Raw genomic sequence first — 103,236 nt, forward strand, 5'->3', positions numbered from 1 at the left:
ATATCTCGATTGATATGGAATGGAAGATGTATATATAATTGCTAGAAATTGCACATGATGATTTTCATACTTTATACCTCGATCATCTATGAGACTATAGATGATTTTAGTCTTTGAGAGACATATAATCCATTTCAACGAACAAGATGGGTTTACATATATGCAATATACTTTTTGAAATAGGTTGCTCCTACTAATTTGGTGTTTGAGATTAAAAGCCATAAGCTAGGGTTGTTACTTGTCAAGTAAAATCTCTTCTTCAAAAATTGTTGAAAAATTATCATTTATCTATTAACTTTTAAAATGTACGATGAATAAAATTTCGTGCAATTTTTCGTAGTTTATATTCAATAACTTATTTAGGTGTTCTAGTATATATGAAACTCAGGGTTCAAAAAACTTATTTTGGTCTAATTTGAATGTTTCTAATCTAAATTTATTGCCTAGTATAATCAATTTTTATCTTTTAAATATTGCATGTTCTAGTTTATTTATAATTTACTCTAGTCTAATTTGAACCACATATATTAATATATTTGTTTGATTTTAAAAATATGTACTCTGTAATAAAATTAAGGTAAAGTAACAAACCCTCGTTTTTCTTCTCAAATACTACATATGTAAAAAGTTGACATCCTTGTAATATAATACGGCTAATTAAGAGACATCATTCATAAATTACGGTTAAGAGGCTTCCAATTAAAATAGTAAAATGAGCAAACAATCAATTAGAGACAAGCTAAGAGTGTATATAGCTTATGTGAGTGTACTTGTATCACTTGTGTGCACAATTGGGCTAGTAAATTTTGAACTCAAGAATGCTTACATCCCCTTAAATCAACGTATTAAGTATGAATTGAACTCACATTAGTCACGTATAATTAGCTGTCCAAACTCAAGAGTCATTGCTAACCCCACCTCGTATATAAATTAGGCCCCATTATTTGATTTTTATTATAACGTGATAAGTTTAATTTACTACATATTGGTGACATTTGATATAGTTGTTGTAAATTTTACTTATAGAATAATAGTACTAATCAAAGGTTTGGAAATCAAATGCAAATTATAATATATGGAATATTAATAAAGATAAGGTCAGTACAAGGTCATCTCAATGATTTATGCACGCCCGTCATCCTTTTGGTGCTGTGAATTGTCCTTATTACCCCTCCCATATATAACGAAATACCATAATTGTTGGTGGTTGGTACATAATAATTAACTATACTTGATACAAACTTGATAATCAGTTGTTTTGGTTAAGTGGACATGCTTATGTTTATACTCACTTTGTCTCATAATACTCATTGATTGCCTTTTTTCTACTACTACGAATATTATTTATATCATCATATGTTTGTCAATATCTTAATACTTCTCAAAATCTCTTTCTCGTTACTTAAAGGTTATTTCCCTATATTCTTACTTTCTTATTTGATTAAAAAACACCCACTGGCTCCAATCCCACATTCATTTTTCTAATAAAATAACAACTAAATCATGTCCAAACTCTCATTTAATTAATATGAGTGTATACATTATTTTAGGACGAAAGGAGTAATAAAATTATGTTGGTATGATTTGGGTGTATTGAGACTAAATGAGAGAAGGAGTGATGGAGAAAGCACAATTTTATAAAAGGTTGAAGAAGGGGAGAACATCAATAAGGAAAGCTAACAAAAGTTAACCAACATTGATGGCACGTGCTATTTGGTTGGGGGTCTATGATAATGTTAGGTTTGTATGGAGGGAGGTTGACGTTTGAAAGCCACATGTAACTGTTGGCCTTTAGGGTTTAACAATTACAAGAAATTCACTACTTCTTATCATTATCTATCCTAATACATGTTATCATTAAGGGCAAGCTAGCAACGTACGGATCTTGGAGTGTGCTAGGCATTTTCATTTGACTCTTGTATCCTTTACGTTAAAATATGTCTTGAATCAATTCTTCGATTTATATTTATTTTTGGGCTCAATTTGCATAAACTTTTTGTCAGATTTTTATACATAATTATATTGGTTTTTAAACACATGCATCTCATGTAGTATTAATTTAAATTAAATAATATTACGAGTTCTTTAAAGTGTAACATGCTAAATAAAACAAAGCTTGACCTCTTACAAAGGATATTTTAGTCATTTATCCGTACTTTTGCTAGGTTACTTGACTCAAACAGTTAAGAATTTCAGACGACACTACAACGAAATTTAATTTTTCTATATTGCTCCTCTTAACATTTTTGTGACTTTATGTTTATGAAGGAGTGACTCCTAATTTGGGAACCTTTCAATAATTCCTCTATCATTGTTCAAATAGAAATATTGTGCCTCAAGACTCACTTTGTAGGCGTATATAAATTAAGGGTTCATATTTGTAACAAATCTATAAATATTCACATGTCACATAAGGAAGAGTGGTCCTTTGAAACCTAAAGTCAAATGATTCTTCAAATAAAGGCACATCAAATTCATCTGTATAACTGTATTGCTACAATAAGAAGAATCATTGTTACTACTAGAAATTACAAAGTGTTATGTTACACTGCACCAATTTTAAAAGGGTGAAAAAAGGGAAAATTCTGTACACGATTTATTGGAGAAATAATAGGATTGAAACTTTTCTTGAAAAGGGAAGTCCATAGTTATTACTTTCGGTTATCTTCAACTATACAAATTATACAATTCCATGATCTATTAATGTTTTGCTTGTAGAGTATGCTCAAGTGTAAATTTAATTAATAGTTAATCATATTTATATAATTATCAGGGAATCTTTGATGATATTCATTTGCTAAACAACACTTTTTAATTCCCAATTAGGAACCAAAACACGTCACTTTACGAACCAATTAGATTAAGAACCTTGATTTAGTTTATACATACTAATCTTTATCCCCTATAGAAAAACCACATTATGAAGCTAGAATAACAATTTCTAAAAGGGTATTGCCCACCAATAATGATATCTTAATTGTATTGTTTAGCATAAGTGGAATAATTAATCAATTAATTAACTAAATGCCTAATAAAAAATTATAAAAATACCTTTTACCTAATGACGTTAAACCACAACCGAACATCTTCCAACAAATGAAAAGAGCCAAATTAAAGGTTATTTTCAATGATACCGCAAAAAGGCCATAATTTGAATGACTTGAATTCTAAGACATGATAATATTCATGTAGTATTGATTCAGTTTTCACGAGAGATTGGCTCAAAAAGTTGAAACGATCCTCTCAAAGTTTGATTGAGGACGTATCTTAAGAAGAAAATTAATCATCATGATTACTAAATCAATTAAACAATTATAGTTTTAAATTTAGGGACATAACACAAAAGGTTGTCTATTTCCAAAAGGTATCATTCATGTCATGTCACTCATGAGTGACATGTAGAGCTTATGTTTATTTATCTTGTAAAGTAAGTAATAAACAAATCAAAGAAGAAACCTTCTTGTTACATTAACACAAATTTAGTCAACTCCTAATAAATCATGTGAACTAAGCCGTATCATGTTTACGTGCTCTTTTTTTGTCTAACCATTTTTTTGCCATCTAGATCGGACTGGTTTGGACCGTTTTACATATTATTTGTATTTAAACATTTTTGTTCAAAACGTAATTTGGAATTGTGATTACCATTTTACCAACTAACTAGTCCTAATAATTTTGTTTTTAATTTTTGAAAAAGTACTCGTATTATTAATTGAACTATTGTCCATGAGTTACTAGTTTGAAATTTATTTATTTATTTGGGTGAAAACTAATTTGAAATTTAGTGAAATTCACACCGTCAACATGAAAATTGGAAAATCATGTACAATGCAAGTTCAAATGTAACATATATTTTCATCCATTATAATGATAAAGAAGATAAATGAAACTTTGCCCATGCATTGGACTAAACACGTAAAAAGATGGAGTTTAAGTCAATATAAAATCAAATCAACAGATCAAAATTAAATTAACATCAAATCAGATCAGATCAAATTAGACTAGTTCTATTCATCTAGCCAACTAATATCTACTACAGGAAATTGATGATTGGTATATATAGAATCCATGAACAGAATCCACAATTACACAGTATGTAAATGAAGATGTAATCATTGGATGTACAGGAAATTAGTACAAATAAATTGTTGAAAAGAACTTCTCAACTTCCTTCTAACTTCTTTATGGTGAATCTCGTTGCCCACGATGGGGTATATTATACACTGTATTTAGTAAGCTATTTATAGGTTGAAGGTCATATTAATAATATGATGGAAAAAAACCTAGTCTTAGTAAATTATACTGTAGCCCTCTCAAGTTTTGTCTCATACAAATATAGCAAATCCTACCCCTATCACTATTACATTGAATAATTAAGTAATAATCAAATTAATTAGATTAAATTTTGTCTTCATTATATTAAATAATCGTGTCGATACTAGCTATATTGGTCGATTTCTGGTTGATTGAATATCAAGTCCTCCCCAAATTTCTCACTACAAAAGTCATTAGGTTATAGGATTATACTCGATATTATACTTGTATATACTGCCTCTGTTTTAAATTAATTTAGAATCTTGATATTATGAACAATTTTTTCACAAACGTGTCTTAATTTTTTAATTTTATTTTTTTTTAAGATTTAAAGGTGTTGATAAAAGGGTTTTAGATGGTACGGTGCCCTATCATTATAAAAATTCTAGTTCCGCCACTATATATATTATATATTGGTAAATAAAAATTAAGTCAATGATGACATATAAATAGTGGGAAAATCCAACTCTAGCTTATAAAAAAAAATGAAAAGAGTGTAAATCTATTGAGTACATGAGTAAAGCTGCAATATATGTTGTTTAGTTCAATTGAACCTATATATTTAAGGTTAAGTAAACAACAAACGTCCTTCATTTTATCATCAATTCTTGTAAAAAACGTAATCGATCTATTTCAAACTATGTACTTCTCAATTTCACAATACCAGGCCAATTTATTCAGCAATTCAGCAAATATATGTTAATCAAACAAAAGCATATCTAAGTCATCGGTTAAACCTGTTAATTAACTTTGCAAAATAACAATCCCTAATAATATAATCTAAGGGTCTGTTCTCATACGCTGAACTCAGCTGAACTGAACTGAACTGAACTGAAAATAAACTGAACTGAACTGAAAATAAACTGAACTTATTAATTAGTGATTTTTAACTACGGATTAGTGATATTTGATTATTTATTATTATACATATGTGCATATACAAATATACATATTAAAATATTTAAGAAAAATATACTATATAATTATAATATTTATGGAAAATATATTAAAAACATGAAACCCCAAAACATTTTAAAAACATATACTATTTAATTAAAAAATAAAATATTATTATGACAAAAGAACACAAAACACTTTGTAAAAAATATAACCATTTGAACAATAAATTGTATCAATATTATTATTATTATTATTTATTGATTATTATTATTATTATTAAAGATTAATTTATTATTATTATTATTATTATTAAAGATTAATTTTTCATTATTATTATTATTATTATATTATATTATTATTGTCGTTGTAATAAGAGTTTAAAAGAATAAAATTTGGTTTTATATCATTAGCAATATCATTAAACATAAACTGAACTGAAAATAAACTAAACTAACTAAACTGAAATTGAACATATGAGAACAGACCCTAAGTCAAGGCAAAAATAATGAATAATTTATTCTAGGAAAAAACAGCGGTGTCCTTCTCAAAAGTGGGACTCATTATGAGCAGATAAATACATGCGAGGACCAACATTCTCATGGTATGGCTGCCTCCCATGCATCTTTCTACACATAATTATTTCACTTTCATTATTTTCTTCGTTTATGACACACTTCAATTCCTCACTCTTCCTGTTACTTTTTTTTTTCTTTTTTTTTTTTTTTTTTTTTTTTATCACGATCATATTCAATGCTACAATTATTTTAATCGGTTATATGATCACCCATTACTCTCTCTGTTCTTATTTAATTTATTGATTTTGTTTGAATTGAATATTTTTTGAAAGAAAATAATCAAAACTTTTGACCTATAAAAAGAGACAGAAAGAGTATTATACTTAGCCTTTTTATTATTATGATATGATATCATAGCCTAGGGAACAGGGTGTCCTAACCATGCATCCAGCCGCTATTCCATCGCCTTTGATCTAATCTAATATCAATTGTTTTGTTTAGTTATAACAAAATAAATAAATAATAATTAGGAGTACTAAATTTGTGTACTTAATTTGTTTTGTTGACCAAAAAAAAAAAAAAAAAAAAAAAAAAAAAAAAAAAAAAAACCCTTAATGTATGCATAACATGAGCGATATTTTGATTCCCATGATATGCACAAACTTGCTTGTCTAGTTTCCTTAATTAGCTAGAGTTGATCATCGATAATCCGATCTTAAATAGTATAAGTTTGGGTGTCTTAAAATTGTGTTTTTATGCTAAAACCCAACTAATAATGGCCTGAAAAGCCCAACCCATTTGGACTAAAGTCCAACCCCTTGCTTGATCATAATTCAGTAATTCATAGATGTATTGTGGCACATCTAGTTGAAGTTTTTTTCCGTGACTAAGGCCTTGTTCTTTTGAGTTGTTCTGCACTGTTTTGCTATGTCTTGTCCTGATTTGCCATGCAGAAACCTTCCCTGCTCTGCATTGTGTTAGAAACCTTGCTTTGCTCTGATTAAATATGGTTTTCTCTGCTTTGTAGTGTGTTGGAAACCCTATCCTGCTCTGCTCTACTGAAATCTGCTCTATTTAGAAGCACAAAAGAACATGGCCTAACTAGACGACTAACCAAATTAAACATTTTTTTTTTCATTTCCTTTTTCCAATTTCTCCTAATATGTGCGGAGTAATAAATAATCTCACTTTTAATTCTTTGATGGTTTTGTTTTATACAGTATCATTTATAAGATTTACTTTATATATTAAATTAAAATACTTATAATTAAGTAATACATTGACAAACATAAAATTATTTTTTTTTTTTCTTTAGCTCAAAATGTGCATTCTCCTCGTTTGAAGAAGAAAAAGTAAAGAAAAACAAAACTAAGGAAAAGAAAAGAGAGGGTGTTGGGTATTTAAAGCAAAGAGGGGTGGACTGGTGGAGGGGTGCTTGGCAATTGTGGACAACTTTAGGAGATGGTCCCAAATTTAATGAAAATGACGGCAAAATTAATTATTGTAAAAATAAAGTATGTAACAATATAAATTAATTTTGGCACTCGTTATTTTTATTTTTTTCTGAACTATAAAAAAATGATGTAAGTGAATGTGATGTTAAGAGATTTTTTTTTTTTTTCTTTTTTTGACAACAGCGATGTTAAGAGATTATTGATTGAAAGTTTGATGATATAGGAGGTAGATGAATTTAATTTAAATTTCTTTAAATCTTTTTTGAATTAATGGTGGTCCTACGTTGTATTTATACATGTGGTAAGGGGGTCCACGTGGCGTCCGGCAGGAGGTGGCCAGAGCCACGTGGGAATTGTGGTCCAAAAGGATCAAAGTCACATTGAGTAGGCCACGTGACCTCATTAGGCAGGCTGTTTGGCTTTGGAGGGAATAAGATTAAGGCCTTGTTTGGCAATTGGCTGTTGGCTGTTGGCTGTTGGCTGGTTTGATTGGCTGGTTTGACTGGCTGTTTGTATTGGCTTTTTTGTTGGCTGTTTGACTTTTTATTAGTCTAAAAACATGTTTGGTAAAATTGGCTGTTTGATGTTATTAGTAACTTAGGTAGCCAAAAGCCAAAAGCCAAAAGCCAAAAGCTACTCCAAGTAGCTTTTTCATTTTGGCTTAAAAGCCAGCTTTTCAGCTGGCTGAAAAAGCCATTTACCAAACACAAATTTTGGATGTTTGACCAAATGAAAAAGCCAAAAGCCAACCAAAAAGCCAATGAAAAGCCATTTACCAAACAAGCCCTAAGCCTTTCTTTTTTTTTTTTGGAAAAAGTTCAATCCAAACAAATTACCTAAAATTACATTAGTAGATTGTGAAATACAACCCGTTTTGTATGCAATTAAGTAACCTCAATAACACTAATAAAGTAACTTTTATGATGATTATTAGCCACATATAAAAGTTGGTGAAATATAATTGACTTATTATTATTGGTTTCTTTTTTTTACAAAAAAAAAAAAAAAAAAAAAAAAAAAAGATTTATTATTGGAGTTTGACATGTCATATAATTAGCTGGACAAACATTTAAAAAAATCAAATGTATACATCTACTTCAAAGTTACCTTTAAATGATCAAAAGTTATCATATAATGAATGAAAGTTACCTAATATATATATAAGTTATACTGGTATAAATAAAAGTTACTTAAGCTTATGGATAAAAGTTATCTTAAATTCAACGAAAATTACCCTAAAAATTCAACAAAAGTTACCTCGATGTACAGTAATGTTAGTATATTACTATTCATCAGATGCATACAAAAGTTTTTGAATTAGCTGATGGTTTACAATATTTAACACTACAAGAAAAGGGCCGTTTTGCGACGGAAATAATTCGTCGCAAACTGGCAAAATTCCGTCGCAAAGTGACTTTGCGACGGATTTCCGTCACAGGCATGGCGTCGCTCGAACTTTCGTAGCAAACAGTCCTTTTGTGACGGAATATCCGTCGCAAAACGAATTGCGACGGATTTTGCGACGGAAAGGTAGTTGTAGCTGAAAACAACATTTGCGACGAAAATTCCGTAGCAAGAGGAGTCATTTTGCGACGGAATATTCCGTCACAAATTTTGCGACGGAATGTATTTCCGTCGCAAAATGGATTCTTTTGCGACGGAATAGTCCGTCACAAATTTTGCGACGGAATGTAATTCCGTCGCAAAATCAAGTTTTTTGCGACGGATTATTTTCCGTCGCATGTGTGCGACGGAAAATAATCCGTCGCAAAATACTCCATTTTGCGACGGAAATTCCGTCGCAAAGTTATTGTAATTTTAATTTTTTTTTTTTTTGTATTTTGTTTTTTTTTCCTGGAACCTGTATTCCTGCAATCCTGTTTAATTTTTTTGTATTTTGTTTTGTTTTCCTGGAACCTGTATTCATGCAATCTTGTTTAATAAAATACGTGCATTTAAAATAATTTCAGTCAAAAAGTCCACGCCCTAACATAATTCAAATATATACAACACGTAGCCGTAACTACCAAGTACGGTACATGATATAATTTTTTAAACTACAATGTCATCCATATACAAAAATCGAAAAATGACACCTAACTAAACACAAGCTGGCTGTCCTTGGCCTGCACCACCACCACCACCACCACCCGGGTCGTTCCTGGGGTCTCGAATCTGAGGCTGAATCGTAGAACAAGTGAAAGGAGTGGTCAATCCTGTAAATCTACTGGCTAACTCCTCTAAGAACTCCTTGTTCTTCCTCTCGATTTCAGCCATCCGTTCTGCCACTCGAGCCTCCACTCGAGCATCGAGCTGTTCCGCCACACGGCTATCGATCTGGCTCTCAATTGCTTCCACCCTCTCATTCAACTCCTTGTGGAAGTTTTCCTGCATTTGAGTTATGACCGACGGTACGTATTGGCTGGAAGAACCCGATCCTCGTCCCCTAGATGTGCCGTAGTACAAGTCAGCACCAACACCAAGACCTCTAACACGACCCTTCTTATTACGACCACCAGCCGCCTCAAAGAAAATTTCATTTTCAGACAGTTGGGAACCCTGGGTTCTTGATTCCTCCTGTCTGTGTTGGTACGCCTCCTGTAACAAACAAAGGATATACAATGCAGAAATAAAAATAAAGAATGAGAACCAATAGTTTGAGGCTTGATATAGTTCATAAGTGGCAATATAGGTTCACTAGGTCCTAAAACTAGGAAAATTGGGTGAAAATGGGGCGTTTTTGGTTCTAACTTGTCTATTTCTCACATTTGTTATCTAATGAACCTATTTTTGACCTTAATACACCTAACTAACATAGTTACTTGAGTTTGAGGCTTGAAATTGTTTATAAGTGGCAATATAGGTTCACTAGGTCCTAAAACTAGAAAAAATGGGCGAAAATGGGGCGTTTTTGGTTCTAACTTGCCTATTTCTCACATTTGTTATCAAATGAGCTTATTTTTGACCATAATACACCTAAATAACATAGTTACTTGAGTTCGAGGCTTGAAATAGTTCATAAGTGGCAATATAGGTTCACTAGGTCCTAAAACTAGGAAAATTGGGTGAAAATGGGGCGTTTTTGGTTCTAACTTGCCTATTTCTCACATTTGTTATCTAATGAACCTATTTTTGTGACCTTAATACACCTAACTAACATAGTTACTTGAGTTTGAGGCTTGAAATTGTTTATAAGTGGCAATATAGGTTCACTAGGTCCTAAAACTAGAAAAAATGGGCGAAAATGGGGCGTTTTTGGTTCTAACTTGCCTATTTCTCACATTTGTTATCAAATGAGCTTATTTTTGACCATAATACACCTACCTAACATAGTTACTTGAGTTCGAGGCTTGAAATAGTTCATAAGTGGCAATATAGGAAACAAGTGGCTTGAAAATGGGCGAAAACTAGTTATTACCTACATGAGGTTTTAGATGACATATATCCAGGGGTCCTTATCACTCCAACCTAACCCATCCTTGGACATCTTATCTCACTAGTGAATGTATGCCTAGTGATGAAACACATATAATTAACACACAATTACCCACATTCAAATAAACATACATACACTAACATGTATTTTTAAATTAACATATATTTTAAACTAATCTAACATATATTTTAAACTAATCTAACATATATTTTAAACTAAACTAACATACATTATAAACTAACTAACATATATTTTAAACTAAAATAACATACATTATAAACTAATCTAACATGTATTTTAAACTAAACTAACATACATTAAACTAATTCTAACATTGCAATATATCTTAAAAATTAAACTAATTCTAACATTGCAATATAAATTAAACTACACTACACTAAACACAAGTAATTAAATAATAAAATTTAGTTACAAATTAAATTAAAAAACATAATTAGAAAAAGTTAGGGTTTACATTAAAATTAAATTGAAAACAAAAACAAAGGGGGATAGTGGAATACTCACCGGGATTTGAGGGTGTTGTGGCGGAAATCCGGCTGCCGGAAGGAGGGTGGTGTGGTGGCTGCACACCGCCGGCGAACGGAGGGGCGTGAGTGGGCTTGAACGGAGGGGGTGGCGTGGGTGGGCGTGAGTGCGCGTGAGTGGGAGTGAACGGAAGGGGTGGGCGTTAGTAGGTGTGAGTGGCCGGATTCCGGTCGTTCCGGTGGCGACAGCGGCGGTGAAGTGGCCGGATTTTCTTTCTCTCTCTACGCTTTCCTCTATCTCTCTCTACGCTTTCCTCTTTCTGTTCTTCGTTTTCTTTTTCTCTCTCCTTCAGCGAAACTTCAGTTTTTTTTAAAAAAATTTAAAAACTTTTTGCGACGGAATTTCCGTCGCAGAATCCGTCGCAAAATGTTTTTTTTTTATTTTTTTTTTAATATTGTTTTGCGACGATTATTTCCGTCGCAAACAAACTTTTGCGAGGGAATAAATTCCGTCGCAAACTTTGCGACGGAAATTCCGTCGCAAAAGTTTGTTTCCGTCGCAAAGTTGCGACGGAATTTATTCCCTCGCAAATTAACCCTTTTTGCGACGGAATTGTAGTCCGTTGCAAGGTTTCCGTCGCAAAATGACCTATTTCTTGTAGTGTAATCATATTAATAGAGTTACTATAAAAGGCTTAAAGCAATGAAATAAAATATATATAAAAAAATGAGTAGCTCTATCTTAAAAGTAAGGCTGTAAGGGGGACGTTAAAACCCTAACCTCTCTCCTCTCTCTTCAACCCTAGTTTCCATTGTTAATTTTTGAGGGACTTCTATCGGATCTTGCCGGTGGAAGGCCTCAATCTAACTTTTTTCTGCTTTTTGTTTGTCTTTAGTTTATAATAATGGTTCCTCCGTTCGAGAGGAACTTATCTCCTTCGAAAGAAAGTGTTTTTCTCCTTCGAAATACAAGGTTTTTTCGATCTCCTTTGAAAAACAAAGTTTTTCAAACTCCAGTTCGAAAGGCAAGGTGTTCTTTGCACTTGGAATAGTATCAGGTTGTACGGGGCTATGGTTGATATTCGTTACTCTGATTCAGTGTACAAAATTGTCACAAGAATTTTCTTCCTCCAAAAATTATGAAGCGATGACGGATCCACTCAAAAAGTTGTATGAGACAACGAATCGAGAATGTGCCGAATTGTTATATTTATGTATTTGGATTCTTAGTCCTTTTCTAGTTAATTCTTGTTTGATTTTGTTAAATCTATTTTCTTTATCGTTAATCATTAATTGTAGATGTCATATGACTTTAATCAATGAAACTTAGTGTCCTTTGGGACTTCTTTCAAAAAAAAAAAAAATAAATAAATAAAAGTAACGGGGACGTTTGATTTGTATGTTTTAGGTATGAGGTATGGGGTTAAAATGAGTAAAATCCATGCCTAATGTTTATTTTAATTTCCAAACCCCATAGCCCAACTTACTGAAAGGGGAGATGGGTATGACTCATACCACACCTCTAGGTATCAAATAAAAGGAGAAATTCATTCCCAAATAACAACCACATACAAGGTTTTTTTTTTTTTTTTTTTTTTTTTGAAGTTCTAACCTCGTTAAAAAAATAAAAAAAAGGTTTCAACCCCATATGGCCATGTCACCCTAATTCATTTTTTATTCTAAACCCATATCACTTTGTGAATCAAATGCTCCCTGAGAAACACAAACAAACATTAACTTAGCTGCCAAAAACATTTTTTTAAGTTTTTTTTTTTTTTAGAAAGCCTCAAAGGCGAGTGATGAGAATCGGTCTCTGAATCATTTGAAACTTAGAGGAAATTTTAACCACTTGAGTTGTCCCTCACTCTGCTTATTTAAGTTTAACCGAAATTCATATTATAAATTAAAATGGGAATACAAAAATAGATAGAATAATATTCAATTAAAACACGTTATGTAACCAAAAAAAAAAAAAGCTTAAGTTTTATATATTAAAAAAATTTAATTTAATAAATACTATCAGGTAAATAGATCATTAAGTTAGTATCTTTTCTTTTGGTTAATATGTGTATAATGCAGGGTCGCATATAAGCACTGAATACACTAAGAAATATTTTATTTTTCACAAAAAATACCCCTTTGTCGCATAGAAAATCATAAGAAAAACACGCGTAAGTCAATGAAATTAATGTGTTTTTTTTTTCTCCAAAAACATGTGTAATGATATTTTAAAAAATAAACATTAACATTGTGGCTGACCACGCCGTGTGACCGGAGTTACTTATTTTGGGGTTACTCGATCGATCAGAGTTACTTATTCTGAGGTTACTTGGTCGATTAACGTATGTTTTGTGTGGCTGGGAAGAACTTTAGATTTGAAGGGAGTAATACGAGTTAAATTGATTTTCTGTCTTATAAATATAAATATCTAGGTTAGTTCCCGTGCCATGCACGGTAATTAAAATAACCATTATTAAACTATATTATGATTAGTTTTTTTTTTTTTTTTGAAAGAATCTTATTATAAGTTTTAAATAAACTATAAAATTAAGTATGATATTTAAATAAATTAAATATATCAATTGATACAATCATGATGATACTAAGTAAATCATATCTTGAAGATGCATACAATAAAAATAAAAATAAATAAATTCTCATTTGTTAACTTATTTAAGAGAATATATCTCAAAAAAGTTAAAGTAGTATGAGTAATTGCCAATTTTTCATTCGAATTTTTAAAACATGATATTATGTAAGTCAACTACAATATTACATGCTATCATATATCAAACGATGATTTTAGTTGCCATTATTAAATTACTTCATGGTGTGTCTTTTTTGGAAAAATATATGGGATTTTCGAGTAAGTATATTCTATATATACATTTTTGCTTTTTTTTGGAAGAATATATCAATATTTACATGTGTTGTTTTGTTTGAAAAAATATATAAAATCTTCTAGAATATTGAATAAGTAAGTATATATATGTTGCTATATTTATATGCAAAATATTTGATTCTTAAATACAAATTATTTTAAAAAAAAATAAAAAAATATAGTAAGAACACATCAAGAGATGACATGTGTCATTGCTAGTGTGTCTTTTATTATATTGTTATTGATGTCAATGTAGCTAGGTGGAAACTGGGAAGAACTTTAGATTTGAAGGGAGTCATACGATGAATAAACATAGTAGCCAACTAGCCACTCCTCACTAGCCAGTATGAAGAAGGGCTGAACAGAAAACTTTGTAATTTTTTCAAAAACTAGCTGATATTTTCGAATCAACGGTAAATGGCCCATTAGGCCCATCAAACAGTATTCATATGTTTTGGGCTGCCTGATTTAGAATTTAGAAACTACAGTCATCCAAATTGAATTCAGCGTGGAAGAATAGTTTTAGGGCCATCTTATCCAAAAAAGAATAGTAAATTGCGACTTGGATTCATACTACAATTCCGTAAAAGTTGATTTAAATCGTTAGCGTTAGGATTGAATACTCAATCACTTATATAGTAGTTAGGTTACATGCGACTTGTAATTCTCTAAATTGATTTATTACTACTTTAATCTTTTATGATGTTTTCTAAATGAAATTTTATTAACTTTAATGCAATTGGAAAATACACTCTTGATGCATAATCTATAAAAAAAACAAAAAAATTGAACAATAATTGAATCAAGATCAAAGCTTAAAAATTCACGGGTAAAACCGAATCTAACCCACATAAATATCCCAAATATCCCTTATTACCATTCTTTTTAAACAATGGTTTATCATTAATTATTCGTAAACACTTATTCCATTTATTCTTCACATTATCAACCTTTAACCACCTCTTGTTCTTGCTTTTGCTCTGTGTATTCATATTTTCTTTGGTGAAAGTGTAGCTTCTTAGATACCTTTGCCTAGAAGCATATTGCAATTTCAACAACAACATTTGTGATGGCGATGGTGGTGATGGTATTGAAAATTTAGAGTAATGATATTCTTCGTTGTCGTAACTTCTCTTTTCTCTTTGAGTTACTTCCTTCAAGAATTCGACATCCGAAATAGGCCATTCATAGAGCTTCGAAAACTTTACATTCATCTTTGTTTGTTGATTTAATTTACTCTCTCTTGCTTCACCTTGCACTTTATAATGGGTAAATTCAGGTTGATCTCTGAGATAAATGACGTGAATAAATCTCCTCTCACAATTTATTCATTTTCTTTTATTTTTTAAATGATAAATGTAAAATAATAAAGTGGCACAAATTTCAACACATAAAGTTGTGAGAGGAGATAAATTAGATTGTTAATCTCTGAGATCAACTGGGGCTCCCTCCTTTATAATGCATGTGTATAATAATTATTCATGTAACTATTTATACTTTTATTTTATACAAGAGCAAAGCAAATTTGATTTGAAGTAGAATTTGTTTTCAAGTAGGCATCTAATCATATGTTTCCTAAATTAAAACTGCATTCTGTCATCTTATCTTGTTATCTATTTTTTTTTTTTTTACAAAAAATATTTGTAATCCGTAGTATCCTATTAGAACTCAAAGGAATTTTCTAGATTTTTTACAAAAAAGATTATTATTACAAGTTTAAGCATGGCATAGATGCGAACATCGCAAATCAACTTAATTAATTATAAAAAAAAAAAAAGAAAAAGAAAAAAAAGTCAACTAATATCCTGATAAATAAAAGGTCAACTTAGATCCTCGAAAATTCAATTATGTCCAATTTATTATTCACATGGGTATAATATGTTAGCTCAAATAATAGAAATAAAAAACAATAAAACAGAATTACCGTTATATTCATCATACGAGTGATCATCTCACAATTGACTTTGTACGCGAATACCGACGGCGACCGGTAATTAAAAAAAGGATTAATTAAAGAAAGTATATCAAAGTACTTAATTAACTTTGAACCAAATTCTATTTATAGGAGTTGTTCAAAGTAGGTTTGTCCCTTTTTTGTTAACTATTTATGAACGGTAAACTGCTGCTTTTTTTTGGTTTAATTTCTAGTTACAAATCCTAACTTTTTTTGTCATCACCCGATTACCATTACGCATGTTCAACCGAAAGGCATATGTCTTTTCCCTAGAGATGCATCATATTGAATCTTATGCGTCCATCAAAATTTCATTCAGAGTAATTTATAATTTTAGACTCATTAAATTTTATCAAAAAAAAAAAAAAAAAAAAAAAAAACAAAAACAAAAAAAAAAAAAAAAACAAAAAACAAAAACAAAAACAAAACAAAAAGTCTCATCAAATTACTATGGCTAAGAATGAATAATCATCAAACTTATGAAAAACATTGCCAAGTTTGCGTATTATTAGGAAAATAACCTTTGTGAGAATTTTTTTTTTAATTAACTCATATCTTAAAAAAAAAAAATAAATAAAAAAATAGAGGAAGATCCGAATAAGTAACATATAATATCCCTAATCAAGAAAGTCAATCTAAATTGCATCATTAAATTATGAAAATGTTTTTGAATAATCAATAAATATTTACAATTTTTTCTAAGTAATTAATTTTAAAGAACATTAAGTCGAATCTACATGACCTAATAGTGTTTTAATTTGTATTTGTCTAACTTAACTTGAACATCACTCCCCAATACAAAGCCTAATTCAGTGGGTGTCGGTATAGTGTGATAGACACATGAAGTGTTGAAATATCTATAAATTGCCTGGTGAGTTAATTATCCTGCCAATGCAACGTTTTAGGCCAAAGTAATTCTTGGGAAAGGAAGTTTAATTTGGTGTGTTGGAAGAAAATGCATGCTTGGTAGATGACTTGGTTAGAAATTTGAGGTAAAAAGTAGAGGAATTTAGATAGGATGACTACAAATCTAACATAAATCAAATTCAGAAATTTAGAAAGGATGATACAAGTCTAACATAAATCAAATTCATAAGCACGTAAATTCGACTTTTATCATTATAAAACGATATTTAGCTTGTCGCATCATCAATCGTAGTTAGTTGTGATACGGAGTATATTTTTTTAATGACAACAATTTAGCGCATATAATTATTTGAAAAGTTTTATTTTATATCAAAATGAAATGTTCTTTATTAGCTTTCCCCTACCAAATTAATTTCAAACTTTAAGAACTTTTTTATGAGATAGTATGTGATAAATAAATATTTATTTATATTCATGCGCTATTAGCCTATTAGTTAGAATTAATACTTAGTATAAATTAGTTGAAACTTGTGATTTAAACAAAATTTATACTTACACAATAAATTCAGGGATGTCAACTTTAAAATAAGAAGTTTAAAGTATATATTGAAAGTAAGGTTTAGAATTAGTTTAATGGGGCAAGAAAATGACAACAATTTTTTTTTTATTTTTTTTATTTTTTAACATAAAACATAGCATGGATTATTTGGGCAGAGCCCTAAATATTACATCATAACGTCCAAAGATTTGAATAAACCCAAAATACAAATTTTGGACCAAGTTTAGCAAACTAAAACCACAGAAGTTAGGAAATGTTTTTACATATCATAAGCAGAGGTATATAACAGTTATAACTCCAGAAAGAGCTAAGATAAGTCTGGTAAAGCATTACGATCCTCTTCATATGCAGCCAGAACACTAGTTGGAACACTATAGTGAGGAATATGGCCTCTGTGCATACGCATAGCAAGCTGACTCAGGTAGTGGGCCATTGAATTCCTTTCCTTGGGAGTATGTCTAAGGATGACATTCATATCCTTGTTTCTTAATGCCCTACCAATGTCAATAAAAACAACTGCTAACTCATGGTGCATGTTCTCAGACTCTCAGTTGAACACGGATCGAATAGCCTCTGCATCTATTTCCACTTCTAGATATAGCACTGGAAAAGCACGAGCAAAGTTAAGTCCCTCCCTCAAAGCATACAATTCAGCTTGTAGTGGAGTCTTGGCATTGTACTTGCTGGAATAGCAAAAATACCACTCCCCCTTCTCAGTCCTGAAAACTCCAACACCTCCTCCTCCTCCTTCTTCGTCTGCATTCTTCCAAGCCCCATCTGGATAACAACACGATTTACAAATATGTGAGATAACAACACGGGATGAAGCTTAAACTACTCCGTAGTATATAAATTAAATAAAGAATAAAAAAAAGAAGTATAGAATAATGATTTTCAATGCCACAGTCATTAATTATGCTAAAAAGCGGAGATTAATCTTGGTCAAACAACGATTGAAATCAAAGAAGTTCAAAAGTACTCCGTAAAATAAAGTTTTTTTAATCTGTAAACCTAGTTTACTTGAGGTTTACAAATTAATATACTTTACCAAAAGTAAAGATTAATTCGACCGAGCATGCACATGCTCTTCCAAAAATTTGAATAAAGTACTACCGCCCTATCAATCAAACAAAGAAATTCGATCGAGTGAGTAACAATATTTTCACAATGATCATTAAGCAAAAAGACAACAACCTTCACCATCTTTACCAAACTAATTAACCAGGCGTATGTGCCCAATCAAGTATACAATTGATCGAAAACATGTCCATACTCATTATGGAGTACTAACAAAAATTAATTGATACCATAAGTGCAAATAGTGGTTTAGGTTGGTAATTTGTTAATCTTTACATGTTTAGTTGAGATGACATTAATTAGGCCCCACTATTACCCCTCTTCAAATTTTAATCATCCTTCACCATTATTTTTGTTGTTTTTCAAACACAAAATTAATAAAATAAAAAGTGTAAGAGAAGTTCTTTGATGGCTACCAATCCACGTAAAGCCATATGAGTTTATGATTCAATTTGTCTATAATAATACAATATGAACATTCATATATTATTTTTATTTTATCTTATGTTCGATTTAATTTGGAAAATAAAATAAAATCGATTACTCTCATTATGCCAAAAATTTGCGTCGAATTCAAGTGAAGAAGAGCCAAGAAAGTCTATTTTGTTGGCCCCTCAAACGCTTACACATTTTCTCTCTCCTCCTCTCAACTGCCTGGAATTTTCTTCCAACTTTTTTGTCGACTCTTCTCTAACCCCCTCTCAAAAAATTAGAAATTTTATTTATTTTTTCAAAATTTTCTGTAATTTTGTATTGAATTACAACTGGGAGTTGAAAAAGAAAGAAAAGCTCAAATTTTTTTAATTATAATTTTTTGATCTGGGTATTTTTCTGGGGAATCTTGATCTATCTTCAATTTTTTTTTTTTTAGGTGAGTGAAATTTTCTAACTCTTAATATGATCAAAAGTTCATAACTTTACTTATTGATTGGTTGATTTAATTGAATGCTTTTGCACTTTATAAATGCCTTCACCAGATTCTTATAAGGTAAAAAAAGAATCTCTTTCTCTCTCCAATTGTAGTGGGCACTTTTGCAGTTTATTTCTTTGAATTTAATTTTTGTCAATTCTGGGTTTTATTTTTCTGTCAAGGAATTATTGAATTACAATCCTATTGAAGCAATTTGTTTAATATTTTATTGAATTATTAAGCTTATATTATTAGCTTTAATTAGAAGTATTGGTTTTTGCTGTTGATTTTGATTGTGTTCATTATTTGGGTATGTATATCATTATATCATCTCATAATTGATTAATTTTTAAGTTGGATGTTTTAAATTTTATCATGTTATTTAGTTCCTACCCATTTGTGCAGATGATTGCTCAATATCTAAATTTGATGATTGAATTCAATTTTCAATTTAGTTCCTACCCAATTTTGCTGGAAATTGGGATTATGTTATTTATTATGTGAATTTAAAGGGTATTTATGGTACTGTGCAGATTGTAAATATGGCAATAAGCACCTGAGTATAGTACTGATTGAATTCTGCCAACCCATAAAGAGAGTGAAAATCTTTAATTATGGGTTGGTTGAGTAAGATTTTTGGAGGTTCCAGCAATAGTCACAGAATCTCAGAAGGACAGTACCATGGACGGTATGGAGAGGATACAATTTGGGACGGTCCTACCACTTCCGGGGTAATTCCTGCAACCTTTGACATTCTCTTGATTTCGCGGCTTGAGAATTTCCTATTTTTGCTTTATTCCTTAACTTTAGAATAAACGAATCGAAGTGGAAATCATTGCATTTCTCTCATGTCAATCGTGTATGTGCCTGGTTTTTACTTACTTATATGTGGTTTCGTGTTCTATAAATAGACTCAAATGTACAATAGCTTAAACTCTATAAAAACTGTTTATGTGAGGGTTTATGTACTAGGGATAGACTTGATTGAACAATATGTTGAGAAATCCACGTTTGAATTATCGGTACTATGAAGGGAGGAGGAGAACTAGAGTGAGTTGGAAGGTTTCTAGTTACATTTTTGCTATTGGTGTAACATAATCAATTGTCTTAGTGATCTTCTATTGGTGAAACATGTTCTTTAATGGGGGGCATTGTATGCAGGATGCGTGGTCAGATTCCGGGAATGAAGATATTGATCGTGCAATTGCACTTTCTCTTGCAGAGGAAGAGGAGAGACAACAGGAAAAAGATCAGAAAGGCAAAAAGGTGATTGGTAAGTTGGATCTTTAGCTCAACCATAGTATCTTTGTTCAGCAGACATGATATATCTTCCTATTCTTCCATGCTGTAGATTTAATATCAGACATTTTGAATCAAACAAGGATGCTTAGGATTTTGTCTTCCTTGGGATTCTAGGCCTTTGCAGTGATTAGTCTCTTCTACTTGAAGCATGGTTTTGAATACAAAATGTTAAATCTTTATGTCTGCTTGATAGATAACATCAGTTAAACATAGAAATATAGACTACTTTAGGAGTTCTAAACAGGCTTTTACAATATGTTGATGCCAGTTATTGTCATGTAAAGCTAAAGAATCTTGTATGTATCCATCAGATCATGATAGTCTACTTGAGGAAGATGAACTACTGGCCAAGGCTCTTCAAGAAAGTTTAAATATGGAGTCTCCAGCTCAAACTCCACCCCCGACTCCTCCCCGACCGCCTCCTCAATATGATCGTGGATCTATGATGCAGCCTTACCCTTTCTTTTCCTATGGATACAGGTCTTATATCAGAGTCTTATCAGCTTTGTCTGAACCGTTTCTCAAAATTGTTATTGTTTTATTTTTCATTAATGCATGAAGGTTAAATTTGGTGATTTATATGCACAGCTTCATTTTTCACATGGAGGTTCAATTGAACAGCTCCATGTTTTTTTTTTTTTCTATTTTTATGAAGTCAGTATAGTTTCCTTTAAAACCTCTGTACAAGTGAACCTAGTGGCGGGGATTATGTATACATTATAGTATTATACTGTCTGATAATTAATGTCTTAATTGAAATTTCAGCAGATGTTTTTGTTGTATATTGCATTTTATGTGAACCCATGCTTGTGAATTTGTATGAAAAGAAAAAGACCTTGTGCTGCTGCTTGTATCTAGATTGAGCTAAGATATGATGGGCTTTGTCAGAAACATGAGGCTCAGAATAATTTAGTATGGGTGGAAGGAGCTAATACTGACATCAAATTAAATTATTTGGGTTTAGTGTGCTCGGGGCCTCCCAGTTTAGGATGAATTTATGCTTTCTTAGACAGATGTGTGTTGTTCTCGGGGTTTGTTTTCTGTGTTTCCTTTTGGATTAATTGTTCCTTTCACACTTAAAAATGCTCAGTCAGAGTGATCTGTTGCAAATGAAATTTCTCTAGAGCATTATGCTGCGTCTACTATACTAGGATGTTTGTTATAAATCTTGTGTGCACTACTGACTTAAAATACTCTCCCAAGAATCCTCCCAAGATTTTGCGGTCTCATACTGAAGGAAGCTCATTTTAATGGATTAAAAGTGCGTACTGGAATTTGATATGTTTTGAAATCTTTTGTCTTCTAAAGCATTGTAAACTCGTGGTGTATCTAAATTGGTTGTGGAATTGTGTTTTGCGGGCAGGACATGTTCTGGTTGTGGTGCTGAGATTGGTCATGGACGATATTTAAGTTGTATGGGCGGGTTTTGGCATCCAGAATGCTTCCGTTGCCAAGCATGCAATGAGCCAATATCTGATTATGAGGTTAGAATTGTAATTGTTTTCACTTTTATATTTTAATGATGCACGTATATGTGAATAACCCGTGGTTTTTGGCACTAACCATGTTGTATATTCATCTGATTTTCTATACACCAGTTTTCTATGTCGCGGAATCGACCATTTCATAAAACTTGCTATAAGGAGCAGCACCATCCAAGGTGTGACGTCTGCAAAAACTTTGTAAGTATTGTTCCTTTGCCAATTTGGTTATCTTGCATAATTGTAGTATACTGTAGAATTATTCAAACAAGTAATGATTTTATTGACTTATAAGATAAGACCCCTGACAAATCTCCCGACAATACTCTAGAGTCATTCACGTTCATTAACTGACAAAAGATCACACATGGAACTGAGCTCCTTTACAAGCAGTAAAGTCGCACTATAGGCTGCTCTTCTATTTAAATATTCAAATAAAATCTCTTCCAATCCCCCTTTTTTTTTTTTTTTTTTTTTTTTTGACGAATTCCAATCCCTATTAACCTTCCCTAGGGAGTAACTAGAGAAGTCTTATGTGAATTAAATCTCCAAAGGCAAGGTCTCATACTGCCCGATTTTACATAACTCGTACTTACTTTTGATGACATTGTACAACAAATTTCTTAAATTCAAGAGGTAACCTCCATCACCACTTTCCCTCCAAAGCAAACTTTTCGAGGCAACCCTTTAAAATTCCATTCTTCTCTCTGGCTTAGGACAATGCTCCAAATCTCAGCTCACAAGATAATCCTTCCTCTCTTCCCCTGCTCTGCATTATCCTCTCAAATAGATGCACTATTGCCACCAGAATTTTTAATGTGGACAGAATGACAGATAATAGAGAGGTATACATGACAAACAAGATTTAATTAGCATAATTTTTCTGCCAAATGTGAAGTACATTTGCTTTCATCAATCTAACCCTTGAGGCATACTTAAATAATAAATCATGATAAACAAGATTTAATTAGCATAATTCTTCTACCAAGTGTGAAGTACACCTTATTTCATTAATCTAACCCTTGAGGCATACTAAAATAATAAATCACCAACCCTTTTGTGTTTTTTCCGTGTGATATGGAGAGGATGTGAGAAAAGCCACATACCTAAAAAGGTTTGTAACATAATTTTGAAAGAGACAAAATTAGAAAGCGTTACATGAAGGAAGATGAAGGCGACAGTTTTGGGGAGTGGTGTGAGGAACATAGCTTACATCCGCCCCTTACCTTTTAAAGAGTGGGAGCTTCATTAGAAGCATTGGGTAATGATGTTGTGTGAATAACATATGAATTCAAACAGTGTTCAGAATCTTCACCGTGATGACGGAGATGGAATTGGTTATACTCCACAAAAAGAATTGTGCTACTGTTTTCCCTGTTATTACATTTTGAAACTAAGGCCAGAAACCTGCCTGATTGGCAGTACCTCTTTTTATTCTTTACCACCTTGTTTCTCACCTTTGCTTCAGTATGTTTATTGTGAGAATAGACTATGGTGCTACTTTAATGGATTGTGAATGGAATTAGAAGAATCAAGAATGTCCAAGCACATATATATTGCCCATACTGAAAGTCAATTTTAGCTAGGTTTAATTACATTTGTGGCTTATTAGATTAGTTGTCATATTCTTCTGCATTTCTGTTTGAACAGATTCCTACAAATGCAGCTGGCCTTATCGAGTATAGAGCACATCCTTTCTGGATGCAAAAGTATTGCCCTTCTCATGAATATGATAGGACTCCAAGGTGTTGTAGCTGTGAAAGAATGGAGGTAAGTTGAAACAAACTGTTTGAATTTTAAGTATGATAAAGAAAGAGTTCTTTTCTAGAAATTTTTCTTAGGCTCCACATTTTAAACAAAATTGTGAATTCACTTAATGTGGTATGCCTCACAATCTGAAACTTTCAACATTTGTGCAGCCAAAGGGCACAGAATACCTGGGACTTGATGATGGTCGTAAGTTATGTCTGGAGTGCCTAGACTCGTCTATTATGGATACTAATGAATGCCAACCCCTTTATATAGAGATTCGAGAATTTTATGAAGGGTTGAACATGAAAGTGGAGCAGCAAGTACCCTTGCTCCTTGTGGAGAGGCAAGCACTCAACGAGGCTATGGAAGGAGAAAAACAAGTAAGAAAAACTTATCGTGCAAATGATATAAAGTTGTCTTGATTTTATTATGATTTTTCTCACTTTTGTTTTTGTTGCTTCTAGGGTCACCATCACATGCCGGAGACCAGAGGACTCTGCCTTTCAGAAGAACAGACTGTGCGGACGGTAAGATACATCAAGATAGATGTTTCACCATGCATAATTGATGTATGAGTATTTTGGTCTTTTATGTCAAACTCACGTGTCAATGGAAAAACCAGATATTGAAGAGGCCAAAGATTGGAGGTCGGCACCAGATAATGGACATGATAACTGAGCCTTATCGACTGATACGTCGTTGTGAAGTCACAGCTATTCTTATTCTCTACGGCCTTCCCAGGTGTTTATTCTTCTCATGTCTAATCTGTCATATAAATGTGCCTATAAAGTAATGAGTGTGGATGATGCTTATTTGTTTGCAAGATGTTCCCTTTTCTAGGGTCTAGGGGGCCAAGTGTTTTGTGGGAATTTAGGTTGCAGGCAGTTGTGATCCTTGTGTTTTATTAATCAATCCACTTTCTAGTCTTTTATGCATAGGAAATGCAACTTCAAACGATCACTCTGTTCTTTTCTGGTAACTAGTACAAATGTTTAGCAGTTGGAACTTACCGGTCATATGTTCAGTATCTTTATTTATTTATTTAATAGCATTTGGTGCCAGCATTAGATATTAGCGTATTGGATTAGCAGGTATGAACATCGAGTAATATTAGTAAGTTCTATAAACTTGGTTGATTAGCAGCTTAGTGAACATATCACCTTTCTACTTTCATATGTCAATACTTCAGGAAACAACCTTAATTTCGAAGGAAACAACCTTTCTATTCTCCCCCAAGTATAAAGAAGGCTCTTAAGACAGTTTTTAGGGGTTTGGCGTTGTTGCATGAGAATCTCCGCAGACTTCACCACAATTCTCTATGAATAAATATGTATTGTTGAAGGAGCAATAGTTTTGAATTTTTTGATGTAGAGTGTAACTTTTTATTCTGCTACTATCTTCTTCGCGACAAATACCTCTCTAGACTGTTAAGCTAATAGATCATCTTCAAATTTAGTAAATTTTAGCGTGTCCGGTTTGCCTTAAATGATAGCTTTATCAAAAACCTATTTCGTGGCATGTTATCGATGTTATAACATACGTTTACATCGAGAAGGATACCCTTGTTTGTTAAAATAGCCTCTATAATCTTATTTGGGGACAGACAGGCACTTGGGGAAATAGTCAAATACCAGTTGAAGTATGCTGCCGTTTTTCTAGTCACTGATTATTGGTTTCTTGTGATTTTCTTGATTTAAGGCTGTTAACTGGATCCATACTCGCTCACGAAATGATGCATGCATGGTTACGGCTTAATGGTTACCCAAACCTGAGACCAGAGGTTGAAGAAGGAATATGCCAAGTCTTGGCTCATATGTGGCTGGAATCTGAAATCATAGCTGGTTCTGGCAGTAGTAGTGGCGCATCATCTTCTTCCTCATCTACATCAGATCCCGGATCATCTTCTAGCAGTAATTCTTCCAAGAAAGGTAAAAGGTCTCAGTTTGAGAGGAAACTTGGTGATTTTTTCAAACACCAAATCGAGTCTGATGGTTCGCCAGCTTATGGAGACGGATTTAGAATAGGTAACCAGGCAGTAAGCAAGTATGGACTGAAGAGAACTCTTGACCATATACGATATACAGGGACATTCCCTTGTTGAGGCACGACACCATTGTTACCAAGTGTAATTTCTTGCTATACAAATGAACACTGGAAATGCATTAGAGGCTTTACAGGGTATAGGAATTTAATCAATATTTCTTATATATGATTTTTGAGTACCACAGTTTTCTTTTCTCTTCCCCCACCCCCCCCCCCCCCCCCCCTTCTTCCTTTTTGTGATTATTTTGGTGTATAAAATTAAAAACCAATTAGACTATACAAACAAATGTATTACTGCCCTAAAATTTTTTTTTTTTAAAAAAGATACCCATATCAACTAGTTTTTTTTTGTCCTTATAATTTTATTTTGGGTTCTTAAGTTTTTAACCTTTATATTTAATTATTGATTAGTGTCCCACAAGACCTAACAACTACTTAACCTGTGTGATTATAATATTTTAAGCTATGCCCAAGCTTAAGGAAAATGCTTTTGCTTTTCTCACTTCAATGATTCTTACGTTATCTTTTGGTAAACAAAATGACTCTTTCAATTTGGTAAAGGGTGTTTATAAATACGTACAAATTTTATTATTATTATTATTATTTTTTTTCCCTTTTATTAAATTTTATGATGCTATATTAGAATTAAAATTAAGGGTTAATTAAAAGGCGGACAAATAAGACACAATAGACAAAAGAAAAGAGTTCAAATAGACAAAGTTGCTTTTAATACACATTATGCTTACCTCATTCTGAAGTAGCGTGTTATGTTAATCTGTTTCAAAATAGTCGCACCTTTACCTAGAAGAAAAAAGAAGTTGCACCATTTGACTTGTATATTAGTCAATGCTTAATTTTGGTTGCTAATTTACTTAAATTGTGTCCATTGGTGTAATGTTTAATAGTAAAAAGTAGCAATAAATAGTGGCTGATTCCTATTGGAAAAAATGTGAAGATATTTTTTTTTTACTATTGGTGGAGGAAAATTATAAGTATAACCAACAAAATAAGTATCAATCAATCATCAATCAATCAATCAATCAATTACATACTACTAAAAGCGAATCTAAGAGGATAGTTGTCAATGTGTTATTAAAAAAATTCCCGCCAAAATTAATTTCTAAAAAAAATACTATTACATTAAAAAAAGGATTGCATTTAGATTATGACTTTTATTTTATATCAAATCTAAAGTAAACTTCCTAAAATATCGACTTGCACATTATAACTATCACATATTTAAATATTTTCTCTCTCATGTTTTTATTATTTTAATACGAACTGTATTTCATACGGTTTAATACTGATCAACCGATTTAGTTTTTTAATATCTAATTATATTTTCATTATAATTAGTCAATATCCGTGCATTGCACGGGGTTTCACCTAGTTTGTAGAATAAGTGAGAAAGTGGGTAAAGAGAGAATGGGAAAATACTGTATTTTTTTGCCCATTAGTGATAATGCTCTAGTTTTTAAGACGAACCCCGACACAAAATAGCTCAAGTGTATTGTGTCGGTCCGAATCATGTTGTATCGTATTAGTGACTTTCCTTTTCTTCAAGTGTTTTATAGTTTTCTAGGAAAAATTATTTTTCACCCTTCACAAACCAAACAAAGAAAATGAGAATTTTTTTTTTTTTTTTTGAAAATTCATTACATAAAAACATTTTACATCAAACCATGACCTAAAGTTGATGATTAGGATTTTGATATATCCAATTTTTTTTTTTAAACCTAAATTATTTGGGTCGTTGTACTCATCAGTTTTGCAACTGTCAGTTAAAAACCTTTTTCGCGCCACATTGGGAACGGTCAGTGTTCCTTGCGCTCCTTCACTTACAATTCATTCACCCAGAATACCCAAAATCCAAATCATTATTTCTATGATTTTACCAAACATCGTTGAAATATTTCCATTATTTTGATCTGTTAGAGTATAACTTTTCAATTAAAGGTTCAAACTTTGAACCCTAAACCCCAAATTTATTTTAACTACTTTTATTCAAGATTAACTCTGGTTAATCTGAAAATTCTCCACGTTCATTTCCATGAAGTTATCTCAACATACTATTGGTATGATAGCTTTTTCTTTTTTGTTATTTTGTTTCGCTACATTTGTGCACACCAACTGTTTGATGTTTGTTCTGTGAGAATTCTGAAACCTGCTGTCATTGTGTATTTGTAAGATCATCTTATCCTGATTTGGGTTTTGGTCCAATGTTTCGGAGGAGTTTTCTTAAAGTTCAGAATCTGTTTTCTAGTGTAACCCATCAAGCTCGCGGCTTTTCTTACAAATCCGTCTCTAATCAAGTCAATAAGTACTTCTGTCAGGCAAAACTCATTGATTCGATACGTTTAAGTCTCCGGTCTGGGTCATCTGATTTGCTTTTTCCTTTGTTAGATAATCCGAATTTGGATTCGTTTGTTGTTTCGAATGCACTCCGTTCTGCCCCTTCCCCTGAATCTGCTCTGTCTTTTGTTGAAGTCCTTAAAAAGGTGCCTAATTTTTCTCATACCCAACATACCCTTCATGCAATTGCTAAAATTCTAGCTAAATCAGGTCGTACTCGTCAGCTGAAAAAGCTTGTTGATTCAATCAATGCTGGCGAATTCCCAAAGGTTCGACCTGTTAGTTATTTGGACCAAATGAGATGGTATGCTATTGCTGGAGATATTGACTTGGTACTTTGTGTTTGGGATGAACTTCGTGCTCAACGTAAAGGATCATGTATTGAATCTTACAACATTGTCATGGGGCTCTATGTAGTAATGGGAAAGGACTTGGAAGCTGTCCAGACATTTCGTAGCATAATGCAAGAAGGAGCTATCCCCAACTCGCGGACATTTACTATTGTTATTGAGCATCTTGTAAACTCTGAGAATGTAGAAAAGGCAAAGGAAGTCTTTTATAAACTGCCACAAATGAGAGTTAAGCGTACCTTGAGGCAGTATTCACTTCTTATAGAGGCATTCTTGAATATCCAACAGTACGATGCTGTAAAAAGCCTTCTTAGAGAAATGAAGACGGAAAGTATACTACCTCCAAGATCTATGTTGGCATCATTGCAACGTATGGGTGAAGCAGAAGTATTGGAAGAGTGTGATGAATTTATTAAAGAGATGGTACCTGATAGTCGAATTAAGAACATAGAGTTATGTGCTGCTAATCACAATAGTGGTGACCATGAGGAAGATGTTGATGATTGCAGCAGTGAAGCTGACATTGTTAGTGTTCAGTTGAAGCCATGGCTGGACCCGATTGCTTTGGCTAGTGCCTTAAGGGACTGGACAGATGCTGACAAATCTGCTTTAGAAGATGCTCAACTTGTGTGGACAAGCCGCTTGGTTTGCAAGATGGTTAGGCACTTTAAATCACCTGAAACAGCATGGCAATTTTTCTGTTGGGTTGCTCATCAACCTGGATTCATTCATGATGTTCACACTTATTCAGGGATGATTACAAAATTAGCAAGCCATGGGAGGGTTGATCTTGTTCATGATATATTGTTAAAACTGATGAATGAAGGACTTAAGTTGTCACTCAGTACCATAAGACAGATTATTGATTTCTATGGTCTTCACAAGGAAGGAGATGCTGCTTTAAGGATATTCCATGATGTTAAACTGCTATGTGGTCACTTCTCCAAATTTGATATGGTTCTTTTATATTCCTCTCTGTTACGCACACTGCTCAAGTGTGGGAGGGATGGCGATACCATAGATACTGTCAAGCAGATGTATGCTTTGGAAATTTACCCTGATGCGCAGACATTTTCTGGATTGATGCATCATTTTGCAGTTCGGGGTGATTTCAGAACGGTCCAGAAACTATTTGAGATGGTAAAACAGTGCGGTGTAGAGCCAGAAGCTTACATGTATAAGACACTTGTCCGTGCTTACTGTAAGCATGGTAGGGCTACTCTTGCACTGAGACTCTTAGAAGACATGAGGAACTCTGGTTTGGTTCCTGACGTTGAGACAAAGTCATTGCTTGTCAAAGGTCTTTGGAAGGAAGGAAGACTAAGAGAAGCTTTTATAGTTGAAGAGACTTGTGAGAAACAAGATGACATCCTTCCACTTCCTTCTGCTGTTCAGATGTTCAATGTCTGTTCTGCAGATCTTGTACATGTACACAAGCTGTATATTGGCAGCTTTCAAGGCTCTATTGGCTAGTGTTGTTCAGTGAGAATCATATATATTTTTCGGTCAATTAACTGATTTGAAATGAAGCACCATGATTTATGTGCAGCTTCTCCCTGGATTTGAAGGTAATAATTCTGATACCTCATTTTATATCCTTCTGAATCTTGTGCCTGTTGACTGTATTTCACTCAATTTCTGAACTATGTTGTCCTGCTTGATTCAGAATTTTACTTCTTACAATTGATGATAATTTGAGCGACTCATTTTCTTTGGCATTTTATAAAGTGATAATGTAAAATTTCACAAATTTTCAAAAGAGAAATAAAATGTGTGACAAGTGCAAAATTGTTTGCTGTGTTTGATTTTGTCATCCTGCTGGTTAAGTATTGGAGATGAGAAATTCTGAAGAATAAAGGTTTTCTGTATTCGGCTAATAGTTGAACTGACATAATATATGACTTTATCAGCTATAAGTTACATACTTTTCTACCTTCTAGACTTATTACTGAAAATTCCTTCCCGTGTGTTACCAAATTAATTTTGAACTAATAGAAAGAAAAACTGTAAATGTAAAAAGGTTGATATTACAAATCAAACTGTATTAGGTGCCTAAAAGAATAGGAGAGGGGGGGGGGGGGGGGGGGGATGTTGATGCAAGTACCCGTTTCTCAGTGAACGATCCCCTGAAAGCTCTGCAAAACTGTTGCCTTGAATTTACAGCGATGATTCCCAGGTCATGGATGTACTCAATACTTTTGAGAGAGACTTCACAATTTCCTCCATATCTGGCCTGCTTGACGGATCTTTATTCAGGCAAAGTTTGATTACTCTTGCTACAGAGATAGCAGATTCAGAAGGATAATTCCCTTTTAAAGAAGGATCCATCAAGCTCTTTAGCTGATCCTTTCCCTTCGTTTCATCAAAAATACCCACGAAAACATCTGATACATTCCCATCTAATCTTTCGCATAGATTAGCAACCTTCTTTCCTGTGAGTACCTCTAGCATTAGCACCCCAAAAGCATACACATCTAGTTTTGTCGATAGCTGGCCTTTCTCTCGATACTCTGGTGAAAGGTAAATTTGCTCAGACGCAATTTTTTCTTTCTGTCCTTCTGCTGATCTTGCTGGGCTGAAATAACTGATCTTTGCCCTGAATTCAATGTCAAGGAGAACGCTACTGCTCTTCAAATCTTTGTAGACGTAGGGAGGGCTATTATAGCTGTGGATATAGTTAAGCCCTCTGGCAACATCTAGCACAATTTGCATCCTTTGTGTCCAACTTAAGAACTTCTGATTGGTATTATGGCTGAATATCCAACCGTTCAGAGGCCCATTCGATGCATACTCATAGATGAGATACCAGCGCCCTTCATTGAAACAAACACCTAGAACACGAATAAGGTTGAAATGGTTGATCTTGGACAGGGAATTAATCTCCTTGGACACATCCCTTTTCATCTTCTTAATGGCTATCAGATCACCATTCATTTTACCCCGGTAAACAGAGCTTTTAATTTGAGAGCCAGGACTGAAATCATCTGTTGCATACTGCAACTCCATAAAATTATACACTTTCATAGATTGAGCTATGTTGGCTAAGCTTTCTAGAGACTCTCGGTGCTCAACCTCTGTTTTCTTCCATATAGGGTTTTCATATGCTTCGAATGTCTCTGCTGGTAGAATATCTGCTTCTGTCTTTGTTTTTCCTGAGGACATGCAGCAAACCGATATTATGATGACTAAGATAACAACTATTCCAGCAACAGCTCCAATGGCGATATAAGCTGACATTTTATATTGAGGCTATTATGATAAATGTGGGTATTTGGCCTGTGTAAGAACTCGGTATTTGGTGATAAGCTATGGACAACGGAGAGTCAATGGAGAAAACTTGGAGAAGGTAAAGCATTTGATAGATACGTAGTATTTCATGATGAAACTCATCGTGCAAACAATCTTTATTTGACCATCTCAAGTGTTTTTAATCATATTAACAACAATCCAACCTGTATGAGAAGTAGGTCTAGTTTCATGGTTGTCATTAAGCATTTCATGTCATATATCAGGGACACATCCTCTTTATTAAACTAGAATGACAAGCTCTCCACTAACCTGAAATTATATGGAAACTATATACTTGTATATATATATATATATATATTAATATATTTTAGTCAATTTTTTATTATTAATCTCCCTTAATAGTGGCGTAAGATATAATTGATGGTCATACTCATGAAATTATAAATTATTGATGATCACAAAGACATGAAGGATAGATAAATTTTTTTGGCTGTTTCTAACCGATTAGATTTTATTCTTGTAAAGTTGTAACACAAATAATTTGGTGTTATTAAAATTATAATGGTTTCTAGTCTTTCTACAAATCAACTTTGTTTTTGTTTGTAATTGAAAAAGAACTAAAAATTTCTATTTAGGAAGATATCTCGGGTAAATTGCCAAAAGAATGTATATTGTGGAATAAAAATAATAACATTTGATATACGATGGCATGGGAATTTTATAGCCAAGCTTAAATGTTGGGATTGGGTGCACAAGGAATTGAAATAACATAAGGTTTAAATCATTTAATAGATTGGCTAAATAGGGAGAAAATACAAGGTTATCGTCTTGATAAACGACCCATGTTTATCAAGAGGGCAAACAAAACGTCATAAACACAGTTGGAAGGCAATAAAGAGGTAAGCTAAGCAACTGCATACTAATTAAAGTAGAAAGTTTTCCTGCTGCAATGATCATGAACTTGAGATACTAGCGGAAGTACTAGATCCCCAGATAAGTGAGGTTGTAAGAGTTTTTGACAGAATTTGTACAATCTCATCCATGGAAGGCCTACTTCCTGGATCTTTTCTCAAACAACGATCAACAAGTACGAGCATAGTATAAGCAACATCAGCAGGATAATCCTGTCCTAGTGAAGAATCGATGAATTTCTTCACATTCAAAATCCCATTTTCCTCACTCACCACAGGGTTTAAGACCTCAGATAAATGAACCTTAACCCCTTCATAAAGAGAAGCAACATCCTTACCAGTTACCATTTCTAGCAGCAGAACACCAAACGCGTAAACATCAAGCATGGGGGAGACTATTCCGTTGTCTAAATACTCAGGAGCCAAATATCCCTTTGTCCCCACAATATGTGTTGTTAAGGTGAACTGACCATCACTCCCTCTTACTGGCCTTGCAAGACCAAATCCAGCAATTTTTGCCCTGAATTCATTATTCAGAAGAATATTGCTGCTCTTTATATCCTTGTGGACATATGGTGGGCTTGTGAAGCTGTGAAGATAATTCAACCCGGTGGCAACATCACAAGCAACCTGCATTCTCTTCCCCCAACTGAAGATTTTTCCTTTGGGGTTGTCTTGGTAGATCCAGTCGTTCAATGGTCCATTCCCTGCAAACTCATTAACAAAGTACCAAACTCCATCTTCGAAACAGACTCCCAATAACCTGATGAGGTTGAAATGGTTGATCTTGTTTAGTACACTAATCTCATTGCTGACATCTCCTTCCATCTTCTTGATGGCCACCTGATAATCATCAAGGGTTCCCTTGTATACCGATCCCTTAGTCCAATGATCAGCACTGAAATTCTTTGTTGCAGCCTGTAAGTCCTTGAAACTGTATACTCTCAGGGAAGATATTTTCGATATGCTCTCTAGAAACTGCAGGGATTCTGTCTCCGTTTCTGACTGCTGTACTGCAACAGCCTTTTCCTGTGCTTCAAAGCTTTGCGATGACACAATTGGATCATCTTTCTTCTTCATACTCTTCCTTAGGAACATAATGAAAAGTTGTGAAGCTGAAAGAAATACAAACCCTGCAACCAGCCCTACCCCAAAATACAACCAGTTTTTGCTCGATTTCTCCCTAGATGACCGCGGTGATGATGATGCTGAAGGAGGAAAGGACGGTGGAGGTGAAGGAGAAGGAGGTACATAGCGAGGATATCCATTTGAGAACCATTGGGTGGGTTATGTAATGGAACAAGCAGTGTAGTGTAAGGATAGATAGCATCAATGTCCTGCTCGGATTTTTCATTGGCCTCGAGTGTTTGACCAACATCAGCTCCAAATTTTATAGCAATATCAGGAATTTGATTTCCAAATTGGACCACAAAGCTCATAAGGTACCGAATCCCTGCATTAAGTTGCCTTCTTGTAGGAGAAGCACACCTTAGAGGGATTGTAAGCCTTTCATTTGGGAAAATATTTACTATATTCGGACTGATTTTCTGACTTCTTATAGCCTTGCAAGTAGTTAAACCTCCATAGGTTGTGTTAGCTAGCAAGTAGTAATTATCACCAGTTTGAACAACATGAGTAGTGTTGGCTTGGTAAAACCTACCTGAACAGAAGCAGGTTACAGGAACAATCACCTCAGTATTATTTGCCAAGGCCATGTTTTCGGAGATGTTGCTGTTGATTGCAGAAACCTGAGATGCATTCACGGATAGTAGGGAGGCAATGGAAGAGACGGTGTTATATGGAGGCTGAGTCCGGTAGATGAGAAAAGACTGGCAAGATCGTTCTACACCATTGCAGTTGTATCCAAGAACAGAAGTGGTGTTGCTATTTGCAGGGCAAATATTAGGAGTATAAGGCTGCTGGGATGTGATCAAGTAAGGGAAGAAAATTAAGAAGAGAACAAAAGTGCAAGTTAATGAATGAGAAGCCATTTTAATTGGATTTTGGCTTGAACGAGTTGGGAAAGAATGTATGATTACATAGTATGCTTTCTTAAATGATGTATTGTGTTTGATAGCCACTCCGGTCATTTTATAAGCTATATTACTCATACTCTTCATTTTACCTCAAATACCCCGTGTTATAATATACTCAAAGCTAATATAAGAGTAGGAAACTTTGCCACTTCAAAATTATGATTTTTTTTTTCTTCATAAAATAGACGAGTCAGACACTCGGACATGTAACCATATTGAACACAAGTACCCGAATTTCAGCAACATAGTTTATACTCAAGTGAATAATGCTTGAGACATATTAGTAACTAGGAAGTTGATGAGTTGACCATTTTTACCAAAACGATAAGGATGTGGGGGAATGGTAAGTTGACAGATGGGAAACAAAACTCATATGTGGTCCATTGACAGTGTTATTAGAGTCAATATTCAATTACATAAGAGGGTTTAGTAAAATAATCCTGTGATACAAGGAAATTTCATGAGAAAGTGATTAGTGTTTTATTAAATTTATTTAATGGTACCAAATGATCATAAGAGCTCAACAAATATTAATTTAAAACATGTTATGAGCTGGTAGATGGATGACTCTCATGGTATTGCTGGAACAATTATATAACTACCTCGGACTGCAAATTATAGGCATATCTACTATTTTGTTTAATTCATATTTCATTTTCTAATTCTAAAAATGTAAAAGTTTATTGTTGTAGATAAACGACGTATATTTTTTATGTTGACAATTATCGTTTATTACATGTATTGAAGATTAAAAAAACTGATAAAACAATTACTGATTGTTTATATTGCTTCAGCTCAAGTGCCTTATTTTATGGGCAATTACATCACAAGTTGAGGTGTGAAGGGAAGATAAGAGAAAGTAACACGAAACAATCTTGGGCATTGATCTCAACTTTTACCATGTAGAATTATTTTATAACTCAACCCGATCTAAACCCGAAGTTGTTTGAAGACAATTAGTTAGAGTTTGAAGACAGTTGAATCAGGAATATGTAGTTCTTGACTTTTAATAATCTATCCATTTCAGTCTAGACCTGGCAAAGCCAACCCGCACTCGGTTACCTTTGAGCGAGGAGCGAGAATGACCGTGCTGCCCTGTGATGGTTCAGGCATTTCCATCACAGTTAGGCGCTGTGATGCGCTGCAAGCAACATACTTGTCATTCTTCTGGTCTAACAGTAAGGTATCAAGAAGTCTGCAAACAACATTTACATAACAGTTCTAAGAAATGGGGTCAATTCACCTACAAGATCTAAGTATATATATATATCATAGCTTCTAAATTTGGTCCTCAAGTGACTTTCTCACACAGAACATATCACAAATAGCTAACATCAACAAAAATAGTAATCTATTTCTCTATCTCTGTCAAAAAAACTCAGAAATTTAAATAGTACTTCATATATGCAACTAATTTGATAAGATGGAACTTATATTAGGAGAAACTTTGGCCAGAATATTGACACACCGAGATATAATTTATTAGATTTCCTACCTTAGAAGGGCAACCAATTCATTACACAAAAAGGAAAAGAAAAAAAAACTGTCCTATACTTCAATTCCCTGAACAAACATACACCAATGAAATGGAAACTAAACATGAGGTTTTTGTTACAACAATCATCTGGAATTCCATAAGAGTTCACACTAAATTAATACAGGTATAAGGGCTGATAGCAGGTATTGACGAAAAGGCTGCAGCTGCTACACATAACTACCATGATCATGAGCTAGAGTTACCAGCAGAAGTACTGGATCCCCATATAAGTGAGGTTGTCAGAGTTTTGGACAGAATTTGAACAATTTCATCCATAGAAGGGCGCTTTCCTGGATCTTTTCTCAAGCAATGATCAACAAGCACGAGCATAGTATAAGCGATATCAGCAGGGTAATCCTCCCCAAGAGAAGAATCCATAAAATCTTTCAAGTTCGAAATCCCATCTTCCTCTTTTATCAAAGGCCCTAACACCTCTGATAAGTGAACCTTAACTCCTTCATAAAGGAAAGCGACGTCCTTACCAGTTAGCATCTCAAGCAACAGAACACCAAATGCATAAACATCAAGCATTGGAGAGACTATTCCATTCTCCAAATACTCAGGTGCCAAATATCCCTTTGTCCCTATGATATGCTTAGTTAAGGTGAATTGACCATCATTTCCTATAACTGGCCTTGCGAGCCCAAACTTTGCAATTTTCCCCCTGAACTCATCGTTAAGAAGAACATTCCTGCTCTTTATGTCCTTGTGAACATGTGGTGGGCTTGTATATTTATGTAGATAGTTCAGTCCGGTGGCGACATCACAAGCCACCTGCATTCTTTGTCCCCAACTCAAGGCTTTCTTGTCGGGGCTGTCTTGGTAAATCCAATCACTCAAAGGTCCGTTACCTGCATATTCATAGACAAAGTACCAAATACCATCCTGAAAGCAAACTCCCAACAGCCTGATGAGATTTAAATGGTTGATCTTGTTTAGTACATTAATCTCTTTACTGACATCTCCATCCATCTTCTTGATTACTACCTGGTCCCCATTTACATTTCCCTTATACACTGATCCCTTAATCCAATGATCAGCACTGAAATTCTCTGTTGCTGCCTGCAGGTCCTTGAAACTGTATACTTTCAGGGAAGCTATTTTCGATATGTTCTCAAGAAACACCAGGGATTCTGTCTCGGTCTCTAGAGACTTCTCTGTAACAGCCTTTTCTTGTGCTTCAAAGCTTCGCAATGACACAATTGGATCATTTTTCTTCTTCGTAGTTTTCCCTAGAAGCATACAAAAAAGAATGGTCCCTGCAACTGAAATAAATGCAGCTCCTACAACTATTCCAACCCCAAAATAAGCCCATTTCTTACTGGAACTCCCACTGGACAGCGGTTGTGATGGTGTTGCTCTAGGAGGAATTGATGGTGGAGGTAGTGGCGGGGGTGGTAGATAAGGAGGATAGTCCATATGAGAACTGTTGGGCGGGAATTGTACTGGAACAAGCAGGGTTGTGTTAGGTTGAATAACAGAATCCTGCTCGGATTTTCCATTGGCCTCGAGTGTTTGCCCAACATCAGCTCCAAATCTATGAGCAATACTCGCTATAGCATTGCCTGATTGGATCACATAGGTAATAAGGTGCCTAGTCCCTGCATCAAATTGCTTTCTAGTAGGACAAGCACACCTTAGAGGGATATTAAGTTTATCATCAGGGAATACATTTATTACATTTGGGCTGGTTTTCTGAATTTGAATAGCATTACAAGTAGTCAAACTTTCAAATTTATTTGTAGTTAACGTAATAATTTTCATTCGTTTGAACAACATAAGAGGTGTTGGCTTGGTAAAACCTACCTGCACAGGAGCAAGTCAGAGGGACAATCACCTCGGTGTCTGTTGCCAAGGCCTTGCTTACAGATATGTTGCTGTTGATCGCAGATACCTCAGATGCATTGGCAGATAAAAGGGAAGCAATGGAAGAGACGGTGTTGTAGGCTGGCTGAGCCCTATATATGAGAAAAGTTTGGCAAGTCCTATTCACACCATTACAGTCATACCCAAGAGCCGTAGAAGCATTGTTATATGCAGGGCAATTACTATCACCATACGACTGCTGGGCTATGAGCAAGTAAGGGAAGCAAATCAAGGAGAGAACGAAAGCGAAAGCTAAAGAAAGAGAAGCCATTTGGAGTGAATATGGCTTGGTAGGGGTATGTTTATATAGTACTTGTATAAGATAGCAACCTTATTAAAGTAGTTGATAATAATTATTCTTGAAAGGCATTTTTTTGGAAGAGTTTTATGTAGGAAAGCTACATGTTATTGCTAACTTGACCATCTTCATCCCAGAAAAAAGGGGGATTAAGGTATGGAAATAGGGATGTTGTGGATGGCTCATGAATAATTTAAAACTCATAAGTGGACCATAGGAAGTTTATTGAAGTCAATGTTCAACTACATAAGGGGCATTTGTAAGGATTTTCTTGTTATACAAGAAAATGCATCACATTATCATATTTGTAACAGATATGATAAAAAAAAAAGATTACAGAGTAGTTTATTGAAACTAATCTGTATAAAATTAAGATGTAAATTATTTCGTTTTCTAGAATGCTCAAATTTAAATGTACTCTGTAATTTTGTTCATTAGGAAAAATGAAATATTAGATTTGAGGAAATATTACAAGAAAATTCTATACAATACAGAGTTAAAAAAAAAAAAAAAAAAAAAAAAAAAAAAAAAAAAAAAAAAAGACCATTGAAGATCAAAGTATACTAATCCCAAATATTCATTTTTAAAAGAAATGTCTTAGTCTAAAACAAAAATTAATCACAAGATTAGAACAATAAGTCAAACATACCATCACCCTAAAGCTAAAGAGTGCAAATTGTATTTGATCACTCTATAGTAAACATCTAGACGCTAAAGAGTGCAAATTGTATGCTGAATTACATGAAAATTTCTTATCAGATGTAAACTTTTTTAGGAAAAAAAAAAAAAAACACAGTTTTATTTAAGACAGATCAGAATTATGCCAAAAAAAAAACACAAAGCTTATCTTAGCTTGCAAACTATCAAGTATGTGAAAAACTGAAGGAAAAGCGCGGGGAGTCTTTAGATGTGTGAATCATGCCAACTGATCATAAACAAAAAAATCGAAACTCCTGAATATTCAACCCATGTAACCTGATTGCATTTTATGAAAAACTTCATAGAATAAAATGATGTCAGACTCAGATATCTATCTTTATTTATCATCACTTATAAACATATCATTCTTAAATCGTTTCTTCAATCTGTCTCTTGCTCAAAACTCAAACGCACAGTTTATTTATGCTATGCACTATGAATAACAAAATCGATGACAATTTTCATAACAGAAAGGACCCAGAGGCCAGAGGCTGCGGATCAGGTTAGTCAAGCTGGCGCTGTCCTATCCACTCCATCAAACACCGATGAGGTGATGTACATAAAGAGAAACAATATCAATCTAGTACCTAAGTCATGATAAAAAGGCCCCTTCAAACCGCCTTAACTCATGGTTAAATAGATTCTAATTAGCTTCAAGTTGATCAGAAACAGTCAAAAACTAGCAGCTACTAATTCAAATAAAGTGATAAGCTTGTCCATGCAGACAAAAAGTACAATACTGGGCAAGGAATAGTTTAAATTAAGTTAGCTCATCCAAGTAAACAAAGTTATTATAATTAATGGGATGAGCCCATAAGCAGCAAGGACAACCAATTATTTTTATCAGCTGATTTCAAAAATTCTACGCGAAATTGAGTAAAAAAAACTCCTCAGTATATATATTACATTCAATTCTTACAAAATACAAATATAAAATAAGAGCAAAGGCAGTCAAATCCATTCTCTATCCTTATCAATAATAGAACTAGTCATAATGCATATATCAGCCTTTTTTTGTAACTTGTGCAACAACTTTCAGTCACTAGTCTCCGATTAATTTCTCTCCCCTTCCTTTATACCTGGCCTCCCCCACGAATTCTATCAAGAATTTCTTTGGTTAGAAGGTTAACATCAAGACATAATATTTACAACTTCAATCACCTTCAGTTTTACGAAAAATATTAATGCTGTATTTTATTTATTCAAGTCTTGTACACACTTCATAGCAACATAAGAAAACCTTAAAATAAAATTTTTGGATCGTTTTACATAAGCATCCTTCTGTTAAAAAAGTACCAAATATTCACCTAAAAAAAAAGGAAAGAAGCTTAAAGCTAATGTAAGACGGGGGTAAAAAGGGTGATTTGAAGCAACAAGCGCTGCATAAAAAAAAAAGACTAGTCTTCACTCTTCAGAATGTCATAAGCTTAAGACACTAGCAGATGTACTGGATCCCCAGATCAGTGAGGTTGTCAAGGTTTTTGATAAAATCTGCACAATTTCATCCATAAAAGGGCGTTTTCCTGGATCTTTTCTCAAGCAACGATCAACTAGCACAAGCATAGTATATGCAATATCAGTAGGGTAATCCTCCCCAAGCGAGGAATCCATAAATTCTTTCAAGCTTGAAATCCCATCCTCACTCAGCACAGGACTTAAAATTTCGGATAAATGAATCTTAACCCCTTCATAAAGACTTGCAACATCCTTTCCAGTTAGCATCTCTAACAGCAAAACCCCAAAGGCATAAACATCAAGCATAGGAGAGACTACTCCGTTTTCCAAATACTCAGGAGCCAAATAACCCTTCGTACCCACAATATGATTTGTTAACGTAAATTGACCATCATTCCCTTTGATTGGTCTTGAGAGCCCAAATTTCGCAATTTTTGCCCTGAACTCATTATTCAGAAGAACATTGCTGCTCCTTATATCCTTGTGAATGTGTGGCGGGTTTGTATAGGTATGAAGATAGTTAAGCCCGGTGGCAACATCGCATGCCACCTGGATTCTCTTCCCCCAACTTAAGGATTTTCCATCAGGGTTGTCTTGGAAGATCCAATCCCTCAATGGTCCATTGCTTGCATATTCATACACAAAGTACCAAACCCCGTCATCAAAGCAAACCCCCAGCAACCTGATGAGGTTGAAATGGTTGATCTTGTTTAGTACACTAATCTCTTTGCTGACATCTCCATCCATCTTCTTGATAACCACTTCATCACCGCTAATATTTCCCCTGTATACTGATCCTTTAATCCAATGATCTGAGCTGAAATTCTCAGTCGCCGCCTGCAAGTCTGTGAAGCTATACACTTTCAGGGAAGCTATTCTAGTTATACTCTCAAGAAACTCGAGGGATTCTTTCTCTGGTGCCTGCTTCACTAGAGCCTTTTCTTGAGCTTCAAGGTTTTGTAATGACATATTTGGATCAGTTTTTTTCCTCATACTTGGCAACATAAAGAAAGCCATTAACCCTGCTAGTAAAATAAACACACCCCCAGCAACTACCCCTAACCCGAAATAAACCCATTTCTTGTTCGAATGCCCACTAGACAACATTGGCACTGGGGTTTCTATTGGAGGAAAGGAAGGTGGAGAAGATGGTGGTGGTGGTACATAAGGAAGATACTCTAATCTAGAAACATTAGGTGTGGTCTGTAACGGAATAAGAAGAGTTGTGAAAGGGTTTATAACATCATCCTGCTCGGATTTTCCATTGGCCTCGAAAGTTTGTCCAACATCAGCTCCAAAATACGTAGCAATACCCCCAATAGCAGTATTGCTTGGTTGGATCACAAAGCTCACAAGATACTTGATCCCTAAATTAAGTTGCATCCGAGTAGGACAAGCACACCTAAGAGGTATAGTAAGCCTTTCATCGGGAAATATATTAACTATTTTTGGACTGACTTTCTGAGCTCGGATAGCCCTGCAAGTAGTCAGACCTTCAAAGGTATTGTTAGCTAGCACGTAGTAATTATCACCAGTTCGAACAACATGAGTGGTATTGGTTTGGTAGAACCTACCAACACAGGAGCATGTCACAGGAATTATCACCTTGGTGTTTGTTGCCAAGGCCATGTTTGCCGCAATATTTTTATTGAATGCGGATATCTGAGACGCATTGACAGAAAAAAGAGAGGCGATGGAAGACACGGTGTTGTAGGGAGGTTGAGTCCGGTATATGAGAAAAGTTTGGCAAGATCGGTTCACACCATTGCAGGTGTATCCAAGAGCAGAAGACTCATTTCGACGGCACACATTCCCAGCATAAGGCTGCTGGGCTGTGATGAAACAAGAGAAGTAGAAGATTGAGAAAAGGAAGGCAAAAATGAATGAAGGAAAAGCCATTTGGATCTGATTAGGAGATGCTAAGATGGTGAGATGTTGAAGTGGAATGGAAATTATATGGAATGCTAGAGCTTTTTTTTATAAGTGGGTTTACTGTGAGTGGAAAGCAAACTTACACTCACCACAATGAGAATTTGTTGAAACTTATGTAGGAAAGCTGAGGGAAGTTGCTGTTTTGAGTTTTTGACTATCTTCACCCAAAAAATAAAATAAATAAAGAAAATAGAAGCAAAATTTGAAAGGAAAACTCATATGTGGTCATGGGAGGAGGTATTGAAGTCAATAGTCAACTACAGAAGACGGATTTGTAAAGTAGAAGATTTTAGATCATAGAGGGACAAGTTTAACAAATAAAAAAAAATGCAGTATTCAATTTCTTGCAAGTTAAAAAAATATAGCTTGTCTATTGAAAACAAAGGGATGAAAGGAAAAGTAGATGTATTTTAGCCTTTGCTCTTGTCTATTAAAAAAAAAAAAAGAAAGAAAGAGAGAGAAAAACACCATTCTTATTTTTTTTTAAATTATAATTTTTGAAAAAAATTAAAAATTTGTTCCGTGTATCTCTAAGGATTTAAATAATACATCATTCTAAAAAATTGTTACATGTGCCCCTAAAGAGTACACCATACACCCATGAAAGTTTTTTATGAACAATGTATCCGACAAATAATAACTACTCCTATATTTTATCACTTGGTCCACTTTTCTTTTGTAGCCGTACGCCCATACCTATTACTTCATTTTCTTTTTTGAAAACCTTTAACAATATTTTCCAATTATCCCCCTCACTAGTGGACTATTAGTCTCCTCATATCATATTTTAATACTAATAATTTTATATTCTCTCTATTCCCCATTTATAATCACTTTTGTTTTTTTTTTGAATTTCTTTATTCGATTTTTTTTTTAGGAAAAATTTATTTACTCTATAAGCAACTTCACTTTCATCATAAAATTATATAGAGTACTTTTTGTTATTCCTCCAAAAACTCCGTGTCCGGAAAAATGGAGCAAGTGTTAAAACACAAAGAGAGTATATACTAAACATCTTAATGACTAAGCCCCGTTCACTTTACCTTATTTTTGCTGAATTGAAATTATTTTTAATGAATTGAAATTATTTTTGCTGAACTGAAATTATTTTTACTGAATTGAAACTAATTTTACTGAATTGAAATTATTTTCGCTGAACTAAAATTATTTTTACTGAATTATTTTTAGTTTACTGATTTTTACTGAATTGAAATTATTTTTACTAAACTGAAATTAGTTTTGCTGAACTGAACTTAATTTTACTGCAGCAGCTTTTTGGTAGAGCAGGCCACACCATGCGGCAGGGGTTACCCGAGTTTTTTTGCTAGGGGTTATCCGAGTTTTTCAGTCAGGGATTACTTGAGTTTTTTAGTCAGGGACTACTTGAGTTATTCAGTCAGGGGGTTACTCGAAGAGTTCATTCGGTTATAGGTTACTTAGTCAGGGGTTACTCGAATTCCTCAGTCAGGGTTACTCGAGCTTCTCGGTCAGGATGCATACAAAAAATTGTGACTCGAGTAACCCCTGATCGAGAAACTCATGTAATCCTTGACCGAAAAACTCAAGTAGCCGCCGCCGCACGGTACAATAGGCCGCATATAAAATTTGTGTTTTTACTGAAGTGAAATTAATTTTACTGAATATTATTTATTTAAGGTGAAGTGAACATGGCCTAACACCGTTAAATTTCCGCTAGTTTTTAAAGACATAAATTTCTTATTGCATCTTTTTTTTTTTTTTAGAAGTTAATGATTAACATTAACAAATAAGAGTATTCCTCATTATTATTTTTTTTTTAAAAAAAAACAGTGAATTTGAACACTGTTTCTATTCCGTACATTTTTGTCCACCTTTACTTTTCCCACCATGAATCCAAAAGGTTTGCCCCAAAGTCATAGAAAAAACAATTATATGCAAAGAAAAAAGATACAATTGACAATGAGCATGCCTAATTCACAAAAGTACACAACCAGTCGGAGTCGGTAGTGAACGAGTGAGGGCGAGGCATTTTGGAAAGTCTACTAGTCGTGGTCTCGGGAAAGAGTGAAACTCCATTATTTATCACTAATGAGATCTACTAGGAGTATCAATTAGTAGTTCATAGTATACTAAAAATGCAAAAGGAAAAATCAGCTACGTTCTTCACTTAAAAACTACAGACTGTATCTTATTGGCCCTTAATCCAAATTTATTCTTACCGTGAACTAGCAAAACAAATACGAAGTAGATTTTTTCCAGGTACACCACAGAATTAGACAGCAAATCCAATCATAAAAGAACAAACAAGGAAAGGAAAAATACGACATCCACACATAGAATGATCTCTACATTAACATAGTAACATCCCGTGTTTAAGTCAGGCTAAATCATTACCATTCATATTTCACACAAACTAGAGACTAGACAGCCTGCATCAACTCAATAAACCATAATTGACCAATGACAATAATTATTACTCTGAAAGCAAACTGAGCTACATGAGATCCTATTAATCTGAATTTTGCTCCACCCAACATATTTCAGGCACAAATACAAGCATGATCAAGGCAGGATACTTTTAACCAAAAAAATTACTCCATGTCTAATTTTATTATGTAATATGTATACAAAAAAATCATGTATATACAAAAAAAAATAAACAAAGCATAAAATGTCCAAGTGAACATGAATATCAATCAGCACATAACATAATTGCACAAGGATTTTTCATCCAGCTGAGGACTCTAGTCACTTAAACATATATAAAGTATCATAAAAAAGAAGAGAAGGGTCATACAGAGCTAATATGCACAGCATTGCAAATTACATATACAACTGCTGCCTCCTCCATTTGCATGTATCTCCATTACGAGAAGTAAAATGCAAATCATCAGACTGAATATAGCACCTGCAATGCTCTCAGGTAGTTCATAGGCCAGCCAGTTTGGCATGACAACAAAGAACAGAAATCGAGAGACAGAAACTGCAAGCAAGAATATCACGTTATAATACTTTATAATTGATCAACTGGGTTACATCTGACGCAAAAAATTAATTTATTCTTACCTGGAAATACATCAGGAAAACAGTAATTTGCAGCAATAGAAAAAACAGCATAAGGGCTTAAAATTTGTGAGGAAGTAAGAAGAAAAGGCTAGTTTAGCTAGATTTGAGTCATTTTTGCTAATCTATCCATACCTAGTCTAATTTTTTCCTTAGAATACATGTCAAAGGAACATGTTGCAATTGAACAAAAGAACAAAGAAAGTAAAGAATCCCCCACCCTCACCCTATTTTTTCTAGTCAATACTCAACAATCAACTATCATTCCGTTAACAACTAAGTGTCAGACCTTCAAAGGTATTGTTAGCTAGCACGTAGTAATTATCACCAGTTCAAACAACATGAGTGGTATTGGTTTGGTAGAACCTACCAACACAGGAGCATGTCACAGGAACGATCACCTTGGTGTTTGTTGCCAAGGCCATGTTTTCCGCAATGTTTTTATTAAAATGCGGATATCTGAGATGCATTGGCAGAAAAAAGAGAGGCGATGGAAGAGACGGTGTTGTAGGGGGGTTGAGTCCGGTATAAGAGAAAAGTTCACACCATTGCAGGTGTATCCAAGAGCAGAAGACTCGTTACGGCGGCACACATTCCCGGCGTAAGGCTGCTGGGCTGTGATCAAACAAGGGAAGTAGAAGTAGAAGTAGAAGATCGAGAAAAAAAAGGCGGATATGAATGAAGAAAAAGCCGTTTGATCTGAATTTGATTAGGAGAGGCTGAGATGGTGAGAGGTCGAAATGGAATGGGGATATATAGAATGCTAAACATAGCAATCTTTTTTTTAAAGTGGGTTTACTGTGAGTGGAAAGCAAACTTACACTTACCACAATGATGAGAATTTGTTATAACTTACGTAGGAAAGTTTAGGGAAGTTCCTGTTTTGACCATCACACACAGACATACAAAAAAAAATAATAATAATAATAATAATTGCGTTGCAGGGCTATTGGCTATGGATTTCTTCCTTTCTCCTTTTCTTCGTTGGGGAAATTAGAAAAGGATGATATTGCGTTGCTGAATCGAGTTCAGGCGTTCGCTAAGACTCGGGATATTGGTGCTCATGCAGCTGCTCACATATTCAACATGATCGGATTCGCTGTAGCTAGAAAGGTGGGGGCCCAGATTGTATCTCGGCTCCCCACCAATTTATTGTAAATTGATTGACTTTGTTGGTTTTTGATAATAATAATAATAATAATAATAATAAAGAAGCAAAATTTTCTATTTCTTGCAAGTTACCCTCTCCGTTTTTAAATACTTGCTCCATTTCCTTATTTAGAAAGTTTTTACAATATTTAATTAATTTCTCTCACCTAGTGGACCCACCATGATTATATTTCATTAATTTCATATTCTTTCTCCTGCAATCCTTTTCACTACTTTTGCTTTTTACTCCCTCCGTTTTTTAATAGTTACTCCATTTCTTCATGTGTGAAATCTTAGGAGAAATTGGAGAAAGTAATAAAACATGGAGGTAATGGGGTAAGTGGAAAAATAAGAAATTGTAAAAAGCAAAAGTAGTGGGGAGAATTGGAGGAGAGAGAATATGAAAATTAATAAAATATGATCATGGTGAGTCTCATGAGATCTGCTATCAATTAGTTTCGAAGTATACTAAAAATGAAAAACGAAATATCAGCTAAGTGCCTCACTCAAAAACTCCAGAATTTATCTAACTCGAACTTGTTGGCCCTAATCCAAATAAATTCTTAGCTACGACTGTGAACTAGCTCATCAAATAAATCTTTCCAGGTACACCACATAATTGGACTTTTGACAACAAATCCAATCACAAAAGAACGAAAAAGGAAAGAAAAAATATGACAGCCATCACACATGAATGATCTCTTCACTGACATAGTAAAAACCAGTGTTCAAGTCAGTTTGGAAACAATACCGTTCATATTTCACGCAAAAAAGACATCATGCATCAACTCAATAAGCTGTATTGACCAATGACTAAACTATTTAATCCATAAGCTAAATTTGTAAAAATAAGAGATACATGATATCCTGTTAACCCGAGCAAATTTTAGGCACAAATTCAAGCACAGCTAAATATAAACCCTTTTTTACCAAAAAAAAAAATTATCTATATCTATTATGTAATGTATACAAAAAATTCGTGTATATACAAAGAATTTACAAAGCAAAAAAATCCACGATTATATGAATATCAATCAGCACATAATATAATTGCACAAGGATTTTTCATCCAACTGAGGACTGTAGTCACTTACCAAGATCCTAAACATAAATAAAGTATTGTAAAGAAGAAGAGAAGAGCCATACTGAGCCAATATGCACAGCATTGCAAATTACATAAACAACTGCGGCATCCTCCATTTGCGTGTATCTCCATTACGAGAAGTAAAATGCAAATCACTAGACAGAATATAGCACCTGCGATGCTCTCACGTAGTTCATTGGCCAGCCAGTTGGGCATGACAACAAAGAACAGAAATCGAGAGACAGAAACTGCAAGCAAGAATATCACATTATAATACTTTATAATTGATAAACTGGGTTACATCTGATGCAAAAAATAGTTTACCTGGAATTACATCAGGAAAGCAGTAATTTGCAGCAATAGCAAAAATAGCAACCCAACAGCCGAATTGTCCTCTGCAACATGAGGGAGATGATCTTCAGTAATTTTCTTACACAGAAAAGAGTTCAAATCTGAGAAGGCCAGAAATTTGCCAAGAATCTTTAAAACCACCTTAATATCTGGAATATAGCTTCTGGGAGGCTAGCCGTAAGAAATAGGGCCAGAAGTGAAGCTTGCAGCCTTGATCTTCTCCCCAATAGGTTCAAAACTAATAGAAACCTACAGGCAATAGCCAAGGAAGAAGGAGAGACAGATACTTGATCAATAAATGTGTAAATAAATCATATTAACGTACAAATTTACAAAATGTAAATTAAACATTTGAGCAACAGCAAAATAGTATATCATCAGAGGAATGTGACAGAATAAGAGCTGGTAGAATCAAATTATAAACATCTTAGAAGTTTAATACCAAGCTGAAGAAATTATCAAACAGATAATCTAGCTACCTGTCTTTTTTTCTCACAGAGTCATCCAGCACTAAGGGAGCAAAATATCAAAAACGATACCTATACATCCTAAATCATTTCCAATCCAGTTTCTTAATCCATACTAATATAAATAGCATCATTAACTCATAACATTAAGGTTATTAACACTTAGTCTACAGATTCCAAAATTACAGAGACCCGAATGGTACTGTCAGCCATACTGAATTTTTTAATGGGCCATATATCCCTTTCTTTGCAAAATTAGGTGAAATATGTTAAAGAGGTCCTAGTCTAGTGCTCTGTGTATTGTGTAACGTGATATCTACATTAAGCAGTCTGAGGTACAAATAGTTTATTGAACAGATGCAGGAGGTGATGGGCTGTGCATCACAAACACAAGGTGCATTTGTGCCCTTGCCTCTAATCACTTTCTAATACCAAGCTTGACATATATCCAATGGATTGAAACCAAATTTCCAAATTCATCAGCCACCATCTTCAAACAAAGAGAAGTAGATGGTAAGTGGAGTAGTCATCCTTCAACAAATGTTAAATTTGAGTTCCCATTTAGCAGTTGGCTCCCATAGATTTGACTTTGAATTGGAAATCACCTTCTCATGGAGGATATCAAAGAAGAACCCCTCTTTTTTTTGTTTTAATGAATAAAAAGGTCAACAATTTAACGTTTACTTGATCAGCTAATGCCTTGTAGGTAGGGAAACTAAGGAGGTGGGGGGGGGGGGGGGGTGTGCAAATGTGCAATTCTGATGTCAAATACATCAGGCAAAACAACAAAGACAGTCAACTCAACTAAGTTCTCTAAGTAAGGAAAAAAATCACCTTAGCATAGAAATCCCATACATTCGTTAGTACAGAACTACTGGTATTCCACATTTTCACTATCCCATCATGCTTTATATCTTGATTTTTAGGCTCCATAGTAACATGATATTCATCTCAAGACCGCAACATTATTTCCAATAAAATAAGTGGTGGAAGATAAGTGATAGAAAATCCACGCGTTCAATTATGGAAATTTATGTCCCACTAACCCCAAGCCCCAAAAATAAGGCGAGTCAACCTTGATCTTAGACTTGCTCAACTCAGCTCATGAGCCATGATTGAATTCGACTCAATTAGCGCTTTAACCCAAAAGTAATCTCTATCGTGCAAGCTTCTTTGATTCATTTATTGTCCTCATTTGATTTGTATGTCAACCATAAAATTAACAATGTTACTCCCCCCCACCTCAACCGAAAAACAGAAGTATGCTTAAGCTTAATCCTCTTAGTATTCAACACTTCATATATGTTTATGTGAATTTGCTAAGACCATGTTCACCTTATTCCACTTATATGGGAAAAAGTTAATACGTTAATATATACTGTAATATTTAAAGAAGTCAAATTTCAGATAGATTAATTACACAAAAAAATTAGACTACCCATGCTCAATTTATTAAGTCCAATTAAGTTCAGCTTAGTTTAAATCAAGTAAATAGTAATATGCACCGTAAGTCATACGCTCACTGTTTCTACATAATCGCAACAGTTTTACTTTTACAATATCCATACATTAACTTCAACTACTCATTTTTACAAATATATATAAAACCAAATATTATTGGATTAGTCTCAAACATACATTTTCAAATATCCTCAGTTTTTTATACTTTAAACTTGTGCATAACAGCATAAGCATATGTTTGAGGAACCAAGGGAGTATGTAACATGTGAAATTGTGAATGGGCTTCGCTTGAACCATATTTTGATCAAATCAATCTCATTAACCGACATCTAAATTAGAAACATATTTTGATAATGTGCCTACAACTTTTATGTACTAGTAAAAGAGATCAACTTTAATCAACCAGTATTCATCTATTACTGTATAAATCAACATTGACAAAATGTGTTTTATAGAAAATTTCACATCAATTACACAATTATCAATAACAACAGGAGAACAATTACAATTGCAATACTGAAAAAGTGAAAGAGACAACATTATTATAGAACTAACATATAACAGTAAACACACATAATGATGAAAAGAAAAGAAATGAAATGATTCAAACTAAACACAAAATTCGATGATTACGCAAATAGTATAGAGCTTAAAAAGAGGATAGAGAAACTAACAAGGCAGAAAAAGAAGCGCCCCAACAAAAGGCGGAGCGAATTGCTACATTTCCATTTTCCGACGCAAAATCGCCGGCAATTACCGTCGCAACCATCGCAGAAAACGTATCCCTCATTTCCATCTTCATATTTACCGACGCAATTATGGGGAGTTATAGAAATTACGGCGTTTTCCGATGAGATGAAAGCGTCGACTGAGCCCTCTCAACCACCGCCTTACTTGGTTCTGAGTTTTCTAGAGTTGTTGTGTATTCCATTTTTTTTTTTTTTAGTTTACCAAACAATTCGAATCTGAGGTCCCACTTATCTTTTTTTAGAAGATTAAATGAGGTTCCTTGATTATTTTGTTAACCTTAATCAAGTATGGTAATCCTTGTCGTATTCAATCCGGTCAACTGGTTGTCTAGCTCTCGTTTCGTGCCAAAGTATATGTGCCCTTCTACACTATGGCCCCTTTGTTTTTCCGTTTATGTTGAAATGTGCCACAAGGACTGTATACACAAGCTCAAAGTAAAGGCTCTGTTCTTTTAAGTTGCTATGATATGCTCTGCTCTACTATGTTTTGGTAAAATCTGCTCTGCTGACATCTGTTTTGTTTAAAAAAACAAGGCCTAGCCATTAGATAAATAGCTCATTAATAAGTTTTAAACAACATAGTACTTCATATTAGATTTCATTTATATTAAGATCTATACAATACTTTTTCAAATAGCTTAAAAAAATATAAGAAACAAAAAGTGTACAAAATTTAAAGTAAAAACTAACAAAGTTTACAGACCTAAACAATGTATAATCAAATCCTTAACCCCCTTTATTTTAAAACAAAGTAAAATCAAATAAGAAACCGTATACTTCCTCCGTTTCATTAATATTGCAACAATGGGACTTTTGCATTATTCATCACTTACTCTTATTTGACTATATAATATGATTTATACGTTAAGCAAAATATATAGTCATGTAGAATCTTGTTAGATTCGTCTCATAAAATACTTTCACAAAAAACTTTTATAATTTTTACTATCATACAACTATAGATGTATTATACAAATATATGATCTTTTACACCCCGAAATTTGTACAATTATACTGGATTGTATACGGACACATGGGTGGCAACTTCTCCGTAACATACATATATACTTGGACAAGTAGCAAAGATTCATATGCAAATGACAATCCATTAACAACAAAACGTAATCACAAAGATAACGCAATATCCATTTTAAGGCCAATAAAACGATGTCCATCTGTTAAGCGTCCTTTTATTATTAAGGTGCTTTATTTTTTTTTTTGCAATCTTGCCCAACATTTATTACGTTGAGAATGACTTTAGAACTTATTTCGTTTGTTGTTGTTTCTTCTTCTTTTTTGACAGCAAAAATTATCTTATTGATTATCATTGTCATCAACTTACCAACAATGATCGATTGATATTTGAATGTTAGTTATTGCACTTATATATAGACAAATCAAAAATATTTCGTGAAACTAGTAAGATTATGACTATCGATGCGTAATCAATCAAGAACTTATAAATTTTCCTAAATCAATTTCAATTAGCAAATCAAAATAACAATTGCTATTTCTTGTTGTATTAAAATCAATCTTAATGAGAGGCACTACTTCATATAACATAATTGCAAAACATTAGCTTAAGTTTTGTATAATGACGAAAACCCTCGGTAAAAATTCAACTAACTCCCTAAATGAAAAAAATTAACGAAGTTATCTACATATTACGTATATACTTTTATTACTTCCTACTAAAGTAATTGTCATGAATGTTTATTTATTTGTATCACCTCTTGTTCACCCGCTTTATACACATTGTATGGAGTATAGTATAATTGTTATGCACGCTTCATAATTAATACAAGTATTATCAAACTACTAAGCCATCAAAATATTAGTTTTAGGGTTCAATTCCAGACCTTGCCATTATCGTTTCAGACTTATTTTCAAAGTCCCTCAACCCCCTCTCCCCTTATCCTTTGTTACAACAGTGACTTATGAGTAAAGATTACATACACAAGCAAACATGCATAGTAAATCCCTCCAAATGAAAATTATTATCGTTCCTCCAACAGTGTAATTTAAACTAGTAATACGACAACCAAAACCAAAAAGAATTATCATATTATGTAATACAACGAACAAGAAAATTTATACAGCCATCATTTGATGAAAGTCATTAAAATCAAGCTCTCCATCACCATCGGTATCATACACCCTAATCATGGACGCACACTCCTTAAAAGACTTAGAATCCCCTAGGCGATACAAAGCCCTTTGAAGCCCCCTAGGAGTGATCCTACCGGATCCCTTTTCGTGCTCGAACATCTCAAACACCTTCTTCATGTCTTCATCCGCACCCTCCTTACTATCCATGAGATTAACGAAATCCTTAAACTCGAGCATACCATCGTTGTCTGAGTCAAGCTCATCAATAACCTCCTGGGCCTCTTCATCTGAGATGATCTCCCCTATGGAGTTAAAGTATCTCCGGAGCTCAAGAGCCGTGATCATTCCATCGTTATCCATATCGAAATGTCTAAAGACTTCCTTAAGCTCCTCTTCCCTACTCCTCCCCGTAGGGCCAAAAGGGATGGACGGAGGGGGTAGAGGGGAGCGAGGGGAGCCTGAGGAACTCGATGAGGAGGCCGATGTGCTACCCTTGGACTTCTTTTTGTGGAGGCTTATTCGTAGTCCAACATTTGAGAACCACCTACTTGACCTAGGAATACACTCAGACGCCATGTTTTGTTAATTTTTTTTTTTAAGTCGTAGTTAGACAACGATATATATATATATATCTAACAACCTTTTTTCTTGTGATTTCAAGTCATGGCTAAATTAAGTTCATATATAGGATGGAAAAGTGGAAGAGTTACAATCAATATGACAAAAAAATAAAAAGCAGTGGAATAAATTAGGGTAGAAGAAAAAAAAAACGATAGGAATTTGAAATGGAAAGTGCTAGGGAAAGAACGTAAGTTGGAAAGATTTGCGTAGGAGTTGTTTCAAGGAAATTGCATGGTAGCTTCGTTTGGGCCAACCCCATGTAATTATCTGACGCAACTAAGGCTCCACTTGTTTATGTCAATTTGCCGACTTTCATTTTTATGTATGAATTGTATGCTAAAATGGGATAAATAAATGTTGATATTGGCTTATATTAGTAGTACTAATGTACGATTATCATATTTTAAGCTTACTAATATAAGTTTTGCTGGCCATATCCTATATACTTTATATTGTTTGTGACACATAATGTTGTACGTATGTACATCTACCAACTTTTTGTAATTTACTTGGTAATTTTGTTGGTGTCTTGAAGATGTTTAGTGGGATTACTTTTAATTAGACTTGTATATTTTCGTAATATTTTACTATGTATCATGGATTATGAAGGATATAAGATGGCTAGCTAGTAGTCTAGTAGATAGTAGTCATTGGCAAGTTGGTTGTACGTGCAATTGTGAATTTGCATATATCTTTGTAGTTACTCCGTACTATGTATGAGCTTATGACTTGGGAATTTAGGATGGTAGTTGTGGAAAGGTGGGAAGATGAAAGGAAATTGTATTCTTGAACTTGTTAAAGGAGCAACATCATCATGTTGTACTTTTCTTGTGTCAAGCCTTATAGTTACATTGCACTTATCATCATATGGGTTAGCGTATCCCTTTCCTTATTAATAGATTCTCTGTATATGTGAATGTTAACTATCTTACTTTGCTAAAATCTTTGGAGTGTGAATGTATGGCACTCGATCTGGGTTTAAATCTTTTCTACACTATTTTTATAGATCTCTTTACACCAAAAAATAATACTCGTATAATTCTCTGTGTGGATTCACCCTATGTCTGATACTTGATGAAATACATGCATACATACTCTGTATATAGGTAGGGGTGTTTAAAAATCGGTTCGCACCGAAAAAATGACCCGCACCAGACCAGACCGACCTCGGACCGGACCAGACCGAATTAACCGGTCCGGTCTCTGGGTCTAGAAATTTTCTTTTTCTTTTCGATCTTTATTCCGGTTTGGTCCAAAACCCCATAAAACCCGGGTTTGGAGCGGACCGATTTTTTCCTTAAATTTATGCATAAAAGCATAAAATCTTAGATAATGGTTAAAATTGTTCTTAATAACCTTTGAAAACTTTAATTATATGAGTTTTTCCTATACTGTGTTTTGAGTTTTCCAATATATTATTAAAAATTTAGTGTTTTTTAAATAAAATTCTAAAATCGGCCCAAAGCGGTCCGGTCTGGGTTTTGGACCAATTTTTTCGGTCCGGTCCGAATTCGGTCCTAGCTTAATCGGTCCGATTTTCGATTTTTGAAAATAAAATCTTCGCCCTGGTCCGGTCTTGGACCAATGAACAACTCTAAATATAGGTATCTAATATTTTTTGCTTAAACCGAAATTGCAATGCTTCGTAGGGAGAGTATGTAAACATCGATACTGTGTATAATTAAGTTATTAATTCAAAACAAGTATCCCTTTATATTTTGAAAAATAAAAAATGCATATAATGTTGTTTTATGCGATTACAATTCCTTTATTTCTTGTAGCACCATGCGTCTATACCTTCAGGAAGAATGTGTTAGTCAAACTGTCACATGTATTAACTATTAAGACATTCATAACAATTGGCTCGGTGAATTTTATTGGGTCACAATATAACATAGTCCAAACTTATAGTCATCTAGTAGACGCGACCCGATTTGCTACTCCATGAAATTTGGGTATCTTCAATTGGACTACCCACTTAAAGGCCCAATTCTTTTTTTTTTTTTTTTTTTTTGAAGAACTAGTACAGTAACCAATTCAACAAAAGAGAATGGCCAGAACTCCAGAAGTTTAAACATTGATACAAGTATATTTCATTTTTATACCTTTTCATTTAAAAGTTTATCTTGAAATTGATTTAGAATCATAAGGGTGAGGGTGGATATAAAATTGTAGGCGTTGGAATGGAGTAAGATATCATTAATAAGAGACTCCATGACAAATAATGCTCAACTAAACATTGGAATGGATTCTACTCCATTTCCAAAGGCCCAGTCAAACACCCCAAAATATAATTAGTAATACGAGTAGTCAATAATAAATAATCAGTAATTAATACTCCATAATTAGCAAATAATGATTACTCTCTCCGTCCCTTATTGATATTCTCTTATGGCCAATTTTTAGTCCCGAAATAATAGTCTCATTTGCTTTTTTTCAAGTATCATTAATATTAATTTTTTTTACCAAAATTCTCTCCAATTTGCAACAATATTTGTATAAATTTAACTTTTCTGTATAAATTTTATTTTTTCATGTACTTTTATTACTTTCTCTCTCTACTTTTTTGCATACTCAATATAAATTTACTTTTTTAATATATTTTTACTACTTTTATTTGTATTCATTAATTCCCGTGAAAAATTTCTATAAAGGATTATCAATAAGGGACGGAGGGAGTATTAGTAATTAATAATCTATTTTACAAAATCCATACATATATGTCTTTAATTTTATTTTTTTTTTGCTTAAAATCTGTTTCTAAATGAACAAATAACCAAATATATATATATATATATTCTGAAATACATGAAATATGATACGCACTACAATATTACAAAGTAAATAATTCTACATCCAAATGTAAAATGGACCTTGTGACAATGTAACGGATATATTTTTATCTTCATTTAAAAACAAAAAAAATGGATAATAATCTAGAATATACTTCCTCTGTTTTTTTTTACTTGACCTGTTTCTTTTATCACGCTTGCCAATGCAAAACTTTAGCAATCAATAACTTTATTTCTCCATAAGTAAAAATTATAAAAGTTGTATATTATAATAGTACTTATTGAGACGAATTCAAAAATATCTCACATGAATATGTTTTTCCTTACATATCATTCACAAAAAACGGTCAAAAGAGGGGTGATGAATAGTGTAAAAGTCAAAGCAGGTCAAGTAAAAAAAAACGGAGGAAGTAGTTGATATGGTGAACTTATGCATGTTGACAAGTGGTAAGAAAGCTAAAAAGAATAAACATCGAGCATGGCATTGGCTGTTACTGCTTAAATGCGGCAAAGAGAGGGAATTGAAGACAATTACAAACACAAAGACGAGACATTAATTCGAGAAAGACAGAAGTGATAGCAAAAGGTACAGATTGCAGCGAACCGAGGCCGCTACTCACACGCGTCGTCTTTATAATCGACTCTATCTTTCTCCTTTTTTCTTTCTTCTCATCATAATCATGTCATCCTTCTCATCCTACACCTCATCATTTGCCTTTTTCGATCTCCACTTTCAACTCTTTTTTTTTTTTTTTTTACTACTGAATACTTGTTCAACATTACTAATTTTAATTGGATCTTGTCAACGAACGCTCTGAACATTAGATTAAACATTTAAAATTTAACCTAAAATGGTATTAATTTTGAAATGTATGATAAAATTATGAGTCAATTAGTGTGATTTATATTTATTTTAATTTAATATTTCTACTTTTAACTAGTAATCTTATCCAATGCTCTCGAGATGTTCGTTAGTTTTATTTTGCCTTTAGACAAAACAAAAAAAAATAAAAAAAAGGGAAACATGCACTCTAATACTCTATAGTTAACAATATTTACTAATCATTTAATTCAGAGCAATTACTTTTGTATACATCCGATTTATAACAATATTAATACACATCTAATATTAAGATAAATTTTACCCCTTCGAGGTAAATATAAATCTCAAATATTTTTGATGTAAATAGGCAATGAGATACAATAAGTTTTATAAAATACATAATATATTACTTTCACTTGTAGAGATTTGATTTTTACTTATATAAAGGAGGTAAATTATCAATAACTTTAGAACAAATGTAAAATATTTATTGCATATTGGATTTTTAAAATGTTACGCGCAAAGTACTGTAAATTTGTAATTTTTTTTAAGTAAGGCGAGACTGTACCTCAACCCTCATGGTTTTTTGGTCCGTTATTTACACGTCAGACACTTTGAGCGTGAGGAGGAAGGATAAGGGACCCCTATCTTCAAAATGCCTCTAATGGGGATTAAACTCCCAACCTTAAGAACTCTACTAGTAAATCTGTAATATATACATATATATATATATATATATATATATATATATATATATATAGAATCACATGGAATTTTTAACTAGTACTCCCTCCATCTCTTTATTAAGAACCTAGCTGGGTTTTTTTTCACAAAAATTAAAAAGTTGGTGGAAGTACATAAGTGCATGTGGGATTAGAGAGAAATAGGAAGAAAAAAAAAAAGTGGTTGAGAATAATTGAAAAGAAAGAGAGAAAAAGGTTGGAAATTGATGTAAAAAGTCATTATTAGTACAAAAAAGTGATGACAACTCATCAAAAAGTAAAGAATATTCTCAAATATTACTCGTACAGCCTTAGAATAGAAATAGGTACTTAGGGCCTGTTCTCATACGTTTATTTTCAGTTCAGTTCAGTTCCCAATTCAGTTCAGCTCTAATCAGTTCAGTTCAGTTCAGTTTATGTCTAATGGTATTGCTAATGATATAAAGCCAAATTTCATTCTTTTAAGCTCTTATTACAATAACGACAATAATAATAATAATAATAATAATAATAATAAATTATTAATAATAAATTAATAATAACATTGTATTAATTAGAATAATAAAGAGAGTGGTACACAGTTGGGGGTGTTGGCTCTGTTTAATTTCGTTCCAGTTTTTTTTTTCCTAATTGTGATAATTTTTTACAAAGTGTTTTGTGTTCTTTTGTCATAATAATATTTTATTTTTTAATTAAATAGTATATGTTTTTAAAATGTTTTGGGGTTTCATATTTTTAATATATTTTCCATAAATATTATAATCATATAGTATATTTTTCTTAAATATTTTAATATGTATATTTGTATATACACATATGTATAATAATAAATAATCAAAGATCACTAATTCGTAGTTAAAAATCACTAATTAATAAGTTCAGTTCAGTTCAGTTCAGCTGAGTTCAGTCAATGAGAACAGACCCTTAATTTTGATTTGTTAAAAAGAATACAGATATTTAATAAAAGGATGGAAGGAGTATTCTATTATGTACTGAATTAAGTGAAATGAATGTTGCCACATTTGGACCATTTGGTACCAATACAACATTGCATCATTTGCATGCTCCTTATATATGGAGTAGAATAGAACTATCATGGGATAGAATCATGAGGTAATGTTGTACATGTATAGTGACGGTATCAAGCTTCAGATTCAGAATATAAAATATCATGTAAGTTTATCATTTTAATAAAAGCGTTGAACTTTGTTATAATTTGTGGTTATATTCATGGTAGCGTATGTATGCATGGCATCATGTTTGCTTATTACAGACAACACAATTTTTGAATTTTTTGTCATGAATAATTACGGAGTATAATCTCTCATTTATTATAAAAGTTATCAAATACTCCCTCCGTTTCAATTTTTAGTTCCATACACTATTTTGAGCGTTTTAAAAAGATCTACCCATATTGAATGTATTCCACTTTTAACTTAGTTTTTATTTCCGATTATATACATATTAAATTCTGATTGGTTTGATTAATTGATTGTAAATTGATGACATGACTCTAAGTAAAGAAATTATTCCCTTGAATTATGCAATTATGTTTGACGGTTTCCTAAAAAAATCAAAACAATTTAAATAAGACAAAACTATTTATGAATTGTTTTCGACTTTAATGTTAGATTCCAAATATTCTTGTTTTTTTATTTATGTGATTGATTTTATATGAGACTGTCATATTGAAACGAAGGGAGTAGTATTACTCCATATTTCGTGATATTATGATGAAGAAAAAAAGTCAAACGTTGATTTGTTACTAATGTAGGATTTTTGTATTTCTAACGATAAATTGTGTGTCTCTCTTTATTCGTTTTCTTGCCTTATTTATTCCCAATTAATCTTCTCAATATCTATATCATCTTTAATTCCATTACGCCGTCACAACCCTAACAATTTAAAGTATAAAGTAAGAATCTAGATAGAACAATTGGCTAGCTCTATAAATTTAAGCATGCATGCATGAAGCAAGCTAGCTAGGGTTGACTCTAATAAACTCATTTTAGAAGGGATTTTATATGAAGTACGTTGTAATTAATAACATATTGAAAAGAATAACAATTAAGAAAAGTATTGCAATATTTCATTTAACATTAAGAAGTCATGGATCAGAATAATTTCAATTATAATGTACAATTATTTTTTCAGGTATTTCTTACAGAATATAGTTGAACAAATGTTAATACAAGTTTTTTTTACAATCACTTAAAATAATTTAATCACTCAGATTTGATCCCCGCAACAACAATTGAGATGGGAGTGAAACCTTACCACCCAAAACTAATCTCCGAATCCAGATTAGCCCAAAGGGAAAATCGGGTGGAACACAAAAAAAAAACTTGAAATAATCTAATGCTAGTTCATTACATTGGTATTCAATTTTTATAAATAAGTAATTACTCTATTAACCAAATACATTAATTTGTCAAAATAAAACATTGATAATCGTGAATTCGTGATATTAAAAAGAATTCAATAAACTATTACTCCTTCCTACCTAAAATAACAATTTTCATTTACAACCTACCTACAAGAATATTTCATTCCATTTATGGATGATCCCATTAATTTACCAATCCAACACTACATATATATATATATATATATATTTTAACAAATCAATTCATTAATAAAAGTCATACGACATCAACAAATGAAATATAAACAAACAAATATATAAATTGAATGAAACAAGAGTTTCCTTCATCAGAACTACGATCGTTGAATAGATCTTGCACTGTGGTACATCTTTCGCACACATTGATGGAATATACAACCTTTTCAAAGAGACTGTCTAACAATTTATTGTAGCGGTAAGGATTATTTTCATCTAATTTACTTAAACGCATTTGAAGAATTGACAACCGTTACGATTTCGGACAAATTTTTACCAACGAACTGATAATTGGACAAAAAATTATTACCTTTTTGATAAAAAAAAAATAAATCTATAACCCTTATAAAAGCCTCAACCACCCTTACTATTCCCAATTTACTGTTCCTTATGAACAGAAAATTGACGCTACTGCCCTTCCCTTACCTTAGCACCAAATTACGCCCTTGCCCTTAGCCCCCTTCACTGATTGCCCAGATTGCCAGGGTAGTTTGGTCTTTTTGTTTTCGCATCCCAGCTGTTCTTTGTAATGGTGCCATTGGACTTTCCTATCCTGCTTTATTCCATATTTCCATCTTCCATCTCTCCCCTCGATTGAAGCGCACATTCTGAATCCTCCATTGGAGCTCCTTCTTAGCTCTCTTTCTTCCTTTGAAGCAGCTTTTGAGGTACGCTCATAATTTATTTAATTTAATCTACCCTCATTGCCATCCCCTTTCCCTCTTTCCATGGCTGACGCTAGGGTTTTTTAGTTCATTGAAGCAGTTTCCGAGCTTTCCCTCAGCCATTGAAGTGTTTGCTCAATTAAGTCGTAATTTTTTCCCCTTTTTTTTGTTGTTTCAATTTCACCCTTCTTTTCATCTCAAATTCCCAGAAAAAGTAGAGGATTTTTTTTTTTAAAAAAAAAAGAAAAAAAATTTTTGGTTCGAATTTATATTGCGGGAGAAAAAGGGGGAGTAAGAATGTTGGAATTGAGAGATTACACTTGCTTCCCACCTTTTGTTGTTGTTGTTTATGCTACCCTTGCTTATGTTGTTGCGGCTATTTCTGCAATTGCGTTTTTTCAGGTAATTTCTGTTCTTAATTTTTATTAAATTATAAAAAAGTACTTTGTATTAATTAATTGTTTTGTACTAATTTGTTATTTTGTGTGATTTTTGTTTTTGGGTGCTTGTTGTTTTTGTGAAATGTGGTTGTTTATTGTTTTAGTTGGGTGATTTGATGGATTTTTTTACTTTTTGAATGTGGGTTGGTTTAGCTTGAGCTTTTATAAGGGGAATGAGGCGGTAGTACTTTTGGCTTTTTGAGCTTTTATTTGCAATCATACTTACTGGACCTTGTGTTGTTAATAATGGGAAAATTAGTGATGAATGGTGTTTGAATTTGATTGATATTTTCGAGATTTTGAGTGCAGCATTATGAGAGTTAGTTTAGGGAAGTAGAAGAAATAGCAAGTGTTTGGTGAAAGATTCCTTTTGTGTTTTGAGGAAATATAAGATTTGTTCTTTCTTTAAAGATTGTAATATCAGATTGATCCTTAGCTTCCTTTGGGACTGAAGCCAATGTGATTGAGGAAAAGAATGCATTGGAACATATGAAGTGAATTCCAGATTGTGTGTTTGTATTACTTGTTCATTTAGGTTTGAATTTCTTTGAGCATTGGTGAGGACCCATTAATGGCCTGTAATGGTAAAATTATCAGAATTTGGGGGTTTAGATTGTCAGTTTTGTCTAGAATGCATTGGCACATATGAACTAAATTCGACTCTCAAATCCCTCGTCTTAACTCATGAAGTTGAATGGTTACCAAAAATAGATTGCTGGGAATGCAATCCTTTTAGAAACATTGGACATATACTGATATACGTTGTACCTGCATTGTTGTTTTTTTCAAATATCTAAGCTATCAGATGTCGGGAAAGCTCATGGAAGCAATTGTGTAGAAAGCTCTGAATTTTATGATAAAATAGAGAATGAATTATTATTCTTAATTTGTTGATTGCTTGGTATTTCTAATGTTGAAAGAAATAGATTGGTAGCAGCAAATGCTTAAGCTTCTCACTTAATGTTTTTCATTTTGTGATGACTTCAGAACATCGTTGGTGAGGAAGCAGGCAAAACTGTCATACAAGAATACTTGAGACGAAGGGGCTACTCACCATCACCTGAAGCAGTTCGTGCTTCTGCTTCCAAATTACAGGCGTATGTCAAGCCAAGTGCTGATGAAGGCTTGACCTAGCCAAGAAGCCATCCAGGGTACAGAAAGAGGCTTCAGCTTCTAATAACCAAAATAGTAAGGTAAAAATTCAGAAAGAGTTTTTTTTTTTCTATTACGATATATTATTTGTTTTCATTTCCTCTTGCAATCAAAGGCATGAAGGATAATCACATATTTTGTCAAGCTTCACTTTGAATTTTGGACTTAGACACCTTACTGCATATTGTTAAACTCCTTACTGTTAGTGAGAACAATAATTTAACTTATAGCTCATTTTGAGGATGATACTAAAATTGATGTTATTCTTTTCCAGGTTATTGCCTTACTCACTCAGCTTGGAGATGAATAATGGTCTGGTGATCATTTCAATTTCAAGGACCAGCAGGTCATATTTTACTCACTACGGGTCCCCTTGCACCAATATTTTGGTATCTCCTCAGTGCAGCACGAGTGTATTCAACGAGCTATTTTGGGTATGGACGTCATTTGCCAAAATACTATTTATCGTTCATGTATATTTGTTAGTGTAGACAATTTTCATTTTGTAAAGGTGGAGTATTGAACAAACAGTTATATATTTGGTGAAAGTATAAAAGGTCATACTAATAATCTTATTGGTTTTGTAAAGTGAAGAGAATTTATATGAATTTTGGAACCTAATTTGATTATTGAGTCAATTTAGGGTCTTCTTTTACTGTAATTGAAGACCCACAAACCTCTGTTTGTTTCCCCCTTTTTTCTTCTCACTTTGGCTTCCATTTTTTTTGATTTGATTGGCAAAATTGCTCCCATTGTTGCCGACACCTCTATCGTGTACTGCCACAACCTCTCAAGTTTCAGTTTCCTCTAACGGCTTGATGAGGTAATTTGATTCAACTCTCATCTCCTTTTCTTTCCTAATTTAGAATAATAATGTTGAATGAATAGTGGGTTTTATGAATTGGTTTTGGTTTTATTTCTTATGGTGCGCTCCTCATGACGTGGTATGAATATTTCCATGAATATGTGTGTTTTACACACTCTGTTTCTACTGTTAATTGTGACCGATTGAATTTTTATGGTCTATGAGTAAGATTCATATGTGCTTATGCCTTGCTTATGAATGGTGTAATGGTAACTACTAAAATGATTAAAAGCATGTTGTTAAAAGGTTGTGCATAGAGTTGAACCAAGCAAAGTGTAATTGCTTAATTAAACTGAGATTTCACTTAATGTTGTCGATTAAGTTTACAATTTTTGCCTTTTCAATGGAGAAAGTTGTGTTGGTCACTTGGTCCTCGGTTGAATAAGGAAGGAGTAATTTTTGGTTTATTTTCACAGAATTTTAGAACGGGTTGATGTTAATTAGGTTTTCAATCAATGCCCTAGAATTTGGACTGGAAATTTACAATCAAACTGAGATCTTTGAAGTAATTTAGTCATCGATTTTGTTTTTTTTTTTTTTTTTTTTTTTTTTGGTTTCGCTTCACTGGTTCTGATTATGAAAAGAATGTCATTGGGTAATATAAACTCAAGCCTGTTAAATAATGTGTGAAACAGGGTTGAGGGGTGAAATTACCAATAGTTCTTGCTGACAACTAACTCTCTATTTTCAAGTTGCTGAGAAAAACAATGATGTGCAATTGCCAACATATATTGAGAGGTGAGTTCTTAAATAAAAAGTAATCTTTATGTGGTTTTCCCCTATTTAGCTGTTTGATTTTGACTGTTCACTTTTAAAGTGCATATCAGATAAATTTTTGTTATCATTGTTAAATAATTGGTTGAGTGTTAATACCTGATTTAAAAGTATTGATTCTTTATCAAATCTTGCGATCATGGCATATGGGTATGGATATGGGTGAGATTTTCTGTATTTTTTGCAATTAAATTGATTATTTTGTTTTATTTTTGTTTAATTAATTGGAATTTGGTATAATTTGATTTCATAATTATTGTTGTTATATTGACATTAATATCTTAAATTTTTGGAAAATAGCAGCTAAATTCTTGATTATCTCTTTATATGAATTGTTTATAGCTCTATTGAATCTAGATTTTGTTGGATTATAGCTCAATGTGAAAAAAGCCCACATTTTTTGTTAGTTTGGGGAAGGATTACATTCAATTAGAATTGTATTTGAGCCCTCATTGATGTGGTATTGTTGATTTAAAAAAGCAGGTTCACGCAAGGGAGCCCATACTTGATCTTCAAAATGTGAAATATCAGCTTGTGGATCCTTACTTTCTTAGGGCTTAATTGTTTGTATTTAACATGCAGAGGTAGCTTTGATTATTTTGGAACCTAATGTATTTGTTTTTGGTTAATGTTGGTTATGTTAAATCTATAATTTCTTATAAAAGTCCATAGCACATTTACTGTAGCACAAGATGAACTCCCAAATTTACTGTTCATTAGGAACAGGGAAATACCGCCCCTACCCTTTGCCTCCTTTCCTGAATCACCAAAATTTCAGGGGTAGGATTGTCATTTTGTATGAAGACTCTTCTGCCCCCTTTCCCTTTCTTTTTCCTTCCTTTCCCTGATTTTACTGTCTTCCTTTCATTTTCTTCACCTTTGAGTTGCTTTTACGTGCGTACCCTGAATACTCCATTGAAGCGTCTTCTTAGCTCTCTCTCCTTCTCCTTTGTGATGAATTAGAATCGTTTAAAGTAATCAAATTCATGTGAGATTTTTGAGAATTGGGGTAATTGATTTTTCAATTGACTTGGCAGCAACTTTAGGGTTTAGTTTTGCTGCAATTGGTAATTGCTTTTCTCTTTTCTCTTTTCTCTTTTTTGAAATTCTCCCCAAAATTGTTTGAATAAAATGTTGAGTTCTCGATTGAAGCGAGTTTTGATATATTTCTCTTCCTTTTTAACAGCTTATGTGCAGAAGATGTTTTCTCTTGTGATCATCGAATATCAATTTCACAATCTAGGGACTCCTGAAGAAAATCAAAAACTCCATTCGGTGGTGCAAGAGAAGGAGAACCTGGAAAGCGGCATCATCATCAGTTCGTCTCACGCCGCCGTCAACATGTCCACCGCTGATGATGATGCCGCTGTCCAGGTTCTCCTCTTCCTCTTGATTGTTTGCTCATATTTATCAATTTGCTTTTGGATAACTCATAATTGAGTGTTTTCAGAAACCCTAAAGTTCAACTTGCTAGATACATATTTTCATGAGAAATGTGACAAAACTGTTACAAATTGGAAAATTACCAAACATTTGTGCACAAACAATTCTGGAAATCTTAGACAATGAGGTTAATTGCTACTTTTTGTAATTTTTTTGTTTTTTAGCGAGAAACTTGAAATCAATTAATTTGGTTTGTCATGCAACAACACTTTCCCTTCATCTCCATTGAAGCGGCTTCTAATTTCTATCTATAATCCATTGAAACAACTTTCTGAGTTAAGGATGTTTTCTTTGTGTAATAATCGGATATCAATTTCACAATGTAGGATTTTTCAAAATATTTTTCGACTTTAATTGATTGTATATGAAGATTGATTTTTTTTTTTTTCAATTATAGTTTGTTAATGGATCGGAGCACAGAACAATTTTTTCGTTCTTTATTGATTGCTATTATTTTCGGTATTTTGCTATAACCTAACTCTTGATCTGGGATTCTGGGTTCCCCTAATTTTGTGAACCCTTTTGTCAGATTTGAAGTTTTTTTTGCTTCTGATTGTTGGGGATTCCAAGCTGAGGGTGTTGTTGCGTCCATTAAAATTTTGTTTCAGCAGAATTTCTGATATTGGGTGTACAGGATAATAACTTTCTGGATTTTGGGTGTTGAAGATCAAATTTATTTGATTGATGTTGACATGGAGGGATCCCGAGCAACCTGCAGATTATTACTTTGAAGTCGGACATGAAATTACAGATGCTCCAAAAATCAAGTTTAGGATTAAGGTTTGTTGGGTTTTTTTATTTCTTTTATTTTTTTTTTGGCTTTATTTTCAGTTGTTAGTAATTGAAATTGCTAATTGAATGTTGATTTCTTTCAATGAACATTGCTTTGTGCTGAAAATACATGATTTTGCCAATTGCAATGGTTGCATAAAATGATAGAATTATGGGTGTTTGGGGAAAATGTTGAATGCTTCTTGTTGATGTGCTTGGTTTATGAGCCGGTTTTCGGCTTTAAATTTGTATTGCTGGAGATATGATGATTGAATGGGTAGGATCTTGGATCTTATGTGTATAAACGATATAGTCAGACAGCTAACATTATGTCCGTATCCACCTGAACTTTGATAGACTTGAACGAGGTTTTTGAACAAAACTTTATAGCCAACAGATGCATTTCAATTAAATGCAATAGGCATCCTTAATCCTTTGAACATGATTAGTGTTTGTGGACTGCTATCTTTATGGGCTGTTTGGCATTGTTGAATATGATTTCATATTTTAATTTTTTAAAATTAAATAGCCAATGATGAAATCAGTTAAAAACACTATCTTTCAGGACTGATTAGCCCAAAGGCTTTGTTGAAAAAATCTGCAATTCCGAGGCTTTTTTAATTATTCAATTTGTTAAAGTTTTGATTTTTGTTCTTCATTTTAATAATATTTGATATTATTGTATTGCCCTTTTATCCTGTGATGGCAAGAAATATACTTTTGAGTTGGATGTTAACCAATTATGCTTGTTTTGGACATATTGGTATTTCCCTTGCTGATGAGCTGTATTATCTTCTTTTGACAATGCTTTGCCCAGATGTATCAAGATGGCAGTAGTTCATGATAATGCTGAAGGTATACTCTTTTTATTTTTTTTTACAATATCTTATATTCTCATGGTATTTTAAGTTGTTGGTATTCTTTGTGACAAGAATCAGCTTGCCTATATTGTTTATTTCTTCACTGCATTAGGACTCTTTGCTTTTGTATAAACCAAAATAGTGTAATTATCACGTATTTATCTGTTACAAACTAAATATCAATTTGGGTTTTATTGAAGTCTCTAGAATTTGACTACTTAGGAATAGTTTATACTTAATCCTTGTGGTGCCTTATTAGGTGAAAGATGTTTTTTTAGTTTTATGCTAATATGCAGCATTGAAAGATTAATATCAGGTTCATATTTGTTTATGCACCACTACTCCTATGTTATCCTATTATCTTGTTTGTGCTAGAACTTCAAATCACTGTGGATTGTGAGTGAACATCGTTTGTATCTTCAAAAATCTATGTTGATTTGTCTTAAATAGGAATCTCTTTGATGCACTAATTTAATTATCTTTTATGATAGAAAATTGAACTTTAATTAAAATTGTCTATCTTCTAATAACAATATAGTTGTAATAAAGGAAAATGATTGGTAAATATATACATTCATTCATTACAATGGCATTAAGAAGGACCTTAGTGAGCTTTTAAGTTCCCATTGGAAATTGGAGGGTTATTTTTATTAAGGAAGATCAAGGCAGAGCACAGTTCTATTACAATGCGAACTCGAGTTCGCCATTGCAGAGGGAGAGCAAAGGGAATATCCGTCAAGGTTGATATTTGATATTTTTCTTCTTGCATGTTTCATTCTCTATTTTTCTATTTCTAACCTGTTATATTCTATTGTTCTTCACTGTTATAGCAAACTAATCAATTAGATTCTCATATGGCCAGTGACATGCATGCTGCATTGAACTTGGATGATGGATTATTGGATATGATTTGTTGAGACGGCTATCACTTTGAGTCAGAATATCCCAAAACAGAACCATTGCATATATGGCTATCCCAATTGATCTCGACAATAGTTGCATGATAATTAGCATTTACCACTATGAGTTGTATTCTTTGGTGTCGTTGATTTAAGGTTATTAACCTGACAGACAAGCTGCTTCGTCTGAAGTAGAAATTCATGGAGGAGGATCAATCTGAATGACTAAACCACTTAACAGATATATGCAGTGAGGGTCACCTAGCATGAACACGAATCTGGTCTGAGTGTGAGGATCACCTAGCATCAGTCATTGGATGCACACAGGAAGATCTGACCTTTTTCAAGAGCAATGTTAGCCATTCTCCCCTTGGCGAGCTCTGTCAAGGCATGACTTCTCTATCTTGGTAATTATTTAATAATATACTCAAGCTGGACGAATCCTCTTTTGCCTTTGCTATTACTTGATTGATCTCTTGATTTGAATGAGATGTTAGTTTTTTATATTTAGCTACATTGGAACCTTAGGTGCATTGTTCTAAATATAGGTTCTGATTGTCTGTTTTATCTCTGGTGGTCAATTAATATTATTAGAGTTCTCATCTAAGTGACTATTAAGCCTTAAGAATATGAGCATGTGATAGTGTGATACTGCAAATTCCTTTATCTTCTACCATTGAACGTGGTTTTTAGATTATCCCAAATAAGTGAAAATGATTTTATTTCGTATATTTTCAGGTTTGGCTACTATTTGATCAGTTGAAATCAAATATTCTCATGATAATCACTCATCTGTGCACTTTGTATATTTCCTCTTTAAAATTGTAAATATTTTGTTCAATTACAGTTGTTTTGTATACAATCGGATAGAGAGTGGCTACAATAATGCTGGACAAAGTAGGAGCTGAACTGATGGCTGTCGGATATGGATTACATGCAGTAAACACTCTCAAATCCTCTCTAAATGCCGAAGGATGCTGCACAACATCTCCCTAGCCTACTAGAAGGAGCAGCAAGTATAACTCCAACTCTAAGCCGGAACTTCCTTCCATTTGACTTTATTCTGATGCACTGTCATGTAATACACTTCATTGAATTATACTGATTATCCAATGTATTCAGAGTAGTTAATAAGTTCCTTATTTCCTACAATATACTGTTTTGTGACTACAGATGACAGATGGGTTAGCTATGAAGCAACGAAAGAGATTCGAAAATTGGAATCAGGAACAAGTGTATTGTTGCTCTAACAGAACACACAATGTCGTAAGATAGACAAATATACAGGTTGTTGTTCTCAAGATCAAGTGCTTGTGTGATTGAAAATGTGTATAGGTGGATCCAAGTGTCTGGAAGAGTCAAAAGACTAACTTTTGTTTGTGGTGATGATATAACCAGGCTTTGGGGTATAATAAAATAGAGAGAAAAAGGTAATACCTTACTAACCTTAATGTTCTTATAATTATTAACTGGTTCACAAGTTTTAGATTCTAGAGCTTTTTCTTACTTCAGCTAATATGTTTATGTGCGTGGATGCTTCTTTCCGAAACTTGCTTTCGTTTGGGAGTTTTGAACACAATATTTTACTTCCTTATGGAAATGAATAAGGACCATCAATCTGGATATCTAGCTGTAGTAAAAGCTAACAACATATCTTAATTGTGTTTTTTTTTTTTTTTTTTTTTTTTTTTTTTTTTTTTTTTTTTTTTTTTTGGGAAGGCTCATATCTTAATTGTTCAGTGACAACTTAGTGGTTATTGAAGTATATCTTAAGCCATTCTTAAGGTGAATAGTTGGAGTTTTCTAATTTATATTGTGGCTACATAAAATTGCCTCTTTGCAATATTTCAGGTTTTTCTACTTGCATTCTTCTGTCGATTTAATTGAGCAACCACGAGGTGTCAATGGCAGAAAGTTGGTTATTTATTTGGAGATTGATTGGGTCTGGTCTGATTGTATTGAGTAGTAGAAATTTTGTAGATTTCAATTTGAAAATTTGAGGAAAAATTGTAAATAACATGTGCCATAATGTAAACAACTTTTATAATTTTTCGATTTTTCCTTGGCTGTTCAATTTAATACATTCTTATTTTTTTACAAAAATTATTATGTAAGTTGTTAAAAATTAACCCTTTTCTCATTTGTTAAACATTTAAATAAAATTCTTAATATTAGAAGATATTTTTGTTTATAAAATGAGGAAAGTTTGAAAAAAAAAAAAAAAAAAAAACATATATAGACAATCAATCAGTTTTAAGTTTCAACAAATTACTCATGTTATAATTAACAAGGAGCCTTAAAGATCATTGTTTACTTAGCATTGTCATCAACTTAATGAGGTTAAGTAATAGTTGTTAAGTAAATAATTACAAGCTAAGTATTTAGCGGTGTTACAATATGCAAAATTGTAAAATATAAGTACAAAAAGTACTTAATGAGGGAAGGGAAAAATCAAATTGAAAAATAGTTTTTGAAATTTGTAAAACATTAAGAAAATGGAGGAGAAGGTAAAGGAGAAGGAAAGTAATGAAACAAGTGAAAATGAGGTAAGGTGAGGTCAAAAGACGACAACACTAATAAGAATCTATAGTAGGATCATGCTAGGTTTGTACATTAATGTTTTTATGAGAAAGAGAGAGTACAACCTGTAATAAAATTGAGATAGATAAATTTCTTATAAACATGAATCCAAATGAATAAGGTACATATGCAAGTAGAACTTAACTATAAACTCTATCTGCAATTTGTTAAAAAAAAAATAAAAAGAGAAAGAGACCACATAAAAAGAGATTACTAAATAAAAGATAAAGAAGATAATTAGGGTATAAGTAAATAAATAAGATAAATAGAAGATTTTTACCTCGCTGGTTAAAGCCCTAAGACCTATTTCGTAAAACGACACAATAACAAGATATCTATGTTATAATATGTGAAAAACCTTTTAGATAACTGTTTAACAACTTAAACTTATAAATATGATAAACTTATTGATTATCTTGTAGTCAACATGAATGAGAGAGAGAGAGAGAGGGTTGCTTTTAACTTTAAAATTTTATGCTATACACTAATCTCAATAAGTATTGTACTATATACAAGATACTTATCCTAAAATTAGGATTCTAACACCTACTTGTCTATGTTCATTTTAATTTGAGTAAGGGTTGGTATTTCCTTTTACCAATCCTCCAATCGCCCTGATCGCGCCACCCAGTTTGTTAATCTTCCAATCGATTTGATCGCACCACCCAGTGTGTCAATCCTCCACTCAGTCCTCCAATCGCCTTGATCGCACCATCCATTTTGTTAATCCCCCAATCACCTTAATCGTACCACCCAGTATGCCAATCCTCCACTGAATCTTCCAATCGCCTTGATCGCATCACCCAGTTTTTCAATCCTTCAATCGCCTTGATTGCACCACCCAATTTTCCAATCCTTTAATCGTCCTGATCACGCCAAGCCCCATTCATCATATGTATTCATTAAATACCGATGCAACAATCACAAATCATAAAATTTTTATTTCCCGTCTAATTTCATGAAATTGAAGGAGCACTAGCTACTAAAAATTACTAACATATACCGTGAGTAATTTGTTGAAGCTACCTTACTAATCACATATAAAGGGAATAAACAATCAAATAATAACTAACACTATTTACAGGTGATAAATCAACATCTAATCAAACAACTTACAAAATAATAACAAATTAAGATCACCTAGATTAAAATGTAGCAATAAATTCAATTCAATCAACACACGTATATTACACTACTACTTCCTTCGCAACATAATCTATTCCATCAGATTTCAACTTTGATCAACGCTAACAACTATTACTTAACCTCATTACAAATAAAACATTAGCGATGTTTAAAGGTTTTCTAAAACTGCCCACTCTGGCCTCTATGTCTGCATCATTATTTACTATAACTAAAGTGATCATTAGCCAAATTAAATTTAAGGCTAGCCAATCAGAGCAAAAGAAAATCGACAAACAAAACGCAACTAATTACATTAACACATAAACTACGACTAATTATACACTAATCACCGAGGTGAAATCACATTGGGGGACCGCGCGCGTAGCGCGCGGGCCAACAACTAGTAAAATAAAATCTAACGACCCCTGAGGAAATGGACGAACATCTACACAACTTGTGTAGATTAAGTGAAAACTTAATTGTAAAACTAAAGAAAAATAAGGAATAAAAAATTTAGAAAATTCTAGAAAAGAGGAAGGGAGAGGGAGCGTTATCCACCATTATATATGTATCATGTTTAAATCATATAAATTATATTCATTTTTTTATAAGTTTAGAAATAGACAAAAGGACAATAATATAGACATAATTTGATTTTAACCCCAAAACTTTAACCAACTAATTTATAGCATCGCACTAAATTACACTCCATACGTACATTTGTAGAACAAACAGAGTATTATATTAATAAAAGACTAAATAAGTAAGCCACAACTCAAGTGCTACATAAAATCACACCCATTCACACGAAAGAAGGGTAAACGAAAAGAGAGAAAATGAAGGCGAAATACAGGGGAGCATCTTCAAACAGAGCAATATACTGTTGGAAAGAGAACAAACCATGTTCGAGATGGGTTCAGAAATACTTCAAAGATTGCCTTTGTAATGTTAGAGATGATCTTTCCTTTGGTTTTGGTATTGTCAGTTTAATAGCTTGGGCTGTTGCCGAGGTTCCTCAAATCATCACTAATTTCCGCACCAAGTCTAGCCATGGTGTTTCTCTTCTCTTCCTTATCGGTTGGTTTCTTGGGTATGTAATTCTCTCCCTTCATTTTTCTCTATTGCTCCATTGATTCGGAATTTATTGTCGTATTGATATTGTAATTTGAACTAGTCAATGTGGTTATGGTAGTCTAATCCAATATGAGTCAGCAAAATGAGTATAAAACCTATTCCTGAACCTCAATCATTCATTTAAGCTATTTCTTAGGTCCAGGAATATGTTTTATACTCTATCGGCAGTGGATCTCTGCTTGTTCAGCTCGACTTGTGGCCAGCCCTATATATAAGGAAACAACAAGCTAGTAGAACGCTCCATTCGGGGGGACAAGGATGCACCTACCATATTTCGAAACGGGAAAACAAAATCATTTCTGTTATCTATGCAATAGTAGTGGCAGTAATTTATTAAGATCTTACTTAATTAAGAGTTACAAGTACTAATTGTTTTTGTATACATAAATGGTAGGTATATAAAAAATTATATAGCTATTGTTTTGAGTGTGACAAGTTGCATATGTGCATGTAACAATTTAATTTTTTAATGATTGTTTTCAGAGATATATTTAATCTAGCGGGGTGCCTTCTGGAGCCGGCTACGGTGAGTAATCTTCATTCCTAGATATTATTTTATTTCAAGCTTTGAACTTGGACTTCATTCTTTCAAAAAAAAAATAAATAAATAAAAAAAAAATAAAAAAATTAATTGATCAAAGTAGGAAAATTAATACTCTGTATAAAACAGAAGGAGTAACAATTACTCCATAAATAATTCGAGTACTTGTGTTACGTAACATTACAATAAATTATTTAGAAACGGAGGGAGTAATAGTCCATATATTCCATATTGTATTAAAGGCAAAATACTCCGTAGCATACACCGGGAAGTGAAAGCTTATAAGAGTACATGTTGTCATGTAAGCAGTTGAGTGTTGACATGATGACATTCACACTTACACCAAAGTTAAAAATAATTTACCTTTTTTATGTTATTTTCTTCTTTCCCTCAATAATTTTGTGTTTTAGTGCTTAAAAAAATCATGATCATGTATACTAGTAAAGAATTTGTTATAATTATAGTTTGAATTCTTAATTTGTCGAAAAAGTGTCAATGTTTGGCGTTACGCCTTAAGTGCTTTGATTTGTTTGGTTGTTAACTAAATTAAATTTTGTTTGTATGTGATTTTGCAGCTGCCAACCCAGTTCTATACAGCTTTGGTTAGTATCTCGTTATTCTCGTCCTAACTCCTCAGTTTTCACTACTTATTTTGGATTAAAAAAAATAAAAAATAAAGGTCATTTAAATTGTTATGTTAGCATGATTAAAATTTAAAAGAAAAATAGTTGAGTCAAGAATATCCCCTACATAATTGTTTTTATGCTTCTTGACTGCTTCAAAAATCAAAACTGTACTATAGGAGGTATTATTCCCCTAGGCATTTTTGTGCCAAAATGTTCACTCTGTGTTAGTAGACAGAACGATGCACTTGGTCCAGGGCGCCGCGCATATCACTCCTGAGATATTTTGATTATGTTGGACTGATGAACTTATCGAATGATGCATTCATATGGTTTATAAGAAATTATATAGATGCCGAAGTTTATGATGGGATTATACTCAAATTCAATACTCATTTGCCACCTTTGTTATGTATATAAACAATAAGGATTTTAATTACCTGCTATTTTGAAATAAATGGAATTGATACATTATATTTTTCGCAGTTTTACACAATTAGCACAATAGTGCTAGTGTTGCAGAGCGTGTACTATGATTACTTCTATTCGTGGTGGAAATGTCGTCATGATAAAGTCCATACCGTGGTAATTATATATGTCTTACGTTAACTGACTAATTATTTGTACATTTTATTATGTTGTCATGTTGGTTAAATAATGTTGATAATATTATAGGTTGATCAAGAAGTGAAAAAACCATTGAATCCGAAGCCAACAGATGAGGCAGGTATCCCAATTCCGAGTTCTCCAGTTAGAGCACCAACACGAAGATACTACATGTACGTAAAGTTGTAGATAATCCTAGAAAATCAGCTAGCATCCAAACATGTTGAACTAAAAGATTAGCTGAACATATTATTCGTGCAATAATCTAAATGCAGGTCAGCAAGGTCTCTAGCTGGGAGTGACACACCCCCATTCCGATCTTATCTGAGGTCGGGCCCTAGGAGCGGTCCCTCAGCAGTGGGGCTCGACGACCACTCATCTTCAGATGATGAAGAGACTAATCCTATTCCCATACCTGCTAAGAGAGGTACCACAGGCACTAGCCTACCGCGACAAATTCCACGTCCTGTAAGTTTTCACTTCTTTTTCAAAATATTTTAGGTTTACTCATTTTGCCACTTGTGCATATTTTCTGGTGCACATTCATGAACTAATCTCTATTCCAGCTTAGCTGCTTATGAATTTAAAAAACAAGTCATTTTCATTATCTTGCACACTTTGTATTTCCTATGCTATATTTATGAAAGTACCCTTTATGTATATATAATATATTGACAATAATGTAAAAATGAAGTCCAAGGTTTTGCATGAAAACAATCATGAAATTATTGGTCCCCATCACATAATAATTGACACATTGGTGCTATAAAGGTTGTCTTAGTCAGCTTCTTATAAGACCCTTAACTTGATGTTGTATTCGAAAAGTTGTAGCAAAACTCTGTTTGTTAGATTTGTTGAAGATGTTTGTTACCTGCAAGACTCGTACAGTACTTAAGATCTTGTATGTTGATTGATTTGAGTGTTATTGACTGAAGAGAATCGAGATAAGAATGTATCAAACATTTTGTCTAATTAATTAAAAATATAATATTGTAGTCACTGAAAGTTACGTTCGTTGTCCTCAAGTTAGTGCGCATATATATGTGATGATTGCCGACTAAAAGCAAAAGAAACTTATTGAGAAAATTAAACTTAATGCAGCCTAAGATACTGAGGATTAATACAAGAGGACAACTATTTAACATTCTCATTATGTCATGAATCACAAAGCATTTTTTGTTAAAAATCGAACTTTCTGAAAAGATTTTCTTATCTATCAATAGTATACTCAGTCACATAGCATCTTATTTCATTTATTCTTTTGTCCATTGCCTTTTGGTAGGCTGCTCGAGGAGCAATGGTGGCCGTGTCTGTTAATTTGCCAAGTGGGGGCAATGCATTATCAGAAGCTTACAGGGGCTTTACAGGGAGGAGGATGTTGTTAAGCGTACGCCTATCCATTTCCAACAACATATAATCTCAAAACTTAACTCGTACTTGTGATATCGTTCAATATGAGACATTAAGATCTTATTGAGACTAATCTACATATGCAGGAACATGCTGCTGAACACAGTGCAGTGGGTCAATGGTTGGGTTGGTTGATGGCTGCTATTTACATGGGTGGCCGGATTCCTCAGATCGTTTGGAATGTGAGCCATACTTCATTACTTCCTAATACTAAATCATTTTACACTGCTTGATTTTATTTTGATTTGTTCCTGCAACACTATTTGATACTAACAAGCATTATTGCTGTCTTTTATTGACCAGATCAAAAGAGGAAGTGTGGAGGTAATATTTGTCATGGGACCTTATTAAATCAGTTGTAACGTATAGTTCCTCTTTATCCTGTTTTTATGATGGATAACTCTGCTGTCATATGCTTTTGTAGGGCCTGAATCCACTGATGTTCATGTTTGCACTTATCGCTAATGTCGCCTATGTTGCAAGGTATTCTTTCTGACTCCTCTCTTGTTAGTACTTACAATCAGTATCACTGTTATTTGGTCAAACGTTCTAAACTTCACACTACTTTACCTCTCTATAACAAATGCAGCATATTGGCAAGACATACAGAATTCGAAGAAATCAAAGCCAACATGCCTTGGTTGCTGGATGCTGTCGTTTGCGTGGTGCTTGACCTATTTGTATCCTTTATTTTCCCTTGGTTTTAAATTTCAATACCTGTTTCCATTTCTTAGAAATCTCAACATTAGTAGCCCAAGGTCTTGAATCATACTAATGTATAAATACATGTTGAGAAAACGGTTTGTTATGCCTTGACACTGCTTCTTTTCAAGATAATCATGCAGTATGTGTACTACAAACACATGCGAAGGAGGAGTACTAGGGCGGAAGACCAGGAATTCTACTACGAGGAAGCGCCAAAGCCAATTGTATCCTAGCTGTAGCAGTACATATACAACCGTTAGAAAGATGAAATTTGAGCTTATAATAGGACCTGAGGATCATGAGCAACTGTATTCTTACTTCCTGTATCAATGTCTAATGTCACTACGCTAACGGTGTTTAATGTTCTGTAAATGCTAACGAACAATCATGAACAAGCTTGTCATAGTTTTTATGGTGCTTGTATACAATTTGCTCACAATCATTAACTCAAATATTTCAGATGCCAGTTAAGTATTTTTAAACTCGGGCTTGAAATAATGTACTACGTGTGTGACTATCTATGTCGGATGAAGGAAAGTAGTTACTATATAAATATACTGTCTAATACAAGTAATTACGTAACAACCATAGTTACTATATAAATATACTGTCTAATACAAGTAATTACGTAACAACCATACAAATTGAACCTTTAATTCTAATGCGTACGTTTACACGTTTTCTCTCGTTATCAACAAGTTGATGATAACCAAGCTCATTTTTGTATTTCTACAACTTCAATACGTTGGAAGTTACTTGTAAAAATAACAAAACTTACGTATACATATAGTATGTTATATGCATCCTAACATCCCTACCTATAGATGATAGAAAGTAAATAAAAAGGTACTGTTTTTTTTTTCAGGAATCAAGTAAAAAAGGTGTCTGCAACAAATCATAAGGGGCCCAAAGTGAGTCCAATGGACAGGGCCGTTTAGCATCTAAACGGGCCCAAGGCTTACCTTTACCACTCCAATGTAAAAGACTAACTGGGCCTGGATGTAGGTCCCTACAAAGCCCACGAAAGTTATCGCCACCAAGCCCATGTTGGTTCCAACGATGATCAACTGGGGCTATTTTCCCAGCAAAAACCAATAAAAAAGGTGGTAATGAGCCCAATTCATAAATCCTCATTCTTTTTTGTAATTCCATCCATTCTGTAATTTTTGTTGTGTAATCTCCATTTCTCCATCTCTCTAAATCAATCACCATCACACCTGTCCAAATTTTCGTGGTTGAAAAATATCATCGTCAGCTGATATGAAATTAACTCTATTTGTCTTGCACCTAGCAGCTTTGTACAAGTATATATTTATAACCCAACCTACTAAAGCCGTATGGGCTTACATGATTTATTGAAGGTGACAAGATTTATATTGATGCAAAACGTTTCTAGGTTTATGTTGTTTGTAGAGTTGTAAAGAGAAGTTGTCGATGACTTAGAGTTTACAATTTCGACTCTCAATAAAGATATTACACTCTAATAGAACCTAAAATCGGTCTATATATATATATATATATATATATATATATATATATATATATATATATATATGGAACATATAATCAAACATGTTACTTACAAGTTACAACTAACATAGATCAAATAAAAGTTCAAAATACTAGCTAGGCCCAAATAAAGTTGATTATAGTAAGATAAACCTATGTAAAAATGAGTAGCATTATGTCATGCAGCATCACCAATCACTAGTCAATCTATATCGTAGTATTATAGATTATAAACGTTACTTTTGAACCCATATTTATCTTTTCACGTCGGACACTTCCCTTCCCACTAGAAAATATCTCAGCACTAGTTGATGTTCAATAATTGACAAGAGAACTTAACTCCAATCCTACATTAATTGTCTCAATTGACTTTTTAGGCAGGGCTATCTAACATATGTTCAAGCATACCCATATCAACAACAGTAGTAACAAAATTTCTTCAGTACTTATACCGATATAAATCCATTACATCTAGTATTTTGATTGTCAATTGTTGAAATATTTGTTAAAGGACCAACCTAATCAAAAGTTTAAGCTGATAGTTGAAACTCGTAAATATGTTTTATACTCTATCACGCATTATTCACGCCCCTTCATACGAGAACCCATTGGGCTTAAAGTGTGGAGGCAGCATGGGCCCTCCTCATACCCTGCGTTTAATATTCCACTTTAAAAGGAGGGGTGGATAAGATTCGAACCCATGACCTTTATGTCATGTTGGCTCTAATACCATGTTAATATAAAATATGAACTTGTATTTTCTCCACGAGTATCTGATGGACATATCTATATAATAAACTCTTAATTTTATCGTACATTTTCCTCAAAATCATAGATAGCTTATCACGTGTTTAGAAGAAACATTCGGTCCCTTAATTTCTTAATTGTCCAATGTTTTAACAAATAGTAGAAGATACTACTATTATTAGAATTTCTGCCAACAGCTTATCAAAGGTGGTATACAACTCTCATCGCATTATTCCTGTAAAGCAGAAGTTTTAGATTCCCAACTCTCTGATATGATAATATCACCAACTAGCTAGAGACTAAAACACTATCGTACAAGCATCTCCAAGACCCCTTCACTCGTAAAACAATCATATCAACCTAAAATTTTCTTTCCAATTACAGTTTCTTCTTTTAACCTTTTAACTCTATATACCTCGAGGTACATGATATACCCAATCTCTTACTTATTTCGAAAAATGAAAACAAGCATAAAGAGCATATAATACTTGCCTATAAAAAAGAACAGAGAGAATATAATCTCGGTAACATTTATTAGATCACTTAGTGACATTATTGAAATATGATGTTCTAATATGTCAAAAAATTAAATATGCCATCTACAATTGACGTAATAGAATCTAGCATAAAATATTTAATTTATGTCTATCAAAAACTTCAGCATCCTTACTAAAAGGCTGATTCAATACTTAATTAGATTTAGTACTTGTATAATTAAATGAAGGGATAAAATCAATGTATTAATTACTTCAATTCGGAATCTAATCTATGTTAAAATAAAGATGGATCCGCAATTTCGCACTCAATAGTCGTGTGTGTTGCCTTAACATGTGCAACTAGTCAACTTATTAAGTGTACCGTATTCTGCTCTTCTCGACTTAATTTAGTCGTACTTATTATAACTTATTTTTGCTAAACTTAACTTATGTTTGCGATTATTTTTTTTCTTTTCGCTTATATTTGATGAAAAGTTATTTTAATAAGTCGAGTAGAACACATTTGTATTTGTATAGCAAATAAATCAAAAGGTAAAGATGTTAGAAAAAATAATGGCATACCTGTATTAAAGTAGCAAGCTTTTCTGCCTTCAAATGTCATAGACAAAGCAGGATTAGCCCAAAACGACGGCGTAAAATACGTTCTGAAATTAGCGTTACAATATTCCGGAGCAGCCAAAACAGCGGTTTCTCCAAGAGAAGTAGCAGCAAGTTTACCAATATCATCAACCAAAACAACATCATTGTCAAGATACACCACGCGCTTCACACGCTCCGGCAAAAGGGCAGCTAAGTAATTTCTCGCGTAGTTTAACGGGCAGTCGAGGGATGACCGTATAGACGTGGATATAAGACCAGCAACATTGGCGTCATCTAATGAGTACATGTAATACGTGAGGTAAGGAAAGGAGGTGGCTATTGTACGGTTGAGATCACGACTCGTGGCGGTGGAGGAGACCGATATGAAGTGGAATCGGAGGTTATCAGGGCAAGTGGAGTGGTGGAGGATTGATAAGATCGCGGCCATAGAGCCACGGAGGTACGTGGCGTCTAGGGTCATTGCAATGTGGACGGTTTGATCATTGTTTACACAATTTGGGGAGTTATAGAATTTAGGTGCTTCTTTGAATTCAAGGGCGGAACTAAGGTCAAAGATTGTGGAAGAGAACGATAGTAAGAATATGGTGATGAAGAGTGTTTCGAGTCGAGTCATAGTTACATGATCGACTTGGTAAGCAAGTGAGGAAGTTGTGAATGTAGTGTAGTGTGTTGATGTAGTGTGAAATGATTAGTGACAAAAGTATAAGTAAGGAGTACAAGAAGAAGTATAAAAAGGGAAAGGGAGGAAAAAAGGAAAAGAGATGCTTAGGTGTTGAGTGGTGTTTGTTGCAAACTTTAGCTTTGAATGCGCGTACATGAATAGGGAGGTCATTTGGTTGAGGAAAATGAAAATGAAAGGGCGGGCCAATTCATCAAGAAATGTGGACCAATGGGTTGTTTACTAGTCAAAGCTTTTCATGATCTATGTAAATGTAAACATGTTCATTTCTTTGCTTATCATCTTTTGGAGTAATTTGATGGTGCATTACTAGTACTAGTTTTTATTAATGGACCAATTGTAACGCACAATCACACATGATATAGTTTAACTACGGAGTACTATTTATGTCTCTCTAAGATTGTCTCATGTGACAATTTTTACTTTTCTAAAACTTGGTTAAAATTTTGGCATGTGACGCTGTAATTTTGTCATTTTCTTGATTTTTATCTTTTTTTCTCTCCTTTAAAAAGAAAATTTAGTAACTGAATTGGGACAAGCTTAAAAGAACAGGAAAATTAGTTGATAAGAAGCATGGACATCAATGATACTATAGTATGTTTATTACTAAAGCAAGTAAAAATGTAATAGAGTACCTCTTACTTTACAAATAAATGAATAATACTACTTTGTCCTTCAATTTTCACCTTGCAAAATTCCAAAAAAGGTAAGGTTTGGTGAAACCGAACCTTAGTGTACATTTTTTTAACTGTTGTCAAACACTAACAAGTTCAAGTCATAACAAAAATGATTGGAAGCACTTTTTGCATTTTGAAAGGTTTCATTTGAGGCTCATTGGGAGGGAAAGAGTGAGGAAGGATTTAAACGCATTATATCCTTGATCATAGAATACCACCACCATATTTCTCCGGTAAAGCCAATATTCTCATATTTCCTTTTGAGTTAACAACTTAACATAGTGCTTACAATCTTTTTTTTTTTTTTTTTTTTTTTACGCACATTAAAAGACAAAGTTATCAACTTCTTTATCAATTTTTATTATCATAACTCGCAGTATTTGGTGAATTTTTATTTCCAATTTCAATCAAATGACCACTAGAATTATGAGACGATTTTCAAAGGAACGGAGAGAATTAAAAAGGGAATATGTTAGGGTTATGACTTGTAACTTTTTGTGAGAATGTGTTCCCTTCGAATCTCCCCTTATTATAAATATTATTTCAACTTTCTAGATTATACTACCTCCGGTTCTTATTACTCACAATAAAGGAATATTTTATGTCTCACAAATAATACCCCTTTGTTGCAAGTAATTAAAACGGGAGGTAGTAGGTCATATTAAAGGCTGAATTTAGTTACATCTCACCAGTCATCACTCTAGCTATACTAAACACACAATTACCCAAACACACATTATAATCCCGAGAATGTGACTCGAAATAACAATCTATATCAAAATTTGGGTTTATTTAATCTATGTCAGAACTCAGAATATTTAGCAACATTAATTATTCACAAAAGTTCAACCCTTGTTTCTTAATTGATGGAGGTCAATTGGTCAAATTTTACGTTTGTTTTTCAATTACTTTTCTTCGATGTGACCTTTTAGCTCATTAGAAAAGTTTTTCACAAAAGTTCAACCCTCATATGCTTTATGGATTTCCACTTCAATAATGTGTTTTTCACAACAAAAATGCATTATTATTGGATGCCATATCACACCTACAAGTGATAATAAATGAATTGGATATGGTAATGAAATGAAATAAAATAAGATAAGGAGAGATTATGAATTATAAAACACTAATTGCACCGATCAACACGCGACTATTTTATTATCATATATTTTCAAATTTTTAGCCATTTAAGAAATGCATTTAATATTTATAAGCAACTCTTAAGATCGTACATATCGTAATAGATAGAACAATAAGAAAGAAAGTGGACAAGCAATGTCATCGACATACTAAAGAAGGAAAAAGGACAAGTAAATGAGCAACAAAATTCTCGTTGACAATTCAATTCTTTGATAGTTTTGGATGATCAATAAATAAATAAAAAAATTACGAGAAGCTTCTTTTTTGTTTGTTTCTACTTTTCTTCTACATCTACGAGCAAGATTTTGAGTTATAATAATATATTGGATTGTGAAGAAAACTTTTTTACTTTTTTCCAATCGAAATTTGACTCGATACTAGACTAAAAGGGAATAGCAATGACATTATTTAGCGTTTTTCTTCTTGAATTTAGCAAATTGTATTTGTATTATGAAATAATGAGAAATGACATTATTTAGCGCTTTTCTTCTTAAATCTAGAGTGAATATTATTAGTGAATTCGAACAATAATTACATCAATCGAAGCATGAAGTTATCATACATTTCCATAATAATAATGTACAATTTAGGAAAAATATTAGAGGCTTATAAGAGCAACTTCAATGATAAGCTAAATTAGCTTGTCATGCCACATATGATTTCAAGCTAACTTTTTTTATAGCTATTTTGTGCCTCAATGGTTAGCTACTAGCTTGCTAATTAGATAAGCTTGATTTTCTCAATTAGCCATAGAAATTTAATTATTTTTATATATTAATCTCCAATAATTTTAGAAACTTTTTTGTCAAGAAAATTAGCTTATAGCTTATCTAAGCTAATTTGCTTGGCCAAACTAATTGTATTTTTTAGCTCTAATGGTCAAGCTAGTAGTTAGAGACTTTTGAAAATTGCAAGCAAGTCCCTAGCTACAACCATTGGAGTTACTCTAAATCATTATTCTTAAAATATTACCTCTATTTGTTATCACATGAGTAATTGAGTATCAAATATCCAAACTAGCTATTAGAAGAAAACATTTTTTTAATCAAACAATTATGGAAAAGAGTCAAAGCAAAAGCAACTACACATTGATTTCCAATCTTCCCACTTAATGTGATCCCTAAGATCTTTATTAACAAAATATCTAAACCATTTTATTTATTTTTTTTAAAAAAGGCGTGAATAATACATGAATGCAAACATGTGAAGCTTAAATTACCCCCCAAAAATCAATCCCAAAAATTGGAAAAATGTATGGCTAATTGGGGGACATCGCATTTGTTAAATTCAAAAGAATCAGATCTTCTTCATCTCACCGCAATTACTGCAAAACAAACAGGATACTACTCTTTCTCGTAGTATATTTGCCTTAAGTTATGCTATTTCATTCAACTTTAACGTTCTTACAACCGACTTGCCGCCTTTTCACTTACGCAGTTTCTCTAATTTATTATATGTAGCTTGCTCTTCCTACACGTGTTCTTGTAACTAATAACGTCCGGAAAATATACTTTTTCAGTTGATTGTGCAATTTAATTTTCATATCTAGTGGGGATGTTCGACGGTAGCATTTGAGCAATTTTTAGTATTTTTGATCAAGAGAAAACACTTACCCTAATCATTATTTAAGTTTGCACAAAGTTTAACTACATATGTGATTAATTGTACAAGTAGCTACTTTGGTTGATAAAGATGTAATTAGAGTTAGGGATGAATTTTGTTTCAAATTAGTACAATAAAGACCTTAATACGGACTTCTAGGCAAAATTTGTGTTTGAGTGTTAAATGGAGAGAGAAAATAGAAATGCACGTGATTAAGAGATAAATATAGAGAAATGACAACTTATTAAGAAGGAAAGAAAACTTTTGTTACACATAATGTGTAACAGCCATTTTAATAAATATTGCACATATGAATGAAGGTAGTAATAGTCAGTTGACAGAACCATACCATAAAAGAAGTGTAAGTGTTCAAGTTGTTTTGTTTTTTTTACGAAAATGTTTAAACTATATTGTTTTACAAGTTTGAGCAACTCCAAGTAGTGTCAACTTCGTGGAGCAATGTCATTGTAAGTTCATGTATAATACAAGAAACATATAATCCACACATTTGTCATAAAATTGGACGATTAGGATAAAAACTAGTTATTGGCCCGGGCGATGCCCCGGGTCATTATAAATTTATTACTTAAATCAAACTATATATATATTTTGGTTTGTTTGTCATTGAGAGCTTAATTAAGTGGTGTTTATTTATTTATTTAATATGATAGTTTAAGTAGTTTGTTGCTTGTATGAGTTGGTTTGATTATAAGAATAATTTTTTTACATTAAAATCATAAAAATATGATAAATCAAATCTTTATAAATTTGATGTCAAAATATATACTACTCCATAATGCACAAATTTTTTTTACTCTGTGATTACAATTTTATGACTATTATGAGTTAATGCACAATATAAAAATGGAGTAATGTTTAATTTCTTACTAACTTTATTATTATTTAATTATTAAGGAGTTACGATCCAAGGGAATTGTCATGCATATGAAGAGTTTATCAATTAAACTTAACATTAATATATGAACGTTAATGCATAGAGTTTTTCAATAATTAATGCTATGGTATGATTTGGCGATGACACATCATATGCCAAATGGCAAAATTGTTAACACATGGCAAAACATCATGTCTTGCCATGAGTTTTAATATATATATTGATATTGATTAAATAAATTAATTAATTAATTAAACAACTATAGCAAAAATGCGTATGTAGATATATAGATGCATGACAAATCCCTAAAGAAATTGAATTAGAATTGAAGATAGTCGGTGAAAAATTGGAGCTACTCAAATTGAAGAAAATACAAGGGAAAACTAGTCTTGTGGTTTGACACATGTAAGACATCAATTGAGAAGGAAATTGGACATTTGTAATGATAGTTGGAGGAAACCGGAGATAACAACTAAAATGAACAATACATGGCAATTATTAGATTTGTAAGAGCATGTAATACTACATTGAATTATAGAAGTCAACAGAGAAATATAATTTTAGTAAAATCCATACTGTTAGAGATATGATATCATGAGATATATATATAAAAAAAAAATAAAAAATAAAAAATAAAAAAAAATCAATCTTCTTTCCTTTTATTCTTCTCAGTCTAAATCTTATTACGAGCCTGAAAAAATTAAATATTCAGAGGGAGCAACTTCTTAGTTTATACAATCAACCCTATCCTTTTAGGAAGATGAGCTTGGAATTGTTGTATATTATTTACTCGATCCCTATTACTTGGATTTAGCACTAATTGCTGCTTTCATCTTCACCAAGTGGCCATAGTTCATGAGCAGGTTGATGTCTGATCGATAGTCGCATGGTACTTTGCATTATTGTCCATTTTTATAAAGACTTTGCTAACCATTCAACAGGATACTTTAGTAATTATCACAAAATCACACGTCGTGTCGTTTAGTATTACTAAAATGCTTGCCACCAAAGCCAATTTAACATTTGTAATGCTCCTTCTCAAATTACAAAATGTCCTAGTCAATGGCACATTCAACAAAACTCGAAAATTTATAATAAAATCACATACTCCCTTTGTTTTTAAATACTTGCTCCAATTCTCCATACGCGGAGTTTTAGGAGATTTTGGAGAAAGTAATACTCTCTTCGTTTTTAAATACCTGCTCCATTTCTCCATGCGCGGAGTTTTAGGAGAAATTGGAGAAAGTAATAAAATATGAAGGTAGTGGGGTAGGTGAAAGAATAAAAAATTGTAAAAAGCAAAACTAATGGAAAGAATTAGAGGAGAGAGAATATGAAATTAATAAAATATAATTTATGTTGGGTCCACTATGTGAGAGAAATTCATGACTAGAGCTGTTTGAGTGAGACTTAAGCGCTGATGGGGTTCGAGAAGCTATTTCGACATTAAAGAGGGGGCTAATAAACTGAGGCGAATTTGGACTTCCTCTGTCGATATATCTTGGGTCAAGGGGACTAATATTTTCCTTATTTCTCAGGAAATTCGATTGAGATGCTGTTATAGAATTTAGGATAGAATCTTTAGCAAAAGATTTGCCTTCCAAAAAATCATCCTTTAAATTTTTAGCAACTAAATCTGTCTTAATACCCAAATTATCCTCTTTCCTTAGGGATAAGCCCAAATCTTCAACTGATTGATTTTCTAAGTCTATCTCCATCCCACCTTGGGATTTTTCCATTTGATTACCCATAATATCTCCCAAAGAATCTTCTCCTCCCAAATTAATAGCATTCTCCAAGTGATTTACACTATCTAAGGAAACCATCTCTTCATCAATATCTTCAACAATTATTCCTTTATTCTGTTCGAGCACTAAATCCGAACTTTCCATATCTTTCTCAACTTCTAATACATTGAACCTTGACCCGGAAGCCGCGTCTTGATCTTTCTTTTTTTCCTCATTACTCTTGCCTTGGTTCGAACCCTGCTTAACTCTGTAAGTGGTTCCTAAGTTACCCTTAGTAACTTGTCTAGTCTCACGAGTCCCAGTTTGGACACCTTACTTAACTGGTTCTCGAACCTTATTATTTTCAGCTTGCTTTGGTCCATCCTTTGCTCTAGTGTTATACTTCCTAGTGGTCCTTTGAACTAACATCCAAGAACCAAATTGGTTCTGTTCTTCCGGCCTCTGCTTCTGAGCAACTTCCTGCACTTGTTCCTTTTGTTTCTTAGTTAATCTCTGATTGCCTTCTTCATCACACACTAATTCTAGCTCACAATCTTGATCCTTGTGCCCCAATTTGCCACAGCGAAAGCAAATTAACTTCAACCCTTCATATTGCACCTTCCATACCTTTCCATGTAACCTAAACCTTGACAATAAAGGTTTGGACAGGTCTACCTCAATACTAAAGCGTACATACTGACCTCGACTCATAGCTTCAGTATTGCGATCTATGCTTATGACTCTTCCAATACTTGACCCTATTCTGTGGAGAAATTGCTTATCGAAGTATTCGACCGATAAGTGAGGGATGCGAACCCAAGCCGTCAAGAATCGAATTGGAGCATCATCAGCCACAAAGTTGGGTACCCATTTTCGAATTGTGAGGTAGCTATCCCCAATAATCCACGGACCTTGTGTGAGTACAAAATGATGATCTTCCATATTCGTAAAACGAACAATGTAATACGCGTTTCCCACATCAGTGAGGGCTATGTCCCCTTTTAGGCTCCATTTGATTCTCAGTCTCTTGATTAGCACCTCATAGCTTAGCTTTTTATCAAAAAGCTTAATTATTAGGGCATTTTTCCAAGGTTCTCTTAACCTCTTCTTTTCCTCCTTGGTTAGGAGAAAAGTAGGGCAAGACTCATCCTCCGAATCACAATCTAATGCCTCATCATCATCCGAGTAATCACTATCATCTTGGAGATCTCTTGTTTGGACACCAACTCCTCCATTCAATCCTCTAGCCATGCTGCTATAGGATTTTCTAGCCGGGGTTTCCCCCATTTCTTGTTGTTTCTCCAAATTTCTATTCTCCATATCGACATCCTCAGAGAACTGCCCTTGATCCTGATACATTCCAGGGGAATTGCCTGGAGTACGCTTGAATTTCTTATTCGATCTTTGCATCAGATCTTCTTCTTCCGACGAAAGTTGTTTTTCTCTCCTTTCCTCTCTCATCCCAGTAGCGAACAAAGCAGAACTCCTAGTGAGTTCATTCCTGCCACCGAGCCACAACCCTCCGGAGATGATGGCGACCATAGACATCCCTCTGAGAACGAAGGGACCAATGTACGCGTTGCGAGACGCGTTCATGAAAATTCTGCCTAAGGCCCCTTTGAGGCCTTATGATCGCTTCCCAAACTTTCATATGTTTAATATGTCAATAAAAATCATGATATGGAATGTGCAAGGAGCGGGGAACAAATTAGCTGCTATTAAAGAGCTAATTAGGATTAACGATCCTACTATGTTAGCATTGGTGGAAACGCATCTAAGTGGCGAGCAAGCTCAAAAGGTTTGTGATCGAATTGGTTTTACGGGGCGAACTAGAGTTGATGCACAAGGGTTCAGTGGTGGGATATGGCTATTTTGGAAAGATGAGGAAGTTGAAGTAACGGTTTTAGAGAATCACTCGCAGCATATAACTGTAGAGATTGCTAAGAGAGGAGAAGAACCTTGGGTTTTTTCTGCCATATATGCGAGCCCAGACTCGACCTTGAGAAAAGATTTGTGGAAAGAAATGGAAAATTTGAAGAACTCGATTACTGGTCCTTGGTTGTTAGGAGGGGATTTTAATGATACTCTTCACATGTCCGAGAGATCGGGGGTTGGAGGTAGTGAGATGGTCAAGAGGTGTCAAGATTTTAGTTCATGGGCAGATGAGATGCAGCTAATTGATTTGGGATGCTCTGGACCCGAACATACTTGGTGTAGGGGGCTGTCAGCTGCTACCTTTAAATCAGCAAGATTGGATAGGGGGTTTGCAAATGAAGCCTGGAGATTGAAATTCCCTGAAGGGGTTGTGCGTAATCTTCCTAGATTCACATCGGATCATTGCCCAATTATTATTAGCAACACTGGGTTCGCCCCAATACCGAAAGCTTTGAAGCCTTTTCGATTCCATGCTTCTTGGATTCACCATGACAAGTTTGATGATTTTGTGAATTCAAATTGGAATAATGATGTCCCTTTGATCCCGTTTCTTCCAAGCTTTGCTGAGAAACTAAATGAATGGAACCGTGATGTCTTTCGAAATATTTTCAAGAAGAAGGCAGAACTTATGGCTCGTTTGGAAGGGATTCAGAAATCCTTATCTACTGGAGGTCCTCGACACTTGATCAAATTGGAGGATAAGCTGAAAAAAGAGATGAATCAAGTGCTTGATGAAGAAGAAACATTTTGGTTTCAAAAATCGAGAGCTGATGCTATATGTGATGGAGATCGAAACACAAGGTATTTTCATTTATCAACCATCATTCGACGCAAGAGAAATAGAATTGAAACCTTGATGGGTGTTGACGACAATTGGGTAACTGATCCAGAACATGTGAAACAACTTGTAATGAATTATTGGCAGTCCTTGTTTGCTGAAGAGGATGCTTCTCATAATGGTACTGGATTGTTGTTAGACTACTTTCCTCGAATTGATCAAGAGAGTTGGGAGATCATAACTAGGCCATATGCTCAATGTGAAGTAGTAGCAGCGTTGAATAGTATGGACCCCTTTAAAGCTCCAGGGCCCGATGGATTTCAACCCCTTTTTTATCAGCGTTATTGGGAGCTAGTAAACCCGAGTATGGTTAGAATGGTCATGGATGTTCTTGAAGGTAAATATTTCCCTGGAGGTTTCAATGATGCTTTCCTCGTACTAATTCCCAAGATTGATGTTCCTCAAAGAGCGAACCAATTTCGACCAATTGGTTTGTGCAATATCACATATAAGGTAGTCACGAAAGTAATAGTGAATAGGCTTAAGCCGCTTCTTCCAACGTTGATATCTCCTACTCAATGTAGTTCTGTGCCAAAGAGACAAATCACGGATAATATTATTATTGTCCAAGAGATGCTTCATTCTATGAGAAGAAAACAAGGAAGAGTGGGATACATGGCTATCAAAATTGATTTTGAAAAAGCTTATGATCGCCTAAGGTGGAGTTTCATTCGGGAATCATTACTTGAATTGAGACTTCCACAACATATGATTGATCTTGTGATGTTGTGTATTAATTCGGCAAAATTGAGCATTCTATGGAATGGTGAGCCAACTGAGAAATTTCAACCTTCAAGAGGAATCCGTCAGGGTGATCCCTTATCACCATATTTATATGTGATTTGCATGGAATGACTTGCACACTTGATAGATAGAGAACTTCGGCTTGGGAATTGGAAGCCAATAAGGGCTAGTAGAGGAGGACCTCCAGTGACTAATTTGGCGTTTGCTGACGATCTGATTTTGTTTGGCGAAGCGACTATCGAACAAGCCAAGTTGATGAAGGAATGTTTGGAGAATTTTTTCCAGGCCTCGGGTAGCAAGGTCAGTACAGAGAGGTCAAGAGTGTATTTTTCACTAAATACAAATTATGATAATCGGGATGCTATTTGCGGTATTCTTGAGATGGAGAGTACTATGAATTTTGGTACTTACCTCGGAGTACCAACAATAAATGGTAGAGTTACCAAAGCTAGCTATCAATATTTGGTGGAGAAAATCGACAGGAAATTAAATGGGTGGCAAGCGAAAACCTTGTCACTAGCAGGTCGCACCACTTTAGCCCAAGCATCTTTATCGTCAGTCCCATTCTATACAATGCAATCTACTAGAATACCTAAAGGAACATGTGATGAGATTGACAAGAAGACGAGAAGTTTTATATGGAGTAGCACCGAGGAAAAACGCAAGGCTCACTTGGTTTCATGGAATAAAGTGACAAGGCCGAAAGGTGAAGGGGGGTTGGGTCTTCGATCAATGCGGCAATCCAATGCAGCATTTCTCTCCAAGATTGGGTGGAGGTTACTCACGGAACCTGATGCGCTGTGGTCGAGGATCTTGAGACATAAATATTGCGACGGACGTTGTGATATTGACATGTTCAAGCCAAAAGTGGATTCATTGAATGTGTGGAAGGGAATAATTGAAAATGTAGATGTGCTAAAGAAGGGAATAGGGGTTGCGGTTGGGAATGGAAAGTCGACCTCGTTCTGGCATCACTCATGGGCTTGTTCGACACCACTTAAGGATCAAGTGTTGATGGACATCCCAAATCATTTGATAGATTGTAAGGTCAATGATATGTGGGACATTAATCGAGGGTGGAAAATCGAAATCTTTGCAGATTATCTCCCAGGTGAAGTGTTGGAACAAATCCAAGCATTCGAATTGATCGAAGATGAAGAAGCTATCGACAGCATTCACTGGAAAGGCAGCCCAAATGGGGGCTTTACCATTAAGTCTGCCATGAAATTAATACAAAGAGAGGAGGGTATCGATGATAATCAGCCCCAATGGAGGCAAATTTGGAGAATTGAAGCTCCTCAACGTATTCGCTTCTTCTTTTGGTTAGCTTATCAGGAGAAATTGATGACCAATGCCACACGATTTTTGAGGCACTTGACTCCCGACCCTCGATGCTTGATGTGTGGGTATGTGGAAGAAAATATCGAGCATGTTCTAAGGTTTTGCCCTGCTGCGAAGATAGTTTGGGGTATGCTTGGTGGAAGGTTCGAAGGACAAGATCAATTTGGGCTTCAACAATGGATTACTTATAATTTGGACGAAAAGAGGGAGCGGAATTGTGAAGGATGGCCGCTAATTTTTGCTGTCACATGTTGGTGGTTGTGGAGATGGAGAAACGAGCGTAGATTTGAAAGAGAGTGCGACATCCCTCTAGATCAAGCCGTTTTTGTGCTAACAAGGGTTGGAGAAATTAAGAGAGCTTACGAGAGAGCTTTGGATCGAAGACATCATAAGAAAAGGAAGGCTGAAGTTCTTATTCGATGGGAAGCACCCTCTTTGGGCTGGGTATGTCTACAGACGGATGGCGCCGCCAAGGGCAATCCCGGACCTGCTGGAGCTTGTGGTATTATAAGAGGTCCGGGAGGGGAAGTTTTTGAGACATTTGCAATGAACTGTGGAAATTGCACTTGTACAAGGGCGGAGTTGTTGGCTGTGCTTAGGGGACTTGCGATTGCTTGGAATGGAGGTCATAGGAAGGTGCGGTTGAAGGTTGATTCGCAGGTAGTAGTTCGAATGTTGGCGGATGCTACTCCCACCAACTCTCCTTTCATTCATATTATTCGAAAGTGTAAATCCTTAATCAAACGTGATGGTTGGGAGGTCACTGTCGAGCACTGTCTTAGAGAAGCAAATCGAGCGGCTGACTGGTTAGCTAATTTTGGTGTGCTCTCAGAACAGAAATTGGTGATGTTTGAGGCGATCCCGGTGGATCTTCGGACCATTTTATTGGAGGACTTGCGTGGAGTTGCTTTTCTGAGACAAGTTAGGCCTAATAATGAGTAGTAGTACTTTTGTTGTAGTTAGTAGTTTTTTTTCGTTTTCTTTGTTCTGTCTTTTCGTTTTTCTAGTTTGTCCTAAGGTTTTCTTCCTTTTTTTGGGGCTTGCTCCTCGGCTTTACCAAAAAAAAAAAAAAAAAAAAAAAAAAAAAAAAAAAAAAAAAAAAAAAAACTATGTAAGAGAAATGAATTAAATATTGTAAAAGCTTTTCAAATAAGGAAATGTAGCAAGTATTTAAAAACAGCTGAAAAAGGGAAGTGGAGCAAGTATTTATAAACGGAGGGAGTAAAATATAGAGGTAGTGGGGTAAGTGGAAAAATAAAAAATTGTAAAAAGCAAAAGTACTGGAGAGAATTGGATGAGAGAGAATATGAAATTAATACTCCCTCCGTCCCCAAATGATAGTCCCTTATGGGCAAATTTTAGTCCCAAAATGTTCACCCCATTTGTTTTTTCCAACAACCATTAATGTTAATTTTTTACCAAAATTCCCTCTAATTTACAACAATATTTGTGCAAATTTAAATTTTCTATGTAAATTTTGTTTTTCCATATACTTTTATTACTTTCTCTCTACTTTTTTACATACCCAATGTCAATTTACTTTTTCAATGTACTTTTACTATTGTTATTTGTGTTTATTAATTCCCGTGAAAAAAGCCCATAAGGAACTATCAAAAGGGGACGGAGGGAGTAAAATATGATTTATGTTAGTCCAATAGTTGAGAGAAATGAATTAAATATTGTAAAAGCATTCCAAATAAGGAAATTGAGCAAGTATTTAAAAACAACCGAAAAAAAAGTGGAACAAGTATTTAAAAAACGGAGAGAGTATAATTCATGACGTTCAATATATGCAAATATTTATACCTGTTTTTCAAGATAAGAAGGAAACTCGCTTGAGGGGATTAGGGAAAAGACAAAGAAAATCCCTTAAATGAGTCCCATAAAATTTATTACCTATAGGAGTCCAAGATGGGGAATGCGATGTCACTACTCCAACATCTCAAATTCAGTATACAACTATTTCTACTTAAGTAGTAGTTGGAGGCAACTACTCTTGTACGTATATTATCAAGATAGATTGCCAATTCAATTATTACAAAATAATTCCAGTTCCAACCAAGATAATGGCAGAATTAACAAGACAGTGAGCATTCAAAATAAAAGCATAAACCCAAATTAAAATCAGCAACAGTGTAATGTATCAAGTATAATCCATGATTAAGACAGTAAAGTGAAGAGAGATTAGATAAAAAAAAATAAAAATAAAAAAATAAAAAATAAAAAAAAAAGCACACATGAGTGGGAAGTGGGCATGCCTGATTGCCTGCCGACACTGGAACAGCTATGTGGTGGGTCTCACACTCACTTCATGCAGCGTAAGTCGGCCAAGTTGTGTATAAACTGCCGTATTATCATTATTTCTCCGAACTACTCTGTTTACATGCATTTATACACTCAAGGTGACAAGAAACTTCAGCTTCTGTGGAATACAACTGCATTATATCCTAAATCTCTGTTTAAGAGTCTAATCGCGGTCTTGACTTTGTGTTTAACGACAAATGATTCTTGGATCCACACGAACTTTCAAGGAAACAATCATACAAAACCTGTAGCACTGTTAGAAATCCTAAATTCCTAATTGACACATTGATTTTTTGCTGGTCTTTTAGCATATTGCAACAGCGAGCTGTGGAAATAAGAGGCTTACGACTTGTGGTAATGAGGGTGCAATCCTCATCAAACATACGGTATATAACACATTCAACACTATTTCTACTACGGCTAGCATATCTCAAACCTGCACAGAAGATTAGGGTCTAGACTCAAGCATGATTCTCCCGCTGAAACACACACAAATCCCTGCTAATATCGACCATAAATGAACATTACATTAGAAATTACCCCAAAATAACAAGGCCTAAAATGGACTATCAACCCGCCTGAGGAACCTGATTAGCAAATAAAATAGGCTAACAGAAGAAACTCAATTTGCACACTAAATTTAATGGCACCAATAAATATATCTTAGATTCTTCCTGTTTAGAAAACACTGACACAATCAAATGCACATCTGAACTGTTGTGTGCTTGTGTCTACTGTCACATTTATTGAGCTTAGGCAACCAGAAACATAAAAGCATACTCCGTATGTTTTAAAACACACCACATTTATGTTCACAGAAAAATAAGATTGATCAGCAATTTATGATGCTTTTGAAAATAAGTATGAATAAGGTTTGTATAGATGCATGCTCGAAAGGTTTTGGAAGGTGATGTAGTGGTTTATGTCTCTAGTTAAAAGTTTCATCAAGGAAACTGGTTTAATGAAGTGAATCCAAAAGAAAGAGTGATTTTCTCCTAAAGACACCAATAACTCCCTTTAATTGTACATTGTGCTAACATTATCTCGAAAAGACAACCAAACTCTCTCTGGAATGAAGCCATTATAGGATCATATAAGCAAACAGATTAAATGGCCGTATATTAGAACATAAGTAATATTTTCCTAGAAACACTAGAAGTCCCAGTAAGTCAGTAACTTAGGAAGGACAGTGATCACTTTCAAGGAAATGCAACTTCCTTTTTTAGCAAACCAAACAACTCCATAACCAACCAAGAACTATAATTGGCACTTTCATGAGTCTCATATTCTTCCCGTCATAAAATTTGCTTGATCAATCCTGACTCATAAAATTTGCTTGATCAATCCTGACTCACAATGTTTCACAGAAGTAGGTTCATCATTTAACTTACCGAAAGGTTAGACTTGAGGACTCTGACCCTGGACCTGCAGGACATGCTGGGTACTCTAATAACAAAGCAAAAATACAAGTAGATAATTCTTTCAGTTAATGAATGATGGTCAAGAATAGAGAATAGGTACTCTAATAATAAAGATACATGTAGGTGATTTGATTGTTCCAGTTTGAATTTTTTTTTTTTTTTTTTTATCAATGACAAGAAGATAAAATCAAGAGAGAAGATAACACAAGAATACTATTTCTAAAGCACAACTTACATCACTAGCTTAGAAACAAGCCACACGAATAGGTAAAGCAATGCCAGACCGAGCTAAACACATAACTCCCAAGTGTAAGCTGAATTACAGTTCCTAAACTAACCAATAAAGAAAAATTCGTCGAACATAAACTGACCCGCTCAACAGGACATAATGGTGAAGCACCAAGATGCTAATAGCAGAATAACATAATAGTCGGGTAACTAGATCAAATTGATACATGCATACATCCCATTCCCCAGATTCACAAGCACTGCCACTGCAGCACTGTCAATACCAAAGCATACCATAATAACAGGCAACCAGGGTCAAAGCAAATCACAAAACTTAGGTGTGAAGATTGAATCTGTACATGTCGCCATCTAGAACGGTCAAATGTAGATAGCAGTGTCATATATTAGTTGCACGCCCTGAATGTTGTAACAACTGCTGGAGCACACAAGCATAAGGAATGGATCACCTACGAACGTAGAGGGAAGAAGGCCCAACCTCAAGCACCAGCTCAGCAAGGAAGCTTCTAAATCAGAGCACCAATCAGAGAGCAGCAGTAGGAATTGTAACAGCTACATTCTTGCAATTCGTCTCTTCTGTTTTTGGCTTGTTATGTAAATATAAGAAAGGGGAAGGGGAGTGTGTAGGTAGGCAGTCATTTTGTAATTTCTAGGCTAAGGAGATTTGTACCCTAAAGGTACTCACCTGAGAGTAGTGGCCTCAAGCCACCCTGTTTCCAAGCTTTCAACTTTCAATCAAAAATCACAGCCCTCTTCTCTCAAAAAAATTGCATCTTTATTGCTTTAATCTAATTTTATTACAGCAATAGTAAAGTAGTGTGTTACAAGTGGTATCAGAGCGGCGGTCCTGCGACCTCCCCCACCGGAAACCACCGCAACATACTCTGTTTTTATAAATAAAAAAAAAATAAAAAAAAAAAAAAAAAATATGGTTATCTCTACAACTCAAAGGTGCGATAACTTGGAGGAGCAGCTGGCTGAGGTGCAAACTCAGCTAGGAACGTTGGAGACGGCGATGAAGACTCAGGAGGAGTCACTCAAGAAGTCGATGGAAGAGGCGGTGCAGCGAATCGACCACCGTTTCGAGCTGTTCCGGCAACAGCAAGAAGCTCAGTTGACGGTGAACACCACCACCCAAACTCAGTTTTTCGAGGAACTTCGGAACTTGGTACATCAGAGGAACCACGACCAAACGGAGGGAACAAACTTCATCAACCGCAACCGGAATGAGCAAAATGGTGGTGGTGACTACTCTTGGAAGCCGAGAAAGCTAGACATGCCGCTCTTCGAAGGATTAGACCCTGATGGGTGGATCCTCAAGGCTGAGAAGTACTACCAGCACTACCAACTCACGGAGGAGCAAAAGCTGCAAGCCGCCGTCTCCGCCATGGAAGGCGATGCTCTGAGATGGTTCCAATGGGAGAATAGGAGACGACCCATACCCAGTTGGGAGAGCATGAAAAATCGAATCTTGCGCCAATTCCGGCCAACTCACGCCGGAAGTCTTCACGAGCAGTGGTTAGCAGCATCTCAGGAGACCACGGTGGCGGAATATCGAAAGAAATTCATCGAGTTGTCTGCTCCGTTGGAGGACATACCGGAGACGATAATGATGGGGCATTTCATCAACGGGCTGAGCGAAGACATTAAGGCAGATGTGAGGTTGATGAACCCATTTAACTTGGAGCAAGCTATGGAAATAGCGGGTCGGGTCGAGGAGAGGAACCGGGTTGGTGGGTTAAGAAAAGGGCCCGGGTATTTTGGATCGGGTAGGTCCATAGCAAGTAGCAGCGGATCTGGGCTTAAAAGCTCAACTGGGCCGAGTGGATCTGGGCTCATTAAGACTTATGGAACTCCAGCCCAGCAAGCGTCTTCAATCAGGAGCTGGCCAAGGGCACCTTCTGAATCTCAAGCCTCTGTTAATTTCGTGAGGCCGAGCAGCACCCCCTCAATCAGGAGCGGCGAACCACGGCGGTTAACCGACGCCGAACACCAAGATCGGAAGGCAAGAGGCCTTTGCTTCCGATGTGATGAGCGATGGAGCGCCGGACATCGGTGTAAAAACCGAGAAATGAGTGTGCTTCTGCTAGGGAGTACGGACGACGGTGATGAGGGACCTTCAAAGGCCACCGACGACGACACCAGCGAAGAGGAGCTTTCACCCAAGGTCACTCTATACTCGGTGGTGGGTATCTCGAATCCGAAGACGATGAAACTCGAAGGTAAGGTGGGACCAAGGTCGGTGGTGATTCTCGTAGACCCAGGAGCGACCCATAACTTCATCTCCGATGGATTGGTGGCGGAGGTGGGGGTACCCGTGTCAGGTATGCAGGAATTTGGAGTCTCTTTGGGTAATGGGGATATTATAATGGGTAAAGGAAGATGCAAGGGAGTAAGGGTAGTCATTAATGGGGGATTTGTGATAGTGGAGAATTTTTTGCCATTGAAATTGGGTAATGCTGACTTAATTTTGGGAATTGAATGGTTGGAGAAACTTGGACCAGTTGTGCATAATTGGAAAACTCACCTCATGAGTTTCATGGTGGGTGAGGAGAAGGTGACTTTGGTAGGAAATCCTGCATTGACTCGAACTCGAGTCACCCTCAAGGCAATGATCAGGAATTTGTGTCACGAACGAGGAGGAATTTGGGTAGAAGTAAATCATGTAGAGAAGACTGAACAGAGGACAGAAACTAGAGAAGCTGAGGTGCCGAGTTGGTTAGTGGAGGTGTTAGAGCAGTTTAGGGGAGTATTTGTTCCCCCAAGTGGGCTGCCCCCAAAGCGCGGCCACGAGCACGCTATTGTATTGAAGGAAGGAAGTGACCCCGTGAGCGTTAGACCGTATAGGTATCCTCAATTCCAGAAGGATGAGATTGAACGTCTAATCAAGGAAATGCTTGAGGCAGGGATAATTAAACCATCTGTGAGCCCTTTTTCAAGCCCTATTCTTTTGGTGAAGAAAAAAGATGGTTCGTGGAGATTTTGTGTAGATTACCGAGCTTTGAATCGAGAGACAATTCCCGACAAATACCCTATTCCAATCATTGAAGAGCTTCTTGATGAGTTGCACGGGGCAGCGGTGTTTTCCAAGCTAGACCTCAAATCGGGGTATCATCAAATATTGGTTAGAGAAGGAGATACGCACAAAACAGCCTTCCGAACCCATGAGGGTCATTACGAATTTCTCGTGATGCCCTTCGGGCTAACTAATGCCCCGGCCACTTTCCAAGCACTCATGAACGATGTGTTTAGACCTTATTTGCGGAAATTTGTGTTAGTGTTTTTTGATGACATCCTAATCTATAGCCCGGATAAGGAGAGTCACTTGGAACACATGAAGGTGGTCTTGTCCAAGTTAGAGGAGCATAGCTTAGTAGCAAACTTCAAGAAGTGTGAATTTGGCCAAACCAAAGTCGCTTACTTGGGGCATGTAGTGTCCAAAGATGGAGTGGCTGTCGATTTTGAAAAAATACGAGCCATGGTGGATTGGCCGATTCCAAAAAATCTGAAGGAATTGCGGGGTTTTCTTGGGTTGACCGGGTATTATCGGAAATTCATAAAGGGGTATGCTCAAATTGCAAGGCCCTTAACCGAGCAATTAAAGAAGGACAATTTTGGGTGGACGGACGAAGCTACAGCAGCCTTTGAAAGGCTGAAATCTGCCATGATTTCAGCCCCTGTTCTGATCATGCCTAATTTCAGCAGGAAGTTTATAATTGAAGCTGATGCTTCCGGGTATGGGTTAGGTGCGGTCCTAATGCAAGATGCAAGGCCTGTGGCATTTTACAGCAAGCTATTAGGGCCGAAATCACAAGCTAAAGCCATCTACGAAAAGGAATTAATGGCTATTTGTTTAGCCGTAGTGAAATGGCGGCACTATCTTCTTGGGCGCCACTTCATAGTGAGGACTGATCAGCAGAGCTTGAAGCACATCATGGAGCAAAGAGAAATAAGTGGAGAATATCAAAAATGGGCTCGAAAATTATTGGGGTTCGATTTTGAGATCCAATTCAAACCCGGGGCTAGCAATCGAGTAGCGGATGCCTTGTCTAGGAAGGGAGGAACCGAGGGAGAATTAACCACCATAATTTCCACGGCTGGGATCAATTGGGATGACTTGGAACAGGAGATCAAATCTGATCCGGACTTGAGCAAAATTACAGCAGCCTTGGAACTTGATGCGAAGGCTCATGCGGATTTTACACTTGAGGCAGGGAGGTTGTTCTTCAAAGGGAGGGTGGTAATCCCTAAAGGGTCACCTTTGATTGCCAAACTTTTAGCTGAGTATCACGATAGTCCGGTTGGAGGGCATCAAGGCGAAACCAAGACATACTTGAGAGTTGCAGCGGAATGGTATTGGCCGGGAATGCGGAAGGAAATTGGTGCTTATGTGAGGCAATGTGGAGTTTGTCAGCAAGCTAAACATTCACAGCTGCAACCCTCCGGCCTACTTCAGCCCTTACCTATTCCAGAGGCCATATGGGAGGACATTTCGATGGACTTTGTGGAGGGGTTACCCCTTTCGAAGGGAATTGACTCCGTGTTGGTTGTAGTGGACAGGCTGTCCAAATATGTGCATTTTATCGGGCTGAAACACCCATATAGTGCACTGACAGTAGCTGAATTGTTCGTTAAAGAAGTTGTAAGGCTTCATGGAATGCCCACCTCAATTGTCTCGGATAGGGATCGCATTTTTATGAGTGTGTTCTGGAAGGAGCTATTTAGATTGCAGGGGACAGACCTTAGGCGCAGCACCTCATATCATCCGCAAACTGACGGGCAAACGGAAATCGTCAACAAAACTCTAGAGACATACTTGCGTTGTTTCGTGAATGGCAAGCCAAAATCTTGGGGTAAATGGCTGCATTGGGCGGAGTACGCTTACAATACCTCCTACCATGCGTCTACAGGGTTTACACCTTTTCAGGTGGTTTATGGAAGGGAGCCACCAAAACTGATCAGAGTAGGCAGAGGGCAAACTCCAGTGGATAGGCTAGAGGAATGGCTTCAAGAGAGGAATTGGGTGTTGGATGACTTGCACATGAACCTAATTCGAGCTCAGAACAGAATGAAGATTAATGCGGATAAGAGAAGGAGGGAAGAAGAATTTCAGGTGGATGACTTAGTTTTCTTGAAGCTACAGCCATATAGGCAGAAATCTCTTGCCAAACGACCCAATGAGAAGTTAGCTCCTCGTTTCTATGGTCCCTTCAAGGTGGTTCAACGCATTGGTAAGGTAGCATACAAGCTGGAGCTACCTCCAACCTGTAGAATCCACCCTGTATTCCACGTTTCACAACTCAAACGCGCAATAGGAGACACCTTGGCAAGCCCTACATTACCCCAGCAGTTGACAGAGGAGCTGGAGCTTAAGGTGGAACCAGAGAGTGTACTTGGGATCAGGACAGCTAAGGGGAACCCAGAAGTGCGAGAGGTACTAATTAAGTGGCAAGGGCTGCCCTTAATTGAAGCTACATGGGAAGAAGCATCGACTATTCAGGAGAGATTTCCAATTTTTCACCTTGAGGACAAGGTGACTCTTGAAGGAGAGGGAGATGTAACAACTGCTGGAGCACACAAGCATAAGGAATGGATCACCTACGAACGTAGAGGGAAGAAGGCCCAACCTCAAGCACCAGCTCAGCAAGGAAGCTTCTAAATCAGAGCACCAATCAGAGAGCAGCAGTAGGAATTGTAACAGCTACATTCTTGCAATTCGTCTCTTCTGTTTTTGGCTTGTTATGTAAATATAAGAAAGGGGAAGGGGAGTGTGTAGGTAGGCAGTCATTTTGTAATTTCTAGGCTAAGGAGATTTGTACCCTAAAGGTACTCACCTGAGAGTAGTGGCCTCAAGCCACCCTGTTTCCAAGCTTTCAACTTTCAATCAAAAATCACAGCCCTCTTCTCTCAAAAAAATTGCATCTTTATTGCTTTAATCTAATTTTATTACAGCAATAGTAAAGTAGTGTGTTACAAGTGTTTATGAGAGGCTGTGATAATCTGTATAGACCGCCTCCAATTACATGTTCCACTAGGAAAACAAGTAATTTGGAAAGAATCAGACGTGGACAGGGTCCAAGAACAAATTAAAACATTGCCACACATTCCTTGCTTCATCAAACCCAGTTGACTTCTCATTATGCAAACAAGAAGAAAACAAACTCTCAAGAATGATACCAAAACTAATTGGTTTTTGTTTACAAGTATAAATCAAAATAATTGGCATTCTGTTTTAGTCATCGAAATAATACTTTATCTATCTTGTTGACTCACATTGTGTGCACAATAATATCTTGGTATAAGGCTACATTTTTATTCAAAGAAAAACAATTTGTTTATTTTCAACGGAGACAGGATTTACATGTGACAATCCATTTGTTTATTTTCATTGCTAAAAAAGTTTGGGAGAAAAGAAAAAAATCAAAGGTAGGAGTGGGAAGGAGGTGAAGGGAGTTGGGAGATAGGGAGGACAACAAGGCATTTGTTCGTTGTTCATTCTCAAAAAAACTAATTTTCCAACTTACAAACCAGAGGTATGAATAGGAAAACTACCTTTACTTACTACCAGCCAAACACAGCCTAAGCCTCACAATATTAGGAAAAATTTGGTATCAAGGAATATACAGTTGAACCTGCAAAAAAGGGTGAAGACTAAGGGAGAATAGCTAAATTTGACTGAATTTTTCAGTTTAAAGAAAAGTAATGGATTCAAACTTGGCTCATAAGGAGTCATAACCCAGATTTAAGCCTTCAAATAAATAAAAACTTACAGGGGAATCAAATTCCACATCAAAAAACCAGTGTTAAATGTTCAAACTTGGCTGCATTCACAATGGTCTTCAATTGTTCAAACTTGGATTATGCATAGAAGACAAAAAGAACAAATGTGTAAAAAGGTGTTCTAAGACCACCAATTTCAAAGAGTAACATAAAACAACGGCAATGGAGCAAAACCAAAAGAAAAGGTGAGTAGACCCAGACTCAAATAAGTCGTATATTGTACATTTGTACTCCCTGTCATAACAACAGCATAGTTTGCAAACTCACTGATTTACCAGAGGTTCAATTTATTTCCTATCATTCTCCGAGGAAGTAATAGTTTATGCAGCACCCTCAAGTCAACAACCACACTTTCA

General features: G+C 34.4%; 5 protein-coding genes, 1 non-coding gene and 6 pseudogenes across 9 annotated transcripts; 4 read left to right on the forward strand and 8 right to left on the reverse strand.

The window, feature by feature from the left end:
• Positions 1-9,029: 9,029 nt before the first annotated feature.
• On the reverse strand, positions 9,030-15,199 carry LOC145564758 (uncharacterized). Its single transcript, XM_081624969.1, has 3 exons — positions 14,822-15,199; positions 11,145-11,408; positions 9,030-9,781 (listed from the first exon to the last, which is right to left on the reverse strand). The coding sequence occupies exons 1-3, from the start codon at positions 15,197-15,199 to the stop codon at positions 9,284-9,286; spliced, it is 1,140 nt and encodes a 379-aa protein (XP_081481095.1). The 3' UTR covers positions 9,030-9,283.
• Positions 15,200-19,021: 3,822 nt separating this feature from the next.
• Positions 19,022-26,112, forward strand: LOC145562188 (protein DA1-related 1-like). Of its 4 annotated transcripts, none has more exons than XM_081622380.1 (11): positions 19,022-19,430; positions 19,886-20,083; positions 20,514-20,625; positions 20,966-21,134; positions 22,018-22,138; positions 22,253-22,336; positions 23,786-23,905; positions 24,055-24,267; positions 24,352-24,414; positions 24,510-24,628; positions 25,586-26,112. In XM_081622380.1, the coding sequence occupies exons 2-11, from the start codon at positions 19,967-19,969 to the stop codon at positions 25,986-25,988; spliced, it is 1,521 nt and encodes a 506-aa protein (XP_081478506.1). In that variant the 5' UTR covers positions 19,022-19,430; positions 19,886-19,966; the 3' UTR covers positions 25,989-26,112. The 4 variants fall into 4 exon arrangements, with proteins under 4 accessions (XP_081478506.1, XP_081478507.1, XP_081478508.1 ...); XM_081622381.1 differs by having other exon boundaries at positions 19,022-19,313; XM_081622382.1 differs by lacking the exons at positions 19,022-19,430; positions 19,886-20,083 and adding an exon at positions 20,236-20,414.
• A 2,037-nt stretch (positions 26,113-28,149) lies between these two features.
• LOC145563471 (pentatricopeptide repeat-containing protein At5g66631 pseudogene) lies at positions 28,150-30,105 on the forward strand (annotated as a pseudogene).
• Positions 30,106-30,789: 684 nt separating this feature from the next.
• LOC145564759 (lysM domain receptor-like kinase 4 pseudogene) lies at positions 30,790-31,869 on the reverse strand (annotated as a pseudogene).
• Positions 31,870-32,834: 965 nt separating this feature from the next.
• Positions 32,835-34,783, reverse strand: LOC145563472 (lysM domain receptor-like kinase 4 pseudogene; annotated as a pseudogene).
• A 1,720-nt stretch (positions 34,784-36,503) lies between these two features.
• On the reverse strand, positions 36,504-38,502 carry LOC145563473 (lysM domain receptor-like kinase 4 pseudogene; annotated as a pseudogene).
• A 1,784-nt stretch (positions 38,503-40,286) lies between these two features.
• Positions 40,287-43,240, reverse strand: LOC145563474 (lysM domain receptor-like kinase 4 pseudogene; annotated as a pseudogene).
• A 4,566-nt stretch (positions 43,241-47,806) lies between these two features.
• Positions 47,807-51,072, reverse strand: LOC145563475 (cold-regulated 413 plasma membrane protein 4-like). The gene is made up of 4 exons (XM_081623918.1): positions 50,844-51,072; positions 48,383-48,490; positions 48,215-48,285; positions 47,807-48,138 (listed from the first exon to the last, which is right to left on the reverse strand). The coding sequence occupies exons 1-4, from the start codon at positions 50,969-50,971 to the stop codon at positions 47,897-47,899; spliced, it is 549 nt and encodes a 182-aa protein (XP_081480044.1). The 5' UTR covers positions 50,972-51,072; the 3' UTR covers positions 47,807-47,896.
• A 1,897-nt stretch (positions 51,073-52,969) lies between these two features.
• Positions 52,970-53,648, reverse strand: LOC145563476 (putative calcium-binding protein CML41 pseudogene; annotated as a pseudogene).
• A 13,593-nt stretch (positions 53,649-67,241) lies between these two features.
• LOC145565977 (small nucleolar RNA SNORD96 family) lies at positions 67,242-67,330 on the forward strand. The gene has a single exon (XR_014095324.1). It is a non-coding gene; the product is annotated as a small nucleolar RNA SNORD96 family (small nucleolar RNA).
• Positions 67,331-72,980: 5,650 nt separating this feature from the next.
• On the forward strand, positions 72,981-77,680 carry LOC145562189 (vacuolar histidine transporter YPQ3-like). Its single transcript, XM_081622384.1, has 12 exons — positions 72,981-73,269; positions 73,797-73,839; positions 74,430-74,456; positions 74,964-75,062; positions 75,153-75,256; positions 75,359-75,551; positions 76,366-76,470; positions 76,580-76,675; positions 76,797-76,817; positions 76,918-76,976; positions 77,083-77,173; positions 77,327-77,680. Exons 1-12 carry the CDS (start codon positions 73,016-73,018, stop codon positions 77,429-77,431), a joined length of 1,197 nt encoding a protein of 398 aa, XP_081478510.1. The 5' UTR covers positions 72,981-73,015; the 3' UTR covers positions 77,432-77,680.
• Positions 77,681-78,033: 353 nt separating this feature from the next.
• On the reverse strand, positions 78,034-81,308 carry LOC145562190 (putative galacturonosyltransferase-like 1). The gene is made up of 2 exons (XM_081622386.1): positions 80,513-81,308; positions 78,034-78,415 (listed from the first exon to the last, which is right to left on the reverse strand). Exons 1-2 carry the CDS (start codon positions 81,162-81,164, stop codon positions 78,060-78,062), a joined length of 1,008 nt encoding a protein of 335 aa, XP_081478512.1. The 5' UTR covers positions 81,165-81,308; the 3' UTR covers positions 78,034-78,059.
• Between the last annotated feature and the right edge of the window lie 21,928 nt (positions 81,309-103,236).

Source organism: Chenopodium album, chromosome 10 (genome assembly GCF_948465745.1).
Source record: "Chenopodium album chromosome 10, dcCheAlbu1.1, whole genome shotgun sequence".
NCBI lineage: Eukaryota > Viridiplantae > Streptophyta > Magnoliopsida > Caryophyllales > Amaranthaceae > Chenopodium > Chenopodium album.

Bases quoted from the DNA above. Each gene is read 5' to 3' on its own strand.
- LOC145564758 (XM_081624969.1), bottom strand. From the start codon at position 15,199: ATGAATGTAAAGTTTTCGAAGCTCTATGAATGGCCTATTTCGGATGTC. The intron at 11,409-14,821 runs GTTTTACCCGTG...AGGAAAGCGTAG, and splicing joins ATTTATGTGGGTTAGATTCG to AGAGAGATAGAGGAAAGCGT. The intron at 9,782-11,144 runs GTGAGTATTCCA...TGTTTGTTACAG, and splicing joins CACAACACCCTCAAATCCCG to GAGGCGTACCAACACAGACA.
- LOC145562190 (XM_081622386.1), bottom strand. From the start codon at position 81,164: ATGACTCGACTCGAAACACTCTTCATCACCATATTCTTACTATCGTTC. The intron at 78,416-80,512 runs GTATGCCATTAT...AAATTTGGACAG, and splicing joins AGCTTGCTACTTTAATACAG to GTGTGATGGTGATTGATTTA.
- LOC145562188 (XM_081622380.1), top strand. From the start codon at position 19,967: ATGGGTTGGTTGAGTAAGATTTTTGGAGGTTCCAGCAATAGTCACAGA. The intron at 22,139-22,252 runs GTTAGAATTGTA...TCTATACACCAG, and splicing joins AGCCAATATCTGATTATGAG to TTTTCTATGTCGCGGAATCG. The intron at 24,268-24,351 runs GTAAGAAAAACT...TGTTGCTTCTAG, and splicing joins CTATGGAAGGAGAAAAACAA to GGTCACCATCACATGCCGGA.
- LOC145562189 (XM_081622384.1), top strand. From the start codon at position 73,016: ATGAAGGCGAAATACAGGGGAGCATCTTCAAACAGAGCAATATACTGT. The intron at 75,063-75,152 runs GTAATTATATAT...ATAATATTATAG, and splicing joins ATGATAAAGTCCATACCGTG to GTTGATCAAGAAGTGAAAAA. The intron at 77,174-77,326 runs GTATCCTTTATT...CTTCTTTTCAAG, and splicing joins GCGTGGTGCTTGACCTATTT to ATAATCATGCAGTATGTGTA.
- LOC145563475 (XM_081623918.1), bottom strand. From the start codon at position 50,971: ATGAAGATGGAAATGAGGGATACGTTTTCTGCGATGGTTGCGACGGTA. The intron at 48,286-48,382 runs GTGGTTTTAAAG...CTCATGTTGCAG, and splicing joins GCTATATTCCAGATATTAAG to AGGACAATTCGGCTGTTGGG. The intron at 48,139-48,214 runs GTAAACTATTTT...TCTTGCTTGCAG, and splicing joins CTTTCCTGATGTAATTCCAG to TTTCTGTCTCTCGATTTCTG.